The sequence below is a fragment of the Dromiciops gliroides genome, chromosome 3 (assembly GCF_019393635.1).
Source record: "Dromiciops gliroides isolate mDroGli1 chromosome 3, mDroGli1.pri, whole genome shotgun sequence".
Taxonomy (NCBI): Eukaryota; Metazoa; Chordata; class Mammalia; order Microbiotheria; family Microbiotheriidae; genus Dromiciops; species Dromiciops gliroides.
Window position 1 is genome coordinate 512,458,267 of NC_057863.1, and position 144,179 is coordinate 512,602,445.

Consider the following 144,179-nt stretch of genomic DNA (forward strand, 5'->3'; position numbering starts at 1 on the left):
GGAAATGAAATGAATAGGGCCTAGTGGCCTTATAGAACAGAGAGGGGCATGCTTTCCCTGTTTTCCTATTTCCCTATGCACTTGAATGATTTTTGAAAAATACATCTTTACCTTTTATTAAGATTTCATCTGTGGGGGCAGCTAGGTGGCGCAGTGGATAGAGCACCGGCCCTGGAGTCAGGAGTACCTGAGTTCAAATCCGGCCTCAGACACTTAACAATTACTAGCTGTGTGACCCTGGGCAAGTCACTTAACCCCAATTGCCTCACTAAAAAAAAAAAAAAAGATTTCATCTGTGAAAGAGGCAGGAGATAGGACATCGAGTAAAGAACAAATGTAGGGAGGGGAACTAGGTGGTGGGGTGGATGAAGCTCTGGATTCAGGAGGACCTGAGTTCAAATCCTGCCTCAGACACTTGATACTTACTAGCTGTGTGACCCTGGGCAAGTCACTTAACCCTCATTGCCTTGCAAAAACAAAAACAAAAACAACAAAAACAATGTAGCAAGCAGAGGGAAGGAAGGATAAAGGAAGGGGAAATTAAAATGACAAGAGACAGAATTTATGGATCTGCTCTAGATAGTTTTTCTGAAAACTTTATTCCAGTTTGGAGTTTGAAATCTCCAAGAGGAAGGTGAACAGTATTCACAGACTGTAAAAATCAGGACTCTGATAAGGCAAGAACTAGCATTTCAGATGAAATACAAAACTTCCTTGATTCATTAAAAACAATCTAACACTCCTGAATGCTGCTTTTTCAAACAAATAGACTCACTGCTACTTTATTCCTCCCTTGCCCTTTGGGGTCCTTGACTTCTGTTTTTAGAAAATCTGTTGGTGGTGGTTGTTTTCAAATAGTCAGATACACTAATGAATTTCAGTACTTACAGAAAAGGTGAGCAGGAAGGAAAGAACATGGTAAGAGATTAAACACATTTTTCTTTCTTTTTTTTTTTTTTGTAGGCCAATGAGGGTTAAGTGACTGGCCTAGGGTCACACAGCTAGTAAGTGTCAAGTATCTGAGGCCAATTTTGAACTCAGGTCCACCTGAATCTGGGGCTGATCAGCTTTCTCCACTGTGCTACCTAGCTGCCCCTTAAGCACATTTTTTACAGCTGACTGAAAACCAAGGCAATTTTGATTGTGATTTCAGTGAGTCATAGAACCTTAAATCTAGAAGGGATCTTAGATGTCATGCAGTCCCTGCTTCAAGCATAAGCTTCCTTCACAGTATCCCTGGCCAGGTTTCATACAACTTCTTCGGGAAGACTTCCCATGATACAGACATGGCTACTCATTAGGGCAACACGTTTCACTTTTGTTCATCATTAATTCTGAAATATAATTTAATTATTTTCCATTAAAAGCAATTTCTCTGGGTGGCTAGGTGGTGCAGTGGATTAAGCACCGGCCCTGGATTCAGGAGTACCTGAGTTCAAATCTGACCTCAGACATTTGACACTTACTAGCCGTTCATGACCCTGGGCAAGTCACTTAACCCCCATTGCCCCGAAAAACAAACAAACAAAAAAAGTATTTTCTCTCCCTCCCTCATCCTCTCCCCGAAACCCCCTCATTACTGAAAAAGAAAGTAAACCCTTTAATGCATATGTCTAGTTAGGCAAAACAAATTATAGCCTAGCCATGTCATATGTGTATATATGTGTGCGTACATATAGAGACACATAAATAGATATACAACCTGTACTCTAAGCCTCTCATCTCTCAGTCAGGAGTTGGGTAGCATATTTCATCAAGTGAGAACATTACTTTGTTTTTTTCTTTAAATACCTTTCTGTCTGTTCCAGGCCAAAAGTGCAAGGGCTGCTCTGTTATTGGTTTTTTTTTTTTTTTTTAATTTTTGCAGGCAACGGGGGTAAAGTGACTTGCCCAGGGTCACACAGCTAGTAAGTGTCAAGTGTCTGAGGCCGGATTTGAACTCAGGTACTCCTGAATCCAGGGCCGGTGCTTAACCACTGCGCCATCTAGCTGCCCCCGTTATTGTTTTTTTTAGTTAGTTGTGTCAGACTTTTTGCAGGCCCATTTGGGGTTTTGCCATTTCCTCCTCTAGCTCATTTTGTACATGGGGAAACTGAGGCAAACGGGTTAATTGACTTGCCATGGGTCACACAACTAATAAGAGTCTGAGTCCAGATTTGAAATCAGGTCCTCCTGGGGGCAGCTAGGTGGCGCAGTGGATAGAGCACCGGCCCTGGAGTCAGGAGTACCTGAGTTCAAATCCGGCCTCAGACACTTAACACTTACTAGCTGTGTGACCCTGGGCAAGTCACTTAACCCCAATTGCCACACAAAAAAAAAAAAAAAAAAAAAAAAGAAATCAGGTCCTCCTGACCCCAGGACCAGGCATTCTATCCATTGGGCCACCTGGATGCCCTGGGGACTACTCATGGGCAGATTCAAAATCCCACCTTCTTCAGAGAGCCTTTCTCAATTCCTCTTAATTCTAATGCCTTCCCTCTCTTAATTATTTCCTATTTATCATGGATATAGCTTGTTTTGTATATATTTGCTTGAATGTTGTTTCTCTCTCCTTCCCCCCTCCCCCATCCCCCTTAGATTGTAAATTCCTTGAGGGCTAGTAGTTTTTTGCCTCTTTTTGTAACTTCAGTGCTTAGCAAAATGCACAGTACATAGCAAGCACTTAATAAATGTTTGTTGATTGATTACTGATTGCTGATTAGCATGGGAGTCTGAATAATTCTTGCAAGCCTCAACTCATAATGGGCTCCCCATCCCATTTCTATAGTCTGGCCAGTTTAGCCTCTTGCTAGTTGTCCTTGAACAAGATGTTCGATCATTTATTTCTGAGTCTTTGTACAATTCATCACCCATGCCTGGAATACACTGCCTCCTTACCTCTGCATCTTAAATTACCTTGGGGTTTATTTTTTTTTTAACTCAGCTCATATGCCCCTTTTACATGAAACCTTCCTTATACCCGCAGCTGATATTTCCTCCTCTCAAATATATAAATTACCTTGTATTTCTTTTGTATCTACTTTGTATATGCATTTATACATACATTGTTTATTTCATGGAATGTAAGCTTCTTTTTTTTTTATGTATGAGGTATTTTATTTTTTCCATTACATGTAAAGATAGTTCTCAACTTTTGTTTATACATGCTTTACAATTTCAGATTTTTCTCCCTCCCACCCCTCCCTCCCCCCTCCCCTAGACAGCAGGTAATCTGATATAGGTTATATCTATATATCTCTATACATATACATATATATATATATATATACACACACACATATATATATACACATAATAACATTAATCCTATTTCTGCATTAATCCTGTTACAAGAGAAAGAATCACAGCAGTGATGCAAAACCTCAAAATAGAAAGAAAAAAAAAACCCAACAGCACCCAAAACAAAAGAAATAATATGGTTCAATCAGCATCTATACTCCACAGTTCTTTCTTTCTTTTTTTTTCTTGGATTTGGAGATCCTCTTCTATCATGAGTTCCCTGGAACTCTTCTGTACCATTGCATTGGTGAGAAGAATATAGTCCATCACAGTAGGTCAACACTCAATGTTGATGATACTGTGTACAATGTTCTTCTGGTTCTGCTCATCTCACTCATCATCAGCTCGCGTAATACCCTCCAGGTTTCTCTGAACTCTTCCTGCTCATCGTTTCTTACAGCACAATAGTATTCCATTGTATTCATATACCACAACTTGTCCAGCCATTCCCCAATTGATGGGCACCCCCTCAACTTCCAGGAATGTAAGCTTCTTGAGGGCAGAAACTTTCCCCAGGACCTAACACAATGCCTGGCACATAGGAGTCTTTGTTTTGCTTTCATAAGATTTCTAGTTCCAAATTTTTCTCCCACCCTCTCTTCCCTCCCACCTCCCCAAGACAGTGTGTAATTTAAGATTCTAAATGTGGATTCTAATCTGTTCCCCCAGTTTTGGGGGAAACTGACTAAAAATCACTGATAAAACGAGTTTAGGTTTTTAAGGGTTTATTGGAAAATAGAAAGAAAAAGATTGAGAACAGAATTCTAACAGCCTGGCATTCCTATCTTTCCTCAAATTTCCTGTGAAGTCCTCTGCTGCCACCACCATCAAGTCAGGAAGCCAAAAAGCCTCAGCACTCTCTGCGCAGGCTCCCTTTCCTCCTTCCTGTCTCCTCCCAGACCATAGGAGGCTCCTCAAGTTGATTGGCTGGTAGCCTTGATAGACAGCACCCATGAGCAAACGTCATTTCCTGACACCAAGGAAAAGCCACAGTGCCTCTGAGGTATTTTCCTCATGGTGGAGCTTTCCCACAGCAAGTCTCCAGTAGGTGGCGTCATTCCAATCATTACAACAGCAAGCAATCTGATATAGGTTATAGATGTACAATCACATTAAACATATTTCTGCATTAGTCATATTGTGAAAGAAGAATCAAAACAGAAGAGATAAATCTCAAAAAAGGGGAAAAAACAGTCAAAAAATAGAAACAGTATGGTTCAATCTACATTCAGACTCTACAATTCTTTTTTTCTGGATGTGGAGAACATTTTCCATCATGAGTTCTTTGGAATTGTCTTGGATCACTGCACTGCTGAGAAGAGCCAAGTCTATCACAGTTGATCAATCACACAATGTTGCTGTTACTGTGTACAATGTTCTCCTGGTTCTGTTCCTCTCACTCAGCATCAGTTCATGTAAGTCCTTCCAGGTTTCTCTGAAATCCTCCTGCTCTCATCATTTCTTTTTGTTTGTTTTTGTTTTTCTTTGGGTGGGGCAATGAAGGTTAAGTGACTTGCTCAGGGTCATACAGCTAGTAAGTGTCAAGTGTCTGAGGCCAGACTTGAACTCAGGTCCTCCTGAATCCAGGGCCGGTGTTTTATCCACTGAGCCACTTAGCTACCCCACTCTCATCATTTCTTACAGCACAACAGTATTCCATTACATTCATATACCACAACTTGTTCAGCCATTCCCTAATTAATGGGCATTCCCTTGATTTTCTTTTCTTTCTTTCTTTTTTTTTCTTTTTTAAAGGAACAAAGATTAGATTGCTGAAGGGTTTATTTGATTTGGGGGGGGGAGGGGGGCAATGAGGGTTAAGTGACTTGCCCAGGGTCACACAGCTACTAGTGTCAAGTGTCTGAGGCCGGATTTGAACTCAGGTCCTCCTGAATCCAGGGCCAGTTCTTTATCCACTGCCCCACCTAGCTGCCCCCATTCCCCTGATTTTCAATTCTTTGCCACCACAAAAAGAGCTGCTATAAATATTTTTGTATATATGGGTCCTTTTCCCTCTTCTGTGATTTCTTTGGGATACAGATCTAGTAGTGGTATGATTGGGTCAAAGGGTATGAAGAGTCCCATAGCCCTTTGGGCATAGTTCCAAATTGTCCTCCAGAATAGTTGGATCACTTCACACCTCCACAACAATGCATCAGTGTTCCAATTTTCCCACATCTCCAACATTTATTATTTTCCTTTTTTGTCAAATTAGCCAATCTGATAGGTGTGAGGTGGTACCTCAGAGTTGTTTTTAATTTGCATTTCTCTAATCAATAGTGATTTAGAGCATTTTTTCATATGGCAATAAGATAACTCGTAGTAGTTATTTAAAAAAGAATGCTTGTTAATCAATTCATCGATTCCCAGTTACCTGTCCTTGCTTTTCATATATCATCTTTAGATGGGTCATCCTCTTCTTCCTCACTCGTCATTTTGACTCAGGATTTCATTGCTGACAGTCTTCCATTCCTCTTGAGTTAATTTCCCCATTAGAGGTAAGGGCCCTTCTCTCCGTTATCTGTTTTTGAAATCCAACATTCCCAAAGTATAGGGTACACATCAGATGATGTTCAGTATTCTCCTTATCTACGATGAACTATGACACAACATGGTTATTGTCTGCCATGTTCCTGTTATTTCTACTTTGGCAACTATTTTGGCAGTCTTTTTTTTTTGTTTGTTAAAATCAGCCCTTTTGGGCTTCATCTCTAGGAAGGAGTCCAGTTTGTAATTAGTAGACACATTGCTGCCAATCAAAAAAACAAAAAACATGCCACAATCTATCTGCAAGTATCATAAAAAGCCTTCCAGGTTTGGTACTGTCCCTTATGTTTATATCGGAAAAATGAACAGAACCTGGGGCCTCACTGGCTGGTTCCCTCTAAAACCTGAGAAATGTTGGTCATGCCCTGACTTGCTTCCACAATTTTTTGTTTTTATTCGCTTTTTAGTACTATTTTATTTTATTTTTTCCAATTACATGTAAATACAGTTTTCAGCATTCATTTTTGTAAGATTTTGAGTTCCAAAATTCTTCCCCCTTTATCCTTTCCCTCCCACATTCCTAAGGCAGCAAGCACTCTGATGTAGGTTATACAATGCAATCATGTTAAATATATTTCCACGTTAGTCAGTCATGATGTGAGAAAAGAATCAGAACAAAACAGAAAAACCACAAGAAAGAAGAAACAAGGGGCAGCTAGGTGGCGCAGTGGATAGAGCACCAGCCCTGGATTCAGGAGGACCTGAGTTCAAATCTGGCCTCAGACACTTGACACTTACTAGCTGTGTGACCCTGGGCAAGTCACTTAACCCCCATTGCCTCAAAAAAACAAAAACAAAAAGTTCTAAACATCCTCACCCACCACAGCTCCGGTGCTGCTCACAGGGCCACCACCTGAGAAGAAGGGAGGGAAAGAAAGCAGTGGCTTTTTTTCTTTGCCAAGGCATTTGCAGCCACAAGTCATGCTTCACTAAAGTTCTTTTTCTTTGCAACTTTTACACATAACAAATAGTTCCTGGTTCCTAAACCAGCTTTTACAATGTTCATCTAAGGCTATGAATGCCTAGGAAAGAATTAACATTTCAACTTAAGTAGACACACACACCAGAAGTCAGAAACTGCCCTTCCTTCTCCTTCAGAGCCTGGCCACCACTCTGAAAGGCTACAGGGGTACAACAAAAAATTCCCCACAGATTATACAACACAATTACAATATTTGACAGATACAGAGGTACACAAGACAACCAGACTAGTGGCCCCGTACAGACAAACAAACAAATAACCATAAGAGATGAGATGTGGTAGGGGCTAATCAGGAAGTCTGTTACCTTCTTTTCCCTTATGGTCCAATTTTTTCTCCTTTTCCAAATTTGTAAGGATATACCCGAGGGGTCATGCAGAATGCTTTTTCTCCTTGTCCCTTTTTTTTTTAAAGTGAGGCAATTGGGGTTAAGTGACTTGCCCAGGGTCACACAGCTAGTAAGTGTTAAGTGTCTGAGGCTAGATTTGAACTCAGGTACTCCTGACTCCAGGGCCGGTGCTCTATCCACTGCACCACCTAGCTGCCCCTCTCCTTGTCCCTTTGAGGTGGGTTGGGCTAAAACCATACCTGAGGGGAAAAAATCCTACTGATGGAGGAGGCTAAAAGAGTTATCAGATAACCTATCAATAGTACCTAAAAGGGGTTAACAGACAAACCTAATACCTGAGCTCTAATTTAGATCTGAGCTCCAAGAGGGATTCAGACCCCAGTTCTGTTTGGTATTGTTTTTTTTTAGGGGCGAGGCAATTGGGGTTAAGTGACTTGCCCAGGGTCACACAGCTAATAAGTGTCAAGTGTCTGAGGCTGGATTTGAACTCAGGTACTCCTGAATCCAGGGATAGTGCTTTATCCACTGTGCCACCTAGCTGCCCCCAGACCGAAGTTCTGAAAGGGATTAATGGATAATTTAGAATTTGGGCCTTCAGCAAAGTCAGGGTCTAGATTCTTGTTAACTGGTACCTGGAGGTCTGGCTCCTATTAATTACCCCTATTAATCACCACTCATAACAAAAACATAAAGAGGCAGGTCATAGAGACCTTAATTACAACAAAAACATAAAGAAACAGGTTACAGAAATCCTAATTGATAAATGTTAATACCCAGAAACTAGGCCTGAGAATGAAAAACACAGAGACACTCTGACCTTGGCAAGTTGAGGTAATATACGCAGAAAAGACCAAATTTGTCCCCAGATTCACCTTATGACTGTAAACCCCCAAAACACACCTCCTCCGAAAAAGGTACCCACCTCAGGGGTTGGCTTAAGCCCCCAGGAACTCCAAATTAGGACAGGTCCTGCCCTGCACCTCCCTAAGGTGGAGATTATTATAATGAGACATAATCAATTTATTCATACTATAAATATAACTGTCTTCTCTTTCCCTATTTGAGAGACACTTCTATGGTGCTCTCCCTGTGGTCACTCACAGTATTGCAATAAAACTTGGGAAACTGAGTCACCTGAGTCTTGTAATTCTTTGGGACGACTCAAGATCAATCTGATCAATTAAACCTACCTCCCACATCAATGAGACTAAACAAGTATAAAGTGCTTACATTCTAATAATATGTCCCCTCAGAACCCTATTATAATCAGGGGTAATGAAGAGAATTTAATGAATTCAATTGGAGGGCCTGGGAGTGGTTCTGTTATATTCTTAATGATTTAAAAAGAATGAAAAGGGAAGGAAAAAGAAAAACACTAGAGAAAGAAAAGGAAAGCAAGGTTAGGGGAAATTATTTCACATAATCAGTGTGCAAGGAGACATCTAGAGAAACAAGGAGGAAGGGTCCTTGAACCTCCCTCTGTTCTGAACTTGTCAAATGAAGGAAGAAGACACACATGACCATGGATACAGAAATACATTTCACTCAATAGGGAAATAGGAGGGAAAGAAGAGAAGGGGGAATTAAGGGGAGGGTAGATTAAGAGAGGGATCAGTGCTGAACCAAAAAACCCAACTACATTAGAATGTACAAAAATAACTATGCCTCTTTTTGCAGTAACAAAAAACTGAAAACTAAGTTTGTGCCCCTCAACTAGGGAATTTCTGGCTGGACAAGTTATGGTATGCAAATGTGCTAGAATACTATTATGCTGTAAGAAATGATGAAGGGAAAGAGAGAAGGCAGATTCTGTTGATTGAAAAAAATTAAGTAAAAAACCCAAGACTGTTGCAATAGTCCAGGCATGAGGTAATGAACTCCTAAACTAGGGTGGTGGCTTTATGAGTGGAAAATATGGGACAGCTTGAGAAAGAAAAGGCTATTTTGTTGGAGTGGTTTCTCATGCAACTTTTTTTTTTTTAAGTGAGGCAATGGGGGTTAAGTGACTTGCCCAGGGTCACACAGCTAATAAGTGTTAAGTGTCTGAGACCGGATTTGAACCCAGGTACTCTTGACTCCAGGGCGGGTGCTCTATCCACTGCACCACCTAGCTGCCCCCTCATACAACTTTAAAGAGCCTCATTTAAATGTGAGCTTATTGGGGCAGCTGGGCAACGCAGTGGATAAAGCACCAGCCCTGGATTCAGGAGGACCTGAGTTCAAATATGACCTCAGACACTTAAAGCTTACTAGCTTCTTGACCCCGGGCAAGTCACTTAACCCCCATTGCCTCACCAAAAAAAAAAAAAAAAAAAGAGTTTATTTGAGTTCACTTCACTTTATGGCTAATGGATATGGGGCTGAGCTAGGCAATCACCTCATTTCCCTGGCTCCCTTACCTGCTGATTTCCTGAGAGGTCAGATTGCCTTGTTATTCTACTGAACTGATAAATTGGGGCTGACTTCAGGCAAAGTCCTTTTTTTTTTTCTGGTTATCTACTTCAGTTAGAAATGTAAATGTGTAAGTTATGCAAAGGGCGGTTACTATCTTTTTACCAGGCAATCTTTTACAATATTACCTGAAGCTAGTTAATGGGTTCTTATCAGGTGGATTCCAATGAAAGCCAGGAGCTGACCTACTTAAAAGTCAGACTAAGGAGGAGTTGGATCCCTAGTTATTGGTAGATATGAATACTAGAACCAACCAGCCCCATCGTATCTGGTCTCATTTTCTACTCTAATCAATCTACTCTAAATCAGCCCTGAAAAATTGTCTAGTCCAATGATTTCTTTCTTTTTTTATTTTAGTGTGATGACATCAAAACTTTTTGTAGCCTCTCACATAGTAGTAGTATCAGTAATGGACCATTAGTATTGTTACTTGGATGGATTAGCCAGTAGGGAACATTACCTGGAGCATGCCTAGATATTCTTTGCCTGGTTCTATTCAAGTTGGAAAGGGGACAACTTTAGGTCACAGGCAACTGAGAAACTTGTAGTAAGTGATGATGAAGAGTCTCCTAATTTGCCTGCTGAGCTGGAAGATCTAATGAATCAAGGGCTTAAAATAGTAGATGACCAAGGGTTCCTTAATTGACCTTAATTGGCCAGAATTCTATGTACACACAAAGATGTGACTCAAACCTTTGGATCTTTCTCTTCTTTTTGGCTTCAAAACTAAGGACTGCTTTGAGCCAACTGAGGATTTGTCCTTATAAGCCACTTGATCCACATTATAGTGCGATTCTACTTTCACAGGAAGGGGAGCCAGAGAAATGAGGTGATTGTCTAGCTCTGCCCCATGTCCATTAACCATAAAGTGAAGCCGACTCAAATATGCTCACATTTAAATGAGGCTCTTTAAAGTTATATGAGCAGTTGGGCAGTTAGGTGGCACAGTGGATAGAGCACCGGCCCTGGATTCAGGACGACCTGAGTTCAAATCCTGCCTCAGACACTTAATAATTACTGGCTGTGTGACCCTGGGCAAGTAACTTAACCCCAATTGCCTCACCAAAAAGAAAACAAACAAAAGTTATATGAGCAACCAACCCAGCAGAATATCCTTTTCTCTCCTGCATCTGCTTGCATAATTTTCTTTTTAAATCTTTAACATGGAGTACATGATAGCAAGGTTATATACCTACAATTTCCTTTTTTTTATTAAAAAAGTATTTTATTATTTTCCAGTTACATGTAGAGATAGTTATACCTACAATTTCTGATAATGAATATTAAGTACTGAAGAAACACTGAACTAGTCCCACCTTCCCAAACTGAGTCCCCTTTTTTTGCTGGAGGTGGGATTAATCTTTAAAAATTTGATCCATTCAAGTTCCCTGCATCCTGCCTTTTAGATTTCATAAATAGAGAGAAGAAATGAAGATTCTACAGTTACCATTTATAAAAATGAGTCAAATCTCCTCCTTCCCTCCTCCTTTTCTTAAAGACCTGAAATCCTCATACTTCATCTACCTCTTGTTTATTGTTCTGGAAATAGTTCCTTCATACTTCTGAACAGGAGCCCAGAATGACCAAGGCACCACCAACTGAAGCTGGCATTAACCCAGAGTTTGTACAAGCACCAGTGTGTTGAGGTGAGACACTGAAGCCACTCTCTGGGCTGGGTGTGTGAAATAAAGCTGTTTGTTTACTAAGAGGTTTGGGGTTTCTTTTTTAACTCTTTTGGTTTAATGTCACTCTCCCCGCCTCCCCAATAAATAACCATGGCTCCCTATCACCCCCAGGAGCCAATATAAAATGCTCTGTTTGGTGTTTAAAGCCCCTAACACCTGACTCCTGGCAACATTCTCTTTGATTCAGTGACCTTGTCCTGGTTGTTCCATGAACAAGATACTCTATCTTTCCCTTTCCATTCTGGACATTTTCTTTTCTTTCTTTCTTTCGTGAGGCAATTGGGGTTAAGTGACTTGCCTAGGGTCTTACAACTAGTAAGTGTTAAGTGTCTGAAGCTGGATTTGAACTCAGGTCCTCCTGACTCCAGGGCTGGTGCACTATCCACGGTGCCACCTAGCTACCCCTATTCTGGACATTTTCTTTCGCTGTCCCCCATGCCTGGAATGTTCTCCTTCCTCATCTACCCCTACTGCCTTTCCTGGCTTCCTTCAAGTGCCAATTATAATCTCATTTTCTGTAGGAAGCTTTTCCCAACACCTCTTTTTTTTTTTTTCAGGGCAATGAGGGTTAAGTGACGTGCCCAAGGTCATACAGCTAGTAAGTGTCAAGTGTCTGAGGCCGGATTTGAACTCAGGTCCTCTTGAATCCAGGGCGGTGCTTTATCTACTGTACCACCTAGCTGCCCCCCCCCAATTCTAATTCTTTTCCTCTCTTAACTATTTCCTATTTATCAATGTATATAGCTTGTTTGTACATATTTGTTTGCTTGTTTTCTCCCTTATCAGATTGTGAGCTCCTTGAGGGTCTGGACAGTTTTTACTTCTTTTTTGTATTCCCCAGTGCTTGGCATAGAGTCTGACAATAGTAGGTTTAATAGGTTTTAATTAATGTTCATCTACTGACTGATGGTAAGGTAATTAATTTACAGTAACACACAGAGATAGGACTTTTGATTCTTAGTTTCCAAAGTACCTCCAGGTGTGCTTTTGCCTCTTTTCCCCTCCATTTAGGACCACAGAATCATAGTTTTTTTTACAGCTCAAAGTGTATTAGAGAAAATTTAGTCTAATCCTTTAATTTTAAAGATGAGGAACCTGAGGTTGAAAGAGGGGAAATGACTTGTGCATGGTCCCCAAATAGCAAACGACAGAGGTGGAATTTGAACCCAAATAATCTCACAATAAGTTAGTGCTTTTTTTATCATACTACAACATAACCATTAATTTTTTTGAAACCACTTTGTAAACCATAAACACTGTATTAATGTGAGCAGTTATAATAATAAAAACAATTATTGGGGCATTCAATATAACCTTTTGGGTATAGAAATTCTGGGTTGTTTTCAAGTGAGCTTATATGTCACTTGGCACAATTATTGAACCACATAAGTAATTAATCAGAAGAGCAGCAGTGTTTCAAGTTCCATCTAGTATTCCTAGTAAAAACTGTCCCTTTGCCTCCCCCCCCACTTTTTGAAGGGCAAGGGGGGGGTGTTAAATGACTTGCCCAGGATCACACAGCTAGTAAATGTCAAGTATCTGAGGCCAGATTTGAACTTGGGACCACTTCACCCCCTAGCTGCCCCCATTTGCTCTTTTTGAATACTATTTTATGTGGCTTTCATTTTTCAGAAGTCTTAACAACGAATCTTCTTGTAGCACTGAAGAATGGATGTCTTCACTTGGTAACTGTTGCCTTTTTCTACTTGGAAAACACAATTTTTCTTGGGGAACCCATTGTCCACCTCTCCAAATTTTGTGTTTATATGGACTTCTTTCAAGCTTAATACCTCTCCAAGATCTCTCTACATCAGGCTTCCACTCAGAGTTCCCTTTGGGAACCTGAAAATACAGTTTGTATATAGATCTGCATTGCAATGAGTAAAAAAAAAGCCGATTTCTATATAAGTACTCAAGGTAACAATACATATAGTATATAGGACAACGTTTATTGCATCCCACAGAAAAAGCAAAGAGAATAATTAAAATGTACAGAGACTTTGACCGAGGCAGATAGGTGGCACAGTGGATAGAAGGTTGGTCTTAGAGTCCGGAAGACCTGAGTTCATATCTTGTCTCAGACACTTACTAGCTGTGTGACCCTGGACAAGTCAATTAATCACTTTCAGTTTCCTCATCTGTTAGTGATTGGGGTTGGGGGGTGAGGTAGGTCGCTGAGGCAGGTGGCCTCTAAGGTTCTTTCTAACTCTAAATGTATGATCACTCTTAGGCATACATATGTGTGTGTGTGTGTGTGTGTGTGTGTGTGTGTGTGTGTGTGTGTGTGTATATATATATATATATATATGTATGTATATATATATATATATATATATATATATATATATAGAGAGAGAGAGAGAGAGAGAGAGAGAGAGAGAGAGAGGTGTAGTGGTAACTATTTAACAACAGGCTCTTAAAAAAGACATTTGCAAAACATGCTTTTAAGTTTAATGTGCACTGTTAATATTTTCTATCACTTTCTTAAGTCTAGTCAGTCAACAAACAATAAATCAAGCACTGATGTGCAGCCTTTGGAATAGACACTGTGATGAAATAATGAGATTTAGCAGATACTCAAAGACCCACCTGGAGATTAATCTAGACTGATTGAATCAAGTGAGGGTGATTAACTGCTGATTAGCCTACTTCAAGTTAACTGGATTGTAATCACACCTTGAGAACACCTTCAGAACCAATGGATTTGGATGATGCCAACCAATCAGCTTGAAGCAGTGTGTAAGGACCACCTCTGTTCCAGAACTATAAAAAGCTTCCACAGTCAGCTTGCTGGACAGTTCCTGATTAAAGCAGGCTCCTGGAGGAGGATTTGAGGAAGAACCCAACCAGGCTGGAACTCTATGCTAGATAGGCTTTTTCTTAACTTTCTGAACTCCTTGTGAACACCTGCATGCTTTAATAAATGTTTAATGCCCAAAGACTGGTGCTGAAGCTTCTAATTTAAGGCGACCACAATTTAGATTTTAAACATCACAACACTCATACTGAAAATTAAACAACTGACTCAGAACTCCCAGCAATAAGTTTGAGAATACCCATACTTATGCCCCAAGGTCCATGACCTCCCCCCCCCAAAAAAAAGATCCCACATGTGGCATTTAAAATTATATGTGGGGGGAAGCTAGGTGGCGCAGTGGATAAAGCACCAGCCCTGGATTCAGGAGGACCTGAGTTCAAATCCGGCCTCAGACCCTTGACGCTAGCTGTGTGACCTCATCCCCCCCAAAAAATTTTATGTGGTTGCCGTATTTCTGTCCCAAGTTTTAGGGAAACTTGACTGGGGTTCCTAATATAGTGCTACTTATAAATTAGAGGCTTTAGCACCAGTTTGGGGGTATTAAGCATTTATTAAAGTATATTAAATATTAGTAAAGAGAGAGAGCACATGGCTCAGAAAGTTCAGAAGCCCTAGGTAACTAGGACAGAAGAGTGAGAGAGCAAGGCGCCATTACCTCCTCAGAGTCTCAGGCTAAGAGCAAGTGTCTGTGCCTGTGTGAGCAGAAGCTTCCTGCAGGTCCGTAGGAGAGGTGGCCCTTACAAACTGCTTAAAGCTAATTGGCTAGCATCATTCAAATCTTTTTTTTTTTTTTGTGAGGCAATAGGGGTTAAGTGACTTGCCCACGGTCACACAGCTAGCAAGTGTCAAGTGTCTGAGGCTGGATTTGAACTCAGGTCCTCCTGACTCCAGGGCCGGTGCTCTATCCACTGCGCCACCTAGCTGCCCCCATATAGAGGTCATTTTTATAATAGCAGACAACTAGACACAAAACAGATAGTCATAGATGGAGGAACAGCTAAATAAGTTGTGACACCAGAATATAATGAAATATTACTATGCTGTAAGAAATGATGAATATGATGAGTACAGAGAAACATCATGACTGACATAGGATGATACAGAACAAAGTAAAATCAATGAAAACATATGAAAACTAGAAGAAAGTAAATAGAAAAAAAAACCTAACAGAACAAAGTTGAATGCTATGAAATTCTAATGACCAAACTTGGTTCCAAGAGATGATGATTAAATAACTCCCCCAGCTTCTTTGCAGAGGTGGGGGACTGTAGATGTGGAACACTGCGTATAACATCAGTATGTTTGGGTGTGGGTTTTTTTGGTATGTTGGTTAGGGTTTTGTTTGGTTTTGGTTTTTTACATTGGTTAGTTTTGCCCCTCTTTTTTATTCTTTGTTTGAATAGGTGGCTCTCTGGAAGGGGAAGAACATACGAGAAATATAGGTGATGTAAATAAATCAATAAAATTCATTTAAAAAAAAGAAAAACAGAAAGGACTCAAATTTGTTCATAAAGAATTGATACAATTCTCCTATATGATCTTATTTTCCACCTTAGGGACCTTCTCAGAATTCTGGTACTAGCTCAGGTTGTTTGGACATCCTTGGACATGTTGCTATTCCAGACTCTCATCATCCAAATAATTCACCAGAACAAAGAGAGCAAAATCCAGGTTCAGGTTTCATTTTTCTATATTGCTGCTCATTCCATTTCCACGTCAGGTTCTGCACACTGGATCTTTGGCCCAGAAATTCTTATCGGTCCTCCAGAAGTCTAGAACTTGGGAACTCTTACCACTTGGCTAGTTGGGCCCTCCTCTACAAGGCTGCCATTCCCTGGCTAAGATTTTTTGCTACTGCCTTTCCACAGTTGAGTTCAGAAACTTGGGATCTAGTTACTTCTGGGGGTCCCTTTTTGTCCCTGGCTATTGTCATCTCTAAAGCCAAGCTTTGCCATTGTCTCTCATCATCTCTGGGGCTGAAGGGAGGAAGAGGGATAATCATTGACTAAGCCGTAGAGATGTTTCCAGTTATATCAATGGGAGGAATATCTAGAGTAGTGAAATCACAGATGCTTTAAAATTTTTGACTATTTTATTGCTATTCCCCACCTTCCCCCCTCCCCAATTTACCCTTTGAGTCATTTGTCAAAAATGATGATAAAATAGGAAAAATGAGTCCCAGAGGGAAAGGTTTAGGACTCAAAAGCTATTCATTATTGGTCTTCAAACATTATGAAAGGGGGCAGCTAGGTGGCGAAGTGGATAAAGCACTGGCCCTGGATTCCGAGTACCTGAGTTCAAATCTGGCCTCAGACACTTGACACTTACTAGCTGTGAGACCCTGGGCAAGTCACTTAACCCCCAGTGCCCCGCAAAAACAAAACAAAACAAAAAAACATTATGAAAGGTTCTACTAAGTGATTCAACCAATATATATATTTAGTTAGTGTCCTACCAAAAATTAACTCTTTATTTTCATTTTTTTACCTTTCTTTTAAATCCATTTTTAATATCTTTGGTTTTTACATAATCTACATTTCCTAACATTCCCTTCTCCCATAGTGCCACCCTTGATAACAAAAGGGGAAAAAAACTATGTAGAGCAAATTTAACCAGCATATCAACCAAGTCCAATGTTAATAATGATAATAGCTGACATTTATATATTGCCTGTGATGTACCAGGCACTGTGCCAAGTGCTTTACAAATATAGTCTCACTTGATCCTCACAAAAGCCCTGTGAGGTGGGTGCCATTATTATTCCCATTTTACATATAAGGAATTTGAGACAAACAAAGGTTTATTGATTTACCCAGGGTCACACAGATAGGGAGAGTATAAATCTGGATTTTAACTAATCTTTTACCGATTCCAGGCCCAGAGCTTTATCCATTGTAGAACCCTGTCATTTAAAACTTCTAAACTCCAGTTTCCTCATTTGGAAAATCATGATATTGATAGCACCTGCTTCATAGAATTGTTGTGGGAAACAAATGAGATAATACATGTGAAATGTTTTTTTCAAACCTTAAACACTATATATAAATGTTAGCCATTATGATTAGATATTGTGTTCTCCATCCATAGGCCCCCACCTTTTCAAAGCAGGACGCTGTGTACCCTTATATCTTTTTGTTGAGGTTAAGAGTGGTCATGGGGGGGCAGCTAGGTGGCGCAGTGGATAGAGTACCGGCCCTGGATTCAAGAGGACCTGAGTTCAAATCCGACCTCAGATCGTTGACACTTACTAGCTGTGTGACCTTGGGCAAGTCACTTAACCCTCATTGCCCCACCAAAAAAAAAAAAAGAGGGGTCATGATTTCTCAGTATCCTGTTTTGATAATTTTATTATTTTTTTTTTTGGTGAGGCAATTGGGGTTAAGTGAGTCGTCCAGGGTCACATAGCTAGTAAGTGTCAGGGGTCTGAGGTCGAATTTGAACTCAGGTCCTCCTGAATCCAGGGCTGGTGCTCTATCTACTGCACCACCTAGCTGCCCCAATTTCATTATTCTTTCATTATTCTTTAGGATTAGGGTTAGGGTATATCTATTTGAATCGTGTATACCATTTTCCTCGTCCTGGTAACTTTAACATCAGTCCCTCTATGTCCTTCCATATTTTTCTGCATTTATCACAGCACAGTAGTATTCTATCACTTCATGTACCACATTTTGTTTAGTCATTTCCCAATTGATGAGTACCTATTTTGAGCTAGTTCTTTTAATATTATTATAAAATAACATTTTACATAGATTAGCCTATTGTTTATGTGCAAAGCACTCCATTGTTCTTGCCTTGAGGAAGATTATATTCTTCTCAGGACAATATCACACACATACACTCACACATATATAAAAATAACAAATTAAGGAATGATAAGGGCAAAGTTGGAATCCAAAAAAAAGTACTCTAAGAAAATTCAAGGTAGGAAAAGATACTTGGACAATTACTGATCTGAATCTTAAAGGTAAGTATTCAGAGACAGAGATAAGGAGGCATGAATTCTAGGAAAGGGATTAAGGATGTGAATAGAGATAATTTTTTCCAGGAGTTTTGGCAGTGAACTAAATGGAGCAATACAGGGCCTAGAATTTGAGGGATTTGTAGAATCAAGGAATATTTTTTTAAGAATAGGGGAAACTCGGTGGATAAAGCACTGGCCTTGGATTCAGGAGGACCTGAGTTCAAATTCGACCTCAGATACTTGACACTAGCTGTGTGACCTTGGGCAAGTCACTTAACCCTCATTGCCCCACCCCACCTTCAAAAAAGAATAGGGGAAACAAGCATATTTATAGCCAGTTAAGAAAGAACTAGTAAATAGAGCTTGAATCACTATCTAAAAAGATAACAGTGTAGAGAGGTCAAGAAAGAGACAAGAATGCACAGGGAGGGAGCCACAACTTGAGAAGTCAGTCTTGGCTGTGAAAAGTATCATTCAATCCTCTAAAACTGGAGCAAAGAGGGGGCAGCTAGGTGGCGCAGTGGATAGAGCACCGGCCCTAGAATCAGGAGTACCTGAGTTCAAATCCAGCCTCAGACACTTAACACTTACTAGCTGTGTGACTCTGGGCAAGTCACTTAACCCCATTGACTCAAAAAAAAACCCCCCAAAAAACTGGAGCAAAGAGGGAGAGAGGCTGGATGAAGATGTAGATAGTTTAAAAAAAATAATACTTTTATTTATAGTTTTGAGTTCCAAATTTTATCCCTCCCTCCCCTCCTCCCTGAGGCTGTAAGCAATGAGATATAGGTTATACATGTGCAATTGTGTAAAACATTACCACATGACTCATTTTGTACAACAAAATACAAATAAAAGAAAAAAATAGCATACTTCAGTCTGTATTCAATCAATATCAGTTCTTTCTTTGGAGGTGGATAGTATGTTTCATCAGTAGTCCTTTGGGATTGTCTTGGATCATTGTATTGCTGAGAATAGTTAAATCAATCACAGTTCTTCATCAAACAATATTGCTGTCACTGTGCACAATATTCTCCTGGTTCTGCTCACTTCACTATATATCAGTTCATACAAGTCTTTCCAGGCCTTTCTGAAATCATCCTGCTTGTCATTTCTTACAGAACAATAATATTCCATCACCATCATATACCACAGTTGTTTAGCCATTCCCCAATTGATAGACATTCCTTTGATTTCCAACGTAGATAGGTTTTATGGTGAGTATTGGGTGAGAAGTAAAGATGCTAGGGACTGATGGCCTTAATTTTCTTGGTAAAGTAATCTGCTGAGAAAAAGGGGAGCTGAGAATCAAGTTGGTGGGTTGTTTGTTTGTTTTAGTGAGGCAGTTGGGGTTAAGTGACTTGCCCAGGGTCACACAGCTAGTAAGTGTTAAGTGTCTGAGGCTGGATTTGAACCCAGGTACTCCTGACTCCAGGGCCGGTGCTCTATCTACTGTGCCATCTAGCTGCCCCTGCTTTTGTTTTTGATTTATTTTTTAAAAATACTTATAGTATTTTCCCCAGTTACATGTAAAGATAGCTTACGACATTCTTTTTTTTTTTTTTACAACATTCATTTTTATAAGATTTTGAGTTCCAAATTTTTTTTTTTTTTTTTGGTGAGGCAAATTTGTCCAAGTGACTTGTCCAGGGTCACACAGCTAGTAAGTGTCAATTGTCTAATTTGAACTCAGGTCCTCCTGAATGCAGGGCTGGTGCTTTATCTACTGCGCCACCTAGCTCCCCCTTGAATTCCAAATTTTTCTCCTTCCCTCTCCTCCCTCCCCCCTCCCCAAGACAGTAAGCAACCTGATATTGGTTATAAATGTACAATTGCATTAAACATATTTCCACGTTGGTCATGTTGTGAAAGAATAATCAGAACAAAAGGGGGAACCTCAAAAAAGAAAAAAATAACACAAAAAGTATAAATAGTATGGTTTGATTTACATTCAGATTCCATAGTTCTTTTTTTGGACATGGGAGCATTTTTCCATCATGAGTCCTTTGGAATTGTCTTGGATCACTGTATTGCCAAGGAGAGCTAAGTCTATCACAGTTGATTATCACAGAGTTGATGGGTTTAAAATAAGGATTGGAAGTGTGATAGTCAATTAAAGAGGCATAAAGGGATTGCAGTGCAGCAGTGAAAACTCAGTTGAGGGGAAGGAACATATATGGAGAATACTTATGACCAGGGAATGCACATGTCTCAGGACACACATTTGGGAACACAGAGGGCACAAATTTTTTCCAAGGTAACTCATGCTTCTGACATTGAAGTCACTTTTTTTGGTGAGCTGGGGTACTTTGTTGCGATTGATAACTGCTGTTTTCTGCTGTTACTACTCTCTGCTACCATCTGCTGGTCTTTATTATGCTTCCTCTTCTCCCATAAGAGATTAGTGATAATTCCAAGGTGAAACCTTTACAGCTTTTTAATATTGCAGTCATAACTAACTAGATAGTTGGAAAAGTCCATAGACATTTTTGAGCCTATCTTTTGAACAGACTCTTCTCCCTTGTCTTTAGAGGCTGCTAGGTGGCACAGTGAATAGAGCACTGCACCTGGAGTCAGGAAAACTGAGTTCAAATCCAGCCTCAGAAACTTACTAATTGAGTGACCCTGGGCAAGTCACTTGACCTCTATCTGCCTCAGTTTCCTAAATTATAAAACCTACTTCACAGGGTTATTTGAATCCAGCTTCAGACACTTACTTGTTGGGTGACCCTAGTCAAGTCACTTGACTCCTGTCTGCCTCAGTTTTTCATCTATGAAATGGAGATTATTTATTTATTTATCTATTCATTTATCTATCTATTTATTATTTTTTGCAGGGCAATGAGGGTTAAGTAACTTGCCCAGGGTCACACAGCTAGTAAGTGTCAAGTGTCTGAGGCCGAATTTGAACTCAGGTGCTCCTGAATCCAGTGCCGATGCTCTATCCACTGCTGTCCTTTAAAATGGAGATAGTGGGCAGCTAGGTGGCACAGTGGATAGAGCACCGGCCTTGGAGTCAGGGGAACTACCAGGTGAAGAGTACTTTTAGTCTTGGTAGGTCTTTAACTGATGGGTAGAAGCCTTTCCCAGCAGAACAGGAAAAGGGCAGGATGTAACAAAAGCCCTTCTCGATGAAATCATTCCTAGCTTTGACCTTCCCAAATCACTCTAGAGTTATAAAGGTCCTGCCTTCATCTCTCAGATTCACCTGAATTAGAATGGCTCCGTTGGGGTTTATACAAATCAAACCCTTTCTAAATTTTTACAGGGAGATTGGTTGGAACCTCAATACCCAGCCCAGTCAGAGGACCTAATAAACTCTTTGTCCCCTCAGAATCAAACAGTAGAAAAAAGAAGGACATATATTCCTGTGAACCGGTGGAGGATCTCAGAGTTTCTCTTCTGCTAACAGACACCCTGGAATGAGTATTCCTTCTCCTTTGTACCCTCATTTTTTTTACTTTTGACCCTCCTGCCTCTTGGGCAAAACACATTTCTATATTAGCCATGTTGCAAAACATAAAAAAAAATTAAAAAGCAAGAAAAATAAAGTGGAAAAAAAATGTGCTTCATTCAGGTGTCTCTCCAGAGGTAGATAGCATTTTTCATCATGGGGCCTTTGGAATTGTTGTGGATCATTGTACTGATCACAGTAGCTGAGTGATGAAAGACATTTTGCATGAATCTTCCCACCAGGGATTATACTAAGCCAAGAGATAAAAGAACAAATAAGCAAGACAGTTGCTGCCCTCAAAGACCTTACATTATAAAAGAGGAAGACTGTTTAACACCCAACTCAGACTTTTAAGTTCAATCTGCATTATTAACCGTTTTCTAGATCACTTTTTAAAGACAAGGCAATCAACAATAAATCAAGCCCTGATTTAGTGTTTGCCTATCTATGAGGTATAAATGCTTACACTGAAAATCTAAGTCGGTTTATTAAGAGTCTGTTTGAGAAGACTCCAACGCATCCCCGGAAATATAGCACATAAAGGGGAGCTAAAGGTGAAAAGGAGAAGAGGAGGACGGAGGATAGCACAATTTGGGAATGTCTAGAAACTTGGTAATAGACCAGGAACTTGATACAATAAGGTGAAAAACTCATCCACCAATCAGACCCCAACCTTCTTGGCTCTGGTGAGAGAGAGGAGGCCAGAGGGCAAGCTACATAACTTGGAGATGACTAGGGTGGGTGGTTGGAGTGAAGAGGGTGTGACAAGGGGTGAAAGGGGTGGGGTAAAAAGGTGTTAAATATGAATTCAATTCAATTCAATCTATTCAAATGTTTATTAAGCTCGACTATGTACAAAATGTTGTGCTAAAATGGGAACAACCTACAGTAGGATTTCCTTCTCTAGAGGTCTTTAAAAAGATGTTTAAGTTGATTTAAGTGCTGTTTATTCAGAATAAAAAGAGATTGACTAGATCATCTTGGTCCATTGGGCAGAACTAGGATAAATGAATGAAAATTATGAAAAGGTAAATTTAAGCTTGATATAAGAGAAAAATTCCAAACAATTAGAACTGTCCAAAAGTAGATTAGTCTATCTTAAGAGGTAGTGGGTTCCCAGTTTATTGGAGGTCTTTAAGCAAAAGCGATATGACTATTTCTCAGGTATGTTTTTTGAGTTTTTTTCAGTCATGTTGGACTCTCCATGACACCATCAGAGGTTTTCTTGGCAAAGATACTGGAATGGTTTGCTATTTCTTTCTCCAGCTCATTTTTGCAGATGAGGAAACTGAGGCAAAGTTAAGTGACTTACCCAGGGTCACACAGTTAGTAAGTGTCTGAGGCCAGGTTGGAACTCAGGAAGAGGAGTCTTCTGGACTCCAGGCCTGACACTTTATCCACTGTGCCATCTAGGAGTCCCATCTTCTAATGTATTCTAACCCCCTCATGTTTTTTTTTTTTAAACATATGAGGACACCCCACCCCCACCTCCACCACCATTGGGACCTTAACAAACATCAAAGAACATAAACCATAAACATTTATTTTTTGGCGGGGCAATGAGGCTTAAGTGAATTGCCCAGGGTCACACAGATCGGAAATGTCAAGTGTCTGAGGCTAGATTTGAACTCAGGTCCTCCTGAATCCAGGGCTGATGCTTTATCCACTGTGCCACCTCACCGCCCCAAATATAAACATTTCAATAAACAAAGAAGAACAGAAAAAAAGGACTACATACAAGACTCTAAACTTTTGTATGTTATTTTACTCCAGGCTGTCCTCCCAACTCTCAGGACTTTCTTTACCATGAACACCCCAGAAACTTATCTACCCTAGAAGTTCATTTCTTACCACCTAGACTTCTTTTTTTTGTTGTTTTTTGTTTTTTGTTTGAGCAATGAGGGTTAAGTGACTTGCCCAAGGTCACACAGATAGTGTCAAGTATCTGAGGTCACATTTGAACTCAGGTCCTCCTGACTCCAGGGCCAGTGCTCTATCCACTGCGCCACCTAGCTGCCCCCCACCAACTAGACTTCTTACACTAGAATTATCTTGTGCCCTGTAGTTTCTTCTTCTGATTGGCTGATTCATTATAGAATCTCCATTTTAAGGACAACTGCTAGGCCAACCATGCCATCATTCCTCTCCAGTCTACACACCTCAGTTTCTCTACCATGTTCCTAATAAATGATCGCTCCCCTCTTTCACTTTTTTTTTTTTTAATGTGTTATCTTCTCCCGTTAGATGTAAGCTCCTTGAGGGCAGGGACTATCTTTCTGCTTGTATTTGTATTACCAACTTTTAGCACAGTATCTGACACAGAAAATGCTTAATAAATGCTTGACTTAAATGAAATGACTTAAGTATAGCTTTTAAAAAATGTATATTGAATGTAGCTTGATAGTTCCATGTATTTTTTTCTGAACTTGTATCTGTCTTCTTTTCAGTTTCACTAACTCACTTTTCTTTCTTTTCATCTCTTTTCTTCTTCCTTCTTCTTCCATTCCCCCTCTTTCTCCTTGCCTTTTTTGGCCTTCACTGAGACCTGGAGTCCTCCTGAAGACATTGCATCCTTGGCTACTCTTTCTTTCTTTCTTTCTTTCTTTCTTTCTTTCTTTCTTTCTTTCTTTCTTTCTTTCATTCTTTCTTTCTTTCTTTCTTTCTTTCTTTCTTTCTTTCTTTTTTTTTTGGGGGGGGGGCAATGAGGGTTAAGTGACTTGCCCAGGGTCACACAGCTAGTAAGTGTCAAGTGTCTGAGGGCAGATTTGAACTCAGGTCCTCCTGAATCCAGGGCTGGTTCTTTACCCACTGTGCCACCTAGCTGCCGGGGGGGGGGGCGCCCCCCCCTTACTCTTTCTAATACTAATTGCACTCCCACCTTTGTCATCACTGGTTGTGGTGGGGAAGTCAGAATACTCATTGTATCCCATTGCCGTTTCCAGAATTTTCTTCTATCCCATAACTCAGCAACTTCTCCTTTTCTGGGATTTGTTCTAGCCCAATTTATCCCCCAATCCAGATTATAGTAGCTGTTTTCTGCTGATCTATAAGGTCTTCCCTTCCCTTTCCTGAGGAGTTCAGTACCTGGCTCACAGTCTTTCTCTTCACCTTCATTCTTTAATTCTTGGGATTTTGAGAGTGTTGTTGAGTTTCCTCAAGCCCCCCAATTTATAAATTCCTCAATCTACTTAACTTTCAAGATCTACTTCTACCTTCTATTTCAGTAAAACACAGGGATGATCATACCCTTGATCTTGCCATCACCCACAAGTGTTCCACTTCTACGTTCAAGAATTCTAAATTTCCTTTATCTGGTCAAAATCTTTTCTCTTTCTGTGTTTCCCCCCCCTCTCCCTGTGTTTTATTTCTCTTAAACCCACTCCTCACCATGACCTTGGTATTATTCCTTAGGTTATCAACTGTGTTCTCTGTTTTCTTCCCAGTTCTAAGCCCTTGGGGAACCAATTCATCTTGTTTTTGTTATTGTTTTTGTTTTTTTGGGCAGGGCAATGGGGGTTAAGTGACTTGCCCAGGGTCACACAGCTAGTAAGTATCAAGTGTCTGAGGTAAGATTTGAACTCACGTACTCCTGAATCCAGGGCTGGTGCTTTATCCACTGCGCCACCTAGCCACCCCCAGGAACCAGTTCATCTTTATACTATTCTCTATTTCTAAATCCTTTGCCTCTCTGTCTTATTGACAATCATACCTTGTCCCACCCCATGCCTATATTACTTCCACCATCTTCCTCCTTCCCTCCTATTCACATGCTACTGAGTGCAACTAGACGAAATCTCTGACCCATACTGAATAGGTCCACTACAAATTTATGCTAACTAATGTAAATTGGGCTTTTGCTGCAGCAATCCTGATGCTTCTCCCTAAATTGATTTCCTATCCCACTCATTGAAACAACTGTTCTAAACCTTTCTAATTTCAAACTCTTCATGCCCCTCCCTATTCCCAGCTGCTCTGCTGAGGACCTTTCCTTCTTTATACTTTACTGTAGACATTGAGGTCATTTTCTGAGAGTTTCCCTTTTCCCCTCCTCATCATCTAAAGTCCCTCAGACATTATCTTTGACCATCTTCTCCTTCACATCTGTCTCTAATTATGAAGTAGCCCTTCTCCACCCCTCTACATGTAACTTTGGGTCCATATTCTTCTGTCTTTTCTAGCAGATTGTTCCTATTATCATTCTCCACTCTTTCTCTAATTTTCAATTTCTCATCTACTGGGTCCTTCTGTGCTGCCTACAAATATGCCCATGCTTCTATCATTTTTAAAAAACAAACAAACAAAAACCATGTAAGCAAACAAAAGAAAAGAAAACAAAAAACCCTTACTAGACCCTACCTGCCAGGTATTGTCCTATATATTTCCAACTCTCCTCTCCAAACTTTTTGAAATAGCTATTCACTATATATGCCTCTGTTTCCTTTTGTTTCCCTCTTCCTAATTCTCTGCAATCTGGCTTCTGACCTCACCAGTCAACTGAAATTGCTCTTTCCAAAATTACCAATAATCTCTTTTTTTTTTTTAATTTTTAGTGAGGCAATTGGGGTTAAGTGACTTGCCCAGGGTCACACAGCTAGTAAGTGTTAAGTGTCTGAAGTCGGATTTGAACTCAGGTACTCCTGACTCCAGGGCCGGTGCTCTATCCACTGCGCCACCTAGCTGCCCCCCAATAATCTCTTAATTTCTAGAGCAAAGGGTCTTTTCACTGTCCGTTGCCTTTTCCTCCTGTATACTCTCTTCTCTTTGGTGTTTTGTTTTTTTGTGACACTCTCTCAGGCTTACCTCTGCTCTAGACACTCCTCATTTTCTCCCCCCCCCTCTTTTGTGTGTGTGTGTGTGTGTGTGTGTGTGTGTGTGTGTGTGTGTGTGTGTGTGCACGCGCGTGAACTGGGATAAAGTGACTTGCCCAGGATCACACAGCTAGTAAGTGACAAGTGTCTGAGGCCGCAATTGAACTCAAGTCCTCTTGAATCCAGGGCTGGTGCTTTATCCACTTCACCACCTAGCTGCCCCACCTTAGTCTCTCTTGCTGGGTCTTTATCCAAGTCATATCCACTAACTGTTGGTATTTCCCAGGGTTCTGTCCTGGGTCTTCTTTTTTCTCTTTTCTTTTTTTTCCCTCTCACGCTTGGTGATCTCATCAGCTCCCAGAGGTGCAATTAACATGTCCGTGCAGATGATGCCCAGCCTATATCCAACCTAACCCTCTCTCGTGAGAAATAGTCTTGTCTCACTGACTGCCTCTTCTATATTTTTAACTTCATGTCCCACAGATATCTTAGCATCAATATGTCTAAAACAGAATTAATCATCTTTTACCAAATCCTTCTCTCTTCTCAACTTCCCTCTAACAGTCCAGGTACCATCATCCTTTGTCACTCAGGTTCACAACTTCAACATCATCTTTAATTTCTCTCTCTGCATGTCTGTGCTTTTGTCTCTCTCTGTCTTTGTCTCTTTTTCTGTGTCTCTCTCCATATTTAATCAGTTGCCAAATCTAATGATTTCTTTCTCTAGAACATCTCTCACGCACATTTCCTTTTCTCTACTTACCCAGTCACCTTAAGCCAGGCCTTTATCATCTCTTACCTAGACTATTAAGAGAGCCTTTTGGGGGCCGCTAGGTGGTACAGTGGATAAAGCACTGGCCTTGAATGCAGGAGGACCTGAGTTCAAATTCAGCTTCAGATACTTGACACTTACTAGTTGTGTGACCCTGGGCAAGTCACTTAACCCTCATTGCCCTGCCAAAAAAAAAAAAAAGATAGCCTTCTAGCTGGTCTTCCTGTCTTAAGAATCAAATATAAAGACCTTTCTTGACATTTAAAGTCCTTTACAACCTGTCCCCTTCTTATTTTTCTAGTCTTCTTCCATTTTATCCTTGTTCCAGTACAACAATGCTGGCCTTCTTCCTCTTGTCTCTCTCTGTGCTCTTATACTGGCTGTTTCTGATACCTGAATGATCTCCCTCTCAACATCCAATGATCAGAATCCCTACTTTCATTTAAGACTCAGATTGATTACCACCTCCTCCAGGAAGCCTTTCCTGCTCACCCCAACTGCTACTGCCATCTCTTCTTAAGGTCATCTTCCTTCTATTCTGTATTTATGTTGTATTTACTGATTTACATATGTCATCTTCTCCATTAGAATATAAACTCCTCAAGGTGAGGGATTTTTTAAAAAAATTTTTCTTTGGCTTTTTAGCATTTAGCATGGCATCTGTTACATAATAAACTGTTAATAAAGGCTTGTTAAAAAAAATAATAAAGGTTTGTTGATTTATTGTTTGGCTTCGATCTTGAACCTGAACTACCAGCCATAGTGAAGCCTGGCCTATAATACCAACCAGCTTCCTCTTCCCTCTAATGGAAACTCTCCTTTATAATCATTAAGAATAATCAAGTAGGGGGCAGCTAGGTGACACAGTGGATAAAGCACCAGCCCTGGATTCAGGAGGACCTGAGTTCAAATCCAGCCTCAGACACTTGACACTTACTAGCTGTGTGACCCTGGGCAAGTCACTTAACCCCCATTGACCTACCCCTCCCCCCCAAAAAAAGAATAGTCAAGTAAAATAAATATACTGACTATGTCTGTAAAAGTTTGTTTCCGAACCTGCTTTTACCCAGGGATCTCTGAAATCCAACTTATCTAAAGATTGTTCAAGAATGTAACTTCCCTGAGGTCATGCATTAATGGAATACCTTGGAAGACCAACTTGTTGTTGTTGTTGAGTTGTGTCTGATTCTTTGTGATCCTATTTGTTTTGTTTTGTTTTCAGCAAAAATGCTGGCTTGGTTTGCCATTTCCTTCTCCAATTCATTTCATGGAAGAGGAAACTAAGGCAAATGGGGTTAAGTGACTTGTCCAGGGTCACATAGCTAGTAAGTTTCTGAATTTGGAGTTGAACTCACGAAGAGAAGCCTTTCTGATTCCAGGCCCAGCACTCCATCCACTTTATCATCTAGCTGCCCAGTATTATTATTATTATTATTATTATTATTATTATTATTATTATTATTATTATTATTATTATTATTATTTTTAGTGAGGCAATTGGGGTTAAGTAACTTGCCCAGGGTCACACAGCTAGTAAGTGTTAAGTGTCTGAGGCTAGATTTGAACTCAGGTACTCCTGACTCCAGGGCCAGTGCTCTATCCACTGTGTCACCTAGCTACCCCCAGTATTATTATTTAAAATGAGATTTTGTAACAACTTTTACAGAACTGGAAACCAATGGATGCCCTTCAATTGTGGAGATGGCTAAACAAATTTTGGTATGTAAATAATAAATGATGAATATTGTAAAGAATATTGGAAATATAGAGAAACATGGAAAATTTAAAGGAACTGACCCAAAGTGAAGCAAACAGACCTAAGAAAACCTTTAGTCCATCATCTCTAGTCCATTCCCTCTTTGCCAAGTGGTGGGAAGCATACTTTATCAATCTTCTGAGGTCATGATTGGTCACTGAAATGATCAGAACTCTAAAGTCTTTTAGAGTTAATTTGTTTTATATTATTTTGGTCATAGTATACATTGTTCTTTTGTTCACTCTGAATCAGTTCATACAAATCTCAGATTTTCTAAATCTATCATATTCATCATTAAATTTTTTTCTTTGTTTCCATTGCTTTTATTTTTTTTTTAGTTTTCAACATTTGTTTATATAAGATTTCCAATTTCAAATTTTTCTTCCTTCCTTCCCCCCTCCCCTAAATAGCAGGTAATCTGATATAGGTTATATATATATATATATATATACATACAATAACATCAAACACATTTCTGCATTAGTCATGTTATATGAGAAAAATCAGAGTAAAAAGGAAAAAAACCTCAAAAAAGAAAAACAGCACCAAAAACAAAAGAAATAGTATGATCCAATCAGCATCCATATTCCACAGTTCTTTTTTTTGTTTCCATTGCTTTTAAAAAATATTAATAAACATTTTTATTTAAAGTTTTGAGTTCCAAATTCTATACCTCCTTCCCTCCCTCCCCTCTCCCTTCCTTGAGGTGATAAGCAATCAGATATAGGTTATACTTGTGTAATTATATAAAACATTACCATATTAGTAATTTTGTACAACAAAACGCAAATAAAAGAAAAAAATGAAAGTGAAAAGTAGCATGCTTCTGTCTGTGTTCCATCAATATCAATTCTTTCTTTGAAGGTGGATAGTATGTTTCTTCATTAGTCCTTTGGGATTGTCTTGGATCATTGTAATGATGAGAATAGTTAAGTCACAATTCTTCATTGTACAATATTGCTGTCTCTGTGTACAACGTTCTCCTGGTTCTGCTCACTTCACTATACATCAATTCATACAAGTCTTTCCAGGCCTTTCTGAAATCATCCAGTTTGTCATTTCTTATAACACAATATTCCATTACAATCATATACCACAGCTTGTTTAGCCCAACTGATGGGCATTCCTTTGATTTCTAATTCTTAAGCACTACAAAAAGAGCTGCATATTTAGCATTTTTAAGAAAAGTTATAGGGATAGGAACTGTACCTGTGATTTCATTGATGCAAGATAGTCTCAGTGAAGAGATTACCCCTACTTATGCAGAGCTGCCTAGAGTACTGAGAGGGCTAAGTGACTAACCCAAGGTCACATAACCAGTAAGTGTCAGAGAGTGTACTTGAACCCAGGTCTTCCTGGTTTGAAGCTAGCTCTATTCTCCATAACATGTTGCTTCTCAGTATTTATTTCTTTTCTGATATATATATATTTTTTTTGGGGGGGGGAGGCAATTGGAGTTAAGTGACTTGCTCAGGGTCACACAGCTAGTAAGTGTTAGATCTCTGAGGCCAGATTTGAACTCAGGTCCTCCTGAATCCAGGGCTGGTGCTCTATCTACTATGCCACCCAGCTGCCCCCAGTATTTATTTCTTAAAGCATAATAATATTCCATTACATTCACATGCTTCACATTCTGTGATGATCAGGTGTGATAGACTTAGTTCTTCTCAGCAATACAATGATCTAAGACAATTCCAAAGGACTCATAATGGAAAATGTTCTCCACAGTCAGAAAAAGAACTGTGGACATCTGAATGCAGATTGAACATGGTATTTTTTACTTTTTGTGTTGCTTCTTTTTCTTTTTTGAGGTTTCCCCCTTTGGTTCTGATTCTTCTTTCACAACATGACCAATGTGGAAATATTTTTAATGTAATTGTACACATATAACCTATATGAGATTGCTTGACATCTTGGGGACGGGGGAGTGAAGGGAAAGAGGGAGAAAAATTTGGAACTCAAAATCTTATAAAAATGAATATTGAAAACTATCTTTACATATAGAAAAAATAAAATACTACTTAGATCACATTCATACGCTTCAATGTACTCATCCATTCTCTAACTGATGGGAACTCACTTTATTTCTACTGTTTACTACAATCTAAAGCACTGCTATAAATATTTTTGTATGCATTAGTTAGTCCTTTCCCTCTGTCTTTCGCCCATTCCCACTATATGCTTAGTAGTGATTTCACCAGATCAAAGGTTTTACACAGCTTCATGATTTTTTTGGGGGGAATATAGTTCTAAATTGCTTTACAGAATGATTGGATGTGTTCACAGCTCCCTCACCAGTGTATTAGTAGTCAGAGTGGAAGAGGGAGAATATTCGAGGCATGTGGGACAGAGAGATTGTCCCTCCTACTGACTCTTTGTTCTGTTTGTTTTTTCAGGGCAATGAGGGTTAAGTGACTTGCTCAGGGTCACACTGCTAGTCAGTGTCAAGTGTCTGAGGCCAGATTTGAACTCATGTCCTCCTGAATCCGGGAACAGTGCTTTATCCACCACACCACCTAGCTGCCCCAGGCCAATTAATTAAAAGGAAACAATAAAACATTAGGTAATCTGATTTCTAATTGGAGGAAATATTAGGAACTTTCCAAGTTGGATGGGGGAAAGCAAACAGGTGCAATTCCCTGAATTCAGAAAAAAAAAAATGTCTCTTCTACCTTCCCCTCAGCCAAGTGTCTCTAAACAACCAAAGGAACATGGAAACAATACTGATTGATCAGTATTGGGCCAGTTTTCAGATGACATATGGGTTGCTTGAGATGTACAATTGTGAGAAAATTTACGGGGAATGATAATGAGTTCTGCTTTGGACATACTGGGTTCAAGCTGTATGATGAATATCCAGTTTGAGATGTATGAAAGGCAGTTGGAGATGTGAGATTGGAGGTCAGCAGAGAGACTGGAGCAGGATAGTAGATTTGGGGCAGCTAGGTGGTGCAGTGGATAAAGCACTGTCCCGGGATTCAGGAGGTCCTGAGTTCAAATCCAGCCTCAGCCACTTGACACTTACCAGCTGTGTGACCCTGGGCAAGTCACTTAACCCCCATTGCCCCACCAAAAAAAAAAGTGTATTGGTAGATTTGAAAATCATTCACATAGAAATGGTAATTACATGGGAGCTGATGAAATTACTAACTGAAGTAGTATAGAGGAAGAAGAAGAGAAGATATTCCAGGATAGAACCCTGAGGGACACCAAGATATGATCAAGAAGAAGCACCAATAAAGGAAACAGAAAAGGAGTAGTCAGAGAGGTAGGAGGAAAACTAGGATGGAGTGGTGCCCTGAAAACCTAGAGAGCAGAGCGCATCAAGGAAAAGAGAGTGCCACTGTGTCAAAGGTTGCAGAAAGGTCGAGGTGAATGAGGAAAAAAGGTCATTGGATATGGCAACTAAGAAGTCATTAGTAACTTTGGGGAGAGAAGTTTCAGTGGAATGATAAAGTGGGAAGCCAGATTATAAAGGATTAAGAGAGAGTGAGGAGAGAAAGTGGAAGCACCTATTGTAGATGATCTTTTTGAAGATACAAAAGGCAGAAGAGATATAGGACATTAGGTAGCAGAAATGGCAGGAACAAGTGAGGGATTTTTTCAGGGTGGGAGAGAAATGGGCATATTTGTGGGCAGTAGGGAATGAAGCAATAGAGACGGAGAGGTTGAAAATAAGTGAAAGAATAGAGACAATGGAGAGCACCATCTGTTGGAGGAGACAGGATGGAATGGGATCGCCTAAACAAGTAGAGGGGTTAGTCTTGGTAAGGACTAAGGCCACTTTATCACTTGAGCTGGAGGTGAAGGAGGAAAGACTGGCAGAAGGCATGTGAGTCATAAGAGAGAGGAAGAGGGGAGAAGAGGGAACTCATGGTGAATGGCCTCATTTTTTTTCTGGAAAATAGGAGGCACGGTTCTCATACAAATGAGTTAATTCCTCCGAATCACTTCTGTATATTCTTTGCTCCCCCTTTATGATACATATCCTATGTATTCATACATTTTTCTGGCCCTCCACTAAATCACACATTGCCGGAAGGTAGGGATTGGTGTGTCCGATACATCTTCACGTCTCCCCACCGTGCTAAGCTCAGGACTTTGTGCATAAAATGGATCTTGAAAGTTAAAGGATTTACCCAAGTCAAGACCAGCAGTTACACTGAAGTATTGTCCCATTCAGGATGTCCAGGGCTTAGGTAAATATCATCTCTTTAATGACATCCATTTGCATATTCCCTGTAACTATTTCTAGAGCTTGATTGTTGTTGTTTTTCAGTCTTCTAAATCATGTAGGACTCTTTATGACTCAATTTGGGTTTTCTTGGCAAAGATACTGGAGTGGTTTGCTATTTCCTTCTCAGCTGAAGAAACTGAGGCAAACATATATTTATTGAGAAACTACTATGTGCAAAGGTCCTACGCTAGATTCTGGAGATGGACAAAAAAGGGACACAGTTCCTACCCTCAAGGAGCTTATATACTTTTTTTTTTTTTTGGCGGGGCCATGAGGGTTAAGTGACTTGCTCAGGGTCACACAGCTAGTAAGTATCAAGTGTCTGAGGCAGGATTTGAACTCAGTTCCTTCTGAATCCAGGGCCGGTGCTTTATCCACTGCGACACCTAGCTGCCCCCCACTTTTATGTTTTTAAAGCCCTTTATATACATTATCTCATTCAAGCCTCATGGAAACCCTATCAAGTAGGTACAATAAATAATATGCCTGTTTTACAGATGGAAGAACGGAGTTTCCGGGACCCTCAATGATTTATCCCAAATCTTCCTGGTTCCAAGTCTACCACTTTATCTTCTGTTGCTCTTCCTCTCCAAAAATCAAATAAGCATTTATGAAGCTCTTTAAAATCACAAATTGCTTTGCCTATAATGGAGCTTTAAAACAACCCTATGAAGTAGCTACTACAGATATTCTCCCCCTTTTACAGATGGGGGGACTAAGTTCAGAGAGATTAGCTGACTTGTCCTAGACACCGAATGAACAGGAAGGCTACCAGCTAGTTGAGAATGTTGGGAAATCAGTGAGGTTAAGGTCAGGGATTTTGTTGCTAGCAGGTATGCATAGAAATGGCATGACTATAGAACACCTTTAAAACAATTTGCTTCTAGGATAAAATGACATTTAAAACCTTTGGCAGTCTAGCTGCCACCCTTACAATTCATTACTGTCATTCAGGTACTGTAGTACATTCCAGCCAAAGTGGCCTATTTGCTATTCCTGTTACAAAACATTCCATTTCCCTTTCCCATGACTTTGGTTTTTTTTTTTTTAAGTTATTTTATTTTTAATTTATGGTATAGAACAAGCATTTCCATAATATATATATATATATATTTTTTTTTTTTTTTTTTTTGCGGGGCAATGGGGGTTAAGTGACTTGCCCAGGGTCACACAGCTAGTAAGTGTCAAGTGTCTGAGGCCGGATTTGAACTCAGGAACTCCTGAATCCGGGGCTGGTGCTTTATCCACTGAGCCACCTAGCTGCCCCCAAAACAATAATTTTATTAAAGAAAATACTAGCAATGAGACAGCATACCAAAATTTATGAGATGCAGCCAAAGCAGTACTTATGGGAAATTTGTATCTCTAACACTTAATAAATAATAAAAGAGAGAAAGAGCAGATCAATGAATTGGGCATGTAACAACAACTAGAAAAAGAACAAAATAAAAATCCCCAACTAAAAACCAAATTGGAAATCCTGAAAATCAAAAAAGAGATTAATAAAACTGAAAGAAAACCATTGAACTAATAAATAAAACCAGGAACTGGTTTTGTGAAAAGGAAAAAAAAGCTCCAATAAGCCAGAAAAACAATTGGTTAATTTGTTAAAAAAGAAAGAAGAAAACCAATCAATAGTATCAAAAATTAAAAGGATGAATTCACCACCAATGAAGAAAAAATTAAAGCAATTATTAGGAATTATTTTTGCTCAATTATATGCCAATAAATCTAACAATCTAACTGAAATGGATGAATATTACAAAAATATTTTTAAAATGTTCTAAATCACTATTGATTAGAGAAATACAAATTAAAACAACTATGAGTTACCACTTCACATGAATCAGATTGGTTGATATAACAGAAAAGGAAAATGGTGGTGGTGGGGGAGAGATGTGGAAGAATTAGGACAGTAATGCACTATTTGTGTTGTGAACTGATTCACCCATTCTGGAGAGCAATTTGGAACTATGCCCAAAGGCCTATCCAGCAATACCATTGCTAGGTCTGTATCCCAAAGAGATTTAAAAAAAAGGAAAATTACATATATATACAAAAATATTTATGGCAGCTCTTTTTGTGCCGGCAAAGAAGTGGAAATTGAGGGTATGCCCAGCAAGTGGGGAATGGCCTAACAAGTTGTGGTATATGATTGTGATGCAGTATGATTGTGTTATAAGAAATGACTAGCAGGATGCTTTCAAAAAAAGCTGGAAAGACTTACATGAACTGATGAAGAGTGAAGTTAGCAGAACCAATAACAGCAACATTGTGCATTGATCAATTATGAATGATTTAGCTATTCTCAGGAATACAATGATCTAAGATGATTCTGAAGGACTCATATAAAGAATGCTATCCACCTCCAGAGAAAGAACTGATGGAGGGGCAGCTAGGTGGCGAAGTCAGGAGGACCTGAGTTCAAATCTGACCTCAGACACTTGACTTGTACCAGCTGTGTGACCCTGGGCAAGTCACTTAACCCCAATTGCCTCACTCCCCTCCCTCCTCAAAAAAAACCTGATGGAGTCTGAATGCAGATCAAAGCATCCTTTTTTTAAACTATTTTTCTTGTTGGCTTTTTTTTTTTTTGGTGAGGCAATTGGGGTTAAGTGACTTGCACAGGGTCACACAGCTAGTAAGTGTTAAGTGTCTGAGACCAGATTTGAACTCAGGTACTCCTGAATTCAGGGCCGGTGCTCTATCCACTGCCCCATCTAGCTGCCCCTGTGTTTTCTTTTGCAACCAAGGTTAATATGAAAACATGTTTTGCCTGACGGAATGCACGTGTATAATCTATATCAAATCGCTTGCCTTCTCAAGGAGAGGCAAGAATTTGGAAGTCAAAAATTTAAAAATGAATGTTAAAAAAATTGTTTTACATGGAATTTGAAAAAATAAAATATAAACATTTTTTCTTTTTTTGGTGAGGCAATTGGGGTTAAATGACTTACCCAAGGTCATACAGCTAGTAAGTATCAAGTGTCTAAGACTGGATTTGAACTCAGATCCTCCTGACTGAGCCACCTAGCTGCCCCTATACATTTTCTTTCTTTTTTTTTTTTAGTGAGGCAATTGGAGTTAAGTGACTTGCCCAAGGTCACACACCTAGTAAGTGTTAAGTGTCTGAGGCCGGATTTGAACTCAGGTCCTCCTGACTCCAGGGCCGGTGCTCTATCCACTGCGCCATCTAGCTGCCCTTGCCCCTATACATTTTCAAGAAAGAAAAAAAGAAAGAAGGATGGTTTGAATATCGAGTCTGAGGCCTCTCAGAACTCAGAGTAGGTCTCAGGGAGTCCCCACTTAACTGGATGCTGGTTCTCAGGGACAATGAACGGAATCTCTTTTCTGTGCCCAGGTGGGTGGAGCCTGGGACCTGGGCGGGAGAAGGGGTGGTAGTGGTAGTGGGAAAGTATTGAGGTGGGGGTGACAATTTAAGAGGGGGTGGAGCCCGGCTTGGGTCATAACCCACGTGGGGTGTAGAAAGTCCTACGCCCTAAGGCAAGAGCACAGTGGAGGAGATCTGAGTCGGTGACTCTGCAGTTTCAGGTAGGGTCTGCACGAAGCTTTTCACTCTAGATAAGGGACAAACATTTAGCCCAAGGGGTGTCTGACCGCTAGCTTCCCGATCCAGATCCGTTCTCTGGGAGGAGCTCCTCAGCACGCCTAGCGTCAAATACTTGATGGTGCTCACCGACCTCCCCTGCTTCTTAATCTGCATTATTATTTTCTTCAAGGTTTCTTTCTTTCTTTCTTTTCTTCCTTCCTTCCTTCCTTCCTTCCTTCCTTCCTTCCTTCCTTCCTTCCTTCCTTCCTTCCTTCCTTCCTTCCTTCCTTCCTTCCTTCCTTCCTTCCTTCCTTCCTTCCTTCCTTCCTTCCTTCCTTCTTTCTTTCTCTTTCGTTTTTGTTTTTTGGTGGGGCAATGGGGGTTAAGTGACTTGCCCAGAGTCACACAGCTAGTAAGTGTCAAGTGTCTGAGGTCAAATTTGAACTCAGGTCCTCCTGAATCCAGGGCCTGTGCTTTATCCACTTCCGCCACCTAGCTGCCCCAATGCTTCTTTCTTTTAAAAAAAAAATTAATTTTTTGGAGGGCAATGAGGGTTAAGTGACTTGCCCAGGATCACACAGCTAGTAAGTGTCAAGTGTCTGAGGTCAAATTTGAACTCAGGCCCTCCTGAATCCAGGGCCAGTGCTCTATCCACTGTACCACCTAGCTGGCCCCAAAGGATTACTTTTTTTTTTTTTTGGCAGGGCAGTGGGGGTTAAGTGACTTGCCCAGGGTCACACAGATAGTAAGTGTCAAGTGTCTGAGGCTGGATTTGAACTCAGGTCCTCCTGAATCCAGGGCCGGTGCTTTATCCACTGCGCCGCCTAGCTGCCCCGCCTTTGCTGTTTTTTAAACTTTGCATGTTAGAGAACTTCATTTTACAGATGAGGAAACTGAGGGCTAGAGAAGAGTGCAGGCAGGTACCAAGTGGCACAGCCTGGGCTAGAGGGGCTCTTAAGATCCCATAAAACTCTTAGCATTTAAAAAATCTGCCCCCACCCCCACCCCACCGACCCCCTTCCCTTGCCTCCCATTCTTATCCAGCACAGAGCTTGGAAGTTTCAATATTGGGTTTTGTTTTTTTTATTCATTGGGGGTGATAGAGCTATTGCCACATTCTTAGGAGAAAAAAGAATCAAATTTCCAGAGGAAGATTTACTCAGCAATTAAAATTGTCTTACAGATAAACATGTCTGGGAGAGCCAGAGTAAGAGCCAGAGGCCTCTGCAGAAATCCGGAATCTGTGAAACTGGGACAACCACAACCCTCATCATGGGTCTGTATCAGCCATATTACAGATTTGTTTGCCTTTTTCTCCCCTATTTTCAGTAATTTTTCTCTGTTTGATTTTACCTTCCCCTTCACTTTTCCTGGTATATTATGATGGCGAGCTTTTCCCAAGTGGACTTAAGTAAAAAATTAACCCTTAAGTTAATGTCCCACCCAATGTCAAATCCCACCCAAATAAAAAATAGAGATCACACAAAACAGAGGACTTTGGCCAGCCAGTGAAAAATATTTTGAGTTATATTTCCAATGCCCGACTTTAGTATTTTTAGGTAGTTTCCTGGACCCAAAAAAAAAAATTCAACTGGATCTTTCTAGAATCACGGTGCTTTTCACTTACCAACTGTAACCCTGGGCAATTTACAACATTTCTGGATCTGTTTCTTCATCTATAAAATGAAGGGGGTTGGATTCTATGAGTCTTTTTTTTTTTTTAACATATAAGGTATTTTATTTTTTCCATTACATGTAAAGATAGTTCTCAACTTTTGTTTATACAAGCTTTACAATTTCAGATTTTTCTCCCTCCCCCCCTCCCTCCCCCCTCCCCTAGACAGCAGGTAATCTGATATAGGTTATATCTATATATCTATATACATATACATATAGATATATATACACACATATATATACACATAATAACATTAATCCTATTTCTGCATTAATCCTGTTACAAGAGAAAAAATCAGAGCAGTGATGCAAAACCTCAAAGTAGAAAAAAAAACAACAACAGCACCCAAAACAAAAGAAATAGTATGGTTCAATCAGCATCTATACTCTACAGTTCTTTTTTTTTTTTTCTTGGATTTGGAGATCCTCTTCTATCATGAGTTCCCTGGAACTCTTCTGTACAATTGCATTGATGAGAAGAATCTAGTCCATCACAGTAGGTCAACACTCAATGTTGATGATACTGTGTACAATGTTCTTCTGGTTCTGCTCATCTCACTCATCATCAGCTCACGTAAGACCCTCCAGGTTTCTCTGAACTCCTCCTGCTCATCATTTCTTACAGCACAGTAGTATTCCATTGTATTCATATACCACAACTTGTCCAGCCATTCCCCAATTGATGGGCACCCCCTCAACTTCTAATTCCTTGCTACCACGTAAAGAGCAGCTATAAATATTTTTGTACATGTGGGTCCCTTTCCCCCTTCCATGATTTCTTTGGGAAAAAGACCTAAAAGCGGAATTGCTGGGTCAGAGGGTATGCACAGCTTTATAGCCCTTTGGGCATAATTCCAAATTGCTCTCCAGAATGGTTGGATCAGTTCACAGCTCCACCAACAATGGGATTCTATGATTCTTAAGGTACCTTATGGTTCTAAATTTAGGATCCTGTGTTCTTATGTACTATAATATAGTTTACTACAGTTTTTGTTTTTGCCTCATGTTATAATTAGGAAGATGGAAATGGCTTGTCAGCCTTAATTCAGAGGTTACTAAGGGCAACTGGTGGTGCAGCTAAGTGGCACAATGGATAGAGCACTGGCTCTGAGGTTGACTTGAGATACTTACTAGTTGTGTGACCCTGGACAAGTCACTTAATCTCAATTTCCTCAAACATCCTAGGCCATCTCCAGTAGTCCTGATATATATATCTTGCCACTGAAAGATATCCATAGTTCTTTTCCGGGATGTGGAGAGGATTTTCCACCATAAATATTTTGGCATTGTCTGGGATCATTGTATTGCTGAGAAGAGTTAAGTCTATCACAGTATTCTCTTGGTTCTGCTCATTTCACTCAGCATCAATTCATGTAAGTCTTTTTTTTTTTGGGTGAGGCAATTGGGGTTAAGTGACTTGCCCAGGGTCACACAACCAATAAGTGTCAAATGTCTGAGGCTATATTTGAATTCAGGTCCTCCTGACTCCAGGGCTGGTGCTCTATCCACTTCACCACCTAGCTGCCTCTCATGTCTTTCCAGGTTTTTCTGAAATCCATCTGCTTATCATTTCTTACAGCATAATAATATTCCATTAAATTCATATACCACGGGGACAGCTAGGTGGTGCAGTGGATAGAGCACCAGCCCTGGAGTCAGGAGTGCCTGAGTTCAAATCTGGCCTCAGACACTTAACACTTACTAGCTGTGTGACCCTGGGCAAGTCACTTAACCCTAATTGCCTCACTTAAAAAAAAAAAATTCATATACCACAACTTGTTTAGCCAATCCCCAACTGATGGGCATCCCTTCAATTTCCAATTCTTCGTTCCCACAAAAAGAATACCTATAAATATTTTTGTAAATGTGGGCCCTTTTCCCTTTTATATGATCTCTTTGGGATATAGACCTAGTAGTGGTATTGCTGGGTTAGAGGGTATGCACAGTTTTTTTTTGTTTTGTTTTTTAGTGAGGCAGTTGGGCTTAAGTGACTTGCCCATGGTCACACAGCTAGTAAGTGTTAAGTGTCTGAGACCGGATTTGAACTCAGGTCCTCCTGACTCCAGGGCCGGTGCTCTATCCACTGCACCACCTAGCTGCCCCGGGTATGCACAGTTTTAAAGCCTTTTGGGCATGGTTCCAAATTGCTCTCCAGAATGGTTAGATCAGTTCACAGCTCCATTAGTGTTCCAATTTTCCCACATCTCCAACATTTATCATTTTCCTTTTTTGTCATATTAGCCAGTTGAATAGTTGTGAGGTGGTACCTCAGAGTAGTTTTAATTTGCATTTCTCTAATCAGTAGTGATTGAGAAAATTGTTTTATATGGCTGTAGATAGCTTTAATTTCATCATTTGAAAACTGCCTGTTCATATCCTTTGACCGTTTCTCAATTAGGGAATGGGATTTACAGTCTTAACAGAAGTGCCTGAAGCATGGAGAGGTTAAGTGACTTGCTCATGACTATCTACCTAGTATATGTCAGAGGCAGGATGTGAACTCAGTCATCCTGGCTCCAAGGCTGACTCTCATCTCCCGCGACATGCAGGCCTCGGTATAAAAATGTGCCTTGATTAACCTTGTAGGGATTGAGCTTCTGTAACATCTCTGGAAATATATAAAATATACAAATGGGGGAAGCTAGATGATGCGGTAGATAAAACACTGGCCCTGGATTCAGGAGGATCTGAGTTCAAATTTGTCCTCAAACACTTGACACTTACTAGCTCTGTGACCCTGGGCAAGTCACTTAATCTTCACTGCCCCACCCAAAAAAAAAAAAAAAGAAAATAGAAATGTAGAAAAAAACCAATAGAGGTAATTCTTGTCTACTGTTTTGGCAGATGGGCTAAACCAGGTTGAGGGTAACCAATAGGCCTCAAACATATTGGTGAGTTAGAGGGACATCTACCCCAAGCACATAGATGGCCTTTCCCTGATGGAATGGGTAGATGAGAAAAATTTGTTCCAAAGGCCTGGGAGGTGGCTAAAGCAGGCTTTGTGGAGCACTTAGAGCTTGGTCAGACTTGGAAGATGCCACTCATCCCAGACCATCCCCAGTCATTTTGACTTTTGTCTTAGCACTGCACTTCAGTGACCCTGGAAGAGAGAGTGAGGCCGATGATTCTGTGCAACTCTGCTTCACTTAAATCCAGTTCATGAGCAAGTCAAGACATCACCCCATGATGTTATTTGAAAATGAAGCATGATGGGGCAGCTAGGTGGTGCAGTGGATAAAGCACCAGCCCTGGATTCAGGAGGACCTGAGTTCAAATCTGACCTCAGACACTTGACACTTACTAGCTGTGTGACCCTGGGCAAGTAACTTAATCCTCACTGCCCTGCAACCCCCCCTCCCCCAAACGAAAATGAAGCATGAACAAAAACAGTATATACACATACATGTGCTTGTGTCAGCATATATGTGCACACATATGGTTAATAAATATACACACACATATATAGTAGTTAGATATATAATATGGTAATTATATATATATATATATATATATAAACATATATATAGTAGTTAAATACAAGGTAGTTTAGAAGAGAGGATACTATTAGCAGTTGAGGTGTTCAAGAAAGACTTCATTAACAAGATGATTCTTGACCTATCTTAGAGGAAGAAAGGGGCTTTTAAGAGTTGGAAGTAAGGAGAGTGTGCTGTTGGTGTTGTTCGTCTCCTTTTTTTTGCGTGTGTGTGAGGCAATTGGGGTTAAGTGACTTGCCCAGGGTCACACAGCTAGTAAGTGTCAAGTGTCTGAAGTCACATTTGAACTCAGGTCCTCTTGAATCCAGGGCTGGTGCTCTATCCATCGAGCCACCTAGTTGCCCCTGTCCTTCCTTTTAAAAGAAGACCAATGACATCATGGGGTGATGGCTTGACTTGCTCTTGAGTCAGTTGCACAAAGTCATCAGCCTCACTCTCCTCCAGTTTCAGACTCTAAGCATGCCAATAGCATCTGCTTCAGTCTCCTTCATGACTGCTGGAATAAATTGTTCTCATGTGCCCATTCTGCCTGGGAAAGTCTTTACACATTTCAGGCATGGAGGAGGGCCAAGGCAAAGCCACAGAGATAGGAGGTTGATTGTTGTGTGTAAAGGACAGAGAGAGATACAGTTTGGGTGGACTGCAGGATTTGGGGTGGTGGGACGGGGGGGATAGTGTATAATTGATGCTGAAAAGTCATTTGGGGTCAGATTGTATAGGCCTTTAGAAGTGAGGACTTTACATTTTATCCTAGGAAGCCCCTGGAATCACGTGATCAGAGCAAGGCTTAAGGAAAATACAGGCAGCAGTGTGTAGGATGTCCTGGAGGGGGAAGAAACAAAGTAAGGGGAGCAATTAGGAGGCAGCTGTGAGAGGTAATGGAGACCCGGACAAAAGTCATAGCTCCATGTGTGGAGATAAGAGGTAGGATGTGAGAGATGATGTGGAGGTAGAAATGGCAAGATTTTGAAGCTGATTAGATATGTGGGGTGAGGCAAAGAGCCAGGTGTCCTCACCTTACTTTTCCACTTAACGCTATTTTTATAGTTGTTTGTATTTGTGCCATGTCTTTTCTTTTTTTTTTTTTTTTTTGGTGAGGCAATTGGGGTTAAGTGACTTGCCCAGGGTCACACAGCTAATAAGTGTTAAGTGTCTGAGGTCGGATTTGAACTCAGGTCCTTCTGAATCCAGGGCCGGTGCTCTATCCTCTGTGCCACCTAGCTGCCCCCCACTGCACCACCTAGCTGCCCCATGCCATGTCCTTTCTACTGGATTGTAAGCTCTTTGTGGGCAAGGGGTTGTGTGTTATTTAGTTTCCTCTCTACCCCAGGACCCAGCATGGTGTTTTGTCCATAATAAGTTTTTGATGAATTAACTGTTTATATTTAACTGTGACTACTACAAGGACACTGTACTACAAGAATACTGTGATAAAATTTCTGATTTGTCAATTTCCTCCTCAAATTTTTTTTTAAATCATAAAAGTATTTTATTATTTCCAGTTACATGTAGAGATAGTTTTCAACATTTGTTTTTATAAGACTTCTAGTTTCAAATTTTTTTCCCTCTGTCCCTTCCCTCCTCCCTCTCCAAGACAGCAAGTAATATGATATAGGTTATATATGTACGATAATATTAAACATATTTCTGCATTAATCATGTTATAAGAGAAGAATCAGAGCAAAAAGGAACAACCTCAAAAAAGAAAAACAACAGCACCAAAACCAAAAGAAAGAGTATGGTTCAATGTGCATCCATGAGTCCTTTGGAACTATCTTGTACTGTTGTATTGCTGAGAAGAATCAAGTCTATCCCAGTTGATCAACACACAATGTTGATGATACTGTGTACAGTGTTCTCCTGGTTCTGCTCATCTCACTCATCATCAGTTCATGCAAGTCCTTCCAGGTTTTTCTGAACTCCTCCTGTTCATTATTTCTTTTCTTTCTTTCTTTTTTTTTTTGGGTTTGTTTTTGCTGGGCAATGAGGGTTAAGTGACTTGCCCAGGGTCACACAGCTAGTAAGTGTCAAGTGTCTAAGACCGGATTTGAACTCAGGTCCTCCTGAATCCAGGGCCAGTGCTTTTATCCACTGTGCCACTTAGCTGCCCCCCTGCTCATTGTTTCTTACAGCACAGTAGAATTCCATTACATTCATATACCACAACTTGTTTAGCCATTCTCCAATTGATGGGCAGCCCCTCAATTTCCAATTCCTTGCCACCACAAAAAGAGCAGCTCTAAATATTTTTGTATATGTGGGTCCTTTTCCCTTTTTTATGATCTCTTTGGGAAAAAGACCCAGTAGTGGTATTGCTGGGTCAAAGGGTATGCACAGCTTTATAGCCCTTTGGACATAATTCCAAATTGCTCTCCAGAATGGTTGGATCAGTTCACAGCTCTACCAACAATGCATCAGGGTTCCAATTTTTCCACAGCTTCTCCAACATTTATTATTTTCCTTTTTTTGTCATATTAGCCAATCTGATAGGTGTGAGGTGGTACCTCAGAGTTGTTAGTTGTTTTAATTTGCATTTCTCTAATCAATAGTGATTTAGAGCATTTTTTCATATGGTAATAGATAGCTTTGATTTCTTCATCAGAAAACTGCCTGTTCATATCCTTTGACCATTTCTCAATTGGGGAATGACTTGGATTCTTATAAATTTGATTTAGTTCCTGATATATTTTTAGAAGTGAGGCCTTTACCAGAAGTACTGGCTATAAAAATTGTTTTCCAGCTTTCTGCCTGCCTTCTAATTTTGGATGCATTGCTTTTGTTTGTGCAAAACCTTTTTAATTTAATGGCACATATTAAAAAATTGACCATGTATTAGGGCACAAAAACCTCATAATCAAATATAGAAAGGCAGAAATAGTAAATGGATTTCAGATCATGAGGCAATAAAAATTACATGTATTAAAGAGTCATGAAAAGGTAGACTGAAAATTAATTGGAAACTAAATAATTTCATTCTAAAGAATGAGTGGGTTGGGGCAGCTAGGTGGTGCAGTGAATAAAGCACTGGCCCTGGAGTTAGGAGTACCTGAGTTCAAATCCAGCCTCAGACTTAACACTTACTAGCTGTGTGACCCTGGGCAAGTCACTTAACCCCAATTGCCTCACTAAAAAAAAAAAAGGGGCAGCTAGGTGGCGCAGTGGATAGAGCACCGGCCCTGGAGTCAGGAGTACCTGAGTTCAAATCCGGCCTCAGACATTTGACACTAGCTGTGTGACCCTGGGCAAGTCACTTAACCCCAACTGCCTCACTTAAAAAAAAAAAAAGAATGAGTGGGTCAAACAACAAATCATAGAAACAATCAATAACTTCATCCAAGACAATGACAATAATGAGACAACATACCAAAATCTATGGGATGCAGCCAAAGCAATGCTTAGGGGAATTTTTTTTTTTTAATTTTTGCAGGGCAATGAGGGTTAAGTGACTTGCCCAGGGTCACACAGCTAGTTAAATGTCAAGTGTCTGAGGCTGGATTTGAACTCGGGTACTCCTGAATCCAAGGCCAGTGCTTTATCCACTGCGCCACCTAGCTGCCCCTAAGGGAAATTTTATATTTCTACATGCTTACATCAATAAAAAAGAGAAAGAAGAGATCAATGAATTGGGCATGCAACTTAAAAAGCTAGAAAAAGAACAAATTAAAAATCCCCAATTACATACTAAATTAGAAATTCTGAAAATTAAAGGAGAAATTAATAAAATTGAAAGCAAGAAAATGATAGAATTAATCAATAAAACTAAAAGCTGGTTTTATGAAAAAACCAATAAAATAGATAAACTATTGTTTAATTTGATTAAAAAAAGAAAGAAGTAAACCAAATTACCAGTATCAAAAATGAAGTGGAAATTAAAGCAATAATTAGGAACTATTTTGCCCAACTGTATGCTAATAAATTTGACAATCTAAATGAAATGGATAAATATTTACAAAAATACAAACTGCCCAGGCTAACTGAAGAGGAAATAAAATCCTTAAATAAGCCCATATCAGAAAAAAGAAATTGAACAAACCATTAATGAAGTCCCTAAGAAAAACTCTCCAGGGCCAGATGGGTTTTCAAGTGAATTCTACCAAACATTTAAGGAACAATTAATTCCAATATTATTAAAATTATTTGGAAAAATACATGAAGGAGTTCTGCCAAATTCCTTTTATGATACAAATATGGTGTTGATATCAAAACCAGGCAGAGCAAAAACAGAGAAAGAAAATTATAGATCAATTTCCCTAATGAATATTGATGCTAAAATCTTAAATAAGATATTAGCAAGGAGATCACAGCAAGTGATCACCAGGATAATACACTATGACCAGGTGGGATTCATACCAGGAATGCAGGGCTGGTTCAACATTAGGAAAACTATTAACATAATCAACCACATCAATAAGAAAACTAACCAAAATCATATGATTATCTCAATAGATGCAGAGAAAGCTTTTGACAAATACAGCATCCATTTCTAATAAAAACATTAGAGAGCTTAGGAATAGGTGGAGCTTTCCTTAAAATAATAAGCAGTATCTACCTAAAACCATCAGCAAACATTATATGTAATGGAGATAAGTTAGAGGCCTTCCCAGTAAGATCAGGGGTGAAACAGGGATGTCCATTATCACCTCTGTTATTCAATATTGTACTAGAAATATTAGCATTAGCAATCAGAGAAGAAAAAGGAATTAAAGGAATTAGAATAGGTAAGGAGGAAACAAAACTATCACTCTTTGCAGATGATATGATGGTATACTTAGAGAATCCTAGAGAATCAACTCAAAAATTACTTGAAACAATTAACAACTTTAGCAAAGTAGCAGGATATAAAATAAACCCACATAAATCATCAGCATTTCTATGCATGACCAACTAAGTCCAGCAGCAAGAGATAGAAAGAGAAATTCCATTTAAAGTAATGATAAAGGGGGCAGCTAGGTGGCGCAGTGGATAAAGCACCTGCCCTGGATTCAGGAGTACCTAAGTTCAAATCCAGCCTCAGACACTTAACACTTATTAGCTGTGTGATCCTGGGCAAGTCACTTAACCCTAGTCGCCTCATTAAAATAAAATAAATAAATAAAGTTAACGGTAGACAATATAAAATATTTGGGAGTCTACTTCTGAAGACAAACCCAGGAACTCTGTAAACACAATCACAAAACACTCTTCACACAAATCAAATCAGATCTAAATAATTGGAAAAATATCAATTGCTCATGGATAGTCTGGGCTAATATAATAAAAATGACAATTCTACTTAAATTAATTTACTTATTCAGTGCCATACCAATCAGACTACCTAAAAATTATTTTATAGATCTAGAAAAAATAATAACAAAATTCATCTGGAAAAACAAAAGGTCAAGAATATCAAGGGAAATAATGAAAAAAAAATGCACAGGAAGGTGGGCTAGCTGTACCAAATCTGAAGCTTTACTATAAAACGGCAGTCATCAAAACTATCTGGTACCGGCTAAGAAATAGACTGGAGGATCAATGGAATAGGCGAGGCACCGGAGACACAGTAGTAAATGACTTTAGTAATGTACTGTTTGATAAAGCCAAAGACTCCAGCTTCTGGGATAGGCACTCAGTATTTGACAAAAACTGCTGGGAAAACTGGAAGATATTATGGTAGAAACTAGGCATAGACCAACATCTTATACCTTAAGCCAAAATAAGGTCAAAATGGGTACATGATTTAGACATAAAAGGTGATACCATAGGTAAATTAGGAGAGAAAGGAATGGTTTACCTCTCAGATCTTTGGAAAGGAGAACAGTTTATGACCAAACAAGAGATAGAGAATATCATGAAATGCAAAATGGATGATTTTTTTTTTTTTTTGCAGGGCAATGAGGGTTAAGTGACTTGCCCAGAGTCACACAGCCAGTACATGTCAAGTGTCTGAGGTCTGATTTGAACTCAGGTGCTCCTGACTCCAGGGCAGGTGCTTTATCCACTGCACCACCTAGCTGCCCCCAAAATGGATGATATTGATCACATTAAATCCTCCTCAAATTCTTAAAGAAATACTTTGTTATGCATTTCAGAGTCATCCTACTGTGGGTAAGAACGAAGCCTCAACCAGCACTGGTGTCCTGGGAACAGGTAGGATTCCGAAGATATGTAAGTGGGTTAGCTGAGCCCCTGAGACACTATTTTGTTTGTTTGGGTTTTTTTAGTGAGGCAATTGGGGTTAAGTGACTTGCCCAGGGTCACACAGCTAGTAAGTGTTAAGTGTCTGAGGTCAGATTTGAACTCAGGTCCTCCTGACTCCAGGGCCGGTGCTCTATCCACTGCGCCATCTAGCTGCCCCCTGAGACACTATTTTGAAGCAGTCCCCCTGTCCTAAATCTGTGAGGGAGTAGTGAGGAGACCACTTCTTGGGCAAGAGAGCCCTTTCATTTAGAATTTTATTTTTCCAAATTACATGTAAAAACAAATTTTGACATCAATTTTTTAAAACTTTGTGTTCTGACTTCTCTTCCTCCCTCTCTCCCCATCCTACCCCCCAAGAACTCAAGCAATTCAATATAAGTTATACATAAGTAGTCATGTAAAACATCTCCACATTTTTTTCTTTCTTTCTTTCTTTTTTTTTAGAATTTTATTTTTCCAAAGAGAGCCCTTTCTAGAACATACTTTTAATCTCTTCTCCAGGGTTCTCCTGTGGCAGGTTACTTTTGGGGGTCTTGACATCCTACAGAACCAGCTTCCTTGCCTTCCTGGCATAGCTGGACAGGCCATATGAGGTAGCAATGTATGTATTCATGAAAGAGTTCTGCAGAAACCATTTCTAATTTTTGTTTGTTTGAAGAACTTAGTTGTTCCTGTATGGTGTGTGGCTGTAGATAATGCAGCTGTTTTTTCAAGGGCCCTACTAGAACTTATACATCTGAATACATTCCTTCTCTTATCACTAGAGGGCCGACCAATAGTCCAGCAATACCCAGAATTGCCCAACATTGCCCAGAATGTGCCTGGGGGCATTCATAGATGCATGTTATTTTAAATAACCTAACTTGTAGCAAATCAATATGCCTTTAGAACTAAATGCAAATACCTTGGGTCATTATTGAAAGCCTGCAGAGTAAGGGCAATATAGCCCTTTGGGCAGAGCCTTCAATTTGGAATCCAAGGAGTCAAAGGTCGTTTGTTCAAATACTGGTTCTATCACTTACTCCCAGTGTGACCATGGGCAAAGCATACCTCTGGGCTTCATTTTCTGTAAAAAGCTGGGGTTGCATATCTGATTGCTTACCGCCTCAGGGAGGGGGGAGGGGAAGGAGGGAAGCGGGGATAAAATTTGGAACTCAAAACTAAAACTAAAAATGGTTACTTTTTTTTAAAAAGCTGGGTTGGGCCTGAAATAATCAGGTTTCCTCCTACTTTTCTTTTTTCTTTTTTTAATTTTTAAAAATGTCTTATTTATTTTAATTTTTTTCTTCCTCCTACTTTTCAAAGCTTATTCACCTGACTATCCATTTCATGCACATTACATTCCATTTGTTGAGGGCGCAGAATACCCCAGAAGTTCTCTGTGGTACATCAAGGAATCTTCTCCTTGAGAAACTAAACCCATGACACATGGATTTGGATTGTCCCATTTGCTGTTGCCCCCAAACTCAGCATTCCATCTCCCACTTTTTGCCTTTGTGTATTCCTGCTGCCTGGAATGTGTTCCCAACTAATCCACCTCTTAGACTCCCATGCTTCATTCAAGGTTCAGCCCATGTGCCATCCAGTGCTTGGTACATGGTAGGTGCTTAATAAACGTTTATTGGTTGATCTTCAATGGGAAAATTTTCCTGTTCTTTCTCATTGCTAGTGCTCTTTCCTTTAAAGTATGTTTGTATTTTATCTGTTTACATGTTTTGTGCCACCAGTGGAATTTTTAAGTTCCTTGAAGGCAGGGATTTTTTTTTTTTTTTGGTTATGTCTTAGCATTTAGTGTGGTGTCCTGCACACATCAGAAGCTTAGTAAATGCTTTTGGATTGGATATTGGGTGAACCTAATTTTTTAGAAATACCTAAAAGTCATTTGGAGAGCCAAGTCAGATGAATAAGGTAAATACCAGTTTTTGAAGAATCAAAAGATAGGACTATTAAAAAATGACTTTTTTTTCCTCATGCGGATCATAAATTGCTTCCAAAAGACAATTGCTAAAGAGATGTTCCAGAAATATTTTAAATTATGGCTAATCACCAGAATGCTGAATGGTGAATAGGCCTTACAGAGTGCCTGTTTTGCAGGACAGTGCTCATTTGGGGTACACCAATTCTGGTGTCTTAGTATTCCACCCTCCCCAGATCACTCTCTTTACTTTATAGTAATACCTTATGTTTTATTTTTTGCAGTGATCTGCCTAGCAAACGCAAAAATATCTATACCAAATCTATACCAAAATAACTTTGCACTGGGCATAGATTAGTCAGGACATACATTTTAATTATATTCTTGGTTTCTAGAAGTGCATCATGAATTATATTATCTACATTGAAACAGTCTTTCTGTTTTTCTTTTTTTTTCTTTTTTCTTTCTTTCTTTTTTTTTTGCAGGGCAATGGGGGTTAAGTGACTTGCCCAGGGTCACACAGCTAATAAAGTGTTAAGTGTCTGAGGCCGGATTTGAACTCAGGTACTCCTGAATCCAGGGCTAGTGCTTTATCCACTGCGCCACCTAGCTTCCCCCTGTTTTTCTTTTTTATATAAATTTAAAATTTTATTTTAATTTTCAGTTCCAAATTTTCCTCTAGCTCCTTCCCCACCATGAAAATGGCAAGAAATATGATTCTTCTTATGCATATTTCTGCATTAGCCTTGTTCTGAGGAGAGAAAGCAATAACATTAAAGAAAGGAAAAAATATGCTTCATTCTGTACTCTGAGTCCATCAATTCTCTATCTAGAGGTGGATAGCATTTTATTTCATGAGTTCTTTAAAGTTATGGTGGGTCCTTGTATTTGATCTGATGATCATTTTATTGATCACTAAGCCCTTCACAATTGATTACCTTCACACTATTATTGTTACTGTGTGGATTGTTCTCCCGGTTCTGCTCATTTTATTTATTTATTTATTTATTTTTCTTTCTTTCTTTTCTTCTTCTTCTTCTTCTTTTTTTTTGTGAGGCAATTGGGGTTAAGTGACTTGCCCAGGGTCACACAGCTAGTAAGTGTCAAGTGTCTAAGGCCAGATTTGAACTCAGGTCCTCCTGAATCCAGGGCTGGTGCTCTATCCACTGTGCAATCTAGCCGCCCCTCATTTTATTTTTTATCAGTTCATATGTGTTTTCCCAGGATTTTTGAACTCATCCCCTTTGTCATTTCTTTGAGCACAGTAGTATTCCATCACAATCATATACCATATCTTGTTCATCCATTCTCTGATTGATGGGCATCCCCTCAGTTTCTATTTCTTTGCCACCATGAAAAGAGCTGCTATAAATATTTTTGTACCCACCAGACCGTTTCCTTTTATTTCCCTCTGTTTTTTTTAAAGAAATATAGGCTAGAATAAAATTCCACTTTAATGTTTGATTTACCTAGCAGTGTTTGCTACCAGCTCTAGCTTGGATTTTGGGATTTGCATAAATTCCTATGAATTATCATGTCCGGGGGAAGGCCAGCAATGTTGTATTTATTAATATGTGTGCATATCAGTCTCCCTGATAGGATGTAAGATCCTTGAGGGCAGAGATGTTAGATTCTTGGTACCCGAAGCAACTTGCTTTGTGCTTGGCACCTAATAAGTGCCTAATAAATGTTGTTGATAATGCACTTGCCTTCATGGGTGGGGAGAAGATGTGGGAGATAAAAATTTACTGGCTTTTCATGAATGGACATACAGCAGTGATGGGTTTATTTAGTATGCCAGACTCTAAAACTGGCAACAATCTCTCTTACCCTCCATTTGAGACTGAATCTTGGAGGGGAGAATAAAAGAGTAGAATACAGGGAGACATAACAGTGATGTCAGCTTTACATGAGGGAAATAGACTTAGAGAGTTATGATTTTTAATTTCACTGAAATGTGTCAACAAATCTATGGTACAGGAAGTTGTAAGACTTGCATCTTAGGCCCAGAGTCTCTATTGTGTCTCATCTACAGATGACTAAATATTTTTCTAGTACTTATTGTTTTATTTGTCTTCAGGCAATTGAAAATGCATTCATTAGTCAATAAACATTTGTTAAGTGCCAACTCTGTGTCAGACACTATGCTAAGCATCTGGTGGAGCAAAAGACAGTCCAAGTCTTCAAGGAGCTTATGGTCTAATGGGAGAGACAACAAGAAAACAAATTATGTACAAACAGGCTATTTACAGGGTGAATGGGAAATAATTACAAGGTGGAAGGCACCCTCATGAAGAGGGGTTGGGACTAATGCATTGTTGGTGGAGCTGTGAACTGATCCAACCATTCTGCAGAGCAATTTGGAATTATGCCCAAAGGGCGATAAAGCTGTGCATACCCTTTGACCCAGCAATACCACTTTTGGGTCTTTTGCCCAAAGAAATCATGGAAAGGGGAAAGGGACCCACATGTACAAAAATATTTATAGCTGCTCTTTATGTGGTGGCAAGGAATTGGAAGTTGAGGGGATGCCCATTAGTTGGGGAATGACTGGACAAGTTGTGGTATATGAATACAATGGAATACTATTGTGCTGTAAGAAACGATGAGCAGGAGGAGTTCAGAGAAACCTGGAGGGTCTTGTGTGGGCTGATGATGAGTGAGATGAGCAGAACCAGAAGAACAATGTACACAGTATCATCAACATTGAGTGTTGATCTACTGTGATGGACTAGATTCTTCTCACCAATGCAATGGTACAGAAGAGTCCCAGGGAACTCATGATAGAAGAGGATCTCCAAATCCAAGAAAAAAAAAAAAGAACTGTGGAGTATAGATGCTGAATGAACCATACTATTTCTTTTGTTTTTGGTGCTGATGTTTTATCTATTTTGAGGTTTCTTATCATTGCTCTGATATTTCTCTTATAAGATGACTAATGTTACTATGTATATATATATATATATATATATATATATATATATATATATATATAACCTATATCAGATTACCTGCTGTCTAGGGGAGGGGGCAGGGAGGGGAGGGAGGGAGAAAAAATCTGAAATTGGAAAGCTTGTATAAACAAAAGTTGAGAACTATCTTTACATGTAATGGGAAAAAAAATACTTTATTAATTTAAAAAAAAAGAGGGGTTGGGAAAGGCTTCCTGTAACAAGAAAAGATTTTAGATGGCATTTAAAGGAAGCCGAGAAGGCAGTAGGCTGAGGGAGAGTGTTCCAGGCATTGAGGACAGCCAGAGAAAATGTCCCGAAGCAAGAGATGGAGTGTGTCTCCTCTGTGGAACAGTCAGGAGGCCGGTGTCACTGGATCTGAGAGTACATGTTTGGGAGTAATGTGTAAGAAGACTGCAAAGGTAGGTGGGGATTCCCAACACAGACCTCGGTGAATTATAGCTCGTTATTAGCAAATATAGGCAAGTTTTATTTGCATTTCATTTCTGAGATCTTGAATTTTGTTGGTAAGGGAATTTTTTTTCCCATAGGCTAGCTCCAAATAATCTGACTAGAGTGAAAACTGCTATAGTACACTTTGAAATGAGAGCATTTGGTTCCTATTTCAGTCAAAGAAGGTGCATCTGCTGGAGATGGAGCTGGATGCACTCTTATCCAAAGAGGAGGGAAAACCTGGAATAGTTTTCTGGAATTGGGAATCTACACCAGGGAGAAGTTGGCACATGTCAAAGACAGTAAGACAGGTATACGGTCGTTATATCATGTACTATTTATACTGTTAGTTTTGTTCATTTAATGCAAGGGAATAGTTTTTCAGTCTAAAACACCTAAGTTTGTATTTTGTGTCTCTTAATTTTCTAATTTGTAAAGGCAATGTAATGCCACTAGGTGGCACCATGTTGCACGGAGAATGATCTGGAGTCTGAAAGACCTAAGTTCTCTTACTGCCCCAGATACTTATTAGCTGAGTGACCCTGGGCAAGTCACTTAATATCTCTTAGCTTCAGTTTCTTCATCTGTAATATAATAGCACCTCTCTCCCAAGGTTGTTGTGGGGATCAAATAGATAATCTATGTAAAGCACTTTGCAAACCTTAAAGCCCTATGTAAATTCTAGTTATTCGGATGTTATTATTAATAGAGTGTTGTTGGGCTTGGACCCAGGAAAACTTGAGTCCAAATTCCTTCTCTGAAATTTACTAGGTGTGTGACCCTAGGTAAGTCATCTTGCTTCTGTATGTCCCAGATGACTTCTTAGAACTTGTCTACTGAGTCATGGCAGGAGGTGCCTTCTGTATTAGTGGAGAGAGTGCCCACATTGGAAGTTCTCTGCTTCACTGGAGTCACATATCTTTTGGGTAATTTTCTTTTCTGTAAAATTGGCTTAAAGATTTATTACCTTATAGAAGGGGTTCTTAGATTTTTTTTGTCTGTGTCATAGACCCCTTTGACAGTCTGATGAAGCCTTATGGCTTCCTTTTCAGAAAAAAGGATTCTAAATATATAAAATGCATAAGATTACAAAGGAAACCAATAATCAAATTATTTAAAAACCCCACAGATCCCCGTTATGAACCCCTGCTTGAATGACCTGGGAGATGTCACTTCTTTTTACTGGGCCTCAGTTTCCTGGTATCTAAAATGACCTCTGGGATTTCTTGTTCAAAATCCTGTGATTCTATGCTTGGTTATTGTGTTCTCTTTTTATATATGATGTGTTTAAAGGTAGAATCACCTCTCCCTTTGTCTCCATGCTGATGCATGAGGCATAACTCTTGGGATCCCATTTTCCTCATCTGTAAAATTAACTAGGGTTTCTAAGATGCTTTCCAGCTGTGGCAGTCTGAAATTCCATGGGTGTTAGTAGTTCTATGAAGGATAAGGTAGCCTAGTTTTTTTGTTGAAACAAACAAAGAAACAAATGCAGAAATATGTTTGCTTTTTTCAGGTTCCAGCGGTGCTCCGGTGAAACTGGTCACTAACCTCTTTAATCTAGGTTTGCCCAGAGAGTGGAAGCTCTTTCAGTATCATGTGGCATTCACTCCAGATTTAGCATCCAAGCGATTGAGAATTGCTTTGCTTTATGGACACAGTGAGTTCCTGAAAAAGGCCAAAGTCTTTGACGGTACCATACTTTTTCTCTCAGAAAAACTAGAAGAAAAGGTATAGTATAATTTCTTTTTTCTCACCCCTGTGTATTATTAGTCACTTATCAACTAGAAGCATCTAGAAATTATAAAGTTTTGGGTTGAAAAAAAAAAGAAAAATTTAAACAGTTTTAGATCCATTGTGTGTGTGTGTGCTGGAAACAGCCCTTGTTGCTTGATAGAAATGGGAGATAACCTCCTCTTTCTCCTATTTGGGGGGCATAGTGGGAGGGAAGAAGCTGGGTACCTCTTCTGGGTAGTACTCCTTTTCTCTTGCCTACTCAGTGTGTGCCTGCCAGCTAAAAGCCTTCTTAATGACATTGTTTGCCCCTAGTATTGTAGAAACTGGAGCCTCATATCCCATTCTGCTTCATCTCCTTGTATTTATTGGCTCCAGCTTTTACTTGAACACAGTGTTCTTTGAAGAAAGAAGCACATTTTTCTGAAATAAAACCACCAAGTTTGTAAATGCACCCCTCCCCTGAATGATAAATGCTTTTTCTTCACTATTTTTTTTTTTTTTTTGTGGGGGAAATGGGGGTTAAGTGACTTGCCCAGGATTCCTGAATCCAGGGCCGGTGCTTTATCCACTGCACCACCTAGCTGCCCCTTCACTATTACTTCTTTTTTTTTTTTTTTTTAAGTGAGGCAATTGGGGTTAAGTGACTTGCCCAGGGTCACACAGCTAGTAAGTGTGTGTTAAGTGTCTGAGGCCGGATTTGAACTCAGGTACTCCTGACTCCAGGGCCGGTGCTCTATCCACTGCACCACCCTTCACTATTACTTCTAACAGATTTATTGGTTGGTAATTGAGCTCTCATTTAATTACTTCAGTCACTGGTTCTACAATTGCCCTCTCCCCAAATACGTCTCTCTGGTTTTTAAAAAAGGAATTGGTTACATTTCTGAGAGATTTTATTATGAAAGTTCAGTTCTTCAAATGCAATTGAATTGCTCATGTTCTTTTACATATTTGTTACCTTTAATCTTTTATTCCTGAAATAAGCAAGCATACTAGAATTTGTGTCTGGAAGTAAACCTTGGATTTGCTACTCACTAGACAGGAGTGATTCATTTATCTTTCTCAAGTCTTACCTTCTTCAGCCATAAAGTATTATTTTTACTACCCAACTCACTGGGTTATAATGAGTTTCAAATGGGAAAGTGTGTTTGAAAATGCTTCATAACTGGAAAGAAAATCACATTTATTCTTATTGTAATTACAGTATACACCTTACAAAACAGAACCTAATTCTTTTTTTGGGGGGGGGCAGGGCAATAACGGTTAAGGGACTTGCCCAGGGTCACACAGCTAGTAAGTGTCAAGTGTTTGAGGTCGGATTTGAACTCAGGTTCTCCTGAATCCAGGAACAGTGCTTTATTCACTGCACTACCTAGCTGGCCCCCGGAACCTATTTCTATAGAAAGGCTGAGTCAAGGATTCAGATTTGTGGCACAGTACATAGAGCACTGGACCTGGAGTCAAATCTGTTTGTTTTTTTGCCAGGCAATGAGGGTTAAGTGACTTGCCCAGGGTCACACAGCTAGTAAGTGTCAAGTGCCTGAGGCTGGATCCAGGGCCGGTGCTTTATCCACTGCCACCTAGCTGCCCCCTGGAGTCAAATCTATTATCAGTCATTTACTAGCTGTGTGTTCTGAGGCAAGCCCTTTGACCTGCCTGACTCAGGCTCATATAACTCACAGGCTTGTGAGGATCAAGTGAGAGAACATTTGTAAAGTCCTTTGCAAACCTTCAAGTGCTGTATAAATGCTATTTTGTTATTAATATTATTTACTCTTCTAACCTCTAATCCTTCCACTCATTAAAACTTCTTAGCATAAATTGAATAACTGTCTGCAAAACTAAATAATCAAATAAATGTAGAAAATAAAGCAGTAGAATCTTACATAAAACCTTAACATTTAACAAGGTAAACCAAATGAGTTAACAAACAAATCCTCTCAGAATGCTTTTCTTCAGTTTTACCTAACAGGCCCCTCCAAAATATTGCCTCCCTCCCTCCCTCCCTTTCTTCCTCCCTCCCTCCCTCCCTCTCTCCCTTTCCCCCTCTCTCCCTCCCTCCCTTCCTTCCTTCCTTCCCTCCCTCCCTCCCTCCCTCCCTCCTTCCTTCCTTCCTTCCTTCCTTCTTCCTTCCTTCCTCCCTCCCTCCCTCCCTCCCTTTCTCCCTTCCTCCCTTCCTCCCTTCCTCCTTTCCAGAATTGTATGCACAATTCTGGTTCTGCTGTTTTTGTTGTGCATCCTTTCTCATAGGTCTTTCCATATATCTTTGGAAATTTTTTTGTATGCTTGATTGCTTTTGGTAACCCCATTGTGTTGTATTAATCTACTGTACTTTATTTAACATTTAGACAAACCCTGTTCCCTATCATTGGAATATAGTTGTTACCCATATTTGCTTAAAATGATGAGTTTTGTACCTCATTGCACTTGCCATGCTGTTCTCCAAAATGCTTGCCACTAGTCTACAGTCCCACCAACTATGTATTAGAATGTCTTTTTTCACACAGCCCTGCCAATATTGAATTTCATTTCACCTTTTTAAAAGGTTGATATCAGTAGTTTTAAACTGACATTCCATCACTTGGAAGCAGTTTAGAAACTGCCACTAGAAATGCCCTCATTGGGTTTCCTTGAGGACCCATCCCCTTTGATGAACCCTCAAGGCTGCTCAGACTGTTGCTCTACTTATTGGTGTGATTTTAAATTGTTCCAGATGGTTACATTTAAGGTGCTGAAAAAAGAACAGCACACCATGTTCTGGTTATGTAGCATTCTCATTTAGTTTTGAGTTGGAGAATCTTTCAGTCCTAAGCCTCTTTCAGTCTTTTGCAGTATGAGTTAATTGAGCATTTGTTAGCATGTTAGGTCAGCAGGCCTGCCTTTCTTCCTTTGTGATCTATTCATTATCTTATTGCTAATTGAAGATTGTCTCATTCTTAGAGGTGTAGACTTTGGGACTGTGTAATGTAGGTTCCTGCTGTTAATACAGTGTTCTATATTCAGTCACTTTTTGAATTGACTTCTGCTTTTCCACTGGAAGCCTTTGTGACTTCTCCTCTGGGATGTATCTGAAAATGCCTACCCCACTCAGTGATTTTCAGGTGTCTTCATCACACCCATCTTGGCTGCAAGATCATTTTGCCTAAAGTAATTAATCTACTGTTTGAGTGGTTGTACTGCACAGATAGTGCCTTTCACCCGATATGAGCAATACCTATGCACAGACTCTCTTGGCCATGAAAAATGTACTTTGGTGGGATTAATCATTACTCACATTTAGAGCACTGACAGTTACATGAAGAATGATTTCCTAGCACCAGCTAAATTTTTCACATACTGTTAAGAGTTGGAAAATACTTTGAACGAGTTTAAAAGGCACTGGGTTCCAGTTCCCAGCTCTGTTCTTGCCTAGCTGTATGAACTTTGGAAAAGTCATTTGAATTCTTTGGATTCATTTTCTTCACCTATAAAATGACAGGATTGGACAACATGATCTCAAAGATCCCTTCTAGCCTATGATCTTATAAATCCAAAGTTACAAACATGGGTAGCAAGGTGAATGGTAGTACAGATAGTGAAAACAGAAGAACTGAGCTACTTTCTCAGTTTTAGTCTAATTACACAATTCTTTCCTGGACCTCACAATGTAGAATGTTGGAAGCGACCTTAGAGAGATGGTCAAACCCATCATTTTATAAAGGAGGAAACTGAGGTTCATGGTGATTAAATGAGCTATACAAGTTCACATAGGGAATTAATGACAAAACTAGTACCATAACCCTGATCGTGGGACCAGCACTCTTTATAATTGTAATCCTTATATTTTCTTATAGTGTTAAGGCAGAATTGCTCTGTTTTTTGGTTTTTTTTTGGTGAGGCAATTGGGGTTAAGTGACTTGTCCAGGGTCACACAACTAGTAAGTGTTAAGTGTCTGAGGCCTGGATTCGAACTCAGGGCCTCCTGAATCCAGGGCTGGTGCTCTAACCACTGCGCCACCTAGTTGTCCCAAAGTTTAGTCTCTAGTTTGTTTGTTTGTTTCTTGTGCTGGGCAGTGAGGGTTAAGTGACTTGCCCAGGGTCACACAGCTAGTAAGTGTCAAGTGTCTGAGGCTGGATTTGAACTCAGGTCCTCTTGAATCCAGGGCTGGTGCTGTATCCACTAGGCCACCTAGCAGCTCCCTTGTCCAGTGATTCTTAAATAAATTCTCCTTAATCTGTTTTCTAGGTTAGTAGTTTTTGATAAGATAATACCTTACATTTTCGGCTCTTTTTCAATATTTTGATATAGTTTTTAATATTTCTTGTTGTCTTATGAAATTATTAGCTTCTATATGGTACATTTTAATTTTCAGGGAGCTTGTTGTCTGGGTAAGGTTTTATACCTGAGTGGGATGGGAAGTACATCCACTGACCCCTGTAATAGAGACTCGAGGAGAAAGGAGGCCGAAGCATTGATTTTATTTCTTTCAAAAGAAAGGTGCACCACACTCACTGGGACAACCAGGAGGTATGACACACCGGGATTAGAAATCAAGCAGTTTTTATACTTTTTACAGACATCTAATTTGAGCAAAATGCGGTAATTGGGTTCAGCAATAAATCATTCTCCTGGAATGTTCAGCGATTACTTATTTTGCAACATTTTCAGTTTCTGCAACAACTTTATCATGTCTACGTAATGTCTTGGTGCAGACTCTTTGAAACAATTTTTAAGTTGATATGCCTATATTTAGAAAGGGGGGGGATAGTAGCTTCCCATTATTGCCTCTCTCTAGAGAAAAAATATATAGAGAGAAATAGGGGGCTCTAAAGGGCTTTAAGACTTTGAGATCAGATCACTAGGCCAAAGGGGGGGCACTTTCCATCTCAGTGGAGGGTCATATCCATATGTCCCTCTCATACCCCTTCTGCCAAACTGTTAATCTTCTTTCTAAGTCTCTTCTTCCTAGCTTTCATTTACTTTCCAGTTCTTTTCTCTATCACTCTCATTTCATTTAGAATTTTTAACTATTCAAACTAATTTGCAATAGTAATTTTTAAGCTCTTGCAAACTTTCTTCTAGGAATTCTAACTGATCTTGTGAGGAAGCTGTGTGTTTCTTTGAGGTTTTGCTTACAGATGTTTTAGAACTATTTTACTCTTCTGAGTATATATGTCTTGAGCATTCTCAAAATCTTTATTTTTTTTTTTTGCTTAGTCATTCTAATAGCCATCTGCTCCAAACAACCCAGTTTTCTAGCGTGGCTGGGAGCTTTGGAGTCTGTTTGTGATACCTGCCCTTATGAAAGATTCCCCTGTGCTGCTTGTCACAGTGTGGGGCTGAGTCTAGACTCCAATCCAGGTGACCTGCTCAGGGCTTTGAATCTGTGCAGAAAACCAAGCTGCTTTTCCTGGTCTGGGGTCTGGGTACTTGAAGATCTCTGGCAATCCTCCCATTGCTGGCCCAGCTCTGAACTCTGGGTGCTGAGTTCTCCACTGTTTGGGGTGCTGACCTGGGTTAGGCATGGGGCTGAGTCTCACCATCAGCTCTCTGGACTTCCTGTGAGTTGAGTCAGTGATTAGCTCTGGGCATTGTAGCTCAGAACTTTGGGCACTGAGTCTGTGATCTTTGTCCACCCTTACTCCATAGTTCCTGCTGTGGTCACTTGCCTATAGGTTGAATTTGTGATCTTGGGCTGAACAGATGAGTCAATTTATTTTCTCTTTTGATTTCTCTATCACTATTTACTTTGGTGTTCTTCTTGGATAATTTTTGGAGTAGTTGTGTGGGGATGTGGGGTGTACTGTTTGCCCCATAGACCAGACTGTGATTCTCACACCATAAATTATATATTCTTTAAGAATAGGAAGAATTGGGCCATTTTCTTCCAGGTTATTTTCTAGAATCAGGGAAGCACTTTGAACAACAACAACCATTGACATTTTATTTTACTGATTGCAATGAATGTAATGATGATGATTAATTAAATGCTAGCACTTGGACTTTTAAAGTTCCTTTCAAGTTGTTTTATAATTATTATGTCACTTTATATCTTGATTATCTTTCTTAGGATAAAATGTTGACTACTAAACATTCAATGCCTCTTATATATATATATATATATATTTTTTTTTTCTTCCCACAGGTCACAAAATTGTCAGGTGAAACTCAAAAAGGCATTTTTGTTACAATTGCCATTACATTAATAAGTGAGCTACCGTCAAGTTCTCCTGTGTGCATTCAGTTTTTCAATATTATCTTCAAAAAGTAAGATATTTTAAACAGAAATTCCTGTTAGATTAATGATGCCAGATATTGGCATCTAAAATTAGAAATTTTTAGATAACATTCTGAATAGTGTCATCATATGGAAGTGTTCTTCCATTTAGTGTGGATGAGACTTTTATGTTATTTTACATAACTTCTGTGTTATTGTACCTTGTTTTGTTTGTTTGTTTTGTTTTTTATCACAGTAGATTGTAGGGATAAAAAGTAAAGGCTTATCTGATGCCAGACAGAACACACAGAAAATTTGCATCTTGAAATATATGCTTGTGATCAGAGGCAACGGGAAATTTTCATGTGCTGTGCTGTAGGGGAGCCATGTAGGGCTCTTTTGGGGTTGGGGTTCTTTAGTCTGCAAAACTCATATTAGAAAAAAATATCTTATGCCCAAGTAAAAAAAGGCAAGAAAGCACCCCCCCCCCTTTTTTTCTCTCCAGGGCAATGAGGGTTAAGTGACTTGGCCAGGGTCACACAGCTAGTAAATGTCAAGTATTGGAGGCTGGATTTGAACTCAGGTCCTCCTGAATCCAGGGCCAGTGCTTTATCAACTGCACCACCTAGCTGCCCCCCTATATCTATCATTTAATAAGCATTTATGCTTATTGATTGATACTGCATTGGTCTTTTCAGCCACATTCATACAGAGACATGAATATTTTCTGTGTTGTCTTTAAGCATAGAGAACCACATTAACATGTATGCTTAAATCTATGCATATAAGGATTCAGGTTCTAAGACAAGTAAAGTTCAAAGAATAATGTCATATTTAGGTTCATCTTACTGTTTTTGTTTGTTTGTTTGTTTGTTTTGTAGTGAGGCAATTGGGGTTAAGTGACTTGCCCAGGGTCACACAGCTAGTAAGTGTTAAGTGTCTGAGGCCGTATTTGAACTCAGGTACTCCTGACTCCAGGGTCGGTGCTCTATCCACTGCGCCATCTAGCTGCCCCCATCTTACTGTTTTAAATATTGTTAGTATCTGTTCCTCAAAACCTACTGTTAAATTTTCATTGTAGGCATTTGCATCTCAAATCCACTAACTACAAATTGGGTCTGTGTTTATTATTTTATTTGTTGTCTAAACTTAAGAAAATGATGGCGAGGAAATGATAATAATCAGATTAAACATGAATGTGTGTCATGTAGCTGGTTGTTCAACTTTTATCAACACACCTCTGATTTTTAATAATATAATTAGTCACTAAGAATTCTGGGCAGTGAGGTAGCACGGTGGATAGAGCTCCAGTCCTGGAGTCAGGAAGACCTGAATTCAAACCTGGCTTCAGATACTTATTAGCTGTGTGACTCTGGGCAAGTCACTTAACCCTGTTTGCCTCTGTTTCTTCATCTGTAAAATGAGCAGGAGAAGAAAATGGCAAATCACTCTAGTATCTTTGCCAAGAAAACCCAAATTAGGTCATGCAGAATTGGACATGACTGAACAACAAAAAGTTCTGACATCATTGTGGAATGCATACCAAATATAAATGTCTTCTAGGATCTTACGGAAGCTGTCTATGTACCAAATTGGACGGAACTTCTTTAGCCCTTCAGATCCAGTGGAAATTCCTCAACACAAGTATGTTATTTGAACTTCTTGTTAAATTAAAACTGTTATCCTTTAGGCAGCCTGATTTATAGTACAGTATTTCATCATCACATCTTAGGCCAAAGACTCCCTACCTGGCAGCAGATGTTATGGATTTTTTTTCTTTCTTTTTTTTTTTTTTTTTGTGGGGGCAATGAGGGTTAAGTGACTTGCCCAGGGTCACATAGCTACTAAGTGTCAAATGTCTGAAGTCGGATTTGAACTCAGGTCCTCCTGAATCCAGGGCTGGTGCTTTATCCACTGCACCACCTAGCTGCCCCCTGATGTTATGGATTTTAAAAAATTTTGGTTTTTCACCCTGGCAAGTGAGTGTTAGAGTTTAAGTAGAATAAGTTTGTTTGTTTGTTTTTTAAAGAAAACAAAAAGCTGTGTTATCCGTGTTACAGAAGGAATCCAGAAAATGAATTTTATTTGTAAGCTGGGGAGTAACTGAGACAAAATCATCTTCATTTCTTATGTTTAGTCTTCTAGCTGAAGTGAAATTGGGGGAACCATGGAGGTCAAGGTGAACTCATGCCTTAACATAGCCAGTCAAATCAAGGAGAGAACCATTAAGAACTATTCCAAGAGACCAGAGGAGTTTTAGATGGATTTTAGTCCTGAACTGGGAAATATATAGGAAGTAATACCTTAAACCTGTCTCTGAGTTGGTGATGACTTAATTTTTCAAAGTTAGAAGCTGGGACAGTGAAATATTGGTGGTCAGAGAACAGATGGTTGGTCATGTAAATAAAGTGTTATGGTCTCAAAAATACAAAAAATTTGGGGACCTTTATGGCTTGCTATATAAGAAGCAAGAATGTAGGGTCCCTGATAAGCTGTCACTGGGTACATAAGTCAGTTAGCATTTGTTAAGCACTCTGTGCCAGGCATTGTGCCAAGCATTAGGGATATACATACATACATACATACATCTCTCTATCTTGCTGTCTGTCTATGTATCTATCTATATAGCCCCTACCCTAAAGAAACTTAACTTCCTTTTAAAAACCCTAAATTTTATTTTTTTCAAAGATCCACCTTCTCTTCCTCTTACTGTGTCCCCTATTCCCCTTCTCCTCCCTCAAGTTCAACTTGAACCAGAGTTGTGGCTGTGAATGGGATAGAAAGGGATATAGGTAAGTGATGTTGTAAAGGTAGATGATATTTAATGATGGGTTATACATATGGAGTGAGTGAGAGTGAGGAGTAAAGAATGACGGTGAGGTTACAAACCTCACTGCGAGTAGGATGACGATGGTATGCTCAACAGTGATAGGGAAGTTCAGAAGACAGGTGAATTTGCGGATACAGAGAATGAATTCTGTTTTAGATATGTTGAGTTTGAGATGCCTATAGAACATCTAGTTCAAAATATCCAGTGAGGGGCAGCTAGGTAGTGCAGTGGCCCTGGAGTCAGGAGGACCTGAGTTCAAATCCGGCCTCAGACACTTAACACTTACTAGCTATGTGACCCTGGACAAGTCACTTAACCCCAATTGCCTCACTAAAAAAATATATATATCCAGTGAGCAGTCGGTGATGCAGTACTGGGTTCAGGAGGGACATGAGGACTGGATACATAGATTTGATAGTTATCTGCATAGACAGTGTAAATCCCAGGGGATCTGATGAAATCAGTAAGTGAAAGTACAGAGAGAAAAAGCAAAGAGAGCCCTGAAGAGCCTCAGGGCACACCTGCAGGTAGTGGGCATGATGTGGATGAAGATCTAGGCAAGGAGATGGAGAAGGAGCATCCAGACAGGTAGAAGGAGGACCAAGAAAGAGGTCAGGGTCACAAAAAGTAGGAGATGTATCCAGGAAGAAAGATGGCCAGCAGCATTGGATGCTGCCAAGAAGTCAAGAAGGATGCAGACTGAGAAAAGTCCCTTAGATTTGGAAATTAAGAGGTTGTTGGTAACCTTGAAGAAAACTGTTTCAGCTGAGTGATGAGGTTGGAAGCTAAATTGCAGACAGAACAAGGAGGATGTGGAAGCAGTGAACACAGACCACCTTTTCAAGGATTTTAGCTGCAACATTGAATGGAAATGTCACTATGATAACTAATGGGAATGGTGTAACTTGGTAACTTTTTTTTTTTTTGTGAGGCAATTGGGGTTAAGTGACTTGCCCAGGGTCACACAGCTAGTAAGTGTCAAGTGTCTGAGGCTGGATTTGAACTCAGGTTGTCCTGAATTCAGGGCTGGTGCTTTATCTACTGTGCCACCTAGCTGCCCCCCAAAGCATTCAGTTTTAATTATGTTATTGTGGTTCTTTTCATTTATATTGTTGTAATCATTGTATACATTGTTTTTCTGATTATTGTATATGTCTATTTTTGGGGACAGTTATGTAGTGCAGTGAATAGAGTGTTGGACCTAGAGTCCAGCAAATTTAAATCTAGCCTTATACACTTACTAATGGGCAAGTCACTTAACTTACATGTTCTTCATGTAAAGTGAGTCTAATAATAGCACCTGCCTCCCAGGGTTATGAGGATTAAATCAGATAATAATTGTAAAGCACTATAGTAGATGCTACATGAATGTTTACTATTATTGCTATCTTTGTTACTTAACCTCTCATTGCCACAGTGACTTTTTCTGTCTCTGTCTTTCTACCTCTATTTCCCCCTGCTTCTATTTCTCTTTGTCTCATGCTCTGTCTCTCTTTTTGTAAAAAAAAAATTGTTCTGGACACCAAATTTCTATACACATTGCAGAACACAAAAGAGGATTTTTTTGTGGGGCAATGAGGGTTAAGTTACTTGCCCAGGGTCACACAGCTAATAAGTGTTAACTGTCTGAGGTCAGATTTGAACTGAGGTTCTCCTGAATCCAGGGCTGGTGCTTTATCCACTGTGCCACTAAGCTGCCCACAAAAGAGGATTTTATATAAAACTGTGGATCTCTATTTGACACTGCTTGCTTTTATATATATATATATGTATATATATATATATATACCCACATACACACACACACTCACAAAAACAAAAACAAAAACAACAACAAAAAAACTAAGAGAAGGAAAGAAAAAAAGAGACCTTGTAACAAATTAGTATAGACAAGCAAAACAAATCCACTCAGTGGCCATATCCAAGAATGTATGTCTCTTTCTGAATCTTGTGTCTGTCCATAACTTCTGTCAGGGGGTGGGTAATGTACTTCATCTTAGGGCTTCTGGAGACATGGGGGATTATTACAGTGATCTTAAATCTTTAAGATTTTTATTTTCCTTAACATTGTTTCTGTCCTTACATGAATTATTCTTCTGGTTTTATTTATTTCACTATGTGTTAGTTCTTACTACCCAGGATTTTGTGAAATTGTCCCTTTGACAATTTCTTAGGGTGCAGTAACATTCCAATACATTGATATGACACTTTTTTAGCTGTACCCCAGTTGTCTAAGAGGCAAAGGCACCTTTTTAGATTCTAATCCTTTTCTATTTTATTTCTTTCCCTCCCCTCCCCTCCTCTCCTCTCCTCTTTATCCACTGTGCCATCTAGCTGCTTAATAAAAGTCTAGTACTCATGCATGATTTTTAAACACTTTAATTTCTTTTTCCATAAGACTGTCCCTGTGGCCTGGATTTGCCTTTTCTGTCTCACAGTTTGAAAATAAGCTCATGTTTACCGCCAATGTGACTCATAAAGTCTTACGTAATGAGACAATTCTTGACTTCATGACTGATCTATATAACAGAAAGGACAAGTCACACTTCATAGAAACCTGTGAAAAGGAGTTGCTTGGATGTATTGTTCTCACAAGGTAAGGATGCTGCATTCTTTACTTGATTGCATTTAGCGCTTAATGATTCACAGTGATTAGGAGCAGAGAAGGAATGGTAACAAAAGGAGTCAGTAGGCTCCTTTAGTTCTAGATTCTTTGCATCTTCTAAGATGACATTTAGCTAATCTGATCATTTAGCTATGTAGATTTGTTTGTGAGCCTAGAAAGATGGCACAACATTTATTGTCATCATTCAGTCATTTTTCAGTCATGTCCAACTTTTTTGTGACCCTATTTGGGGTTTTCTTGGCAAAGATACTGTAGTGGTTTTTCATTTCCTTTTCTAGTTCATTTTACAACTGAGGAAACCAAGGCAAACAGGGTTAAATGACTTGCCTAGGGTCACACAGCTAGTAAATGTCTGAGGCCGGATTTGAATTCAGGTCTTCCTGACTCCAGGCCCTGTGCTCTATCCTCTATACCACCTCACTGTTCCTGGGCATGGTATCTTGAAACCCCTGCTATTGGAGAGTCTGAGACTGGTGCCTGAGCTCTGAGCTATAATGCACCAGGTTGAGTGTCTATGCCAACTTTGGTACCAGTAACGTGAGTTCTCAAGACTGGGAAGCCTGCTGAGCCAGCCCAGGTCAGAAACAGAGCAGGTCAAGAATCTTGTGCTGATCAGATCAGGACCCTGAGTGTCTGCTATACTCCCAGACTGGATGAGATAAGGATACTTGCGCTCAAAAAAATAAATAAGGTATATGTTTCCCTTACTCAATAAACTCTAGTGGCTCCTACTGACTCTGTGATCAAATAGATCAAATCTTATTTTCATCTTTAGCTCTACTTTTTGTGATAGTTTTACAACGTATATAATATGCAGAAGGCCATGTATATTAATTTTAAATAAGTAAATATACAGATACTTGGGTACTTACTTAAAGATTATTTGCTTACTTTGCCATTGACCATTATCCCATTATTAAAAAAATCTTTGAGTATATACCGCCCCCCCATATTCATATTTAATAATTGATGTTATCTGGGAATTATCATACAACTCATTTTGTCTAACCGGAAACAAAAATGGGAAGGGGGAGTTGTAGGGATTTTACTGAATGGTTATTCCTCCAGAGTGGAGTACCTGCCCTTTGAAGAGTGTTTGACAGGGCCATAAGATGATCTATTGAGGAGGAGGTGGGTATGGGTGGGAGTGGGATAGGGTATCTACCTAGCTGCTGCTGTGAGTGTCTTGGTACCAATTAGGTTGTAATGACCCTGAGGACTAGGGTAGAAGGGGGTAGGTGGGAAGCTTGCACTGAAAAGGAGAAGAGAGTGGCCAAGTGTTGGAGGACATACGGACAGGTGTGGTTGTGCACATCCCATGATGTACACAGGGATGATGCAGGAATGGTGAGATTTGATCCATCTTCCCACTCCCTGACTGATTACAAGTCTTTTAGGGTCATGGTGCAGCCCTCTGGCTCCAATTTTGGAGTCTAGAGAGTTGTCTTGGCAGGTGAATTGAATTGTCCATGGTCACTTATGTTGTTTGTATCAAAGGTAAAAAAACCCTGAATCCCATGTTTTTCATTTGGTGAGAGCCAAATCCATTTACTCACTGCTGTTTGTCTTGTGCTCTTGGAAAATTAAATAAACAAACAAATAAAGGATTCTGATCTTTACCTAGGTACAATAACAAAACTTACCGGATTGATGACATTGATTGGTCTGTGAAGCCAACTGACTCCTTTCAGAGACGTGATGGCATCAAGATCACCTATTTTGATTATTATAAACAGGTATGTAAAACTTATGGCCAGGAAAACAATTATTCTACAAGATGAAATGAAAGAGAATTTCTTTTTTCCCTAAGTCTGTTGAAAGGGCCGCTAGATGGTTCATTGGATAGAGTGCTGGGTCTGGAGTCAGGAAGACCTGAGTTCAAATCCAGGCTCAGATATTTATTAGCTCTTTGGCCCTTGGCAAGTTATTTAACCCTGTTTGCCTCAGTTTCCTCATCTGTAAAATGAGCTCGAAAAGGAAATGGTAAACCACCCTAGTATCTTTGTCAAGAGAACCCGAATGAGGTTATGAAGAGTCAGACATGACTGAACAACAACAAAAGTCTGTGGGAAGGTTTCTGCTCTTTAATTGAATGACTAAATCTTTTCTCATTAAAATAGATGTGTTTTGGGACAGCTAGATGGCGCAGTGGATAAAGCACTGGCCCTGGATTCAGGAGTACCTGAGTTCAAAGCCGGTCTCAGACACTTAACATTTACTAGCTGTGTGACCCTGGGCAAGTCACTTAACCCCAATTGCCTCACCAAAAAAAAAAAAAAAAAAAAGATGTGTTTTAAGACATATTAAATAACTGAAAAAAGACTACAAAAGCACCCTACTCATAATAGAATCTAGTTCTGTGGCCTTGGGAAAGTCTATAGTGCTGGGCCTCAATTTTCTTATCTATGCAATAGACAGTTTGGTAAGTTTTGGTAAGTTTTGGTTCATCGTACATAGGTTATAATTAGAAAAACAGCAGGAAAACAATTTCTTACAAGTACTCATCTCTTCTCCCTAGTGGAGGACCATTTGAATTATATAATATTTGCTGCGTTATCTAATCCAGAGTGGTCAAACTCAGAGAAATCAGATTAAAATGTAATTGGGGGGGCGGCTAGGTGGCGCAGTGGATAAAGCACCGGCCCTGGATTCAGGAGTACCTGAGTTCAAATCCAGCCTCAGACACTTGACACTTACTAGCTGTGTGACCCTGGGCAAGTCACTTAACCCCCATTGCCCCTCCAAAAAAAAAAACCAAAACCAAAAACAAAAAAAATGTAATTGGGAAATATTTAATAAAATATATAAAAATGCAATACAACATAGATAATGTTAATTTATGGTTTTCTGACTCTGTGTGCAGCCTGCAAAGATCACTTTCTACTTGAGCTTGATACCACTGAAATTCTGAACCATCTCCCTCCTTATAGAAGAGCAAACTATGGACCTAGAGTGCTGGCCCTGATATCAGGAGGACCTGAGTTCAAATTCAGCCTCAGACACTCACTAACCCTGTGACCTGGAGCAAATTTCTTAAACTCTGTTTGCCTCAGCTTCCTCAACTGTAAAATAGGAATAATGATAGCACCCACCTCCCAGGGTTGTTGGGAGGATCAAATGAGATAATATTTATCAAAGCACTAAACACATTGCCTGGTACCTTGCTTCTTATCTGTAAATTGGGGATAGTAATAGTTACTCTGGGATTATTATGAAGAAAATGCCTAGGAAATCTTAAAGTACTATTAAAAATATGTTCCATTATTATTTCCTACCTGCCAGGGTTGCTGTGAGGATATGAGAAATATTTACTATTGCTGGGCATATAGTAGGTATTCTGTAATTACTAGCTGCTACGAGGATGATGGTAAAAGTGAAGAGATTTGATGGTGAAGGGTTTTGTTTGCTTGTTTGTTTTTTGTTTTTAACTACAATGGCTAATAAGTTAGATGAGATTTGGTTTAGATGAAAAAAAAGACTTTGTAAAGGGGGTGGCATAGATGTTGTAGAAGGTAGAGTACCATAGAATCACAGAATCTAAAGGTTGGAAAGGATTCAAGGGGCCATCTCATCCAATCTACACCTGAATAAGAATCCCTTCTATGATATTCCTAACAAGTGGCCATTGAACCTTTGCTTGAGAACCTGCAGGGACAGGAAATATGCTGCCACCCAAAGCAGTCATTCTGCTTTGTAATAACCCTAAGTATTAGGGAGTTTTCCTTCATATTCTGCCTCTTGGCAGCAAACATCTATTGCCCCAGTGATCCTCTGAGATCACTCAGAATGAGCCCCTTCTCCCCATGACAATTCTTTAGATATTTGAAGATACCAATCACATCTTCTCTAAGTCCTTTCTCCAAGTTCTTCAGCTGGTGGTGTGTTCTCCAGTCTTCTCATCATGCTGGTTGTTTCCTTCTCCATTCCATATTATCTTATGTCTTGCCTAAAATGTGGTGGCCAGAACCAAACACTAACACTGTATTCCATATGGTTTGATCAGAGCCAAATACAGGGGAAACCTTTCTTACAATTCTCATGCCTTTCTTTTTTCCCCCTATTTATTTAGAATTTAATTTTTTCCCAAATTACATGTAAAAACAATTTTAACATCAATTTTTAAAACTTTGTGTTCCAAATTCTCTGCCTCCCTCACTCCCCACCTCCTTTAAGAACACAAGCAATTCAGTATAAGTTATACATGTGTAGTCATGCAAAACATTTCCATGTTAGTCAGGTTGTGAAAGAAAACAGACAAAAAAAAAACCTTAAGAAAAAGGAACTAAAAAAATTATGCTGGGGCAGCTAGGTGGCGCAGTGGATAGAGCACCAGTCCTGGAGTCAGGAGGACCTGAGTTCAAATCTGTCCTCAGACACTTAACACTTACTGGCTGTGTGACCCTGGACAAGTCACTTAACCCCGATTGCCTCACCAAAAAAAAAAAAAAAGAAAAGAAAATTATGCTTCAATCTGTATTCAGATACCATCAGTTCTTCCTCTGGAGATGGACTGCATTTTTCATTAGTCTTTCAGAGTTGTCTTGGATTATTGTATTGCTGAAAATAGCTGTCATTCATAGCTGAGCATTTTACAATATTGCTATTACATTGTATACAGTACATTTTACTTTGTATCAGCTCAAGTCCAGGTTTTTCTGATAGCATCCTGTTCATCATTTCTTACGGCACAATAGTGTTCCCTCATTATCTCTTCCCATAATTTGTTCAGCCATTCCCCAATTGATGGGCATCTCCTCAATTTTGAATTCAACTTTTTGTTTTTTAAATCTCTTTTTGGATACTAACCTAGTAGTGGTATTACTAGGTCAATGAATATGCATGTTTTTATAGCCCTTTGGCCATAGTTCCAAATTGCTCTACAGAATGTTTAGCTGATGCCTTTCTTTCTTTCTTTTTTTTTTTTTTTTGGGTGGGGCAATGAGGGTTAAGTGACTTGCCCAGGGTCACACAGCTAATAAGTGTCAAGTATCTGAGGCTGGATTTGAACTCAGGTCCTCCTGAATCCAGGGCTGGTCCTTTATCTACTGCACCACCTAGCTGCCCAGGCTGATGCCTTTCTTAATGGGAATAGCATACCATTAGCTTTTTTGGTGGTGGTCACACTGCTAACTTATCTTGAACTTGTAGTCCATTAAAACCTTCAAATCTTTTTCACAAGGAATGATGTTGAGGTACCTCCCGCATCCTGTGCTTTTGTTTTTTTATGTTGCCACATGGAACTTTAAATATTTCCATATTAAATTCCACTTTATGGAAAGTGGTTGAGGAGGCTGAAGAATGACAAGTTCAGGATCTATGATATTCTGCAGTGTTTCTTAACTTTTCCTTCTTTAATCTTGTATTTTATAGCAATATGATATCCACTTATCTGATCTAAACCAGCCAATGCTTGTTAGTCAGTTGAAAAGTAAGGGAATTAACAGTGGTGAAGTCCGGATTGCCCACCTAGTTCCTGAGCTCTGCTTTCTCACAGGTAATTCTAATGTCTTATAGCTCAAATATTTAGTTGGTAATGAGCAATAGAGAGGGATAGTGAACAGAGAACCAGCCTAGAAGCCAGGAAGACAACCTGGGTTTAAGTCTTGTATAAATTATTTTCCTGGTTCTGCTCACTTTACTCTGTATCAGTTCATACAAATCTTCCTAGTCTCTCTGAAATAATTTCTTATAGCACAATAATATTCTACTATATTCATGTATCATAACTTTTTCAGCCACTCCCCTAATTTATAGGCATTCTCCCAGTTTCCAATTTTTTGCCACCACAGAAAGAGATACTATAAATATTTTTGTATATGTGGGTATGTTTCTCTTTTTTTGATCTGTTTGGGGTATTATCTGGATGAAAGGGAATACATGGTTTAATAGCTTTTTGGGTGTAGTACCAAATTACTTTCCAGAATGACTGAAACAGTTCACAATTCCACCAACAGTACATTTTTTAATTTATTGTTCATTTGTTGTGAATTTGACTTTTTCACTTTTGATATCAATAATTTGGTTTTATTAATTTAAAAAATCAAGTTGGCTAATGGCTCATATGTTTTATTGATAAAAAAGCTTCCAATAATCCAGCCCCTAGATTTGTTTATTCAATGGATTTTCACTTTCACTTTTGTTGATCTCTCCTTTGATCTCCAGGATTTTTATTCTGCTATTTAATTGCAAGTTTTTTAATACATTGGTTTTCTTGGGTGTTTTTTTTTTTTAGTTACATGCCCAATTCATTGATCTACACTTTTCTGTTGTTGATGAAAGTGTTTAGAGGTAGAAATTTTCCCTTAAGTACTGATTTGGCTGTACTCTTCAAATGTTGATATGTTGTCTTGTTGTTATTATATTTAATGAAATTGATAGTTTCTTTGATTTGTTTTTTGACCCATTCATTCTTTAAGATTAGGTTATTTAGAGGGCAGCTAGGTAGCACAGTGGATAGAGCACCAGCCCTGGATTCAGGAGTACCTGAGTTCAAATCCGGCCTCAGACACTTAACACTTACTAGCTGTGTGACCCTGGGCAAGTCACTTAACCCCAATTGCCTCACTAAAAAAAAAAAAAAGATTAGGTTATTTAGTCTCCAGTAAATTTTTCATCTTTTTTTCAGAGGCCTTTTCTTGACTTTAACTTGCATTATGGTACATAAAAGGTGCATTTAATTTAATTCTGATTTTCTGAATATGTTTGTGAAGTTTATATGTCATAATATAGTCTGGTTTTTGAAGGTGCCATGCACACATGAGAAATATGTATATGCCTGTTTCCATTCAAAAGCCTCCAGACATCTATCAGATAGCTTTTCTAAAATTCTGTTCAGGTCAGTCATTTTTTGGTTAGATTTATCTAGGTCTGAAAGGGATAAATTGAAGTCCTCCATGATTATAGTTTTGCTATATGTTTCTCCCTGTAACTAATTTAATGTGTCCTTTAATAATCTAGATGCTATGTCATTTAGTGACTATATGTTTAGTATTGATATTCATTAATTGTCTGCCATTTATTTTAGCAAAACATTTTTCTAGTTTATCTTTTTATTAGGAACTCTGTTGTTTTTGTTGTTGTTGAGATCATGGTTGCTCTGCGTGCTTTTTAAAAAAAACCTCAGCTGAAGCATAATAGATTCTATTTCAGTCCCTTATTTTGATTCTGTGTATATTTTTCTGTTTTGAGTGTGTTTCTTTTAAACAACATATTGTTGGATTCTAATGTCTCATCCAGTCTGCTTTCTTCTTCCTTTTTATGGGTGAGTTAATTCCATTTATAATCACAGTTATGATTATTAATTGTATAATTCTCTCTACTCTATTCTCTTATACTTTTCATTCTCTTTGTTTCCTGCCACCTCTTCAGGAGTTTGTTTTGCTTAAGACTAGTCCCTCCCTTAACCAACCCTCCCTTTTAACACCCCTTTCCCCTAGATCCTTTACTTCCTGTTTCCCTGAGTGTAATGTATTTCTGTAACCTACTCTGTGTGTACATATCTTTTCTCTTTTGACCAGTATAGAAGAGAGTGAGATTCAAATATCATATGCTCTACCTACCCCCTCTCCTTTTTATATAAACTTCTACTCATGCACCCCAATTATATCACATAATTTTCTCTATCCTTCTAGTTCCTATCTGCATCCTGGTGTGTTCTTCCTGTTTCTTTTCATTCTTCTTTTAAGATCATCAAAATGTAACAGAACCACTTTCAGGCTCTTTGATAAGATTTCTTTTTCTTTCTTTCTTTCTTTTTTTTTTTTTTGTGGGGCAGTGAGGGTTAAGTGACTTGCCCAGGGTCACATAGCTAGTAAATGACAAGTGTCTGAGACCGGACCTGAACTTAGGTCCTCCTGAATCCAGGGCCGATGCTTTATCCACTGAGCCACCTAGCTGCCTAATCTAATGATTCTTTTTTTTTTTTGGTTTTTGTTTTTTTTTAGGGCAATGAGGGTTAAGTGATTTGCCCAAGTTCACACAGCTAGTAAGTGTCAAGTGTCTGAGGTTGGATTTGAACTCAGGTTCTACTGAATCCAAGGACAGTGCTTTATCCAGTGCACCACCTAGCCGCCCCTAATCTAATGATTCTTAAATTTTCTCTCCTTGATCTATTTTACAGGTGGTTTGGTATTTTTTCTATGAGATTCCTTACATTTTCTTTATTTTTGTACATTTTCTATTATTTAAAAAAAAACTTTTGACTTTGATTCCATATTTCATGATATCTTAAGAAATTATTAGCTTCTATTTGATTAATTCTATTTTCCATGGAGCTTTTTTCACTTAATAGTATTTTATTTTTTCCCCCAATTATATGTAAAGATAGTTTTCAACATTTATTTTTTTAAGGGTAGTTTTCAATATTCATTTTCATAAGATTTAGAGTTCCAAATTTTTCTCCCGCCTTCCCTTTCCTCCCTCCTCCACAAGACATCAACGAGGTTATATATGTACAATCCACAAGTGCTCTTTTTATCAGTTCTTTCTATGGGGGTGGATAGTATGCTTCATCATTAGTCCCTGGGATTGTCTTGGATCATTTTATTGCTGAGAGTGGTTAAGTTATTCATAATTGCTCATCAAACAATACTGCTGTCACTATGTACAATGTCCTCTCAGTTCTGCTCACTTCACTATACATTAGTTCATATGAGTCTTTCCAGGTTTTTCTGGTATCATCCTGTTTGTCATTTCCTATGGCACAATACCATTCCATTACAATCATATACCACAACTTCTTCTTCTTCTTCTTCTTCTTCTTCTTCTTCTTCTTCTTCTTCTTCTTCTTCTTCTTCTTTTGTTGTGAGGCAAATGGGGTCCTTCAGGACCCAGGGTCACACAGCTAGTAAGTGTTAAGTGTCTGAGGCCAGATTTGAACTCAAGTCCTTCTGACTCCACGGCACCCCCATATGCCATAGCTTCTTCAGTCATTCCTCAATTGATGGACATTCCCTTGATTCCCAATTCTGAGCCACCATAAATAGTTGCTATAAATATTTTTTGTACAATTTTTCCTCCTTTTCTCTTTTTCATGATTAATATTGTTAACTATTTCCTTCCATCTTATTCCCTTCTCCATGATATTTTTACTCTATTATCTATCCTCTTTACCCTATCCCTCTTCAAAAGGGATTTGCTTCTGTATGTCCCCTCCCCCAATCTGCCCTCCCTTCTTTTGCCCCTCTCTCTTTCTCCCCTTCCCCTCCTATTTTCCTGCAGGGTTAGTTTACTCCACCCAATTGATTGTGTATGTTATTCCCAACTTGTGTGACCCTAGGCAAGTCACTTAACCCCAATTGCCTCACACACACAAAAAAAAGAATGACAGAATTGCAGGCTCCCTTTTGTTCTGGGATTCTTCTCTTGGTTATTTATTCTCAGCTTTCAGCCAGGAGGCTAGAACTGAGTCCCTGCTTTGTTCCTAAGATTAGAGTCACACAGCTGCTGATTGCTTCTGAACTTGTTCCTCACTTAGTACAAAACCTAGGGCCTGTGACCACTCCTTACCTGCCACCCCTGGTTACAGATCCCTTCCTAAGTCTGCCCTTGATCTGTTACCCAGGAAGTGAGTACCATTTGGCATCTGTTCCTTCATCCTGCAGTCTCAGAGTCCCCCTGTACTTGTACTTCGGGATAGCCTTGGCCTTCTTTCAGACCCTGTGTGCTGGAATGCTCTGCCTGACACACCTTTGGACAGACTCTGATCCCCACTGTCCATAGATTTCTATGTCAGTTTCCCTGCGTTGATTTGGACTGGAAAAATGACTCTGTGATTTTTTTTTTTCTTGAATTTCCTGATCCCTTTCCTGATACATTTTCTGGATCTTTATAGGGTTTAGGGACTGTGTTGTAGGTATTGGAATACATTTCTTTCTGTTAGTTGGCCAACCTTACTCCAACCTTCTGAACTCACTATTTTATGAGGGGCAACCCCTTTCTATTTTTGAACAGTGCCAGTTATTAGTACATTCTTTATATTGAACCAAAGTCTTACTCCTCAGACCTTTCACTCACTGGTCCTCATTCTGTTCTCTGGAACTGAAATAATAAATAGGTGTAATCCTCTTTTCATTGTGTAGCCCTTCAGATATTTCCAGATTATAGTCATAATAAATATTTGTTGAATGAATGAGTGAATATGTATCAGATTTTGGAATTTTGAAGAACTTTTAATAGTGCAATTGCTTATTGAATTCTTTACAGTTACCTCAGTTATGAAGTCAACCTTATTTCAATAAACTTCAAAAATTGTGACTGAGGGCTTGGAGTGATAGAGTTAATGGTAATTTTTTTTCCTTTTTGTGTTCTTTCAAATTTACTAGGTTTGAGCAAAAAAGTGACTTCAGATTTCCGTTTGATGAAGGACCTGGCTACAGAAACTCATTTAAACCCTATTCGCAAGCAACAGAGACTGTCTAGACTTGCTGATAACATTCAGAGGTAGTTTATTGTGATATAAAACCTTGCTTAGAATACCTTGTTTTATTTCTCATCTACAATCCAAGTTCTAGAATCACATATTCTGTGGAATGGTTGGGTACAACCTTGCACACTTCCTGGTTAACCTTTTCTGTAGAAAAATGGAGAGGCCATTATTCTTGTTGGATTTGGATATTTGTGAGCAGGAACACAAATGCCTGAGCTTAAGTGTGTTATGTGGTAGGTAAAAGATGAAATGACTAAGAAAAACAAAGATTTGATCTTCCATACATATCAATTTAATAAGCAAGGCATGATAATTGCTCAACAAAGTGGGACCAGGTCCCTTCCTCAGCTTAAGCCTGGACACCAAATATAGGGGGAGACAGATTTTTATACATTGAAAACAATTAATCAAATAAGGCCGATTAATTAAAAGGAAACAATACAACATTAGGTAATCTGATTTCTAATTGGAGGAGAGATTAGGGACTTTCCAAGTTGGGAGTAAGAGAGTGAATAGGTGCCATTTCCAGAATTCTGAAAAATCAGTGTCCCACTCCCCAAGAATTTGTAATTAATCAAGGGAACATGGAAACAATAACTGATTGTTCAGTACAATCCAATTTTTTTCAAAAAAACTTTTTTCCTTTTCCCTTTTTTCACAGTTACTATTAACTGTTTCCCTCCATCCTATTTCCTTCCCCATGATATTTACTCTATTATCTATCTTCTTGCACTCTATCCCTCCTCAAAAGGGATTTGCTTCTGACTAGCCCCTCCCCAAAACTGCCCTCCCTTCTTTTACCCCTCCTTCCTTTTATCCCCTTCGCCTACTTTCCTGCAGGTTAGATAAATTACTCTACCCAAATGAGTGTGTATGTTATTCCATTCCTGAGCCAACTCTGATGAGATTATGGTCTTTGAGCTAATTCTGATGAGTGTATGGCTCATTCACTGCCCTTCTTCTCCCCTATCTCTCCCCCCACTCCATAAGCCATTTCCTGTTTCTTTCATGTGGGATTTCACCCCATTCTGCCTCTCCCCTTCCCCCTCCCCCAGTGCAATCTTCTCACCCCTCAATTTTACCCTAAAGATGTCATCATGGGGCAGCTAGGTGACACAGTGGACACCTACCCTGGACCCAGGAGGACCCTAGCCCAAATCCGGCCCCAGTCACAAGATATTTACCCACTGCTTGACCCAGGCATGTCACCCGACTCTGACCATACCACAAAAAAAAAGATAAACAAAAAATAAATGCTTTTTGGATTTCATCCCTTTGTAATCAATTCCCACCTGTGCCCTCTGTCTAAAAGTACTTTTATCATCTGTGCTAATATTGAGAAATTTTTTATGAGTTAGGTGTATCATATTCCCATGTAGGAATGTAAGCAGTTTAACCTTTTAGCATCCCTTTTAATTTCTTTTTCCTGTTTACCTTTTTATGCTTCTCTAGGGTCTTGTATTTGAAAGTCAAATTTTCTATTCAGTTCAAGTGTTTTCATCACAAATATCTGAAAATCCTCTTTTTCATTGAAGTCCCATTTTTTCCCCTGAAAGATTATAATCAGTTTTGCTGGATAGGTGATTTTTGGTTGTAATCCAAATTCCTTTGTCCTCTGGAATATCATATTCCATGCCTCCCAATCCTTTAATGTAGAAGCTGCTAGATCTTGTGCTATCCTGACTGGGGCTCCACAGTACTTGAATTGTTTCTTTCTGGCTGCTTGCAATATTTTCTCCTTGACCTGGGAGCTCTGGAATTTGGCTATAATATTCCTGGGAGTTTTCATTTTGGGATCTCTTTTAGGAGGTGATTGGTGAATTTTTTAGTTTCTACTTTGTCATCTTCTTCTACAATATCGGGGCAATTTTTCCTGACAATTTCCTGGAAGATGATGTATAAGCTTTGTCCTTGATCATGGTTTTCAGGTAGTCCAATAATTTTCAAATTATCTCTCCTGGATCTATTTTCCAGGTCAGCTGTTTTTCCAAGGAGATATTTCACATTGCCCTCTATTTTTTTGTTCATTTGGATTTGCTTTATTGTATCTTTATTTCTCATAAAGTTATTTGCTTCTATTTGCTTAATCCTGATTTTTAAGCAATGATTTTCTTCAGAGAGCTTTTGTACCTCCTTTTCCATTTGGCCAATTTGACTTCAAGCTGTTGACTTTTTTTTATAACCCTTCATCATTCTCATTTCTCTTTCCATTTTTTCCTCTACCTCTCTTACTTTTCCTTCTACCTCTCTTTATCTTCAAAGTCCTTTTTGAGTGCTTCTATGACCTGAGACCAATTCTTATTTTTTCTTGGAAGCTTTGGATGGAGGAGCCCTGATGTTGCTATCTTCTTCTTCCTCAATCTTCCTTGTCACTAAAGAAACTTTCTGTGGTCCTCAGCTTTCTCTGTCTGCTCATCTTGCCTTCACTCTTTAAAGTGGGGCATTGCTTCCAGGATGTACTGTTCCAAGCTTCAGGGGGTCTAAGGTGGTATGATTTAAGGAGGGGCAGGTTCTTCACTCACCTGGCCTGTTCTCTGGTCCATAGGTAAACCTAAGTCAACTTGCTAATTAACCAGGCAGCAAAACTGTGTGTGCTGTGGTTGTTAGCTCTGACAAGCCTGCATCTCTCCCCCACATGGGCCACCACCATTCAAGCCTAATTTCTGGTTCTCAGCAGGGGTGAAATACTCAAGTTCTGCCTCAGTGCCAGTAGAGATCCCTGTAATCTCCCCCAAATGCTCAGCCCTCTCACCAGACTGTGAGCTTAGTTCCAGACGACGCTGGTGCTGCAGCTGATTCAGAGGCTCCAGGGGTCTCTTTCTCTGGTGAGGCCTGCCTGGGACTGGATCTGTGTCAGCATGACCACAGGGTTGAGCTCCACTCCTGCCCTGGCACAATGGCTCCCTCCTGCCGACCTTCTAAGCCCATTCTTTTGTGAGCTCTGCTGCTTCAGGAATTGTCCTATGGCATTATTTGGAAGTTTTTTGAAGCAATTGTGTCATGAGTTTTGAGAGCTCACTGCCTTTCCTCCACCATCTTCTCATTCATTCTCAGTACAATCCAATTTTCAGATAAGATATACGGGTTGCTTGAGATGTACAATTGTGAGGAAAACTCCTTGCATCATATGATATCATTAAAAGGAAACAATGTGATAGGGAGAACCAGAGCCAGAGTTAAGGCTTTTGTTGATGAGATGCTAAGCTTGGGCCCCTCTCTTTATCCTCCTGAGTGTCATGGCTATAGATTACTCTCAATATTCCTTCTCTTCCCTCCTCTCAGCACCAGTCTTAGCTCCTGGTGACCATATCATCAACTCTTCCAGAGATTTCTGTGTATACTTGCCTTCCTAATGAAAAACCCTCATTAGATGCAAGTTTTGTTTTATTTGCTCACTTTCTGACAACATATACTGACTAGACCTAGCTCCCAGTCAGCAAGAAGAGATAATTGCACTAGAACTTTCTCTTGTCCACTGGAGCCAACTAGTTCCAACCTACTGTGTAATAATAAAAACTAGCACTTATATAGTGCTTTAAGGTCTGCAAAGTGTTTTACTAATGTTAGCACATGTTTTCCTCACAACAGCTCTGGGGGGTGGGAGGGTGCTTTTATTATGCCCAGATATTTATTTACAGATAAGGAGACTGAGGTACACAAAGACTAAGTGACTTCCCCAGGGTCACATAGTAAGTATCTGAAGCTAGATTTGGACTCAGATATTCCTGTCTCCAGGTCCTGTGCTCTATCTGCTGTGCCACAAAACTCTTAATAGAATTGTTTGGAATTGGTGTAGTGAGTGTAGGAGGGAGCAGTGAAATGATTAATAAAAATGAGCAGCAGTCTGGGAAAGCCAATAAAAATAATGAAGGAGAACTTACCTTCTTCACTGGGTATTTTTTCACTGATTTTTTCCCTTTGAAGATGAATGCATTCATGATTTTATGCCAAAATCTCTCTTCCACAGAAATAAGGAGGCTCGTTTTGAACTAGAGACCTGGGGCCTACAATTTGGATGCCAGGTGTCTCTGACAGGCCGGGTAGTTCCTTCAGAAAAAATACTGATGCAGGACAGTATAGTGAGTGTTATCATTTTATTTTCATTCAGAAAGAGATATTTTCATGCAGGTAAGTGTGAACAGTTAGCAGAGTGACTGATGGATCACATCCTATTTAATTAGCCTCCCTTTTACCTTTACTCTGCCCTTTTAACTCTAACCCCAGAATCCTCCTAAATCTATCTTCTGATGAAGCATGTTTTATTTTATTTTCCCTGGTTTCCTTCTGGTCCCTTCTAAAATCTCACCTTTTACAAAGAAGCCTTTCCTCATCCCTTGTGATTCTAATGTCTTCTCTCTAAGATTGTCTCTGATTTATCTTGTTTGGATATAATTATTTGTATGGTTTCTCCCCCATTAGATTGTGACTTCCTTGAGAATAGGGGTTGTTTTTTGCCTTTCTTTGTATTCCCAATACTTAGCACAGGGACATAGTAGGTACTTAATAAATGCTAATTGACTTAAGGAAGCAAGAATTTATTAAACTCCTACTGTGTGCTAGGTATCTGCTCAATTGTTTCTCACAACAATCCTGGGAAGCAGGTGCTATCATTGAGGAAACTGTGGCAAATGGCTTCTCCCTCACCCTCCTCCTTCTAGCTCTGAATCTTTGTTCCTAAAGCACAAGAGAACTAGGAGGTCTCTTAGAAATTATGTCATCCAATGCCTTTATTTTATAAATGAAAAAACTAAGGTCCAGAATGGTGAAATAGGTCACATAAAATCAAATACCACATTAGTGGCAAAGATGGAATTGGAAGCCAGACCTCCTTACTCCCAGTTCATTGTAATTAAAGCAGGTACTTTTGATCTTATTGGGAACTTACATGCCTGCTCTATAGTTAAAAAATAAATAAACAACTCCCTGTCCCAAACAATTCTTAAATAATTACATGTTAGTGTTCTAGAATGTACAGAATGTAGTCAGACTACGCATTCGAGTCCCATCTTTACCACTTACAAACTATGGGATTGTAGGGAAGCCATGATTGAACTCTACCAGACATTTCTGCTAGGACCAAAATCTCATTGGATGACTCTAGATGTGACTTTCATATGACTGCCTTGTGAATGGATTCATTAAATCATTATGTTGTCCTCTTTCTCAGTGTCAGCCCATGTGTGCTGCTGATTGGTCGAAGGACATACGCCACGGCAAGATATTAGTAGCCCAGCCTTTGAATAACTGGCTAATTGTGTGTAGCCAAAGAAATGAAGATGCAGCTGAAAGCCTCCTGAGCGGTTTGAGAAGAGTGAGCGGTCCTATGGGATTTCACGTTGGGAAGCCCCAAATGTGAGACTATTTGGAGAATTAGGCTATGCTTTTTTTTTTCCCAGACATAACTTTCACTCTTTGGTTTAATGAGAAGCTTAATGTTCTCAGAAGCATGAATAAAAGGCTTCTTTGTTGGAAGATATTACCTAATGTAAACAGAGAGTCCAAGAGAGAGGAATTTTACAAGTAGTATTTAGAAAAAGTTTCTCTTACAGTGTATTTCAGATTATAATATTTCTAGAAAGTTTTGCTTTCACATGGCCCCTAAAAAAGTGTTTGAAATAGTTTAAATATTTTCATAAACTTCTCAAATCAGTTCTTTTTGAAACTTGACAGCAATAAAAGAATGATTAAACAAAGAGGCTTCTTTGGGCTTATAGGGCTGAGTTTAAATTTAATTTAAAAGGAAAAGAGAATTTCTGACCCAAGCCCTAACATAATTGAAAGAGTACTAGAGTTAGGAGATTTGGTTTTGAAACCTAGCTTTGTTGCTTTATGTATGTGTAACCCTGGGCAAGTTACTGCCCCTCTGGACTTCTGTTTCCCATCCAAAAAATGATGGGTTTGAAGTGTGTGATTTCTTTTTTTTTTTTTTAGTGAGACAATTGGGGTTAAGTGACTTGCCCAGGGTCACACAGCTAGTAAGTGTGTGTTAAGTGTCTGAGGCCAGATTTGAACTCAGGTACTCCTGACTCCAGGGCTGGTGCTCTATCCACTGTGCCACCTAGCTGCCCCTGAAGTGTGTGATTTCTAAAGTCCCTTTCAGCAATGAATCTGTGAACCAGTATTTCTCCTCTTGTAGTATAGATACAGTTTCCTTAAGCTCACTGGAATTGTTTCTTTCTTTGTAAAAATAGGTTTATGCTTTCCATGTTACTAAAATTTGATGTGCTTTATGAAGGGATGCAAGCACTGTGAGATTATTTAATATTCTTTCTCCCCCTCCCCTCCCCTGCCCTGCCCCCCATGAAGATGTATATGTTTTCAGGGGGAGAATGGGGTGATTATAAAACTATAGAATATTAGACCTAAGAAGGCTCCACAGACATTTCAGGACCGTAGGATTTAGAGCTGGCAGGGACCTTAGAGCATCTTGTTCGATCTGTAACTAAATAGGAATTTCTCCTACAACAGTCTTGACAAGTGTCCCACCAGGTTGCTCTTTTTTTTTTTTTTTTTTGGTGAGGCTATGGGGGTTAAGTGACTTGCCCAAGGTCACACAGCTAGTAAGTGTCAAGTGTCTGAGGCCGGATTTGAACTCAGGTACTCCTGAATCCAGGGCCAGTGCTCTATCCACTGCGCCACCTAGCTGCCCCCTGACCAGGTTGCTCTTAAATACCAGCGATGATTGGGAACTTACAACCTCCCAAGGCAACACTTCATTTGGGAGAAGCTCTAGTTGTTGGGAAGTTTTCCCTTAGTTGGCTAAAATCTGCTTTTCTGTTGCTTTTACTTATTGCTCCAAGCAGAGCAAGCTGAATTCTTTTTGGCCATGACAGTTCTTCTGAAACATGAAGACAAGTGTCATGCCTGACCTGAGTTTTTTCTTCTCTAGTTTAATCACCTCCAGTTTCTTTAAGTGTCCCTCCTGTACCCATCCCATACTTCATTTTGTTAATGTCTTTCCTAAAGTGTCACATCAGAACTGAGAAATAGTCCCCAGGGCAGAACACTCTGGAACTACTGCAATGTGGTAGTTACATTTTATGCCTATAATCAAAGCATGACAGAATTGAAGGAACCTTAAAGATTATCTGTTGAAACCTTCTCATTTTGGAGATGATTAAAAGGGCCTTTGGAGGAAAAGTGACTTCCCCGAGGTAACTATTATTGGAGGAACTGGGACCAGAAACCACTTCTCCTAATGCCCTGGTTATCCTTTGGGCATGCCCTAACTGTGTCTATCTTTTGTGTCTTTCAGCCTAGCCAATGTATTGTAGAGCTATTTAGTGGAGTAAACCATACTCAGAGTTCAAAATTAAACTTAGTTAATAATGGATCTTGGTACAATAGAGCAAGGCTTCTTTTTTTTTTTTTTTCGGGGCAATGGGGATTAAGTGACTTGCCCAGGGTCACACAGCTATTAAGTGTCAAGTGTCCGAGGCCGGATTTGAACTCAGGTACTCCTGAATCCAGGGCCGGTGCTTTATTCACTGTGCTATCTAGCCGCCCCAGAGCAAGGCTTCTTAATAAATGATGGTCCTAAAGCCTCATTTTAGTGAACTATTTACAACTTTCAGTATAATTTCTTTTTAGAGATGTTAACAAATTGCCTGGCTTGAATTTCATTTTCTTTTATGTCCCTTTCCCTGTTCTGTAGAACGCTAGAGTAACAGAAAAAGCAGGTCCAGGCATGCAGAACAGAATGCATAGGGAATGTGTAATACACAAAATGGACAAGAAGTCCATGAAAAGTTAATAAGAATAGATGGTAGAGCCTTTTCTTGCTTATAGGTTTTATCACTAATGAATGGCTTCTTGGGGGGAGGTTATTTATTTCCCCTTTGATTGATATGCATCACCATCTTTAAAAAAGACTAGAATGATGATTTTCAGATCCGGGCTAAGTCTACATGCACGCCCCAGAATTGGACATGACACAGAAATTAAGGTTTTACATTTGCTGCCGACCAAGTTCACCTGCCACAAGAAATCAGGAAATACTAGTCCTGCTACCTGGAGGCCCGTTCTTAAAAAGCTGCTTAGATTGAAAATGATTCAATAATATAGGCATATAGACACGACCAACTTTTTCAGGAAACTAAATTAGGACCCTCGATTTTGAGCTGGAGAAGATCTGAGAAGTCATCTAGTCCAATTGCCTCATTTTACAGATGAAGAAACTGAGTGCCAAAGAGGCTTAAGTGACTTGACTATAGTCACACAGGTATTAAGAGGAAAAGTCAGGATTTAAATCCAGGTTTGTTTGTTTTTTTTTTTTTGGCAGGGCAATGAAGGTTAAGTGACTTGCCCAGGGTAACACAGCTAATTTGACAGTAAGTGTCAAATGTCTGAGGCTGGATTTGAGCTCAGGTCCTCCTGAATCCAGGGCCGGTGCTTTATCTATTCTGCCACCTAGCTGCCCTTAAATCCAGGTTCTTGAGTTGAAAATGCAGCACACTTTTCCCTGGCAAAAAGAAGAAGATAGCTGTTCTCATGGAAAAAGGAGATCCTTTGACTGGCATTAAATAAAGTGGAAGACATGAGTTAAGAGTTTAAATACCTTCACTCAAAAGGTCTGCACAGATACAATGGGAGGGAGGATTTTTCATAGACTTTGCTTCACTGATGTTATAACCCCTGAGATTCAAAAAGTTCTGCCCTAACTTCATTTTAAAGTTGGCTAAATAATAACAACAGGCAGCTAGGTGGCAAGATGGATAGGGAGCTGGGTCTGGAGTCAGGAAGACTTGATTTGGCCTCAGACACTTATTAGCTGTGTGACCCTTAGCAAATCACTTAATCCGATTTGCCTCAGTTTGCTCAGTAAAATAAACTGGAGAAGGAAATGCCAAAAATACTTTAGTATCTTTGCCAAGGAAACCCTAAATGGGATCATGAATGGTCGGATATGACTGAAACGACTACAGCAACAACAAAATGATAGTAATAAAAATCCGTCAAATCAAAGACATTCTGCTTTCATAGAAACACAGAATTTCCAGGTTGGCAGGTGCTTCAGAGGCCTTCCAGGTCAGCCTCCATCTAACCAAGGGTCTCCTTGACTATTGAACATATTAACTAGTCTAGTGGTGAAAGTACCCATGTTTTATACTTTGGAAGTTTTAATTTGCTTCAAGTAAATTTTTTTCCCCACTAAACATTTTTACTTTTTAGGAAAATCCATGTGTAGTATTTCTAATAATGAACCACTGTGTAAAGTACAGAAAATTTTAGATCTTAAATATTTATTCTTTTTAACATAGCATAAAAGCACAAGAAAACACAGCTGCATTCATACGGGCTATACAAAAGCATCTAAATCCTGATGTACAATTGGTATGTAAAAACTGATTTTTAAAATTATTTTTATTTTTGTATATTTCCTATCTTTTCTTATTATCTCCATATCTTGTCTGAAAAAGAGAATTTCAACCTACATATTCATTCCTACCCCTACCTGTATCTGTTGTCACTGGTCATCCTAAAGCTACAGATACTCTGAACAACATAGTGGATAATCTGGAAGCTACAGTTTAAGTAGTAGTCTGAAAATTGCTTATTTCCTAAAATATCAATTCCAGTTGGATTTTCCAGTCACCATTTTAATTGTTTATTCCTTTTTTTAAAAACTAATGTTTAGACACTGGCATTTAGATATAGGATGTTCCATATTTTGCCTTTTAAAAACATTGCTACCTGATAAAGGTTGGTGGATTTGGGGGTGCAGAGAAGGGGAGGCAGTGTAGTCATTTCATTCTACTAAGGCTAGGGGTGGGTAGGGAGGCCAGGAAAGAAAAGGAGTCAGATAGCTGGGAAGGACCAGGAAGGTGTGCATCTGCATGGTGCAGGCTTGCTCTGAAGTAGGGGAGCTACTGAAATAACATTCTTCCCGCTTTCTGACTGTTTCTCCTCCCTCCAACCAACACTAACCTCAAGTATTGGTAGATGATAAGACCTGAGTTCAAATACAGTCTCAGAAGCTTAGTAGTTGTGTGACCCTAGGCAAGTCACTTCGCCCTGTTTGTCTCAGTTTTCTTATCTGCAAAATGAGCTGAAGAAGGAAATGGCAAACCATTCCAGTATTTTCTGCTAAGAAAAACCTCAAATGGGGTCACAGAGAGTCGGATATGACTGAAAAATGACTGAACAACGACAACAACAAATAGAATCAAGGGATGTCAAAACTGGAGGAGACGTTAGAGATCATCTGGTCCAACCCCTTAATTAACATAGGGGAGAAACTGAGTCCCAGAGAGAGAAACTGTCATAGTTAGTGACCAAGATGGGACTTAAACCACTGTCAATATTCTTTTTGGGGGTGGGACAGTGAGGGTTAAGTGACTTGCCCAGGGTCACACAGCTAGTAAGTGTCAAGTGTCTGAGGCTGGATTTGAACTCAGGTCCTCCTGAATCCAGGGCCAGTGCTTTATCCACTGTGCCACCTAGCTGCCCCAGTATTCTTTTTAACATTACAACTCACCACCTGATTAAAAAACTTAACTTTGCCTGGTCCCTAGTGGAAAAATGAGCAGTGCTTCATGAGCTCTTTCTCAAATTTGTTTATATTCTGTGTAAAGGGAATGACGTGACAGCAATCCCACAGTGTAGAAGGGATGCTCAGAAGAAGGCAGGGGATTGATTTAGCAGAAATGGAAGCTGGATTAGCAGGAGACTATAGGAGAAGGGACAAAAAAGAATGAGAGAGGAGCAAGGAGAAAAGAAAACAGTGAGGAGAAAGTTCATCTCTCCTGATGCTGGACTGAGAGAGGCAAGGTGCCCCGAAATAAGCAGACAGTAATATTGTGACACTCTGCCCCGGTGAGACCACCTCTGGTTTATTGTATTTGGACTGGCTTTAGAATGCTTTAGAATGGAGATCGATAAGTTGGAGAGCATCCAGAGGAGAGCTGGATGGTGAATTCATGGCATGTGAGGATCCACGGAAGGAGATGGGGATATTTAGCTTTTAGAGGAGAGAAAAGTCAAGGAAAGACAAGGGCTTTTGAGTGAAAGAGTGATTAGGATTGTCCCATTTGGCTCCATTGTACTAGGAGAAATGGGTAGCAGTTACAAAGAGGACAATTTGATGTTCAAATTCCAAACACGTGAAGCTACGCAAACAGGGAATGGGCTACCTTAAGGACTAATGAGTGGGGCAGTTAGGTGGCACAGTGGATAGAGCACCAGCCCTGGAGTCAGGAGTACCTGAGTTCAAATCCGGCCTCAGACACTTAACACTTACTAGCTGTGTGACCCTGGGCAAGTCACTTAACCCCAACTGCCTCACTAAAAACAAAACAAAACAAAAGGAATAATGAGTTCTCCTTCACTGGAGGCTGTCAAATAAAGACTGGATGACTGCATTTTCAGATTGGACTAGATAGATGCTGAGGTCCCTATAACTCTGAGATTTTATGTTTAGAGAAGGGGAAACTTGGAGGATGGGTGACTGAAAAAAGGGTATTTCAGTTCTCATTAATCTGTATGGCGAAGGGCTAAGGATTTAGAGATGTCCATTAATATTTGATTCCAGGGAATGAGCGCAAGACATTTCTTTTTTTTTTTTTTTTTGGTTTTTTTAGGCAATGGGGGTTAAGTGACTTGCCCACGGTCACACAGCTAGTAAGTGTCAAGTGTCTGAGGCCGGATTTGAACTCAGGTACTCCTGAGTCCAGGGCCGGTGCTTTAACCACTGCGCCATCTAGCTGCCCCCTGAGCACAAGACATTTGAATCGTATCACAGGGATTCTTAACCTGGAGTCTCTAAGCTTTTTTTTCCCCCCTTTTTAGCGAGGCAATTGGGGTTAAGTGACTTGCCCAGGGTCACACAGCTAGTAAGTGTTAAGTGTCTGAGGCCGGATTTGAACTCAGGTACTCCTGACTTCAGGGCTGGTGCTCTATCCACTGCACCACCTAGCTGCCCCAATCTCTAAACTTTAAAAATATAATTTGATAACTGCATTTCAGTATAGTTTGTTTCTTTTACAACCCTATGTGTTCTATGAATTTAAAAACATTATTCTGAGAAATCCGTAGGTTATACAAAATAACCTAACAGGTCCATGTCATTAAAAGGTTATTATTATGATAGAGAGCTTTAAGGTTTGCATGTTACAAATATCCTATTTTATTCCCAAAATGATCATGATGTAGCAGATGGTCTACCCTTACTTAGAGCAGGGATTCTTAACCTAGGGTTTGTGAACTTGTTTAAAAATATTTTGATACTTTTATTTCAATGTAATTGGTTTCCTTTGTATCTTTTTTTGTGTACTTAAAAACATTATTCTGCAAAGGGGTCTGTAGACTTCTCCAGACAGCCATGGGCTCAGTGACCAAAAACCAAAATAGTGAAGAATCTCTGGTATAAAATATTAAGAATGTGTCATATTTGTGGGAATAAGACTATGGGAGGTGGGGATGACCCTTTGAAGCCTAAGTAATAATTTGGCTCTGCCTCCTGTTGCTCCTGTTTAGGTGATGTGCATCCTTCCTTTTAATCAAAAGGACTGCTATGATTCAATTAAAAGGTTTTTGAGCCTGGATCATCCAGTCTCAAGCCAATGTGTTTTGGCTCGAACCCTGAGCCGGCCTGGAATGCTGATGAGCATCGCCATGAAGATTGCAATGCAAATGGTCTGCAAGCTTGGTGGAGAGTTGTGGGCAGTAGAGATACCGGTGAGAGATCTGCTGATGGTATTTGCTTTGAAGCTGAGGTGGAGAAACTCCCCCCCCCCCAATCCTAGAAATCATTTGGTTCTTTCATATATATCAGTAAGAAAGTCAGTCATATAGATCTTCTAGGTGCCCAACATTGTTCTAAATGAAACTTATTAGTCTTGGGGAGTTGCCCCAGGCACTGAGAGGTTAAGTCATTTCCCCAGGGTCTTATAGCCAGTATGTGTCAGAAGGAGGACTTGAACCCAGGTCTTCCTGATTCTGAAGTCAGTTCTCCCCTGGGAGATGGAGGAGCAATATTAGAAATCTCTAGAGATTGGTAGGACTAGGACTACCAGGGATGGTGAGTAAGGGCTCCTTTTTGACTACTCCTGTTAGTCCTGGGGCCGGGGATCATGGTAGGGGATGTTGCTTCATAATCTTTGGCCACTGGTCAATCCCATTTTCTGGCAGGGTGGCAAAGTGGATACTGTGCTGGGCGTGGAGTTGGGCTTAGGTTTGAATCTCACTTCTGACACCAACTAGCTATATGCCCCTAAATAAGTTGCTTATTTTCAGGATTTATATACTAAGCCATAGAAAGGTTATGCTCTGCTTCATGTATTGATGAAATCCCAGTTTCTTCTTATATGTATATTAACTAAAGGGAGACATGTCCTGGATCCTCTTCCTCTCCCCCCCCCTTCTCTCCTTCTTCTTCCCTTTCCCTTTCTCCTTTCTTTCTTCCTTCTCCCTCTCTCTGTCCCTCTTTTTCTTTTCCTCTCTCTCTTCCTTATACCTTCCTCCCTCTCCCTTTTCCTTTCTCCTCCCTCTCTCTTTGTCTCTGTCTCCCATTCCCCTTTCTCTCCCTCTCCTCTCTCCCTCTCTCTCAGCTCTCCATATCCCTTTCCTTTTTCTTTCTCTCTGTCTCTCTCTCCCTTCCCCTCTCCTTACCTACTTTCTCTCTCTTTTCTCTTTCTGACCTCTTCAGCCTTCAAGAATTTAACTCTTATCTTTATGTAGATCTGACTCCCAGAACAATCGATCCAGCCCTAGTCTCTGTCAGGAGCTCCATCCCACATTAATACCTGCACATTAGGCATTTCAAACTAGATGTTTCAAACATCCAGGCATCTCAACCTGGACTCATTACCTCCACCCAAACCTATCCCTACCAAACTTCCTTATTTCTGTAGAGGTTATCAGCATCCTCCTAGTCATGCAGGTTTGCTACCTCAGCCTGCTCGGCCTCATCTCTCCTGTTCAGTTAGCTGCTAAGTTTTGCTGTGTTCCTCCTTCTACTCACATATATACTCCCTTAGTTCCTACTGTCATTACACATCACCTGCACTTTTACAATGGCTTCCTATTTGGTCTCCCTTGCTTAAGTTTCTCCCCACTCCATTTTACGTTTCACACAATTATTTTTCTTGTGGGTTAGTTTTACAGTGTTACTTTCCTGCTCAATCAACTCCAGGGGCTCCCTATTGTCCCTAAACAGAAACTCCTCTACTTGGCTACAAAACCTGGTGGTAACAGACCTATAGAGCCTCATTATACATTACTCCCCTTGTCCTCATGCTGTGATCTAGAAATTTTGGCCTTCTTGCTGTTGCTTATCCACTATACCCAATCTTCATTCTCTGTGTCTTTGTACTGGAACGCTTTCCCTCCTTATTTCCACCTCATTGAATGCCTTATTTAATTAATTCAGAAGTGAGCACAGGCTCCACCTTCCACATGAAGCCTTTCTTGATCCCTCTAACTGGCTGGTTCCCTCCATCCCTAAATTAGTTTGTATTTCCTTTGTATTTATTCCATATATACTTATCTATTAAGTACCTACTGTATAGGGGCTAGATGCTAGGAATACAAGTATAAAGAACAAAGCCATCTCCTGTGACTGAATGGAAGCTCCTTAAGGGAAGGGACTTTTTAATTTTGTCTTTGTATCTCTGCCATTGGCTACCACAATGCCCAGCATGCAGTTAGTGCTTGATAAATGTTTATTAGTTGGTTGGTTGATAGATACTTTGCACTCATTCCTCATTACCCATTACATTATTTTCTGCTTATTTCTTTTCTGTTATTGAACAATAAATTTGACCTTGACATTCCCCACATCCTTTGTTTCCTCCCATCACTTATTGGCTGGTACCTTGAACTTAATCCCGTTTGAGACAATTGCCCTCAGATACTGCTTTGCCACATTATTGAATTGTGACAAATGAAATTTCACAGCTCAAGTCGCTCATGGTGGTTGGGATTGATGTCAGCAGAGAGGCATGTGCCCCGGGACATTCAGCAGTCGGATTTGTAGCCAGCAGCAATTCCAGAATTACCAGGTACATTTTAAATTACAGTTTACTGTTAAGCTCTTATTTGTGGGAAAATAAATACCATTTGAGCAGTGTTTTAAAATTTAACTGGAAACCATACTATTAAGACATAGCTTTGAATCCCTCTGTCCACCTGTTGAGATTCTTCCCTTTCTCCTTCTTTCCCCCATTGTGGGTCCCTTTAAGGACCACCTCTTTGTTGAAACTCTCCTAGATCCTCCCAGATGGAAGTGATTCCTCTCTCTTCAGATTTCTTATCTAACCTGATATGTACCTTCCCCTTTTATTTATTGATTTATGTAATAGTTATTTCAGAGACAGGGTAGCATAGTAGACAGAGGACTAGCCAGCCTGGGAGTCCCTAAAACTTGGGTTCAAGAATGCTACCTCTAACACATACTGACTTGGTGACCTTGGGCAAGTCACATAACCTCTTATCACCTGCCCCCCCCCCCCGGAAGCTCTGTAAGACCATAAGTTATAGAGAATTTTCCAGTCTGTATCGGGAGAGGGAATTACCATGCAGGAAGTTCCTCAAATCAATGAAAATCACAGGTCCAGACCAAATAATAAACTAATAAAACAATGATTACTTGTGTTCATGTCTTATCTTCTCCCACCAGATTCTACGCTTCTTGATGGCAGGGACTGCATTATTTTTCATTTTTATATCCTCACTTCCTAGTACAGTGGCTTGCATGTAGCAGACACTTAGTAAATGTTTGCCAAAATGTTTCTTGTTTAAAGTCAGTTGTTATGATCATCCCTTGATGTCACAGGCAGTACTTTTATATCGAATTCCTATTCTTTTAGTGGAGTCTCTGCAGCCTCGATAAAAATCCCATATGATGTTCAACTCAAATTTATTAAGGAAAATTGGAAGGGGTGTTGGACTTAGAGAGAGAGGACCTGGGTCTAAATGCTGATAAATCACCTGGATGCCCTTGGCCCCAGTTTTCTTATCTGTAAAGTGAGGGCCTTGGGTATGTGAGCTACCTTTCCAGGCTCATTGTACGCTGTATGAAGATACTCTGTGGTTCAGCCAAGGTGGCCTCCTTGTTCTGCACATGGGGTATTTCATCTTTCATCTCTTTGCCTTTGCACAGGCTGCCCTCTGCCTGAAATGCTCTCCTTTCTCTCTTAGTTTCCTTCAAAGTTCTACTTAACTGTCACCCCATAGTTGAAGATTTCCTGATTCTCCCAGATTAACAATAATACGGGGGGGGGAGGGGGAGCAGCTAGGTGGCCCAATGGATAAAGCACCAGCCCTGGATTCAGGAGGCCCTGAGTTCAAATCCAGTCTCTGGCACTTGACACTTAACTAGCAGTGTGACCCTGGGCAAGTCACTTAACCCTCATTGCCTTGCAAAACAAACAAACAAACAAAAACCCAACAAAAACAAACAATAATACCTGCTGTTTTTACCAGGCTTTGAAGTTTGCCCAGTGCTCTACTTATACACAATCTCATTTGAGCCTCCCATGTACCCTCTATGGTAAGTACTGTTATCATTCTCATTTTAGATGAGGATACTGAGGTAGACAGGTCACAAGATTTACCCTTGGTCACATACCTAGTGTTAGAGGCCAACCTTGAATTCAGACTGTCCTGACTTCAAGTCTAACTCTCTATCCACCATGCCAAATCCACTGGCCTTTTCTTAGCACTCATCCTCCTCTACTTCGCTTTATCCTTTGATCCTATTGATTACCTTTCCTTCCTTGATACTCATTTTTAGTCTTTTTTTTTTAAATTGGAGGCCACTGGGGTTAAGTGACTTGCCCAGGGTCACAAGCTAGTAAATATCTAGGGCTGGATTTGAACTCGGGTCCTCCTGACTCTGCTTTATGCACTGTGCCAACTAGCTGCCTGCTAGTCTTCGAATTGGAGTTGGAAGAAACCTTAGAGACCACCTACCTCAACTTGCAACTGAATAAGAATTGTGGCAGGTGTTCTTGATGTAGTTATTTTTGAACTTGTTTCTTCTCTCTTTAATTCTCTTGAGCGTAGATAGAGCCTAAGTCATCCCATTGGATTCCTCCGTGTCTAGCATAGTGTCTCACACAGGGGAGGTACTCAATACACGTCTGGTAGAAGATGGATGGTTTATAAGACAAATGTTGTCCTTAACCAGCTCTGTGAGAAAATTCTCCTGTCGTTAAGAGCCCTGGGCTGTGTTGCTCAATTGAATGCTTCACGTCTTTAGATATGAAGCTCTTGAAAGACCTCTTTGTAGGATCCTCTGGATGGTCCACCTTCGTAGTCAATAAATCTTGTGTTGGAAGCTTCTGGGCTGCCTTGAGAATTGATAGGCTTTCTCTTTTGTGACACCCTTTGCTGTAGGTGGTTGTCCAAACATAATGATAGTGTTGGTTTTTACATGTTGGAAATGCTCAAATTGCTTCTTAGGTATCAGCTAACTGATTACAGTGGAAAGTGAGATTGGCTCTGAAATCCACTTGAATTTTATCAGATTCACAATAGGGAACACAAAAGGAACCGATGGTATAGAAAATATTTCCTAAGGACTAATCCACTGAAGAATCAGTTTGTGTTTTGAACAGTTTGAAAGCAAGATTAAGGTTTCTCCATGTATTAGTTCCCTTCCTTTGATCAGTCTGCCAATCAGTCAACATTTATGTGACTTGCCCAGGGTCACACGGCTAGTAAGTGTCAAGTGTCTGAGGCCAGATTTGAACTCAGGTACTCCTGAATCCAGGGCCAGTGCTTTATCCACTGTGCCACCGAGCTACCCCAACAAACATTTATTAAGCCCTTTTGTTTAGTTGTTTCAGTGATGTTTCAGTCACTCTGTGACCCCATTTGGGGTTTTCTTGGCAAAGATACTGGAGTGGTTTGCCATTTCCTTCTCTAGCTCATTTTACAGATGAGGAAACTGAGGCAAACAGGGTTAAGTGACTTGTTCAGAGTCACACGACTGCTAAGTATCTGAGGTCAGATTTGAACTCAGGAAGATGAGTCTTCTTGACTTCAGACCCAGAACTCTATTTACTGCATCACCTAGCTGCCCTTCTCTGTGCCAAGTGCATGGAATAGAAAAGCAAATTAATTGCTGCACATAGGGAATTCACATCAGATAATACTTATTAAACACCTACAGTGTGCAAAACATTATATGTGAGAAGAGCTTTTTAAAAAGATTATATTTGGGGCAGCTAGGTGGCGCAGTGGATAGAGCACCGGCCCTGGAGTCAGGAGTACCTGAGTTCAAATCTGGCCTCAGACACTTAACACTTACTAGTTGTGTGACCCTGGGCAAGTCACTTAACCCCAATTGCCTCACTAAAAAAAAAAAAGGATTATATTTATCAATTGGACTATATGGATCCAACTATATATATTGTTTGTATGGTGTTTCTGATGTTTTCTCTCAGCTCTATGGGTGACAAGAGGGACTCACTCTTTGCCGTGATGATATCTGTTAGCCAAAGTGGACAAATGTCAAATGTTAGGAAGGAGAGAGAAATTATATTAAATTAGCCTGTGCCATTTGGTTTAAAAAAATTTTTTTTTATTGATAACTTCCTTTTATGCCATCTTTATGTGTGTTTCTCCCCCTTCTTTACCTGGAGAATCATTTTTTTTTCCTAAGGAAGAAAAAGAAAGAAAAGCAATTCAGCAAAACTAACTCACATATAAACTGAGACTGGAAGTATATGCACTGTTCCACACCCACAGGCCCTCCCTCTGCAAAGGAAGGAGGGAGGTTCATATTCCATCTCTTCTTTAGGGTCAAACTAGCCCCTGCTATTTGTAATCAGTGATTATTTCTTTGCTGGTTTCAGGTTAAATCTGGGTAGAATAAAAAGGAGAGCAATAAATTATAGAGTAAGAACTGAATTACCAGTCTCGAGAAAATGCTTTAAATGTTGCAGATTGACATCTTGAACTTTGCTTTTTCTCTTGCTTTTTTTTAGATGGTTTTCCCGCTGTATCCTTCAGAACACAAAGACGAATATTGCAGATTGCTTGAAAGTTTGCATGAAAGGTACTACACCATGCAGCAGGGACATGCAGTAGCTATCCTCATTTTAGAAACAGAACAAAACAGAAACCAAAGGAAAGGATCAGGATGCAAATCAAGATCAGGACAGAAATTATTAAGGTGGAAAACAAGGTGACATTTTAAACATTTGATAAAGCCAAGAGCTGATTTTTTTTTTAAAAGACCAATCATTTAATAAATAATTAGCAAATTTCATTTTTAAAAGGAATAGCAAACTGAGAATGACCAACATTAGAATGAGAAAGTGACTGTAAAAGATATAAAGTAAATTATCAGAGACTAGTACACATAGCTTTATTTGCTAATCAGTTTGAGCTTTTAAAAGAAATGCATAGAGGCAGCTAGGTGGCGCAGTGGATAAAGCACTGGCCTTGGATCCAGGAGGACCTGAGTTCAAATCCAGCCTCAGACACTTGACACTTAACTAGCTGTGTGACCCTGGGCAAGTCACTTAACCCTCATTGCCCTGCCAAAAAAAAAAAAAGAAATGTATGAATAGCTCCAAAAATATATATTGACAAAATTAGAAATAGATAACCTAAAAAGATCAATCACCAGAAGGAGAAAGCAAATAGTCAACAGTCAGTAAATATTTATTAAGCTCCTAATATGTGCAGGGAGGGAGAAGGGAATAAGCTTTTACGTAGTAACTACTGTGTGCTAGGCACTGTGCTAAGCACTTTACAAATACTATTTTATTTGATCCCAACAAACACCCTATGAGGTAGGTATCCCTGTTTTAAGGTTGAGGGCACTTGGAGTGGGGACCATCAAGGAAGCAGGTGGCCAGGTCACCATGATCAAGGTCACTTGAGCTGATCCCTTCACTTGTAACTTTTGGTAACACCAGGTAAATGCAATGAAGGCACAGGAGCAGCCATTACCAGCTCTCAAGAATAACTAACCTGGAGGGGTGGTCCAAAATAATACTCCATTGACATAGAACTCAGCAGCCTTTGGCAACTGGGGCTAGCAGCCACGAGGGTTTGGGGGCAGGGATTGCTGGGGAAAAGGTTAGAATCAAGCATAATGGTGGAATTGTAAGGGTAGTTGGAATGGTGCCAGAAACTCTGTTTTAGAGTAACAGCAGACTGGATCCACCCAAAAGGAACAGGGGAAAGGCAGATGGGTGGCAGAACTAGGGGTTGCTAGGTGGGCTTCGGTGCTGGAGGTAGGGGAGAAAGCTCATTGATAATATAAGGGACTGCAGAAGTTTGAGGGGAAAGGCTCTTGCTATACATCAGGTCAACAACCAACAAGCATTTATTAATTGCTCTTTGCCAGGCAATGTGGTAAGCACAGGGGGTAGAAAGAAAAGGCAAAACACAGTCCCTGCCTTCAAGGGGTTTACATTCTAATGGGAGACACATGTAAATAAGTGGCTACCTGCATGACTAACCTTGGAGGTTCTCCCTATTGAGTAAAGGCTGTGGCATCTGGGAGAGCAGCAGCAGATAGGAGATGGCAGGTAAATATAATGATTACTACTGCAGTTATTAGCCTACCTGTCTGCCTCATGATTTTCCACCTGCCAGGGCTGTTGAGCACAGTTCCTTAGACAATAGTGAGAATGCTGCCAGCATTGTAGATTTCTTCCCAACATGTATGGTTGGTTTTGCATCAAGAAAAACTGTTTCATAAGTACCCCATAATCCTGAGAGCTGTCTCAGAGGAGAGAGTTTTTGGCTACAAGGTTGATTAGGGGAGGGAAGTAATAAGCTTAGTGTGGTTCTCCACCATTACTTGAAATAAAACTAACTCAGATCAATCAGAGGTCAATGCCACACCTGTGTATACTTGTGTATCCCAAGAGCAGCACATATATGACTACAGGTACTACTTTTCTGTTTGTCAAGAGATAAGCAAAACCTAAGTGAAATCTCTTTAAAATTGATTAGCAAGTGTGCCCTGAAATTAGTAGAGGGACTATTTCTCTTTATGCATGAAGCTACCATACTGGTCCAATATGAGCTAAGTTTTTTCTCCCAAATGTTTTGTATAAAACCTGAATGCGGCCTATAATCAGTGTTATTTTTCAGTTTGTACCTGTAGGACTTTTTTTGTTTGTTTGTTTGTTTTAGTAAGGCAATTGGGGTTAAGTGACTTGCCCAGGGTCACACAGCTAGTAAGCGTTAAGTGTCTGAGGCCGGATTTGAACTCAGGTACTCCTGAATCCAGGGCCAGTGCTCTATCCACTGCGCCATCTAGCTGCTCCCCTGTATGACTTTTAAATTTCCTTTATTTGTTATTTCCTTTCAAAGAAATCTCATTGTGGAATTTTGGTCCATATTTGGGGCGGGAAAGTCAATATTTGTACTGATATGGAGTTCCCTTGCTTATTGAACTTAGTGGTTGGAGATGAATATTTTTTGTAATTGGCATACTTTATAAGTATATCTTATAATAATCACTAAAAATATTAGCAGGAACGTTTATGGGCAGAAAAGGAAGTGGGCCTGACATGTAACAAGTGACGGATTACAAGCGAGGATAACAGATGAATAGTTGTGTTTCTATCCATGAAATAATAAAAGATCTGGCAGTTGGTCTCCAGTGTGGTGGGTAGATCTTCTGTTGAGGATAACATGGGTAAGAGGGATACAAGATGAAGAAGTATGAATAGGCTGAAATGTATACAGATGGAAGGGCAATCATCATGGATGAGATCCCAGATCTATTTAAATATGATGGATCTATTAAAATGAATTATCTATTAGGGAGAATTATATGGCACAACACTATTTTCCGGCTATACTTTTTTTGGGGGGGAGCAGGGCAATGAGGGTTAAGTGACTTGCCCAGGGTCACACAGCTAGTGTCAAGTGTCTGGGGCTGGATTTGAACTCAGGTCTACCTGAATCCAGGGCCAGTGTTTTATACACTGTCCCACCTAGCTGCCCTTATCCCTCTGTACTTTTTTTTGGGGGGGGGCAATGAGGGTTAAGTGACTTGCCCAGGGTCACACAGCTAGTAAGTGTTAAGTATCTGAGGCTGGATTTGAACTTAGGTCCTCCTGAATCCAGGGCCAGTGCTTTATCCACTGCACCACCTAGCCCTCCCCCTCTGTACTTTTTATTTTTATTTTATTTGTTTATTTTTTTGGTGAGGCAATTGAGGTTAAGTGACTTGCCCAGGGTCACACAGCTAGTAAGTGTCAAGGGTCTGAGGCTGCATTTGAACTCAGGTCCTCCTGAATCCAGGACTGGTGCCTATCCACTGTGCCACCTACCTGCCCCTCCCCTCTGTACTTTTTTTTTTTAATTTTTTTTTAATGTATCCCTCTGTACTTTTAAGAGATTTTTATCATTATTTTCTGTTGACTCTTTGTTAGTCTTTTTTTTGGGGGGGGAACAGTTTACACTAGTAGTGGGTAGAGATGTTTCCATAATGTCTGTGACCAGTGAAAACAGGGGCCAAACTTGTTGTTTGAGAGGGGATATCAGAGTCACACCCACATCATTTCTTTATATGCTTTCATATTTCAGCTCATTGAAGGGGAAAGTGTTGTAACAAAGGATTTAGTCACATCTGTTAAGTAGCTTCAAAAACTTGATGAAACTAAGCTATTAGGCAAAATCAAGATTTCTTGCATATAACACATCCATCTTACTAAAATATGAAAACTTTTATTGAACAGTGTTGGCAAATCAAAGGCTTTTGAAAAAATAAACTATAGAAATAATGGGAATTATTGAAAAAACAGAAATGAAAGAATGTTCCTCAAAGTAATTTTTAAAAGTGTTTTCCCTTTTTTTTGTTGTTTTGAGAATAAGTAATTCAGTAGTCAGATGCACTACATTATATGATATTCTATAAAGGTAGATGGTGCAGTGGATAAAGTGCTCACCCTGGAGTCAGGAAGACTTGAGTTCAGGTTTTGTGATCCTGGGCAAATCACTTAACCTCAGTTTCCTTATCTGTAAATTGGGGATCATAATAGCACCTTCCTCCTAGGATTGTTATGAGGATCAAATTAGATAAGCATTGTTAAGTGCTTAGCACGATGCCTGGCCCATAGCAAGCATTATAGAAGTATTAGCTATCATTATTTACCTAAAAATAGGGGGGGAATGAGAATTTTTCTTCATCAGCCTATAAGAATGAAAAATTGGCAACACATACTTCTCTGTTTGATCCTGTCTTTCACAGGAGCAATCAACAAGTGGCACAAATATAATCACGGCTTTCCAACACGCATCATTGTGTATCGTGATGGTGTTGGTGATGGTCAGCTCCAGACAATTGTTGATTATGAAGTTCCACAGCTGCTGAGCAGTCTCAGAGATTCTGATTCTAATTACAGGTAATTTGCTGTTAACCTCTCCTTTCCCTCACCCTAAATTATAGGAAATTTAGTGTCACGTTAAAGGGTGACTTTTTTTTTTTTTTGGTGAGGCAATTGGGGTTAAGTGACTTGCCCAGGGTCACACAGCTAGTAAGTGTTAAATGTCCGAGGCCGGATTTGAACTCAGGTACTCCTGACTCCAGGGCCGGTGCTCTATCCACTGCACCATCTAGCTGCCCCTAAAGGGTGACTTTTTTGACGTTTGGTATGGAATATTGAAATCGTATTTGTATGATAAACAGCATATGGAAACTGTGTCCATCCCGTGTTGGGCTGAGGTCATATTTTGATTATATTCCCTTGCTCTAGAATAGTCGATTCAGGTAGGAGTATGTGTGTGTGTGTGTGTGTGTGTGTGTGTGTAGGGGGTAGAATTAGGTAATGATTAAAGATTATTTCTCTTTCTCTCTCATTTATCTATCTTTCTATCTATATCTATCTATCTATCCATCCATCCATCCATCCATCCATCCATCCATCCATCCATCTGTCTCTCAGCTACATGTGCAGTTGGGAGGGCTTAGTGGGATGATTTTAGGAAAATGGAGGGAACAGGGTAATCATGAGACTCTTCCTCTGCCATTTAGATTTGTTCACAGTAAACTGATCTAGCTATTCTGGAGAATGATTTGGAACTATGGTCAAAAGGCTATAGAACTGTGCATACCCTTTGATCCAGCAATACCACCGCTAGGTCTGTATCCCAAAGACATCCAGAAATAGGGTAAAGCACCTATTTTGTGCAAAAAATATTGATAGCGGCTCTTTTTTTGTGGTAGCTAAGAATTAGAAGTTGAGGGGATGCCCATCAAGTGAGGAAGGGCTGAACAAATTGTAGTATGTGATTGTGATGGACAAAATATATTGTGGTTTAAGAAATGATGAGTAAAATGATTTCAGAAAAAGCTGGAAAGACTTGCACAAACTGATACAAAGTGAAGTGAGCAGAACCAGAAGAACACTGTACATAGTGACAGCAGTATTATATGATGAACAACTGTGAATGACTTAGTTTTTCTCAGCAATACAATGATCCAAAGGGCTTATGATGAAAAATGCTATCTTTCTTCAGAGAAAGAACTGATGACATCTGAATAAAGACTGAACCATGCTATTTTTCACTTGGTTTCTTTCCTTTTTTTTGGTTTGAGTTTTCTTCCAGAAAATGACTAATATGGAAGAGTTTTACATGATTGCAAAAGTATAACCTATATCAGATTGCTTATTGTTTCAGGAAGGGGAGAGGAGATACTGGAAGGAGAGATAGAATTTGGAGATTAAACCTTTAAAAAATGTTAAAAATAGTTTTTACATGTAATTGGGGAAAAACTAAAATATTATTTAAAAAATAAAATAAAACACATCCTAAAGTAAAAAAAGAAAAATGTCCATAGCTTTTAGGAGTAAAGGTGAAAGAGGGCTCGATTTCAGGTTGGCTCTTGCCCTAGAGAAGCAAACTTAATCTTATCTGCCGAAATAGATACAGAGCATTGTTCTTCCAAATAATTTAAAGCACTTCAGAAAGATCATTATCTTGTGAATTTCCCCAGAGAGCCCTTTAGATGGGCAGATGACCAGTAATGTCACCTTTGCTTTATATGGAATGTTCCACTGTTTTGAAACTATAGAAGAAGCCATGACATAGTATATAGGGAGTGGGAGAGCCAGGAAGACATGGATTCATGTACTGCCTTTGATATATACATGGCTTTGTGATCCTGGGTAAGCCCCTTAGTCTTTTTTTTTTTTTTTTTGGAAGCCCCTTAGTCTTTCAGTGTTCTAGGCCAAAGCTTCTTTTTTTTTTGCAGGCGATGGGGGTTAAATGACTTGCCCAGGGTCACACAGCTAGTAAGTGTCAAGTGTCTGAGGCTGGATTTGAACTCAGGTACTCCTGAATCCAGGGCCGGTGCTTTAGCCACTGTGCCATCTAGCTGCCCCTAGGCCAAAGCTTCTTAAACTGTGAATCAAGACCCCGTGGAGTTATGTAACTGGATGTGGGGGTCATGAAAAATTTGGCAACAATAAAAGGTTATGTATGCCTATTTTATATACCTATTTATCTGGGGTCATAGAAAAATTTCTCCTCAGGTGAAAAGGGGTCATAAGTGGAAAAAGTTTAAGAAGCCCTGTTCTAGGTAACTCTATAAGATTTTAAGTTTCAGAGAAAATGCTAACCTGTGTTAGTAGATGGAATGCCCTGATTTGGGAGTTTCCTGTGTTAATAAAATCATTAGTCCAGTCTCTATTTCCAAGAAGTATTGCTACTTTTTAACCATGGCATTAATGAGATGGAAACACGGGGCCATCTTTTTATCTCATTCTTCTCTTTTTTTCTATCATTCCAAGCCCTAAAGTGTCAGTGATTGTGGTGAGGAAGTCATGCATGCCCAGATTTTTTACTGAAATGAACAGAACACTGCAAAACCCACCTCTGGGCACTGTGATAGATTCAGAGGTGACGCGTCCTGAATGGCAAGTATATATGTGGAGTTGCTTTTCAAATTGTGTTATGCTTTGAAAAATAGTGTGCTGTTCAATACATCTTTGAGTTCCTTGATATTGATATTCTCTACACTGATAACCGATTACAACCTGTCTAGGTCTGCCCATCCAACTGGATGTTGGTCAGTGCTGGGTTCTTTTATTTTGAAGAACTCTCACTTAATTCAATCCGTTTAGCTTAATCTCCAGATGAGCCTTTGAGTATCTGCCAAATCCCATTACTTTCTCCCAATTGGAATGTTGGAATCATTGTAATCATTTGGATGTAATCAAATGAGATAACATCATCACCACCACAACAACAGAAATACTAACAATACAATAACCAACATTCCTATAGCACTTACTATATATATATATATATACTAGACACTGTGCTAAGTATTTGATAATTATTATCTCATTTGATCCTCACAACCACCCTGGGAAGTAGGTGTTAGTATTAACCCACATTTTACATATGAGGTAGCTGAGGCAGACAGAAGCCAAGTGACTTGTCCAGGGTCACCTAACTAGGAAGTGTCTGAGCCCAAATTTGAACTCAGGCGTTCCTTACTCCAGGCCCTGCTTTCTATCTGCTACACCACCAACTGCTATAAAGAGTTATACAAATGCTAGTTTATTATTAGTAGTAGTACTATTTTATCCCACAAATACTTCTCCTTATTTCTTTTTCCTTTTCCTTCAGAATAATTCTGTTCTTTTTTATCTCTGCCTGTCCATTCCATGGGTCATTAACCCACATTAGATGGTTCAGATGTTACAGTCATCTGAAGGCTCACACTAAATATGACAAAAGTATTTTGCAAACCTTAAAATGCTTTATAAATACCAATTAATATTATTGTTATTCATTAATGGTCTTCCCCCCCTGCCCCAACCACTTCTCCTTGTTTCCCTTCACCTTCCCTACATTCTTTTTTTTTTTTTTTCAGGTATGACTTTTACTTGATCAGTCAGGCTGCTAATCAGGGAACCGTTACTCCAACATATTATAATGTGATCTATGATGATAATGGATTAAAACCAGACCACATGCAGCGCCTGACCTATAAGTTATGCCACCTCTATTACAACTGGCCGGTAAGTGGATAACCTCTTTAAGTATCTAAGCACTAGTCCTTAGATTTTCTGTGTAAGACGTGTCCAAGTCTCTGTGGGAAATGCTATGCTCATCTGTGGCTGCTTTGGGGGATGATGCGTATGCCAAAATGGCTGTCTGATGGGGCTTTACAGATAGCTAAGGAAAAAAGGAAAGGAAAAGGTAAAAGAGAAAGGAAAAGATATACTCCACTGAGTGCAGAATTCTGGTGAATAGCAGGACCAGATAAAGTTTTCTTAAATGAGAAATGCAGAGAAATAGAAGAAAACACTAGAATAGGAAAGATGAGATCTTGTCAAGAAAATCAGACATATCTCAAGGAATCATTTCATGCAAAAATGGGCAAGACAAAAATGGTAGAGACTTAAAAGAAGTAGAAAGATTAAGAAGAGGTAGCTAGAATACACAGAAGAAGTATACAAGAAAGATCTTAACATCACAAATAACCATGATGGTGCAGTTATTGATCTAGAGCCACACATTATGGAGAATGAAATTAAGCATTGCTAATAATAAGGCAAATGGAGGTGATAGAATTCCATCTGAGCTATTTAAAATTCTAAAAGATGATGCTTCACTCAATATGCCAGCAAATTTGGAAAACTCAGCACTGGCCAGTGGATTGAAAAAGATTGGTTTATGTCCCAATCCCAAAGAAGAGCAATGCTAAAGAATGTTCAAATCATCAAACAATTGTGCTCATTTCACACACCAGCAAAGTTTCTGCAAGCTAGGCTTCAGCAATATGTGAAATGAGAATTACCAGAAGAGCAAGCAGGTTTTCAAAGAGGCAGAGGAACTAGAAACCAGATTGCCAATATTTGCTGGATTATGGAGAAAGCAAGGCAGTTCCAGAAAAAAATACCTGCTTTTGTTTCATTGACTACACTAAAGCCTTTGACTGGATCACAATAAAATATGGCAAGTCTTCAAAGAGATGGGAGTACCAGATCATCTTACTTGTCTCCTGAGGAACCTGTATGCAGGCAAAGAAGCAACAATTAGAAACGAACTTGGAATAATTGATTGGTTTAAGATTGGAAAAGGAGTATGACAAGACTACACAAGACTACCTTATTTAATTTATATGCAGAGTACATCATGTGAGATGCCAGCCTGGACAAATCAAAGGCTGGAATTAATGTTGCTAGAAGAAATATAGACAATCTCAGATATGCAGATGATACCATTTGGATGGCAAAAAGTGAAGAATTAAGAAACCTCTTAATGAGACTGAGAAAGGAGAGTGCAAAATCTGGATTGAAGCTTAACATAAAAAAATAAATCCTAAGATATCGGCAACTAGTCCCATCATTTCCTGGAAAATAGAGGGAGAAGAAATGGAAGCAATGTCAAATTTTATATCCTTGGGCTCAAATATCACTGCAGATGGCAAGTGCAGCCATGAAATTAAAAGACATTTGCTCCTTGGAAGAAAAGCGATGACAAATGTGGACAGCAAACTAAAAAGCAGAGCTGTCACCTTCCCAGCGAAGGTCTATGAAGTCAAAGCTATGATTTTTTTCTAGTGGCTGTGTATGACAGTGAGTGTTGGATTGTAAGGAAGGCTGAGTGCTTCCAAATCGACTCTTTTGAATTATGGTATTAGAGAAGACTTTCGAGAGTCCTTTGGACAGTGAGGAAATTGATTCAGTCAATACTTAAACTCACAGACTCTTCACTGGAAGATCAGGTAGTGAAATTGAAGGGTAAATACTTTGGCCACATAATGAGAAGACAGGACTCATTGGAAAAGACCCTGATGATGGAAAACATTGAAGACAAAAGGAAAAGGGGGTGGCAGAGGATGAGATGGATAAGTAGTATCATGGAAGCAATAAACAAGAGCTTGGATCAGACTTCAGGAGATAGTGAAGGACAGAGGGGCCTGGCATGCTATGGTCCATGGGGTCACAAAGAGTCAGACACAACTGAATGACTGAACAACGGCAACAAATGCCACATGCAGTTGGGAGGATCACGGAATCTCAGAGGTGAAAGGGACATCTGAAGCCCCTTAACTCCATCCTGAACCCAGACAAGAATCTTTTCTTTGACTTCCCCAAGTGTTCATGTAGCCTTGACTTATTGAGTTCCAGTCAGGGGGAACTCACTACCTCCCCAAGAAGCACACTCAACTTTGGGAAGCTCTTGTTATTAGTAATGTTTGCCTTATATTGAACCAAAGACTTCCTCTTCCGGGGCAGCTGTCCCCGACGGCTTCTGGTTTTTCTGACTTTCCTCTAGCATGGTGGAGGTCGTCTAGGTAGCAGGTATTCTCTGAGTCTCAAGGTTCTGGGAGAAGGCCAGATTTCCCTTTAGCTCAGGTTTTCCCTAGGGCTTTCCCACAGGGAGGAGTCATCACCTTCACATGTCATCATGGTTCTTTGCATATTTAATGATGATTGTTTCACTCCTAAACCTTCTCTTTTCCACACTAGTGAACAGGTTACTTCCACATAACCCTGCTTCTCCAAGCAGATGTGGAAGTGATGACTCTCCTTTGCATACCTTGGGTGAGACTACCTGACAACTGGAGAGAACTCCAAGGAGCTGAGGGAAAATCCTGGCTCTCTGCTAGAAAATGTGGGGGAGACCCATCCATTAGCCTGGAGAAGAGAAGACTTAGGGGTAAAACAATAACTACCCTTACATATGATGTGGAAGAGGAATTAGAGTCAGTTGGTAAGCATTTATTAAGTGCCGACTGTGTAAGACATTGTACTAAATACTGTGGATACAAAGAAAGGTTAACCCCCCCCCCCCCACCAAACCAGGCCCTGTTTTCAAGGAGCCCACAGTCTGATGAGAGACAACATGCAAACAACTGTGTACAAACATGATATATACAGGATGAACTGGAGATAATCAGCTGAGGGAAGATGAACAAAGGCTTGCTGTAGATGACGTTTTAGCTGGGACTTGAAGTGAAGCCAGGCAGCAGAAATGAGGAGGCACAGAATTCCAGTCAAGGGGGACAGCCAGCCAGAGAAAACACCCAGAGTTGGAAGATGGAATGTCTTGTGTGACAAACACCCAGGAGGCCAGTGTCACTGGATCACAGAGTAAAGAGGGGAGTAAGGTGTAAGAAGACTAGGAAGATTGGAAGGGGCCAGGTTATAAAGGTCTTTAAAAGATAAATAGGGGGCAGCTAGATGGCGCAGTGGTAAAGCGCTGGCCCTGGATTCAGGAGTACCTGGATTCAAATCCGGTCTCAGACACATGATGCTTACTAGCTGTGTGACCCTGGGCAAGTCACTTAACCCCCATTGCCCTGCAAAAAAAAAAAAAAAGATAGAGGATTTCTTATTTGGTTCTAGAGGTGATAGGGAGCCACTGGTATATATATATATATATATATATATATATATATATATATATATATATATATATATATATATATATATATATATATATATATATATATATATATATATATATATATATATATATATATATATATATAATCTAAGTATGTAATTTATTTATTTATTTTAATTTTCAACATTTGTTTAGATAAGATTTCCAATTTCAAAATTTTCTCCCTCCCTCCCCACCTTCCCTAGACAGCAGGTAATCTGATATAGGTTATATATATCTATGTCTATATATCTATCTATCTATATATAATAACATTAAACATATTTCTGCATTAGTCAGATTAGAAGAATCAGAGCAAAAAGGAAAAACCTCAAAAAAGAAACACAACAGCACCAAAAACGCCACTGGTATATATTGAATGGGGAGTTGATGGGGTCTGACCTGCCCTTTAGGGAAGATCACTTTGACAGCTGAATGGAGGATGGGGAGGATGTATTAGAGTGGGGAGAGACTTGAGACAGACCAGCCAAAACACTATGGCAATAATCTGGGCACAAGGTGATGAGGGCAAGAACTAGGAGCAGTGGGTAAGGAGGCAGATTTCTGTTCCACAGAAATGGAAGAAAAAACCCCCAACAACCTAAACCTCTTAACAAAACTGTCTAAAAGGAGAATGAATGACCTTTGACTTGCTTTCTTCAAGAGGTGATTGATTACTTGTTAGGGATTTATAATAGTGGGAATTTTTGTTAAGGCATGGTTGGAATTAATGATATTTGCCATCCCCTTGAACTAAGATGTCCTTTGATTCTCTGTCTCTTTGGAGGAGTTAAATCAGGGTCAGAGAATGTGGAAAATGCCTGTTTCTGTGCTGCTCATGAAGCTAGACCATGAGGAGAATGTGCCAGAGTATATTGTGGGACAAATAAAGGAATAGGGAAATGACAGAGGAACAATGAAATGAGGTACTACTTTGTAAGATGTCCATGTAGTGCCATGGATAGAGTGCGAGACCTAGAGTTAGGAAGACCTGAGTTCAAATCTGGTTTCAGATACTTCCTACCTGTGTGACCCTTGCAAGTTACTTAGTCTCTGTTTGCCTCAATTTTTTCAACCGTAAAATGGAAATAATAATAGCACCTATCTTTCTGATTTGTTGTGAGGATCACATGAGATAAGCGTAAAGTACATAGCACAGAGCCTGGCATATAATAGGCATAAAAATGCTGGCGATGGGGGGCAGCTAGATGGCGCAGTGGATAAAGCACCGGCCCTGGATTCAGGAGGACCTGAGTTCAAATCCGATCTCAGACACTTGACACTTACTAGTTGTGTGACCCTGGGCAAGTCACTTAACCCCCATTGCCTAAAAAAAATAAATAAATAAAAAAAATGCTGGTGATGATGATGTAGAAAAGGAGATTGTGGGGAACAGATGATGGCGATGATGATGAGTGTGTGTGTGTGTGTGTGTGTGTGTGTGTGCGCGTGCTCACAGAGAGGAGCTCTATACTCCCATCTCTTGTACCCTTAGACCTTGTGTTTGCTGAGGATTGCTCATTCGGACCATTGCCAAGCAACCAGGCATGAGCAGCCTATGTCTAGCCCAGCACAAAGTCCATCACCATTTATGACTTCCTTATGTACCTTGAGTCTCATTTTTCAGTCTCATTTCTCATTTTACAGCCCTCCATTGGCTGAGTGTAGTTATTGTTTAAACAAGACAGGTCATGCTAATTATTAGCAAGGAAAAAAGACACAAGTAAATTGAATAGTATATGGAATTAGTTGTTAGGAATTTTTAGAACAGAAATTTTAGAGTGAAGTTAGTACGTCGATAATCCCTTAATTTATGTGAATGCTTCTCCCCACCCCCCCACCCCTTCTCTCTTTCTCTCCAGGGCTTAATTAAGATCCCAGCACCATGTCAGTATGCTCATAAACTGACCTTTTTGGTGGGACAGAGTCTCCACAGAGAACCCAGTTTGGAGTTAGCTGACTGTCTTTTCTACCTGTGATGAAAAGACCACTTAGCCCCTCCAGGAGAACAGTTTCAGTTGTGATTCTTTGCACGGACCTCTTGTCATCTCCATTCCATCAAGGTGATAAGAAAACTAAGTTTTGTTTAATTTCCAAAGAGAACCCTAGTGTGGGAAGCGCTCTTAAGCAGTGCCTATTTTTTGAATGAATGGGTAAAACCCTCATTGTGGGGAAGGGTAGGTAGTTCATACCTCCTGTTATCTGTCATGGATACCATACAACTCTTTAACACCCCAGCATGGGGGACTTTGAGTCTGTGTGTTTATAGAAGTTTATGGGGAAATCAATGGGCCTTAGTTCCTATTCAGCATTTAAAGAGAGGCTCTTTTTCATATCCTGTTTTCTAAGTTGTTTTAGTAAAAATAATTTCTAGAAAATAAAAGATACTGCAAGCATTTGTGTTTTCTTATTTTTTTTAAATCTTAGGTGACAAGAGACTTCATGTACCAAAAACCCAAAACAGACAAAAAACAATTAGCTAAGATTTTGCCCTGAGACTATCACTTACTCCTTACAATCTTTCATTGGTTTTTCAATTTTGTTATTTATAGAATAAAAGAAGCATTTCCATAACATAGTATAATAAAAAAGATGATTGCACATTAACTGCAATTCTACTATTCACAACTTCCTATTCCTATACAACAAAATTTTCATGTAAATTTCTTTTCCCCCTTTTTTCTTCCCTCCTCTCCCCTCCCCCTGCCCTAGAGATGGCTACCTTTAGACACACACACACACACACATATATACATATATATACATTTAATATATGTAAAATTGTTCTATACATACTTCTATTTATGGCTTCTTTCTCTGGATGCAGATAGCATCTTTCTTCCTATGTTCTTTATAGTTAATTTGGATATTTATAATAGTCAAAATAACTTATTTGCTCAAAGTTGTTCTTAAAATATTATTGCCGGGGCAGCTAGATGGTGCAGTGGATAGAGCACCGGCCCTGGAGTCAGGAGTACCTGAGTTCAAATCTGGCCTCAGACACTTAACGCTTACTGGCTGTGTGACCCTGGGCAAGTCACTTAACCCCAATTGCCTCACCAAAAAAAAAAATATTATTGCCATTACTGTATACAATTTTGGTTCTATTCATTTTGCTTTTTATTATTTCATGCAAGTCTATCCATGCTTTTCTAAAATAAGTGAGTTTATCATTTTTTATAGTACAGTAGTATTCCATCACAATCATATACCACAACTTTACCTTCCAATTCAGAACCAAGATTCTTTTCCTTCAATTCCAAATACTTACCTAGGCTTCCCCCACCTAATTTCTCTTCTCTCCCTACTCATTTTTCCCTTCTTCATTTGAGTCACTTACTTGTAATGTTTTCTAGGCTTATATTGGCCAGGAGGTGGTTTGTTGTCCCATTCATTCATTCACTCTACAAACATTTATCAAGCATCAACTGCTATACCTAAGGCATTGTGTAGACCCTAGTTTCTTAAACTGTGGGTCTCAACTCCATATGGGTCTCATAAATGAATCTGGGGGTTGTGAAACATTTGGCAACAGTAAAAGGTTATGTATACCTATTTTATATACCTATATACCCGGGATCATATAAGAATTTCTCCAGCAAAAAGGGGTGGCAAGTAGAAAAAGTTTAAGAAGCCTGGTCTAGGACCTGGGGATAGAAAGATAAAAATTAAATACTTGGGGGCACCTAGGTGGAGCAGTGGATAAAGCACTAGCCCTGGATTCAGGAGGACCTGAGTTTAAATTTGGCCTCAGACACTTGACACTTACTGGCTGTGTGACCCTGGGCAAGTCACTTAACCCTCATTGCCCTGTAGGAAAAAAAAAATACTCTTTTGATCTTAAATGACTTACATTGTAGAGAGAGAGAGAGGTCAGGAGCAACAAGTATCATTCCTATACTTTGAATATTTTGCTCTTCCTTCCTTGTTTGCCAAATTCCTTCCCTCCTATTGCTCACGAACTCTCAAAATCCTGTCTCTCAGAGAGAAAGGAAAGAGGCAATCTATTTCCAGACTTATGTTTTTTGAGACATGGGATTAAACATTTCACTTTTAGCTTCCCATGTGCATTATCGGGTTCAAATGTATTTATCGGTGGTGTTGGTTTTTTGCAGTTTTATATACAAAGGGCACTGAGCCACGGTGGATGAGGTGCCAGAATTGGATCCAGGAAGTCCTGGGTCTTAATCCTGCTGCAGGCACTACTAGCTATGCTCTGGGCAAGTAGACATCTGGAACTTGTTTCTTTACCTGAAAAGTGAGGAATAATGCTGCCCTCTAGTGGCTGTTAGGAGACTCAAATGACATCATGTAAATATAGCACTTTGCAGATCTTAAAGCACTCACTCTATGTCAGCTATCACAATGTCCTTCCAGATCAATACTTTAAAATTGTGCCCTTACTGGCACTGAGGCAGGGGCTGTTTCATGGTAAGGTGGTCCAGAGCCACACATGTAATCCCTTTAATACTTTTTGGTTTGGAAGACTCTTGCTAAAGAAAGAGGAAAACTGGGACAATTAAGCTTTATTTATTGAAACAGAAGTAAAAAAAAAATAACCAGTATACTCTCAACATCACAAAATAAAAATATGGGCAAATAGAGTAACCTGTCTTCAAATTACTGGCATTAAGGGGCAGCTAGGTGGCGCAGTGGATAAAGCACCAGCCCTGGATTCAGGAGGACCTGAGTTCAAATCTGGCTCAAACACTTGACACTTACTAGCTGTGTGACCCTGGGCAAGTCACTTAATCCTCATTGCCCCACCAAAAAAAATTACTAGCATTAGATTCACCTATAAAGTTATATGTAATGTGTGTATTAAATGACCTCATCATGAGAGTTGAATGATCAATCTCAAGGAGGTAATTCAGTTTATTGAACCTTTCTGTGTACCTGCTATGTGCAGGCTGTTGGAGTAGGCTATGGGGACATAAAATAGACCTTGCTTTCAAGGAATTAATAATTTAATGGCTTTTTTTTGAGGGGAAGGAGACCTGGTATGAACCATTCATTTTTTTCAGAACAGGAAATTCTTCATGTGGAAATTTCCTCTACTTCTGAATATTGGTAACTTCTGTAAATTAGAGTCTTTGTAAGCATGGGGAACTGAGAGGTTAAAGGACTTACTCATGGTCACATGGCTAGTATATGTCAGAGGCAGGATTTGAACCTAGATGTGATTTCCAAGACCAGCTCTCTATCCCATTGTAAACTTACAGACTTAAAATGAATGATGCTTAAAAGAGCAATAAACTAAAAATTAAAAAAAGACCTGAGTTTATGCAGTTTCATTAACTAGTCTTTTTGACCTGGACAAGTCATTTAACTTATCTGATCCTCGCTTTCCCTATATGTCAAATGGGGTTATTCTTGCATTTTTTGCCTTAGGATTTTGATGAAGATCAAGTGACATAATGCATGGGAAAACCTTTTTTAAGTATAAAAAACTATGTGCAATTAAGGCATTATTATCATTTTATTGTATAGTATATGAATCACATTGTTATATTATGTATTAATATAATTATATTAACAAATTAATATAATAGTTATTCTATCTTATTCTCCAGATTATAGGAATTATTAGTTATACTCAGGCCCAGCCCAACCTTTTTTTTTTTTTTTTTGGTGGGGCAGTGAGGGTTAAGTGACTTGCCCAGGGTCACACAGCTAGTAAGTTTCAAGTGTCTGAGGCCGGATTTGAACTCAGGTCCTTCTGAATCCAGGGCTCGTGCTTTATCCACTATGCCACCTAGCTGCCCCTAGCCTGATCTTTAGGTGGAGTGAGTAACTTCCTATTATATGACTTGATTTAGATACTCCTGAAATTCTCCCAGGTTCCATGGCTTCCATGTTGCCTTGAATGGAGCTAGGCAGCATTGTTTATAGAGTACTAGGGCCAAGAAGAACCGAGATCTAGCTGTGTAACCCTGGGCAAGTCACTTGACCTTTTTGAGCCTTAGTTTCCTCATCTGCAAAGTGGAAGAATAATAGCTCCTGTCTGTTCAATTCTGAGCCCAGTTTATCCATTTGATTTATCCCAGATCCAATTTGTCCTGAATATATGTTAGGTACTAACTGGTCATTGACTGGTCATTGAACCGAATTTCATGGTCTGAACAATAGGCTTTATCCATTTGGATTGTCCTGTGTGGATAGTTAGGCTGAATTCTTTAGTGTGATTGTGGATTTCATTTAAGAAGCTAAACAGTATCCCAGACTGACGCAGTCATTGTAATTTTACCCACAAACAGGAACATGGGAGAACCTTATTCTCTGTATAGCAGTGCTTTATCCACTATGCCACCTAGCTGCCGCTATGCCTTGTTGTTTTTTTTTAATAATCAGAGGTTGATGAACAGTGTTACCCTTGTTTTGTTCATCAACCTCTTTTTTATAGTCAACAAACAATAAATACAGGGAATAAATATTCCCTACACATTTCAGTTAGTTGGGTGGCAATAAAAGAGTTCTATTGTAGAATTTCATTTGTGAAAGCCTACTTTATTTCCTTCACCTATATTCATCAAGGATGCCCTCAATACGCATGTATATTCTCATAAAAAGTAGGCATATGGGGCAGCTAGGTGGCGCAGTGGATAGAGCACCGGCCCTGTAGTCAGGAATACCTGAGTTCAAATCCGGCCTCAGCACTTACTAGCTGTGTGACCCTGGGCAAGTCACTTAACCCCAATTGCCTCACTTAAAAAAAAAAAAGGAGGCATATGTATCAATAGTTACTGATAGTTTCTTGTTCACTTTTTGGTGGGGGGGTAATATGAAGGTCTGAGATTATATTTCAGATCTTTTCCATATTTGGTATAGAAATCCCTGTTACGGCACAATTGACACAGAAAATACTCAGCCAGGTACTCAAGGTGGAGAGAGAGAGAGAGTTTATTATGCGTGGATCCAAAGGGGGTTTCAAGCCTCTAGCAGTGGGCCCTGAGTCTTGTAGCCCATCTGGTTATATACAAAAAGAGTAGGCGTGGTATAGTGGCAAGTTTATCAAACGAAGATGAATGAGGTCAGTATTCACCAAACAAAGGATACATAGTGGCATCTAGTGGTTTAGTCATCATTACAGGAATACCTAAGAATGAGGTCAGTGGTTAGGGGAGGCCTGTCGCTGCAGCTGGGGTACCTCAAGGCCAGAGCCTGTCTGAGACAGACAAGGTGGGAAGGCAGAGATTACAGGCCTGCTGCTATAGCTGGAACACAGCAAGGCCAATGTCTGTTTGAGACAGATAAGGTCAGAGGCTACGTGTGATTTTCTACATCATCCCCAGTTTCAGGTTCCTTTAAAAGTGGTCTCTCAAAGCCTTCAAAATTGTGTTGATTCCAGGTTGGATCTTTTTGGTATATATTTGTTCTAGCCCAACTACATTTCCCATTTTCATTTTCTTCATTGTCATTTCTGTTTCCTCAGGCAGCATGTCTAGGACTCTGATGTTTAGAGTCTAAAATGTGGTGACTCCATGGTCCTCAATGGTGAAAAGAATCTGTTACCAAATCTTTTACAAAGCTTTTCCATTTTTTCCCCATTTGTTGTCTTCCCAGGTCTACTCCATTAGTAAAAAAGATAATAGCATCAGCACTGTCTATATTTGAGACTGTTATGAAGTTGAAATGCATGTGAAAATACTTTTGTAAACTTTGAAATGCTGGATAGGTCTATAATGCTATTATTATTCATGAGTTTATTAGATCCTTTCCAGCAACAAACCTGGCTCAGATGAACTATGTCCTTAGAAATGAAAGAACTGATCAGTGGGGTAACTAAGGTATGGTCATGGAACTAGGTATAAAGATCATGGTGGATAGGAAAGATTGGAGAAGGGCAAATATTGTCCTTTTCACAAAAGAAAAATACAAAGTCTGTAAACTATAGGCCAACGATCTTGTCAAAATTCCAGAATTAAAATTGAATATATAGGGGGCAGCTAGATGGCGCAGTGGATAAAGCACTGGCCCTGGATTCAGGAGGACCTGAGTTCAAAGCCAGCCTCGGACACTTAACACTTACCAGCTGTGTGACCCTGGGCAAGTCACTTAACCCCCATTGCCTCTCAACCCCCCCCCCCCCCAAAAAAAAACCAAAACAAAATTGAATATATATTAAAGTTGAATATATAGAAAAGGGAATGGTGGTCACAAAGAGCTGGCTCCACATGACAGATAAGCCTCATTTTCTTTTTTGAAAGGGATCCTAGACTAGTAGATTAGGAGACTGTTATGTAGGGTTTACCTAGATTTTACCACTTAGCAAAAGTCATCATGTTATTCTTGTGAAAAGAGTGGTGTAATATGGGCAAGATGATGATAGAATCAGGTGGACATAGAACTGGCTGAATGACCATACTACTAAACTTGTAGTCACAAATGGTTTGATGTCCACTTGGAAGGTATTCACCAATGGAGTGCCCTAGGGATCTATGTCTGGCCCTATGCCTTTGGACTATATCAGTGACTTCAATAAAGGCAGTGGCTTAATGCATATGAAACTTGGAGATGATATAGATAGCTAACACAGAGGTGACAGAGTCAGGATTCAGAAAGATCCTGACCGTGCATTAGACTGAATCCAAAAAAGATGAAATTTAATAGAAAAATATGGATCTTAACATTTGAGTTCAAAATACCAGCTTCACTATGGGAGAGGCATAGCTAGATAGTAGTTCATCTGAAAATGATCTGGGGGTCTTAGTAGGCTACTACAAGTTCAATATATGATAAGGGGCATATAAAAGCTAGCATTATCCTGCACTAAGAGAGACATCATTGCTAGAACTAGGGATGTATAGGGATGTGACAGTTCTGCTATATACTCTTTCCTAGTCAGACCACATCTAGATGATTGTCTTTGGTTCTGGGTACCACATTTTAAGAAGGATGAAGGGCTTCTAGAGGAGGGCTCCTGAGATGGCAAAGGGCTTTAAATTCATGCTATATGAAAATGAGTTAAAGGAACTAGGGACGTTTAAATTTGAATAAAGATCAGAGTGGCTTGATAACTGTCATGTCTGTCATGGGAAAGAAGGATTAGATTTATTTTGCTTGGCCTGACAGGGCAGAACTAGGAGGGAGGCTTGTAAAATGGCTGTTTGTGACTGATGAAAGGAAATCCTTCCTAAGAATTAGAACTACTTAAAAGTAATATTGTGTCACTTCCTTAGAGGTGTAATCTGTATAGAAGTATTTAGAAGTGTAAGATGATTGAGGTCCTCATTATTTAAGACCAGTGCTCGTAGGAGATCTAGGTATGAATCTTGGCCCTGCTAATTGCAACCCTTATGGCCTCTGTCAGGTGTCCTCTCTGTCTGGGCTTGAGTTTCTTCATCTGTGAAGTGAGGGGAGGTTGGATTTAATCTGGAGTCCACAAAATTCTTTTTTTCCCCCCATAAAGTTGTTTTTTAAAAAAATGTTTTGGGGACAGCTAGGTGGTGCAGTACATAAAGCACTGACCCTAGATTCAGGAAGATCTGAATTCAAATCTAACCTCAGACACTTAACACTTACTAGCTGTGTGACTCTGGGCAAGTCACTTAACCCTCATTGCCCTGCCCCTCCAAAAAAGTTTTAGTATTGTAATCCTATGTATTTTATTTAATTTTATTTATATAATTTTATTCAGTTAGTACTGGGCTTGGAGTCAGGAAGACCTGAATTCAAATTTTACCTCAGACACTGACTGGGTGACCCTGGGCAAATCCTTCAACTTCTGCTTGCCTCAGTTTCCTTATCTGTAAAATGGGGATAATGATAGTACACACCTTCCTGGGTAGTTGTGAGGATCAAATGAGGTAATAATTATAAAGTGCTTAGCACAGTTCCTGGAATATAGTAAGTGCTATATAGACGTTAACTGTTAGTTATTGCTATTATTACAAACATTGTCCATCAGATTGTGAAAAAGGTCCATGAAATTAAAAAAAAGAGGTAAAAAACCCTTGGCCTAAATGACTTCTAATATTTAGATAGTGCAATGATCAGTAAATGTCTTGAACTCCTTAGATAGACAGTAATAGGTTCCTTCCTGCTTGGAATCCCTGAGCCTCTGAATGCATAGGCTGTTGACTCCTTAAAATTTTACCCCACCAGGGGGAACAGGAGGACCATGGTCTGTAGCTAGCTGTCACACAGCTCTGCAAGTCCAATGAGATTCAACCCAGTCGAATCACCAGTGAGGCTCAAAGCTGTTGTATCGCCTACATTAATTAGTTTTTCTGCACATGGTTATTAAAAAACGAGGGGCAGGGAGACAGAACTAGAAAGAGCGAACGAGCAGATGTTCCCTCTCAGCTGTGCCCCTGTGAATGTGTTATCCAAAATAAAAAATAAAAACTAACCTTTTCTGAGTTTCCCTTCTTGGCCTAATTATTATTTTCTTCATTTATAACAGATTTACTTCGTGTTGTTTTGTAGAGAAGGGACTTTATTTTAGCAAACACCATTTAGAAGAAGCCATACATGGAGGATGGTACTTGAAATAACTTCCTAATTGGCTTCCCTGCCTCCCTCCTCTGCCCTCTCCAATCTGTTCTCTGCACAGTAGACAAACTCATATTTTAAAGATGTGTCACGTCCCTGTCTCTCTACTCAGAAGTTTCGGTGGGTTCCCATTACTTCCAACATAAAATACAAACTTTCCACCCTGGAATATAAAGCCATCTACAGCCTGCCTCATACCCATTTTTTTTTTTTTTTTTTTAGTGAGGCAATTGGGATTAAGTGACTTGCCCAGGGTCACACAGCTAGTAAGTGATAAGTGTCTGAGGCGGATTTGAACTCAGGTACTCCTGACTCCAGGGCTGGTGCTCTATCTACTGTGCCACCTAGCTGCCCCTGAACTCTAGGGGGAATGACAAGTCTAGTCTTTTGTGTCTATGGTCCGGTGCTGCTGATTTATGGGTGGAAGATAGCCTGAGACAGTCCAGTTACTAAAGACAGGGGTCGCCAATGAGAACTGGCCTCAGGCTTTTCTTGGTTATAGCCATTACAGCTTTCTCAAAGCCAGAATCATCAGTAGGTGGGCTTGGGGAGGAGGGGAAAAGTCATTCTGCTAACAGTCAAGAGTGAAAACTCAGTCTTTGACAAATAAAATAAAATATAGTTAACATGAAAACAAAATTGAATATAATTAATATCTCTGTAATGATTCAGAATGTTGTGCCTGGAGGGTCCCCAGCATGAGCATGAATTTTATTATTATGTTGTTAAACTTGTTCAAATTAATAGAAATTTCTTGGTGATGGAATGACAGGTAAACTCTACCCCCCCTTTTACTGTAGAAATGTTCAGAATCTGAGGAGCTCTGGTTTTTTTCTTTCTAGTGAACAATAAGAAAGCTAATAATTTACAATGTTTTAGAAGCAGCTAGGTGGCACAGTGGATAGAGCCCCAGCCCTGGAATCAGAAAGATCTGAGTTCAAATCTGCCCTCAGACACTTATTATCTGTGTGACCCTGGATAAATCACTTAACTCTGTTTGCCTCAGTTTCTCATCTGTAAAATGAGCTGGAGAAAGAAATGGCAAATCACTCCAGTATCTTTGCAAGAAAACCCCAAATGAGGTCATGGAGAATTGGTACATGACTGAAACAACTCAATAAGCAACAAAGATACAGTGCTTGAAGTTTAGCTATGAACTTGATATATATTACATAGACAATCCCTTCATATTTTTTTATTGATCTTTTCTTATGCGATCTGAAGAGAAACCAGAGTTTAGTAGGTTATCTCCTCATTATCTTTTTTTTCTTTTTTTTTTGTGTGGGCAATGAGAGTTAAGTGACTTGCCCAGGGTCACACAGCTAGTAAGTGTTATTGATCTTTTCTTAATCATCTTCATTTGTGAATGTTTTATCACCTTTCCCTACCCAGTAAGTCCTCACTTGTAAATGTGTTTTTAAAAAATATTGTGCTAGACTGTACTTTCTAAAATTAATGCTACTTATATATTAATGGCTACTGTACCCATTTTGGTAGTATTTATTATTAATATTACATATTAGTAAGGTATTGATCACGTTTCTCCCTTGCTTCCCCACTACCCTCAGGCCTACAGGCCTGCGGGGCCTAAATTACATATCCCTAAAAGACAGCATTTTGAGCCAAGAGAGAGCAAAAAAAAAAAGACAATTTGAGCAGAGAGAGCAAAAAGAGACTAGTTTTATCCTCCTTAGAGGTGAGTCACCATCCATTGATCTAAGCTAATTGGTTATAGCCTCATTCAGTTCCATTGATTGACATGATTTGAGGGTGGTCTAAAGTCAGCAAATTCATGCCTCTGGATGTGTTTCTTCCCTAGCTACACAAGAGAATCAATCTGCATTCCTTTTGTTCACCTGGGCTCATCACAGGCAAGGACTAAATTTTCTGGGGTGAGGGGGAGAGAGCAACTAGACTGATGTCTGGATCTTTCATAGAAATCCATTATTAATAATTTTTTTCTCACATAACAAAGATTTTTTAAAAAAGGGTTGGGGGGGAGGCAGTTCAACAAAAAATGATTCAAAGCTTCAATTGTGTCCAACAGTATATTTCATATTCCATACTCACAGTGCCCCATTTTTGCAAATAAGAGGAGATACGGAGCTTGGTATGCATAATACATGAAATTCAGATTGGATTTTTTGTTGTTCTTTCCATTCTTGATTCACATTATTTATATTTTTCCTGGTTCTGCTTACTCCCCTCTGCATCAATTCATATAAATATTTTTTTTTAGGTAATTGGGGTTAAGTGACTTGCCCAGGGTCACACAGCTAGTTAAGCGTTAAGTGTCTGAGGCTGGATTTGAACTCAGGTCCTCTTGAATCCAGGGCAGGTGCTCTATCCACTGTGCCACCTAGCTGCCCCAATTCATATAAATTTTACCATGCTTAGCTGAATTCTTCATATTTTTCTTTTCATAAAGCCTGGTAATATTCAATTATAATCATGTACCATAATTTGTTTATCTATTCCTCAGATGACAGATATCTCCTTTTTTTCAGTTCTTAGCAATCACAAAAAGTACTGCTATGAATATTTTGATGTATATGGGACTATTCTGTCTTTCATCTCATAGGGGGTATATGCCTAGCAGTATATAATCAGGTGGCTCAGTGGATTAAGGAAGACCCAAATTCAAATCTGCCCTCAGATGCTGTACCAGCTTTGAGACCTTGGGCATGTCAATTAACTTCTGTTTGCTTTAGTTCCCTCAGATGTAAAATAATATCAGTGACCTTGCAGGGTTGTTGTGAGGACCAAATGAGATATTTGCAAAGCACTTAGCCCAGTAGTAAGTGCTTAATAAATGGGAAGGGTCTTTGTAGATTCTTTTTTTTTTCTTTTGTTTTGTTTTGGGCGGGCAGTGGGGGTTAAGTGACTTGCCCAGGGTCACACAGCTAGTAAGTGTCAAGTGTCTGAGGCCGGATTTGAACTCAGGTCCTCCTGAATCCAGGGCCGGTGCTTTGTCCACTGAGCCACCTAGCTGCCCCCCTTTGTAGATTCTTAAATGGGTTTTCAGAATCCTAGCTTTTCTACTTCCTAGCTGTGTGAACTTGGGAATGTTACAACCTCTATTGGCCTTGGTTTTATCTATAAGACTCAGATGATAATATTTGCATAATAGATTTGTCAGGAAAGTTTTGTAAGATTTTTTTTTTCCTGGCTCAGGATCCCATATGAGATTTTAAAGTCATAGTTATACTTAGCTAGCATTTATTAAGTGACTATTACGTGCAAGGCTCTGCTGAATTCTGGGGATTCAGAGAAAGGCAAAGGACAGTCCGTGCTCCCCAGGAGCTCACAGTCTAACAGGGGAGACAACATGCTAACAACTGTGTCCGAATAAGATATTTACAGGATAAATTGGAGCTCATTTTAGAGGGAACACATTCGAATTAAAGGGGATCAGGGAAGGCTTCCCATAGAAGATGACATTTTAGCTGGAACTTGAAGGAAGCTGGAGAGGCCTATAGGCAGAGGAGAGGAGGGAGAGAATTGCAGACATAGGAGACAGCTAGAGAAAACACCCAGGGTTGAGAAATGGAGTGTCTTGTGTGAGGAACAGGAAGGAGGCTGGTGTCACTGAGTCACAGTATGTGAAGGAGAGTAAAGTATGAGGGCCAGGCCTGGAGTCAAGGAAGGCTACTTTCCCAGAGTTCAAATCTTAGCTCAGAGACTTAATTGTGTTACCTTGATCAAGGCACTTAACCTTGTTTGCCTCAGTTTCCTCCTGGAGAAGGAAATGGTAAATTACTCTAGTATCTTTGTCAAGAAAGTCTCAAATGGGATCACAAAGAGTCAGACATGGCTGAAAAATGACCAAACATCAAATAAGGTATAAGAAAATTGGAAAGGTCGGAGGAGGCCAAATTATGAAGGATGTTACAAGGCTAACAGAGGATTTTATGTTTGTTCCTGGAAGTGATGGGGAGCCACTGGAGCTTATTTGTTTTTTTTGTTTGTTGGTTGGTTTGATATTTTTTTTTTGGTGGGGCAATAAAGGTTAAGTGACTTGCCCAGGGTCACACAACTAGTAAGTGTCAAGTGTCTGAATCTAGATTTGAACTCAGGTCCTCCTGAATCCAGGGCCGGTGCTCTATCCACTGCACCACCTAGCTGCCCCCACTGGAGCTTATCGAATAAGGCTTTGATGTGGTCAGATCTATGCTTTAGAAAGTCACCTTGCCAGCTGAGTGGAAGATGGACTGAAGTGAGGAGAGGCTTGGAGAATGCCCAACCAGCAGGCCCCTGCAATAGTCCAGGTATGAGGCGATGAGGGCCTCTACAAGCAGGATGATCACAGTGTCAGAGGAGAGAAGGGAACACAAACAAGAACTGCTGTCAAGGTGGAAACAATAGGAGTTGTCAGTTGATTAGATATGGGGGCCTGTGAGAGAGGGTGAGGGGTCAAGGGGGACACCTAGGTTGTGAGCCTTGGTGAGTGGGAGGATGGTGGTACCCTCAACAGTAATAAGGAAATTAGGAGAAGGTGAGGGCCTAGGGAGAAAGATAATATGTTCAGTTTAAGACATACTGAATTTGGGAGGGGCGGCTAGGTGGCACAATTGATAAAGCACAGGCCTTGGATCCTGGAGGACCTGAGTTCAAATCTGGACTCAGACACTTGACACCTACTAGCTATGTGACCCTGGGTATGCCACTTAACTCTCATTGCCCTGCAAAAAAAACAAAAAAACAAAAACAAGAAAAAAATTTTGTGTTTAATGTGATTGTACATCTATAACCTATATCAGATTGCTTGCTGTCTTGGGGAGGGGGGAGGGAGGGAGAAAAATTTAAAACTAGGAATCTTATAAAAATATGTTGAAAACTATTTCTACATGTAACTAGAAAATAATAAAATGCTTTTATGAAGACATACTGAATTTGGGATCAGTGAGAAGGGAAAGAATGGGACAAATGAATGTCTTTAACTGTGAGTTTTGGAAGGATGTTAATAAGCTAGGGATGCTTTAAAAGGAGGCAACCAAGGTATTGAGGAGTCTGGAAACATAAGTAACCGAGGATATTTATCTTGAAGAAGACTTACTTGAGATTATATAAGGAGAGCAGCAATGCCTTTGAATATCTGAGGTTCTGTCAGATGGAAGAGGCATGGACTTTGGGTTTGGTGTAGGACCAGAGGATAGGACTAAGACAAATGGATGAGATTTCAGCTCAATTGACTGTCCAAACAAAAAGAGTTGTTAGAAACAGAATGGGCTGCCTTGTTTGACAGTGCTAACTCCCAGGCTGAGATGTACTGGAGGGTCCAGTGCTTTGATTGTGTGTCTGTTAGCAGAAGAGGGGATTCTGGGGAATGTTTGTCCTGTAGAGTTGGGGTAACTGTTGCCATCTGGTCTCAGTTTTACTACCACACCTAGAAGGAAAAAGGATCTGGGGGCTGTAGACCCTGGCCTATGGTTGCTGGAGCATCCCCCAAAGTTCAATGAGATGTAGTGGAATTGTTGGCCTAGAAAATGAGAAATCTAGGTTTTAGTCCTGGTGCAGTGGCCCATTTGTTATGTAATCTTTTATTCTTCTTCTCCTTTTTTTTTTTTGGGCAGGGCAATGAGGGTTAAGTGACTTGCCCAGGGTCACACAGCTAGTAAGTGTCAAGTGTCTGAGACCAGATTTGAACTCAGGTCTTCCTGAATCCAGGGCCAGTGCTTTATCCACTGCGCCACCTAGCTACCCCCTGTTATGTAATCTTGAATAAGACACTTAACCCCTCTTGGCCTCCTTCACTTGTAAGATGGGCAAAGAATTCCTAATTTACAGTGTTGTTGTGAGGACTAGATGAGATAGTAGATATATAAATTTTCTGTGAAATGTAGATTGTTATGCAAGTACAGGAGATGATTAGACTATGGAGTCTTACTCCATGGCAGAGAGGAACAGTGTGCTGGACTTGATGTCTGGAGGGCTGAGTTTGAATCTTAGCTTGACCACTTACTAGCTGTGTGACTATGGGCAAGTCCCAACCTCTCAGAGTAAACTTGGGATAATAACACTTGCATTCTCTTCCTTGTAGGATGGTGGGGATAAATGGCTCCATAAACCTCAAAGCACTGTATAAGTGTGAGTGAGACCTTGGACAACAGTATTATTATTTTTTGGTTATGTGATTTTATTGGTGTGGGGAACTATTGACATGGAAACTCTTTCCACACCACAGATACAGACTGGCCACTCTTCTGTAACCTAAAATCTCAGAGGGGTGCTTACCCTTGTAACTCCTAGAATCGCGGGATTTAGAACTGGAGGGGGTAGTGTAGTTTAACAGAAGGGAAGCTGGAGGTGGAGTCAGAGAACTCGAAATCAAATCTTACTTCTGTCACTTGACCACCTATGTGATTCCGCCTCTTGTGGTCTCAGTTTCCTCAACTGTAAATGTATAGAATTGGGTTAGATGGTCTCCAAGATCCCTTCCAGTCCTTTATCTATTATTCTATGATATAGTACAAGCCTTTTGTGTGTCATGGATCCCTCCAGCTGTCTGGTGAAACCTATGGACCTCTGAGAAAAAAAGATGGTAAATGCAAAAAATGAAGTACATAGGTTTAAAAAAAGAATCCAATTTTATCTAATACAGTTACAAGGAAAGAAAATTTTTAAAAATATTTTTAAAAAAATTAAAAGAGAACCAGTTTATATATTCTGGGTTAAAAGCCCCTGTCTTAGAGCATGACTTAGAACACTGAGAACTTAAGTTACTAGCCAGTGGTTACAGAGGTGGTAGGACTTGAACCCAGGTCTTTCTGACTCCCAAGACCAACTTCTATTTACCTTATGTTGCCTCTCCAATAATAATAATAATAATTATTATTATAATGATATGGGGAGAAAGCACGTAGGTCCTTAGGCTTCCTCTGTAAAGAATTACACTCTCTCACAAGTCCTATTTAGGAATAAAAGATCAGGTTTATTGGGGTACAAGAGAAACTGGCGGGAGGAAGGTTTTGGAGAAACAAAACGCTTTCCTCCCCGACTAGCTTGGGGAGCCTTCTTTTATAGGGTTCAGATGGCATGGGTAAGAATGTCCCTTATTAGGATATGAACAGGCAGTTTTCTGATGAAGAAACCAAAGCTATCTATTCCCATATGAAAAAATGCTCTAAATCTCTAATGATTAGAGAGATGCAAATTAAAACAACTCTGAGGTACCACCTGACACCTATCAGATTGGCTAAAATGACAAAAAAGGAAGATAATAAATGTTGGAGAGGCTGTGGGAAAATTGGAACACTAATGCATTGTTGGTGGAGCTGTGAGCTGATCCAACCATTCTGGAGAGCAATTTGGAATTATGCCCAAAGGGCAATAAAGCTGTGCATACCCTTTGACCCAGCAATTCCGCTTTTAGGTCTTTTGCCCAAAGAAATCATGGAAGGGGGAAAGGGACCCACATGTACAAAAATATTTATAGCTGCTCTTTACGTGGTAGCAAGGAATTGGAAGTTGAGGGGGTGCCCATCAATTGGGGAATGGCTGGACAAGTTGTGGTATACGAATACAATGGAATACTATTGTGCTGTAAGAAATGATGAGCAGGAAGAGTTCAGAGAAACCTGGAGGGTCTTACATGAGCTGATGATGAGTGAGATGAGCAGAACCAGAAGAACATTGTACACAGTATCATCAACATTGAGTGTTGACCTACTGTGATGGACTATATTCTTCTCACCAATGCAATGGTACAGAAGAGTTCCAGGGAACTCATGATAGAAGAGGATCTCCAAATCCAAGAAAAAAAAAAGAAAGAAAGAACTGTAGAGTATAGATGCTGATTGAACAATATTATTTCTTTTGTTTTGGGTGCTGTTGTTTTTTTTTCTATTTTGAGGTTTTGCATCACTGCTCTGATTTTTTCTCTTGTAACAGGATTAATGCAGAAATAGGATTAATGTTATTATGTGTATATATATGTGTGTGTATATATCTATATGTATATGTATATGTATAGAGATATATAGACATAACCTATATCAGATTACCTGCTGTCTAGGGAAGGGGGGAGGGAGGGGAGGGAGGGAGAAAAATCTGAAATTGTAAAGCTTGTATAAACAAAAGTTGAGAACTATCTTTACATGTAATGGAAAAAATAAAATACCTTATACATTAAAAAAAAAAAAGAATGTCCCTTATTGGGTGATGGGCTGGGGGTGCTTTGGTGGTAGGCTGAGGCAGGTGATGACCTGTTGTGAGCAATCTGGTGATGGGTGTTAACTCCATCCTGGTGGGTCCGAGCAGTCTGCTGGTGGGCGGTTCCAGGTGGTCTTCTCCTGGTGTAGTCACTCCCAACGAGATTACCTCATCCAGCTGCTCAGGAGGACTGGAATGCTGGGTGGTGGTCCCTGAGCATGCTCAGTTCAGTCTGGTGCTGCTTATCTCTTTTGGGTGTGTATGTCCTTGATTGAGCTCAAGGAGAGGCCTACTTGATTTCAAAGGGAAAACTCCTGAGGTTTCAAGGAAAAAGTTCCTTGACCTCCCCAGACAACTTTTGGGGTAACTGGGGCCCATAATCCTCCCATAACAATAAATAATAATAATAACTCATATTTACAGAGCTCATCAAGACTTTTATTTTCTCATAACACCACTGAGAGGTGGCAAATACAAGTATTATTATCTCCATTTCATAGCTAAGGAAACCAAAGCTCTTAGATATTGTAATTTACCTTTAATCACAGTTTATAAGTGTTTGCGGTAGAAATTGAACTTGGTTCTCCTGACCCCATGTTTATCCATTGAGACTTTACAAGTTTCATAACTTCATTGAATCTCAGTTTCTTCATTTGTGGTGTTGTTCTGTCATTTTTCAGCTGTGCCCAACTCTTTGTGACCCCATTTAGGGTTTTCTTGGCAAAGATACTGGAGTTCTTTGCCATTTCCTTCTCTAGGTCATTTTACAGATGAGGAACTGAGGCAAACAGGGTTAAGTGACTTGCCTAGGGTTACACAGCTAGTAGGTGTCTGGGGCCAAATTTGAGCTCAGAAGATGAGTGTTCCTGACTCCTGGCCTGGCACTCTATCCTCGGCACCACGTGGCCCTTCCTCAGTGGCAGTGGAGGGCATTTGACTTCCAAGCGTACCTCAAAGCATCACTATATCTCATAACCGTAACTGTAAGGATGTGGTTTTTAAAGGTTGTGCTCTATCAGGATAGGTTGAGCTGCCTGCAATGGTGGAGTTTTCAGAAGGAGCTCGGTCCCCAGGTAGATGATTCACTTGAGATGAAACCTGTCAGTAAAGTCAATACGTCCCATTTATTCAGCAGGAGCTAAAAATTCCCAGTCTAGCTGTCTTTTTGACAATCAAGTGTCATCATGCAGCAAACCAGTCAGCCAGAGCAGTAATCGGGGAAATGGAACCATTTTCCACCCTGACACAGCAGGGGTGGGGACAGCAGGCAATTGGAAACTCAGCCATCAGCCCCTAGTTGCATTTAGTCACTGTTGCCTTGGATCTCCAGGCAGATTTCATGTTTCCTCAGTGGCTCTTGGGAAAAGGTCTCTGAAAAAGCCTTATTTCATTATTTATTAGCCAGAACCAGAGTAGCTTTTGGCTAGATGCTTCTCTTTCCATTCCCAACTTGCTAATTGGTCATGAGGGTATTTCTATTTGACATTTCCCCCTATTTTTAGGGAGTCTTTCCTTTAATCCCTTGTGACAGCAGAGAGTGCAGGCTGTGGCGGGAGAGCCGAGGCTCAGGTGTGGGAAGATGAAGGTGATCACCAACTATAAAGACCCATAGACCTCAGGATGTCAACTGTGCCCAATTAGCCACATCTGCTGCTTTCCCTCCCAGGGATGCACAAGACCTTCGATGGGTTTTTTGTACCGGCCAATCTCCAGGGTGCTGAGAAGGTTTTAGCAACACTAATTTGGAGTATTGTTTTGGGGGGCCTGGGGGTGGGGGTGGGAATTCAATGGAATCGTAGTCCTGGGAAAGGTTAGTGGCCGGCCTTCTACTGTCTTTATAACTCATAGAATCACAGCATTTAGAATTGAAAGGGCAGGGCAGGGCAGCTAGGTAGTGCAGTGGCTAAAGCACTGGCCCTGAATTCAGGAGGACCTGAGTTCAAATTTGGCCTCAGACACTTGACACTTACTAGCTTTGTGACCCTGGGCAAGTCACTTAACCCTCATTGCCCCGCCAAAGAAAAAAAAAATAGAATTGGAAAGGGCAGTGTAGTTCAGTGGAAAGGAGGCTGGAGATGGAATTGAGACCTGAATTCAAATGCTGGTTCTGCCCCTTAACACCTGTATGACATGACCTTTCGTGGTCTCAGTTTCCTCAACTGTAAAATTAGAGATTTGGACTAGATGGTTTCTGAAGTCCCTTCCAATTCTAAATCTATAATTCTATGATGTAGCATAAAGCACTTATTTATTGGTTGAAGAAACTGAGGCCTAGGGGAAGAGAAATGACTTACCCAAAGTCACACAGATAGCAATTAGTAGATGAACAATTCAAACCCAGTTTCCTCCGACTCCAAAATCACTCCATCAGGCATTTACTGAGTGCCTGTTGCATGTCAGGCTCTGTGATCTTTCCACTACACTGCACTGTCCCTCAGTATACTTGTAAATCTGTTTATCCTACACTTTGCAGGGGTCTGTCTGTCTAGTTTATCTCTTGGGAGAATGCATCTTCTTTAAAGGGTTCTATTTATTTGTCTGCCTATGCGAGGAGGAATCTGGAAATGGCTTCTGAGGAAGTTATGTCAGCAGGGGGCCTGGCTGTGTCATGGAACTAACTATAACCTAGGCCAACTGATGGCCCATTTCTGAAGCTTATGGCTCTAAGGCTCCACTTGTACCCATAACTAGAGATAATGGCTTCAAGGAAGAAAGGGAACTTGGCACATCTTGCCTAGGCCAGATGCAGGTAAATTTACTGCTTTTATCTCCCTGCTCTGGTCTTTTGGCCATTCTGCAAGGGTCTTCTACCTTAATCATGGCTGCATGATGTGGTGATTGATCATTGCGATGATTCTTTAAGCCTCAGTTTCCCCATCTGTAAAATAAAGGGGCTGGTGGGGGGGTCAATATCTGAGTTCCCTTCCAGCTGAAAATCCATGATCTGAGCCCAAACTCTTCATTTTACCAATGAAGAAACGTCAATGGTGATGATATACTCTTCTATGTAGCCTCTATTGTGCAGTGATATGGTAGTGATGTACTCTGCTGTGCAGCCTCTCTAGAAAACTAAATGATGCCATGAGGAGATATGAAAATGAAGATCTGAGACAGTCACAGGAAGAGTTGCATTAAGTGATACAGAGTGAAGAAACCAAAATCAAGAGACAAAACACGTAGTGAATATAACAGTGTAAATAATGACAACACTAAAAGACAGCAAAAACTTGGCCAAAGACAGTGGACAAAGTTGGTGCCACATGATTAAAATTAGAGCTCACATCTTTCCTTTTTGTTAATAACCAGATAAATTACAAAAGTATCTAATAAAATGTACTATTAGGTTTTTTTGGGGGAGGGGGCAATGTTCTTCTTATGGGGGAATCTGTTTGAATATTTATTTAATTTTTTGGGGGGGTGGGAGAATGGGGGATAATTGACTTGCCCAGGGTCACACAGATAGTAAGTAGCAAGTATCTGAGGCCAGATTTGAACTCAGATCCTCCTGAATCCAGGGCTGGTGCTTTATCCACTGAGCCACCTAGTTGCCCCCTTGAGTATTTATTGGGTAGTGGATAGAGTGCCTGAAATCAGGCTTATCTTCCTGAGTTCAAATCTGGCCTCAGACACATACTACTTGTATGATACTGGGCAAGTCACTTAACCCTATTTGTCTCAGTTTCTTCATCTGTAAAATGAGCTGGAGAAGGAAATGGCAAGCCACTCCAGCATATCTGCCAATAAGACCCTAAGTGTAATCATGAAGAGTCAGACATGATTGAAAAATCTTTTTAAAAAGAAAATTAGGGGCAGCTAGGTGGCTCAGTGGATAAAGCACCGGCCCTGTGTTCAGGAGGACCTGAATTCAAATCCGGCCTCAGACACTTGACACTTACTAGCTGTGTGACCTTGGGCAAGTCACTTAACCCTCATTGCCCCACCAAAAAAACCCAACAAAAATGGTGTAAGTCAGAAAAAGATCAAAGTGGGATTGGACCCATGAGTAGCCACTATTTCTAGCCTAAATAAGACAGGGAGATCCAGTCTTAAATAAAATTAAAGTAAATGTTTGTGTCTACTTAGTATGAGTCACCAAGATGAAATGAGGCACAGTCCCTGGCCTCAAGAGAGCTAATACTGTAATAGGGGGATTATACTCAAATACTCAATGTTCATAGAGATCCGTGATTTCACTGATTCAGAAATTCCTTCCAACAATGCAGAACTCAACCCTTCCATTCCTGCTCATCCTATGCTTCTCTTGTCCTTGGTCTTCTATCAATTATCCAGAAGACTGGTAGCCTTTCTCACACATAGACTATCTACTGGTTATCTCTTGCTTTCTCCATGTGACCTGCATATCTTCTTTTTCACTCATCTGGTTCTTTGAGGACATCTGTTATTTGCTTTTCCTTTATAAATTCACCAATTTTAAGCCAGGAGACACCTTAGAGTCCATTTCGTGTAACCCCCTCACTTTGTTTGCAGATGAAGAAACTGAAGTCCAGAAAGGGTAAGTTATTTCCCAAGGTCCCACAGGTAATCAGTGAAAGATACAGGATTCACACCAAAATCCCTTGACTCCAAACCTATTGCTCTTTCCAGTGAACCACACTGCCTCTATTTTTACAACTTTCCATTTTCAGTTTCTCAGAGACTGTTGTCACTGCATATGTACAAAATATCTATAATAATACAAAATATGAGAAATGCAAAAGAGACAAAATTCTACAAGAAATTCTACAACAAAATTGTATAAGAAACTATAGAAGTCCTTTCCAGGTTGGGGAGACAAGAGAAGGCATCAAGATTGCCACTGAATTGGACTTCGAAAGAGAGGAGGAGAAGGGCTAACAGGTGGTGGTTGATGGGAAGTGAGGGCTGTCCTTAGGAAGGACTGTATGAGCAGGGGTCACATTCTTCTTCACATTCTTCTGGAGAGGCTGTGATGAAGATAGGGGACAGGAGGTCATTCATTTTGAATATAACAGAGAAGATAAAGAGAAGAATAGAGTGACTCATATTGGAAATTTAGGTTGGAGTCAGATTGTGGAGGGATGTGAATGGCAGAACAAGGAATTTTAAAAGTCATAATAAAAATTCAAGTTCCAGAATGGCCTAGTGAATACAAAGCCAACCACGAACCCAGGAAGACCTGGGTCCAAAACCCACCTTTGTTACATACTATGTGACTCTGGCCAAGTTTTTAACCTCTCTGCACTTTGGGCAACCTTCCAAGAGTGGCAGAGTAGGTGTGAACCTGACTTGGTAGAGGGAGCTTTCTCATGGGAGTGTTACCTATGAAATGACCAAACGAATGGACCAATGAAGTCACAGGTCCAGTCTCTGTCCCTAATTAAAGCTCACAGTAAACCGTACTACCACAATCCTCATAGCAACACCCTGTCGCAGCTATAGTAGGCAATAGGGAGGGATTAGAGCCCAGCAGGGATAGGATCAGAATAATGAGAATGCCAAAAAAAAGGGCAATCTTAGGCTCAATTTTAAAAAGCACAATATCTCAAAATGGAGAAATGATTGTCCCGCTATTGTCCGCCCTGTTCAGACTAGTTCCAAATTACTGAATTCCAATCTGGGTGCCACATTATTGATAAACTACAGGGGTAGCCAGTCACACTGATAAAGGGGCTTGAGATCATGCCATACATGGATCCACCACATGAATGAGGGATGTTTATCTTGGAGAAAAGAAGACTTAAGGAGGACCCCTTCAAATATTTTAAGAGCTATACAGTAGAAGATGGATTAGATTTCTTCTCTTTGACCCCTTGAGGGCAGAAAGTAGGAGCTCTGAAGAAAAAGTATTTTCCAGCTTGAGTTAGAGAAGTTTCCTAACAAGAAGAGTCAGTTAATAGTCCACATTTATTTTTTTTTCCACTTTTTTTTTTTTTTTGGTGAGGCAATTGGGGTTAAGCGACTTGCCCAGGGCCACACAGCTAGTAAGTGTCAAGTGTCTGAGGCCAGATTTGAACTCAGGTACTCCTGAATCCAGGGCCAGTGCTTTATCCACTGCGCCATCTAGCTGCCCCAATAGTCCACATTTATTATAAACACCTACTATATGCCATGTACTGTGCTAAGTGCTGGGGTTATGTTGTTGTTCTGCCATGTCTGACTCTTCTGACCCCATTTGGGGTTGATACTATAGTGGTTTGCTGTTTCCTTCTCCAGCTCATTTTACAGTTGAGGAAATGGGGTTAAGTGACTTGTCAGGGTCACACTGCTAATAAATGTCCGAAGCTGGATTTGAACTCAGGAAGTTAAGCTTTCTTGATTGCAAGCCCAGTGCTCTATCCACTGCACCACCTAGATAGGGGCTATAGAGAAAGGCAAAAATAGCTCCTGCCCTCAAGGACCTCACAGTCTAATGGGAGAGTGTGTGCAAATGACTGTGGACATACAAACTATATGTAGTGTAAATGGGAGGGAATCCCAGAGGGAAGGGCAGCAAAGGAAGATGCAGGGAATTTCCGCATTAGGGATTTTCACACATCAGCTGGGTGACTACTGGTTAGGCCTGATTTAGAGGAAATTCTGAAATTCTTCCTCACTTTGAAAGTCTGCGATTCTGAGATCTAGCAGGCAGATGGACAGGCACACTTGGGGCTCAGGAAACAGATTGGGGACATTAGGTTAGGGAGTCATCTAGACAGAGTTCAAGGGTAGCTAGCGTTAGAAGTGGGGAGTTCAATAATTCTGGTCTAGTGCAGCCATCACTAGTCATCTAAAGAAGGTGCTTCCTCGGTTTCTAATATCTAAGGTAGAAAGGGTTAAGTCTGAACAGAAGAGGGTAAAGAGGACATCCTCCTCTCTTACTCCAAGTCAGCAAATATTTGTTGAACACCTAATGCATTAATGGTACTGTACTAGGAATCTTTTAAACAAAGAAAATTGTGTGTGTGTGTGTGTGTGTGTGTGTGTGTGTGTAGACTTGGATTGGAAAGTCAAACTTGCAGGAGTAGGGCCAGCCCTGATCAGAAATGTGAAGAGAGAATTAATCATTAAGTATCCTTGTACCTGCCCTTGTGCTTCTAGATGGTCAGTGACCTCATGGGGTCGTCTGGTTTTCCATGGCCTGCTCTTCCTGAGTCCTGTGTTTTAGAGAGAGCATGTTCACTCTGTCAGCCTCAGTTTCCGTCCCTGGCTCTCTGCCTATCTCTCTCTGGCTGCCTCTCTATTCCTCTCTCTCCTGGTCTGTGAGATTAAAATTGGATATTAGATCATAAATCTACCCTACTTAACCTTTCCCTTAATTTATCTCCCAGACTAGTAAATGGAAGAAGCTTCTGGTTTTCTAGATAGAGCTTTTATTGTATGGTAGTCACAAGGTGATGTTGATTGTGTAGATAGAATAATGCCAATGGTAGAACATCAGGCCATTTCAAATGGGTTTCAGTACATAATTTGCCATTACATCATACTCTTAAGCTCTTTATTCATACGTTCAACTTGGCCTGAACTTTGTGGATGGTAGGGCGTGTGGAATTTTGGAGTCACTCCCAAGAAAGAGTAGATTTGGGATAAAATCGAATCAGTGAAATGTGTGTCTTTGTCAGAATCGTTGTGGGCTGGTGGGCCAAAACGAGGTACTATCTCTTTAAGAAGAATTTTGGCAACAAAAGCAGCTGTGGCTCCGGGGCTGGGAAAGGCCTCTACCCACCGAGTGAGCTGATCAACTATAACAAGGCAAAATTTATAATGTCCTGCTTTTGGCATAGTAATATAATCAATTTGTAAGTGCTCAAAAGGTGTATATGCTAGAGGACGCCCTCCATAAGCTTTGGCCTTAAAAGCATACTGATTATAAGATTGACATGTGGAGCAGCCCGAGCAGATTCGAGATGCTGTGTTAGTCACACCTGGTGCTATCCAGGTTCTCTTAATAGAGTCTACAATGCCTTGTGTACCAAAATGGCCTTTTCTGTGAACAGAGAGGCATACCTGGTGGTAGAGTTTCCGGGGAAGAAGTGGCTTACCTTCCGGAGACACCCAGATGCCATTGATCTGTTTCGCCTTAAATTTCTTTTTCCACTTTTCTACTTCAGAATCGTCATAGGTTGGGTTGGAAGGAATATCCTCAGAAGGTGTAAGGTTAAATACATGTTCAGGAGCTTCTAATGCAGCAAGCTTGGCTGCAGAATCAGCCAAGCTTGCTGCATTAGACCACCTTTGAAACAGGACCATTAGACCACCTTTGAAACAGGACCATTAGACCACCTTTGAAACAGGATCACTATTCCCTGTGTGGGCAGGGCTTTCTCTATCTTTCTCTTCCCTCCCTTCTGGTGCTCCGTTCCCCCCCCACTAAGATATACTTTATACTTGAAGCATAAAGTCACTGATTCTTAATGGTAGTGATTTAGTGATGAGTACTGCAGATTCCAATTTCCTTTGACTGGCTAACATAAAAATCATTAGCTAATTTTGATTGTGGCCAGAGTTTAGATTTTTACCTGGAACACATTTATTCCTTTCACATATAGCATTCAGTGGAAAAAATGACTTCTACAAAACCAAGAAACAAAGATAGAGAAAAAAGAATGAGAGGCAGAGGAGAGAAAGAGACAGAGAGAATAATTGCTTTTGATTAAACTTACCTGGAAATGCATGAGCTGTGTCCAAGATGTTTCTGTGGCTGTGTCCCACATCCCCATCTCTATCCTCAGAGGAGACGATGTGCCAGTCTTTATTAATTGCTTCTGTTGCTATGTGACTAGCTGAGCCCTTCTCCTGGCACAAAGAGACAATACATGTCTTCTGATTTTTTTAGGCTATTGTTCTTTTTAAGGATAATTTGTCCCATTGTGCTCTTGCTTTATGGCCTAGGGGCAGCAAGGGGACAAAATGACCTTACAAATCTATGATTGCCTATGTTTATTCAGCATAAAATTGTTGATTCAAAAGGAGCAAAGCATATTAAAGGGTCAGATGTTCAAGTCACTGTGGCTTAGTATGTTCCCAATAATGAAGCTCCTAGGAGGAAGAAGATTGAGAAAACTAACAGCCTCTGAGCAATAATCGGCTCAACTGTGCCTGGAGCTATGTTGTCATTACCTTTGTTCTCATCTATCACAGGTAAGAGAAATGGAAAACACTGTAGGTCCTTTCTGAGAATGGGCAGAGATCTGGCTCCAGATACATCAGAGACAAGACTGGTGTGCCAGAACTACATACATGGTTGAAATGGGAGAGTTGTGGAGAATGGGTGGTGGAGTAAAGAAATTCAGCTTTCAAAAAGACCCCGAGAAATCACTTTCATTAACAATAGAACGGGGAATCTGCTGGGCAAAGAGACACAGATATCTTTGGTGGTCTAATGAGGAAGTGGCTCACTGCTTCCATTGCTGTGTCACACAAACAGGAAATGGAAAAATCAGCAATTCCTCTCCATAGGATAAGGACAGAATCTCCATTCCATTTAAAGAAAATGGCTGTTGTGGGGTCTCGGATTAAAGCTGGAAGGGATCTCAGAGGTCATCCAATCCAACTCCCTCCTTTTACAGACAAGGGAAGAGGGATCCAGAGATCCAAACCCACTTAGGCAGTAAACAACATAGTGGGAATTCAAATCCAGGCTCTTTGACTCCAGATCCATTGTTGTTTGCTCTGCAGCACACAGGCAAGGCCTCTGTCAGAACTAGGACGAGCAGCCAAGAAGACAACAGATGGAAGCTGCACGTGTGGCATGGAGTAAACAGAGGGAGAGACAGTCTTCATCAACTGTACATGTGTCCATTGTTGGAATTTTCTCCTTTCCTTCTCTCTCAAATGAAGGCTATTTCCTGATGTTATACATGTGGGTGCAGTGGGAAAAGTGTTGGATTTAGAGAGACCCAAGTTCAAAACCTCATCCTGATGCTTTCTAGCTATAGGGCTGGCCAGGCAAATCACTTAATTTCTCTGAAGCCCAGAGGAGACAGGCAGTGAGTAGTAGACCTGGAATTTGAGCCCAGCTCTAAAAACCCCTTCCTCTCAAGGATGGGAATATACATAGCCCTTGCAGAGGTTTATTTATTAGAAGGTTTCTGGTTGTTTTCCAAGGTCTTGGACCTACCGGGCTCTCTTTCGAGTTCAAGTTTTCAATAAAACTTTCATTTTTCTTTAGTATTGTAAACTGTGTGTTTGCAAGTAGGGGGTCTGTCTGAATACACTTGGAGTTCCAGGCATCTATCTTTCCAGTCTCCTGGTTGGGGGCTGTGATTCAAGAGACAGAATTCCCTAGAGAGGTTAGGGTCTTTGTGACACAAAGATTACATATAGATTTGCATACCATAAAATTCTGCTCTCTATGGGCCATAGGTATTTATTTTGTGAAAAGTCAAGTTACTGCATTACCAGTGTCAGCCCAGAGACTCCTGTGTACAGTAATAGAGAGGAAGTACAATGTTCAAATACAGGGTTTTCCATTTACAATCCACCGCACGTACCAGACTCCCCTCCATCTTGAAAGTGGTTTGTATTATTTTATATAAACTTTGTATTGATTACTTAACACAGTCCTATTCTCCAAGCTGATTGGAATCTCCTTGAGTTTCCCTTTTGTTCCTTGTATCCTCTACATCTAGCTCAGGGCCTGACATAGTATTGTTGCTCAGTCATTTTCAGTTATGTCCAACTCTTTGTGATCTTATTTGGAGATTTGCTTGGAAAAGATACTGGAGTGGTTGGCCAATTCCTTCTCTAGCTGAGGCAAACAGGGTTAAGTGACTTGCCTAGACTCACAAAGCTAGTGAGTGTCTGAGGCCAGATTTGAACTCAAGAAGATGAGTCTTCTTGACTCCAGGCCTGAACTCTATTCATTGCGTCACCCAGCTGTCAAACCTGACACAGTAAAGGCACTTAATAAATAAATGCCTGTTAAATTGAATTGTTGAGTTGCTTAAGGTACACAACCGACTTGTCCTGACTCTTAGTTGACCTTCTACTCACACAGAATCTCATTCAAACTATTTTTCTAATGTAACCATGCTCTTGGCATCCAAACTTCTCTGGACTTAAGTCACTCATCTGTTAAATGGGAAAAGGTGGGGAGAGGGTTTGGATAGGATAAACTCTAAGCTCTCTTTCATCTCTGATTCTATGATTCTATAATCTATGAACTACTCACAACTCCCTGTCCCTGGATCACATACTAGGGAGTGATGAGAAGATAGGGAGTTAGAATAATAGTAATAAGCAACTAGCATTTCTATAAGTACTTTATATAAATTTTATCATTCGATTCTTACAAATAGCCCTTGGAGACAGATCTTATTATTAACTCAATTTTTTATAGATGAAGAGACTACAGGAGACAGAGATTAAGTGACTTGGCCAGGGTCACATAATTAGTAAATATTTGAGGCTGGATTTGAACTCAGGTCATCCTGACTCTAGACCCAATACTCTAGCTATTGTACTACATAGCCTCCTCTAGCAGTTACAAGAAGGAAGCTACACACCATCATGGATCATGAATCATTGCTAATTCTGAAAAAAGAAAAAAAGCCCAACAACCTTTATTTATCCTTCAGGATGTTTGAAAGACATTAGAATATTAATAAGGAAATGCATGAGGATCCCTGGGGAAAATGTCAGTGTCATCAGAAGAGGCTGGCAAGAGCAGAAATATAATAATGGTACAGAGAATATGCTAATAGCATTAGTGATAGATATATTTTTGTAAGTAGCTAATGAAAAGAACTTGTATGGTGATGGGTGCAGTTGACGTATAGTGCTAATGAGATAATGGAGTGTGTGACTGGAGAATGGTGGGGACTCCAACCATTGGCTCCTTAACATTGCCATAATTACACAGAGACAGTTAACTATCAAACACAATGGAAGAAATGCAATCGATGTAGGGATCCAGGATCATGCTAGAAATAACAGCAAAGAGAAGGATTCCCTTGGAGAGGTCATGGGGGATGGTGTAAAGGGCTGTCAGAAGACCTAGGTTTAAGCTGTGGGTTTGCCATTGACTAGCTGTATGATTTTAGGCAAGTGAGCCAACCTCTCTGAGTTTCTACATCTATAAAATGAAGAGATTGGATCAGATGATTCCTAAATCCCCTTCCAGACTGTAGTAGGCTATGGAGATGATGGATTCTTTGTATCTAGTTAGAGGCTTGGTTTTGGGTAAGCCAGTGAACAAAAGCCTGCAGGTTTATAGAGGAGTAGAGAGTACACTTGGGGAAAAGCAGAAACTGGTCCAAGATGGGGAAACATAGAATCTTGAGCTAGAACAAGACCTAAGTGATCACCTAGCCTATCATACAGATCAGGAGACAGACTAGGATTGGTGAAGTAACTTGGTTAAAGTTAGTGGGATAAGAGAATTCACTTCCTTCCCTTCATTGTAGGGGTGAGGGACAATGGGTACAGGATATTACACATATTATCAGACATGATCAGTGTGTCATGTAATATTGACGAATGACTATTTTTTCTTTCTTTTTAATTTTTGTTACAAAGAAATGGGTTGATAGAAAGGGAAGGGAGGAGGAACACATTATGAAATGAACATGAGATAACAACAAAAGATGTTAATACAAAATTAAATGAATGGATAACCTGGGATTATGACCAGTGTTTCTTGGCTCCTGGTTCAGTTTCCTTTCCATGACAGTGCACATGAACTGTCTATTTTCATTCTTGCAGGAAAGAATCTCCATTGCAGCTCTTAGCCCTCAGCAGGGGTATGTTGGTAAATGTTTAACAACTAGTTTAACAACTAGCAGAAAAAATGGAAGCATGATACATTTTTAAGTTTAATATATATTATTAACATTTTCCCACCACTTTCTTTAGCTTAGACAACAGACCAACAATAAATCAAGCCCTGATTTGTAACATTTGATGGTTTGGGTGATGTAAATGCCCACCCTGAAAATTTAACAATCAGTTCTAAGTCAGAACTACCTCCAGCATGCTTGTGCCTCAGAGGTTTTCTTTCCCTGTCTAAACCTGTCTAGGAGATTGGTGGAGCCTGAAGTAGAATGCTAAACCCCTATGGTGGACTTGCTACTGGGCATTATACCTGTTGGCCTGGTCTTGCTTGTCAGGGTTTCTTGTAAAAAAACAACCAATCCCCCTTCTGGGAAAGGAAAAGCAGGACAGTGATGGTGAGACCCAGTTACATGGATCAGACAGAAAAGAAAAGTCTGTACACATCCTTAACCAGCCTGGACTGATCAACAGCAGGGCAGGACTGAGAATCCATATACCAGAAAAGGGTCAGGAGCATGGGAATTAATGGAGAGGAGGCACAAGGAATCTGAGCTCAATCTTCAGCTAACTTTGTGCTCAAGTAAAGGTTGAACTAAAGGGCCTCTTAGATTCCTTCTAGCTCTAAAAACCATCAGTTAGGCAACAAACATTATTAAGAACCTACTATGTGCATAGTAGTGCATAGTGCAAAGCACTATGATAGATGTTTTTTATCATAAAAATATCTTATTATTTTTCAGTTACATGTAAAGATAGTTTTCAAGATTTGTTTTCATAAGATTTTTAGTTCCAATTTTTTTCTCCCACCCTCCCTTCCCGAGACAAAGCAATCTGATATAGGTTATATGTGTACGATCATATTAAACATTTCTGCATTAGTCATGTTATAAAAGAAGAATCAGAACACAAAGGAAAAATCTCAAAAAAAAAAAAACCCCCAAATGCCAAAAAAGTAGAAACAGTATGGTTCAATCTACATTCAGAATCCACAGTTTTTTTCTGGATATAGAGAACATTTTCCATCATGAGTTTTTTGGAATTTTCTTGGATCATTATATTACTGAGAAGAGTTAAGTCTATCACAGTTGATCATCACACAATGTTACTGTTATACTGTTACTGTGTACAGTGTTCTCCTGGTTCTGCTCACTTCACTCAGCATCAGTCCACTTAAGCCTTTCCAGGCTTTTCTGAAATCATCCTGCTTGTCATTTCTTACAGCACAATAATATTCCATTACATTCATATACCACAACTTGTTCAGCCATTCCCCAATTGATGGGCATCCCCTCAATTTCCAATTCTTTGCCATGTGGTAGATCTTAAGTATACAAACATAAAAGTGAAACCATTTCTATTTTCTAATAGCTTACATTTGACTGCATTTCAGATTTCTGGGCAAAGTGGTTAAATAACAACAACAATGATGACAACAACAACAACAATTTAGATAATGCTTTAAAGTTTGCAAAGCAGTCTAAATACGTTATCTCATTTGATCCCCACAATAACTCAAAGAGGTAAGCACTTAGAGGCATTCTTATACCTATGGATGAGGAAACTGAACCTTAGAGAGGGTAAACAATGCTTCTAGGCAGCTTCCTGGCACAGCAGATAGAGCATTGGGCCTGGGAATCAGGAAGACCTGAGTTTAAATCTGGCCTCAGACACATACTATCAGTGTGATCCTGGGCTGGTCACTTAACCTCTGTCTGGCTGTTTCTTCAACTGTAAAATAGGGAATGGAGCAGCTAGGTGGTGCAGTGGAGAGAGCAACGGGTTTAGAATCAGGAAGACTTATCACTGTGAATTCAAATCCAGCCTCAGATACTTATTAGCTGTGTGACCCCCAAGCAAGTCACTTAGCCCTTATTTGTCTCAGTTTCTTCATCTGTAAAATGATTGGAGAAGGAAGTGGCAAACCACTCCAGTATCTCTGCCAAGAAAACCCCAAATGCCTTCAGCAGTCAGACACAACTGAACTACAACAAAATAGGGAATGATAACACCTACCTCCTAGGGTTGTTGTGAAGATCAGCTGAACTCATATTTGTAAAATGCTTGGCACAGTCCTGGAGCTTAAGCAGGTACTTATTCCTATCCCCCTGCTTAAGTGTCAGATGTGGAATTTTAACCCAATTCCTTCTGATTCTTGGACTCTATCCACCTATGCCAATGCTGCATTCAGGTTTCTGGGATGAGGTTGGATTAGAATTGTGGCTTACAAATTATTCATCTGAAAAATATTTATTAAACACTTATCCTGTGGAGGACATGGGTACCTTGGGACTTGACTGAAGAACTTGAGATGAATGGGGTTAGAGAGGCATCAAGGGAACTAATAATCTTGATTATGACATCTGCAAGGCATACCTGGCCTGAATGCAGCACAAAAGGTGGAGTTTTTGTGTCTGACAGGTATGCATAATAGAGGAATGTGGTCCAAATATTCAACTGGCCTTTTGTTCTTCTCCTGGTTTCATTTGCATGCCTATCCAAGAGGTTCTTGGAAAGTAGGCTTCAATCTCTGCATAGCTCCTGGGGTTTGTTTTTGTTTTGTTTACTTGGCTTTCTTGGGGACTTGGAGGGTAAGAAAAAGTAAAAGAAATTTTATTTTATTTAATTAATTAATTCATTCATTCAAGCATTTATTCACTCATTCATTAATTTATTCACTCATTCATTCATTCATTCATTCATTTATTTTTCCATTTATTTATCTATTCATTCATTTATCTATCTATCATCTATCTATCAATCTGCGGGGCAATGAGGGTAAGTGACTTGCCCAGGGTCACACGGCTAGTAAGTGTCAAGTGTTTGAGGCTGGATTTGAATTCAGGTCCTCCAGGGTCAGTGCTTTATCCACTGTGCCACCTAGTTGCCCCCAAGTAAAAGGAATTTAAAAACCTAAATCAGATCATTTTGGGGGACCACAGTCCTTGAATGAACACTTGTCTTAGTCTGAGGGCTTTCCTCTGACTTTTGTTAGTTTCCTGCCTGGCTAGGTGGTGTCTTTCATAGCCTCCTAGATGCTAAAGGTGGGGGCTTGTCCCCTCTGGGAGAGATAGATGGAAGCAGAGAGCCCAGCAAAATGTCCTGAAGAGCTGAAGCACTACAAATTGGTAGCAGAGACCAGTCTGGCTTATCAGCAGCATTTCCCAGCAGGAACAATCAATGCATATCAAGGAGTGGAGAGATTTAATGTTTAATAGAGAACAATGTGTTGATATCACCAGACAATGTCAACAGTCCTGAGGCTTGGAGGTGTAAGTCACCTTGGCTACTTGGATTCCTGGCCTGTGACATTTCATGTATTTAGTTACATGTGTTTACTACATCTGTGACTTCCACATGAGTTCCCTGGGTGTGTATATTCTTTGTGTGCCTTTCCCATTGGTAGTATGGTAACCTGTGAAAGAACGTATCTCACAAGTGTATGAGGGTATCTTTTTTCAGTACATTTATTTGCAATGCTATTAATTAAATGCCTTTTGTTTTATACTAATGTATCCTCCAGCACAGTGGTGGGGGCTCATGAGCTATGGTTTTAATGGATGCTGACCTGAAAAGTAACTTGAATCTGAAGTAGATTTTCTGGGTGCAAACATGTAAAAGGGAGAGATTGACAGTTGCTACATTTTGTTAAGTAGAACAGGTCCAAATATACCAAAGTATCAAGGGCCTCAGGGTTTTTGTGATGCTGGAATTTATTTGGGAGGCAGAAGTTCTCTATGCCTGTGTTATAACCAGGAGATGTCTGTCTAGTTTAATGATAAGTGACTAGAATGGGCAAAGCTGCCTAGGGGAAATGCTCTGCTTTCTGGATAGTGATACCTTTCAGGTTGTACCTTACAATTTAGGGTACCTATGATGGATTCTTGGGGGACCTAAGGCTTGGGCAGACTTGGGCCTATGGAGAATTCTGATAGTCTGTGAACTAGAACATATTTTGGGCCAATTTATCTTCCTTACTTTTGATTCCTATTCCTATATTTGATTATCCTATGCTCAGAGACTCAAGATAATATTTGTAAAGCATTTAACATAGTGCTTTGCACATAGTAGGGACTATAATTATTATTATTATTACTTTTCAGCATGGTATGTGAGTGACTTTAGGACTCACTTTAGGGCTTTAAAAATGTCTGGCAGTAGAGAACCATACTGTGTGATTATAACACATAATGTACTAAGGTTAATCTGGGGAATAAAATTAAGCATCTATTAATAGTTGCAGTCACTTCCCTGTGGTATCCACTTGCAAAATGGAAAATCTAACCTCAGCGAAATACTTAGTCGAATGTAAAATCTTTCTAAATTAGCTTGGGCAAACACACCTGCCAAATGTAAAATTATCCTTTGAAAATGACTGGCAGACTGATTCTAACAGGTCAGTGGCATTAGTCACCCCATGGTCTCACTAGGATTGTGGTTATTTGTTGGGTACACGGCATGGATATTGCCTTTCTGTTAAGAAGACTATTGACCGAGAACGTATTGATATCATTAAGAAATGAGCAGAGATTTCCCTGATCTTTGCCAACAAAATACAATTTATGCTCACATTGCATATGAATGCAATGTAGGATGCAAGTATGGCAAATCTCGCTTTATATGTTAAATGTATTCCACCCCCCCATCTAAATCCATTTACAAAAATTTTCAAAAATTGTTTCAAGTGGGGTATAGAAATACTTGTTTTATTCCATAAATTAAAAATAAAATAACATTTTTAAAAAAGAAAGTGGGGATGTAGGAGGTAGTAATGTGAAATATGCCAGGGAAATTGACTCTTCTGTTCAGTTCCATTCAATTCAATCCATTGAGCAATCAAGCAATAAATATTTATTAGGTACCTACTATGTGCCAGGCACTGCATTACGCACTGAGGATGCAAAAAGAGACCAAAGATATTCTCTGCCCTCAAGAAACTTACAATTTATTTATTGTATCAACCATTTATTAAACACCTGTATTTACAGGGTGTTATGGCAGAAGTTGGGGCTACAAAGATGTGGTGGGTGGCTGTTGGCAGCTATCTGAACCTTGGATATCAAGGTGATGTAAATGACCACACAAGGAAAGGAGTTATAAAAAAATAGGTTTGCTCAGCTCATAAGGGTATGCTTGTCAAACACAGGGCAATGATACATGTGGGTATTCTCCCCTTTGGTTCTAGTCTTGGTTCTGGTTGTAGGTACAAACTAACAGCTTCCTTCGTTGCCCTATATTTCATTCCATTGAGATGATACTGGACTGGTGGCAAATGGAGCCAGTGTGGAGTGGAAAATCCCACCAGCACCTGTCATTTTGCACCAAGGTAAGCCTGTCTTAGAGAA

General features: G+C 39.8%; 1 protein-coding gene across 1 annotated transcript; it reads left to right on the forward strand.

Moving 5' to 3' along the window:
• Positions 1–37,839: 37,839 nt before the first annotated feature.
• PIWIL4 (piwi like RNA-mediated gene silencing 4) lies at positions 37,840–109,442 on the forward strand. The gene is made up of 20 exons (XM_043997329.1): positions 37,840–37,926; positions 47,890–47,965; positions 53,494–53,628; positions 54,834–55,048; positions 61,180–61,301; positions 62,815–62,895; positions 66,480–66,677; positions 68,332–68,443; positions 72,078–72,201; positions 77,030–77,147; positions 81,101–81,212; positions 82,301–82,485; positions 86,394–86,466; positions 89,608–89,808; positions 92,029–92,132; positions 96,066–96,136; positions 100,304–100,457; positions 102,846–102,971; positions 103,937–104,084; positions 109,326–109,442. The coding sequence occupies exons 1-20, from the start codon at positions 37,840–37,842 to the stop codon at positions 109,440–109,442; spliced, it is 2,559 nt and encodes an 852-aa protein (XP_043853264.1).
• The last annotated feature ends 34,737 nt before the right edge of the window (positions 109,443–144,179 follow it).

What these genes read in the sequence shown, in the direction of transcription:
- PIWIL4 (XM_043997329.1), top strand. Translation starts at nt 37,840, where the DNA reads ATGTCTGGGAGAGCCAGAGTAAGAGCCAGAGGCCTCTGCAGAAATCCG. An exon ending in GTGGAAATTCCTCAACACAA is followed by an intron (nt 62,896 to 66,479) that starts GTATGTTATTTG and finishes TTTTTCCATAAG; the next exon opens with ACTGTCCCTGTGGCCTGGAT. An exon ending in TAAATCCTGATGTACAATTG is followed by an intron (nt 86,467 to 89,607) that starts GTATGTAAAAAC and finishes GCTCCTGTTTAG; the next exon opens with GTGATGTGCATCCTTCCTTT.